Below are 144179 nucleotides of genomic sequence, written 5' to 3' on the forward strand. Positions count from 1 at the left end.
TGAAGCTTCTGACAAATAAATTAGCTGTAAGATGACAGCTATTGTTTGATAAAGCTCCTGATTAGGATTGTAAAATCCAAAGTCAAATAGTTTCTGAAGAACCTGGAAAATAAATATTTTAGTGGTGACAGAAAAACCAGTGCAGTAATTGGTGCTTGGTATTTCACCTGTACTTCTGCTCTCAACACAAAGACTGCATGCATGAAGAAGAATGGCCCAAACTTGAAAACTGATACTCATTGGCTGTGCTTTACCTGGAAATAAGCTGGAAATTCAGCAAATTTACAGTGCAGAATGCTCATTCAGAACTGTGCTAGCAAGGCTGCTTTTGTCCTGAGTCAAATCACTAAGGATCACTCATCACCTCAAAAATGCATCTATTCAAACCCTCTTACAGGCTACACCTAACCAAATGTGATAATTGCTGTGCTCTACCTAGCAGCTTAAAACTGTTATTCAAGCATGTCACTAAATTTATGTTTATATACTGAGTATGCAGGGAATCCTCCAGAGGTAAAGGTAAAGATAAGGTAAACTATACACAGACCTCAGAAGGGATGTCTTGAATCCACATCTCACTCAGACAGGGCTGGTTCAGAGCTTCCTGGTGCTCCAGAAGGAAGAAAAAAGGCAGCAGTAGGTCAGTGCTGCCATTCACTTCTCCTTTCTGAGACAGCTTTATGCAGGGATCAGCAGGAATTTACTGTGAATAGCAAGGGATTTTATCAGGAGCAATGAAACTCAGAAGTACAATAGGGTGAGTCCTGACCCTGAGACATGGAAAGCTTTGCAATGGATTTGAAAGCAGTACCAGGATTTTAGTCCAAAGGCATTAATAACTTTACAAGGTTTCTGTATGAAATAAGTATGTGCCATTCATTTAGTTAGGACCTGGTTTATAATAATTTGTCTGGGTTTTTAATTACCTAGATTAAAATACATACTTGCAAGAAAAGTCATGTATGCACACAGAGAATATAATTCCCACCCCATCTAATGAAATAATAAATCTCTACATTCTGCTAATAATTTTCTTACAAGTATCATTAATACATATATTATCACATTATATTTATTTGCTATTTATTATTTTAATGACTTTAATATTTGTGTCTATTTCCAAAAATTTGCCTGTTTAATTAATACCTTACCCCAAAAAAGTATTCATCACACATGCAGCAACCTCTCTCCTTAGCACTCTGCCAAAATTCCATACAGCAAATCCAAGCTGTCAGAGACCAGCAAAGCTTACAGCCCACCTTCTAATGGTCTGCATCTGAGCAAACCCAGGTGCCAGGAGCACAGAGAAATGGCAGGGACACAGCCAGGAGAATCCCTTTCTGGATCAGGATAGTGAAGAAGAGTCATCCCAGGGCATCCATTACATCTGCACCTGGAGCTGGACACACCTGGGATCCACCAGCCCCTCACTTCAAGTGGGATTTAATCAATATCTCCCTGCTCCACAAAACTGCAGGGTAAAAATGAAGGAGAAGAGACAGAATTTGGCTGCCCTCCTACCAGCTAAGTGCTCTAGCCAGCAAGCAGCAAAGCCAACTACATAATATAATAAAGTACTTATTTTTTTGAATTTATGTTAGAAGAGGATTAAATCCTTCCAAAAACCTAATTTTGAAAGTTCATAGATATTTATAGCAATGAATTAACACCAAAATTTTGAAAATTACAAAAAAGTCTCTAAAAAAATAAAGTAATAAAGATTCTGTTTTATTATAAAGACATACCATGACAGCAGGTGAGCACAGTGTTAGGAATTGTTTTAGCTTTTACTGTAAGACACCTCTATAAACCAACATTTTAAAAACATTATCTATATTTTGAGTAGAATCAACTGATTTTGTATTTGCACCAGTACTGCATGCAATTTGCATCCTAACACTCAGGAAAAAAGGCTTACAGAACTGACAGTTTTGTAAATTATATGTGAAAAATAAAACTTTTTTTTTTTTTAAATAATTTTGCTGGGATATTTTATTTTGTTTTACTTTATCCAAATTTATTTTGTTCACTTATATCCACTAAAAATATTTGGTGAAAGCCATTTGAATGTGTCTCTACATGAGACAATTCTAAATAATTCACCTGATCAGGAAAATGCATCCAGAAATCTATTCTTATGAAAAGTAATTTCTGTTTTAAAGAACAAATGGTAGACACTGTACCCAGCTGTGTTGGAAGCCTACCTCATGCCAATCTGTTCAATTTAGCACTATAACATTTCCAGTGTCACAACTCCAAGTTTACAGATACTTTTGAATAAACAAGGAAATAATAATACCCTGTGTACAGGGTGCAATGTTATCATATTATTTTAATCTAAAGGATTGTATATTCTCTTTCTGAAGAGCCTTCCAGAAACTATTCAGTCATTCTGCTCACATTAACTATGCCCCTTGGGTCCACCAAAAAATAGTTTTTCCAGCTTTTGAAATTGCAACATAATAATGGAAGTTTCCTTGATCAAACAAACAAAAATAATTAACGTCTTCAAAAAAGTCAGTAACAAACCTATGTTTGAAATAGTTTTTATCATTTGACCTTTTTTTCCCTTCTGGTTTGACTGAATGAGCTGTAAAATCTGTGCTATCTTAAACAATTACTATGAAAGAAAAGGTGGAGGAGCAACAGATATTTCCAGCAAGGCTTCATCCTGGTTGAATCACTTCCAGGATTAAAATGCAAGTGGAAATGAATTGTCCCATAGAGCATACACATTTAACTCCATTTCAATTTCAGCAGATTGAGTTAGAAAAGACCTAGATGAAAAGGAGCAAGCACTCCTAAACACGTATCCCATGTGATTTATTATAATAACAGAAAATGCTGCTATGAAAATTAAACTTAAATCTTTCCCAGAGGAATAAAATTGAACACACTTTAACCTCTTTCATAACATGTGCCAAATTAATTTCTGTGGTCTCTGATTTCACTCGAATGAAGTAATTGTTTTAGGCCCCAAAGGGATGAAAATAACTTTTTCCTTGTAAGTTTAGATATCAGCAACAGCTATTCTCCCTAGGAGCAAACCAGTCATGAGTTCCACAAGCTGTTCCCTGGCCACTGAGAGCCCTGGTGTCACCATTGTCATTACAGCCCTCCCCCCAGGGCTCTCTGTGGCCCCAGCTGATAGTGAAGAGCCCAGACTGCCAGCAGGAGCTCCTTCACCTGCAATGGCTGAGCACATCTCTGATGGCACAAGCCCTTTGTAAAACTGCTGGCACAGGATGCTCTTCCCAAACATCTACAGCTCCCCCCCCCACCAAAAGCACCTCAACCTGTCCTGATGGCAGACAGCCAGGATCCAACATATTCACCCCAAATCCCTTTCACAACTCATGCTGGTGGGCACTGTCAGATGCTGTAAGATTGGATTTCCTACTCTCAGATAGTAATTTAAGGGGTGGGATGGAACAGCATGCTGTCTCCATAATTGCACAGGTAATGTACATAATTTTCTATCTCAGATCCCCAAAGTGAGCCTCACATTTCCTGAAAGGGCTTGGGTCCAAAAGATCTCAAAGATGCTTAGAGGGATGGAACACCTCTCCTCTGAGAAGAGGCTGTGAGAACTGGGCTTGTTCAGGCTGGAGAAGAGAAGGCTCTGAGGACACATTGCAGCCTTTCAATAATTATTGGGGATTTATAAGAAAGGTGGGGACAAACTTTTTAGCAGAGTTTGTTGCTATAGGACAAGGGATAATAGTTTTACACTTAAAGAGGGTAGATTTTGACTGTTAGAAGGATGGTTTTTATAGCATGAGGTGGTGAGACACTGAAACAGATTGCTCAAAGGAGCTGGGATACCCCATCCCTTGAAGAACACAACCTGACATAGTTGAAGATGTCCCTGCCCATCACAGTGGAATTGGACCAGGTGACCTTCAAACCCAAAGTATCCTATGATTCTGTATTTCTAAACAGCTGCCAAGCATGACTCCCACTACAACTGCTTCCAGCTTCAGTAAAGAACAATAAAAAGGCCCCAGGGGCAGGAACCAAAAGCTATGGCTGCTCCCATCCTACACAGCTGACTAACCACAATATTAGACAAATATTCTGCACTTCTTTCCTGACCTCAGATTTTTCATTTTCCCTAGCTTAAAGGCAGAGATTTAAAAAGGAAAGGGTGTTCTGTCTCATCCAATGATTAGCCTAAAACTCTTCCTTTTTTTAATAGCTACAAATAGATGGGTTCTTAGAGGCAGGTGTCATGTTCAGGAGAAAGTTCTAACCACAGGCTGCATGTGGAGACCAGCACTTTACCAAAGCAACTTCCAAATCCCTAAGGAGTGGATTTAGGAATCACCTTTGCAATTTCTCATAATGCTATTACTAGTCTGCTCCTTGCACAGCATGTGACATTCCCATCTTGTTCCACACTCTTAACTCTCCTCCATGCACTGTGATTTTGTGTTCTGGATATTAGAAACCTGAGCCTTGCTGTCTGCATGACTGAAAATAGCCCTTATTTCTCAGATACTGTATTTATCCAACAGCATAGATAAATAAGTAATACCTCAATCTTCAGTGAGCTTTTAGGGAGCATATCAAATCTGGAAAACAACATCTCAGATGTGAAATCCCATTATTTAAATTCCTCAACACTGGCAAAATAACTCTCCAACATGTTTCTGTGATTACAGAATAAATCCTTAAATCTTTTTAAGGTAGTTTTTGCTGTTTTCACATGCTTCAATGCTTATTCATTTTCTTCTTTGAAAAGATTTTTAGTGAAAGACACAATATAGACTAGAATGTAAATAAATGAATCACAGGAAAAAAATTTAAAAGTTACTTTAAAAAATGTAGTCATGACATCAACCATAAAGTTACTTTTCAATTTGTATAGAAATACAAACCCCAACATGTAATATATTTTTAAATCCTTATCTCCAATGATTTTAGCTTTATAATTGTCTTATAATGCTCAGCATGCCCAGCTAGACTGACTCTTACGTATCATCTTCTGTACAGTGAACACACAGAAAATGACACAGTAAAGGGAATTTCTTCCTTTTAGAAAAAGTGACACTGGAAATTTATTCAGCTGTTTGACATAATATTGCCATAGCTTTTAGGAATTAATTCTCCTGTAGCATATATTGTGCAAACAAATGCAGAAATGGCAATACAAATCGTCTTGGATTCTATCATTTAGTAAACTTACAGAAGAGGACTTCCCCAACCCCAGAATCAAACCTAGCACACATGCACATGCAATGTATAATTCTCCTAATCCCTGACCAACAAAACACTCCAGAACAGTGAACCCTACAGGATGTCTTTGCTTGCCAGCATTTAAAAGTGCTCACACTCCTAGCAGCACACTTGATTTCAGTGGAACCATGGGGGAAGCTTATTGACCACAGAAAATGCCTCAAGGCAGGTCAATCACAGCTGGTTTACAAAGCCCATATTTTCTTGGCCACTGCACCTCTAACCAGCACTTTGAAATTCACAAACAGAAATACCTACTAAGAAATGTGATAAGAAAAGAGGCAGCAAACTTATACTAACAAAGGAGAGTAAGGAGCAGCAATCCAACCTGAAAAGGTTATATGGCTTCTAGAGAATTTATTTAATTAGATAAGAAAAGTACACAGTATCTGTATGGCTGATGACTATCTGAAAACTATTTATTCATCTCATCTTCAAATTTAATAATCTAAAACCAGCTGAAAGAATCTGTATTGTAATTTGGGTATTTATTAGACAGCTAATAGACAGCTCCATTTATTAGACAGCTGTCTTTTTTGATAGTGTCCTGTGTATCAAGTAACATTTTTTATTAGGTACTTAGGTGGTTTACAGCCCTTACTTGAAACTACCTGAGGAATATGTAAGTTGTGACTAGGACTCATGCAGGTGTGCTGTAGAACTCACAGTGACTCCATATCAGGCAGATGGTGTAAAATAAAGGTGAGATTTAATTACAGATTCCTGCAAATTTCATCTTCCAAAAGAGTTGTATGTTTTTCTTCAGTGGTGTCAGATAAAGATCAATATCTTGAGCTTTTACAAGTGCTGTAAAAATATAAAAGGGAAAAACCACTTTGTTTTAAAATAAGATCATTTCCAAGCAAACCAAGACTCAACGAGGAATGCAAGGTAATTTTTTACTTAAATTAGAAAGACATGCAGGTTTTAGTGACATGTTACAGTTAACAATTGTCCATGAAATTGCATGAAGGCTCATCAAGTGGTTGTGATGGTTTCCATTCCACTTCTGGTAGCCAAGGCTGCTCAACACCTTTCTAGAATGTCTGTAGCTCCTCTCAGTGATGCCAACCAGACCAAGGAGAAGCAGGAGTCACCACAGATGCCTAGGTCATGGAAATAAGAAATTTCTACCTTGAATGAAAGGAAAATAAGTCTGAAGTCTGCATTCATTTTAAACAGGGTGTATGTTGGACAGGCCAGGTCTGGTCACAAGAGGTCTAATTATGTATCAGTTAATACTCCTGGCTAGTCTGGCACCAAGTGCATCCTGACATTCTGAAAAAGAGCTGTGTTCAAACCTCTGTTGTTATGTTCAATGACTTGGGGTTTTTCATCAAAGGAGAAAAGGACTCCAAGCTTTCTTCAATCTAGAAGTTTAACAAACAGACAACTTTTTCTCACATACTGTAGAATTTTTTACTGTTTTCCCTTCAGCAGAAGGCATGACACACCTCCTCTGGGCTCCTGCTGGCATAGGAGGACCTGGGAAAAATTCAGACTCACACAGGCACTTTGTTTTGATCTCTGCTCAACATAGGCCTGTTCTTTTCCTGCTCAAAAATTTATTAAAATGAGAGATGTAGAGCAATGCCAGCCTGTACAGGTGGCAAGCTCCTGGTGAGCAGTGCTTTCTTTCCATCACCTGATAGTTGTTCCACATATCTCTGGCTTCAAAACTTTAGAAGAGACCCAAAATTTTTTCATTCTGTCACTATCGGCTAATTAAAGACACATGATGAAATATAGAAGCTTCAATCCTTTTTTCTAGTCATATGTCAACACAAAAACTCTTTCCCTATATTTCAATTCCTTAATGCAAAGTTATGACCCCCATCAACAACCCAAAATTTTAACACAGCCATTTAAAAAAAAATAAATTTGCAAACATGTGACTATTCAGGTTTTATTACAAACTTTTGTCAGTGATCTTTAACCACGAGTAAAATAGGAAAAAAATATTTGTAAGCCTTTTGCAGAACTAGTGTCTCCTAAACTGAATAACATTATATAATTAGTTGGTATTTCATTATATTTCATTAAAGTTTAATTTTACATACAAAGTAATATATTAGCTAATTATTTCTTTATTGCTAACTCAATTTTTTAAGTGGTAGAATTTATCTATCTACAGGTTTACTGCATCTAAAGTATCAAAAATGATGAAAAAATTGAACATACTAATTGATTTTGCTACTTCTATCTCTGTCACCTATTTTTGGGATGGGAAAAGTATCCACATAAAGTTTGAAGCAAAAAACAAACAGCCATCTCAACCCATAAAAAGCTCCTGAATCTTTTATATAAGTTAGCACCATGACTTAAACTCTCATGTTAAGACAAATTATGGATTACTTTGTTACACTTTCACACATTAACACAAAGTACACATATCGTTCACTCCACTCTTACCATCTTCTACTGCTTGAAAATGTCCTGAAAAGCAGGATAACAGCTGTTTTCTTTGGCTTTTAAGAAGTTAACAATCCTTTGGTTTGGATCCAGACAACACTAGAACTATAATTTTAGAAAAGAGAAAATAACCAGTTGAAGATCAGGGTTGCTTGTCAAAAATATAGAATTTACCAATATACTTGGAGAATTAATTAATAAATATGTCCCAAGCCTGCTAGCAAATAAAGACTGATACATACTAGTTGAAATCCTTGGAAAGGTCAAAAAGTGGGAATGAACTGGATTTTTCACAGTTCTCAGTTGCCTGGCATTGTGACATCACAACATTATGAGTAACAAGCATGGAAAAAGAAGGAAATTAAACACAGATCCAACAACATTTTGCATTTGGAAAGTAAGTGACCTTGCCTATATTTTTCAATTATAAGAAACTATTTCGCTTGCAACAAGCTATGATTATTATCATTAATCAACATTGTCTGATTCATGGCAAATTTTGACAATAATTTCTTGAATATAAACTTTGTTCTCAAACTCATTTTCTCCATAGTGTGAGAAATGTCATGGGAGGAAATTTAGAAGAGATGGACAAGAACAACAAAATCCATTACAGCTATTTAACCCCTTAATATTAACTTAACAACATAAAGTCCTTTTGGTGCCTCATTTTTCAAAGTGCATAGAGAAAGGCAATTCAAATAAAAGTTCTTGATGTTTGCAATGATACCAGAAATCTTTTACCTGTTTTTCTTTTAATGTTTTCTTTTCTTGCTTTCCAAAATTCAGTTCAGTTTGGAGGCCTGTATGAAGACCATGCAGAAGATCAGCAGAGTCCTTATTCACAGTGTCATGAAATCTGTCAAGACCACCATTGATTCAATTGCATGTAGCAGAGTAGCAATTAGAATCTTGTCTGCAAAATACAAAAACAGCCCCTGAATTTCAAATCTCTTCACTCCCCATTCCTATTTACAGTTTAAGGAAGAATAACACTGAAATTTAGTTCTGACTAGAATAAGAAAAAAAAAAAAAAAGAAAAAATCATGAAGACAGAGCTAAAAGACTGTTTATAAAGACACAGTTCACATTTCAGCTGTATATATTAATCAACACCATGCCCAAACATCCTCTCAAAAATTATTGGCTGCAGATTGGTTCCTTGCAGTTATTACAGAAGTGAAAAATCTAAATTTTGCTATTTAATTTCCTAATGTTACATGGCAATTTGGTTTTTTTTTTTAAATAAACATTAGAGTTGACATAAACATAAAATATTAAATAGATCATATTTAATATATTTTATTACACTTTGACAGTGTTTACAAAAAGAGAAACTATAAATACATAGCAAAGCATTTTAATAAAATATTTATGGAACATTAAAGCTTACATTCTGTTCCACGCTGTATTTTTTTCCTTTCACTTAAGCCAATTCATCAGTTCTGCCTCAGTTGAAGCTGATTTTTTAGTCCTTACACTATTCTATCTGGCACACCTGCTTTACTGCCATGACACAGAGCAAGGAGCTGACCCTGGCCAGAGCCTTCAGACCATTTGTTATTGACAGGATTATAAATCTTCATTTATCCAACAACTGATTATCAACCATCTCTGTACACAGTCAATCTCAAACTGAAATCAAGACTTAGGTTTGCTTAAGCTGTGAGCTCCCTGGAACCCAGCTCACACTATTGGTGTCTCTGCAGTAAAAGAGGCACACCTGAATAATTAGTGACACTCTCCTTTTTTAATGCCATCCTTTGATATTGGTGTTAGTGTCATCAAAAACAGTGAGATGCCTTTTATGATATCAGTTTACTTCACATTAAATGCTCAAGGCAACAGAGAAGTGCAATCTATTGGAAACACATTTAAAAGGCAATTCAAGAGAATAAAAGTATTTTGTATCCTGAAAGTATAGTTTCAACTGATTCCAAATTTTGGTGACTCTACAGACTGCTTAAGTCTTACCTTTGAAATTATTAATCCCAAAATATAAATGCCTGAAAATTCATATTTCAGTATGACAAAACAATTACAGTTTAAAATACACTAATTTTACCAAAAAATACTTTAAAACACCTTTCAGTGCCAAACATCAAAATTGACAAGTAACATTTGAGTTACAGAGTTCAGGGAGATGAACCCTTGTTATGTTCTCTGTTTTAGGGCCCTGTGCAGCTTAAGATGTGCTGCTACATCCATGTTTGTCCCCCTGATTCCTTTCTGTGCCTGTGACTTACAAACAAGAAACTGAAATATAACAGAAAAGGAAGCAACATGGAAAATAGTGATGCAAGCCTGCTTTTGCATAAGTAGTGACAAACTCATGGTGCAGTTTAGCTTGTTTTGGCAGTGAGGACATGAACAGCACAAGAGAAACCCCAGCATAAACATGAGGAAAAATTGCAATGCAACAGGTGGGAAAAAAAAAAAAAAAAAAAAAAAAAAAAAAAAAAAGCTGGAGAAGCTAGCATGAAAACCACAGCATTTCTACTTTTCTGTTTTAACCACCATCCTTCTCCCAAAATCTAATTTTTCAGGGCCTGATAGAGTACCAAACAGTTTCTGCAGCACCTTGAAGCTCAGGCTCCACCCTAGCCTGCCCCTGAGCATCACCAGCTGCAGCAGGTCTGCTCTCCAGCAGCCCATCCTCCCTCCTAAAAGCCTCCTGACATCTGTCACACTGCTCAGCCCCATCTCACCCATGAGGAGGGCATGCCTTACACTGCTTGTGTGCTCCCTAGAGACTCACAAGGCAGACATTAATTTAACTAGTTCATTTGTGGCTTTATGAAGTAATTTATGCTTCCTTAACACAATAAACTCCTTAAAGTTCATGGACTTCATAAATCTGATAGGGTTTGGATTTGCTCCAGTATGGAAAAAAGGAGCAAAAATATCATTGTGGGAGGCTATTTTTCTATTTTTGAACACTAAAGCCATATTATGAGATGTCACTACTAGATTTAAATACCAAAATTATAAATTAAACTCCTTCTGTATATACTGAGCGAGCAGTAAATTCATGTCAAAAACTTTTATTTCTCTTTCAGTATCTTATTTGCAAAAGGTTTTGAAATATTTTAAAATAAATTTTTAAGCACTTTGTGATGACAAATATTTTGCTGATTTGGTTTGGTTTTTTTTAATAACACAAACACATGGAAATTGAAAGTTACTACATACATAAAATACAAACTCTATCAGGTAATGTGGGAAATTCTGCCTTCTCTTTGTAGAAAATAATAGTTTAGTAAACAGCCACAATAGTGCTACAGATACCACAACCAAATCTTATATATTAATTTCCCTAACTTCAAACCAAGGATAAAAATTATCCCATTCTCATTTGAAGCAGAAACAAGCCAGCTGAATGCCTGTATCAGTTTTCACAAAAATCAGCCTCCTTAATAAACACAGATTTAGCAATGAACTGTGAACTTGATTGCCAACTTCCTCTTCTCTTTATGCTAGTCATGATTTGCTCTCAGTCTTTTTCTTTTCCCTACTAATCTTTGAAAAAAACCTTGACCTTTCCAAGCTGCCCAACAGTGGATTTCAGATGCATTCAGGTTGCTGTGCTTGAAATCTTTCTGCTTTGATGTTGATGGGAGTTTTGTCCTGGGCTTCAATCAGGAAGAGATTTCAGTCTCAGCAGGGGAGTTGTGGTTCTATCCCTGCCCCTATTCATGACCACTGCCTCTCAAGATCAAACTGAAAAGATAATGACCAGCCTGAAATCTGAACACTGCTAACAAAGTACTAGCAGACAAAAAGAATACTTTTTCAGCTTCCTGACATTGCCATTGGTATTTATACACAATATCTGAATACTGCAGTATAAATGGCACACGTTTATTCCCTCTTTGAAACTTCATTTTCTTCCATAAAAATGCAGGAGTAATAATTAAAAACAGTTCTGTGAAACCTCTTTGGCTTTCCTGTTCTTATATTTGGGTTTCCCCAAGTCTGAGCTCAGGATATGAACCATCACATTCTTCTCCCTCCAACCAAAATTTGAACCTGCATCGGTGCATCAGGACATTTTCCACAGAACTGGAGTATTTACATGTAAAAACATGCTGTTTTGATAAGCCAAACCTTCTCAACATTTTGGAAATGAGACACAGGACCACAGGCATGGCTTGGGAGCTGGAAAAAACAGTACAAAATCTTTAATTCATTATGTTGCCTTTTTGTACTAAGTGTAAATACACCATTGCTATAAGGCAGAATTTCTCAAGCAATTTTAAGGAAAATTTTATTGCAAGGATAGGAGTCAGGCACAGTTTGCAGTCTCTCTCTTCTTTTTCTTTAAAGTGTTCATATAGATTCAGTTGAAAAGTTAAAAACTAAATACTTCATGTTAATCCCAGAACATTTATAACACAAAAAATATCCTGAACATTTTGTATCTTTTCCTAAGTGTCTTTTTTGTATTGTTAATAAAGAGATATCTAAAGAGATTTATGACATGTACTCTAGAAGAAGGTGCTTCTCTTTAAGAAAATCTTCTACAAGTAATTGTTTTTATAGTTTAATCCTAATAAGCCTTACATGACACACTGTGAAATCTTGTATACAAATCTCTTATGATTTACATTTCAGATGCAGCACAATTTTAGGAAGACTCTTGCAAAATTAAGTATTCCTTCTCTTATTACCTTCTTATGAGCTTTCTCCTTTATGAGCTGTAAAAGTCTTTAATCTTGCAGTGTAATAAACTGGTTTTACATCATGTAATCATCAGAGAGCTGATTTGAGGTGATGATTCCTCGTGTGCCCAGCTGCTGGTGTGGCAGCTCCACACTTGCTCCTGAAGGAGAGGCAGTTAGTCATCACTGCCCACCAGGGCAGTGACTCATGCCTCATCTTCACAATGACCTGCACTGGACAAGAAGTGCATCACCTCACACTGCACTGGGGATGGCTCTGGAGACTTGAGCACAAGCAAGAATATATCTTTCATGCAGTAAACAATTCAGATGACAGCAGTCACATCCATTATACAAAAGGCAGCAAAAAGAAAGAGTGACATGCTGCACAGAACTAAGCCTCCAGCAACAAGTCACTTCTGATGATTACATTAGAAGTGGGATAGCTACTTTTTTTAAAGTGGCATTTTCATAAGAACTATTTTTCATCAGTTGTCTCTGGTGCTTGTTAAAATATCATTCTCTTTTTATCTTCTTTTTTTCGCCCTGCTTTATTTATCACAAGTATTCAGATATAAAAACCTCATCTGTGAAGGCCACTGTGCTGGAGCAGTGTTTGAGCCAGCTCCCCAAACTGAAGGTCCTTCCTGTTGTTTTCCATTCCAAGGCATTCTGTGGTGTTCCTGCACCACCAGATTTCTGCTCCACCTCATGTGGCACCAAAATCAAGGGAGACATGGTTATTGGTTTGAAATCCCACTGCCACATTTCACTTCAGACAGACAAAAGATGAGGAGGGCTTCAGCTGCACATCAGAGCTCTCCAGCAACTGATGCATAAAAGAAGCCTGAACCTCAGCATGTTTTGTTTATACAGAGGGAAGAAAACATCATATGTAAATAGGCAAGTTTCAATTCCAAAACATGTTTTCCAGAACACCTGAACTACACAAACATATATACTCCTTGTTCTTCCTCCTAAACTTTCTTTTTCACCCTCCCTATGGATGTTTACTGACCTTTACCATGCTTCTGGGCTTGGAAATATATCATATAAACCATCCCTGGGTATGCCATAACGACCTTTCATCAGGTGTTATTTTAATATACATAATTGCATTTAGTCATCTCTGCTCTGCCAAAAATCCATATAGGTCTATCTTCCAGAGAGTCTGATTGGTAGGTAACAGATATAGAATCAGGATCCTCCTTCCAGGTACCAGCAAGTTACATTTAGGAGATGAGACAAGATTCTCCCAGATCTAACTCTGTTCAAATCCATATACTTGACTCCTTAAGTTAGTGGGAACTAGAAAACTATTTCTGACGCATAATTTCATCATAAATTGTGTCTTCATGTCCAAAAATAAACTAGCTCTTCAGAATCATCTTTGTCAGGGCTCTGCATTTCATGGCTTGGCAGCTCTGCAAGTTATTGTGAATTTTTCTGCTTGCTCAGAAATACAGAACTGAAATTTTCATTGAAGCAAAATGCTTTTAGCCTACCTGAAAAAGTTAACAGCCAGTACTGAGTACAGGCTAGACTGAGTGCTGTCTGGGACCATACCAATAAGAAATTGGTTAATTCTGTCACACCAACAAGCATATACAGCATTGACTCCTAAAATGAGGTTGTAGCCAGTTGAATGGTATGGGGCAGAGAGCTAAGAGAGACAGAGACAGCTCCCCAGCAGAGGAATAATCCCCTCAGAGAAGGTCAGCCTGCTCATAGCACAGGTCAACAACTGGAGGTAAGAAATAGCAGGAATCACTGCCACAGCATAAGCATGACTCCACTGGTAGAAGGATGGGAGGGAGAAGGGGAGCTGTGCTTTGCACAGGTAAAATATTCACAGATTTTCCTGCTGGACACTACAGTAATGAAAACAACTCATTTGCTACAAAGATTTTAACTGGGACCAAGTTTTACACAGTTCTTGTATTTCTAGTTCTCAACACAGATGTCACAGAGACAGTACAGCAGAGAAATCAATGACCTTTTTCAAAGTAAATGGCACAGAAGATCTTCAAAACCACACACAGTCAAGGGAGGAGAGTTCAGGAAGAAGACTGACACTGTAAAGCACCAGTATTTCTACCGCTTGATTTCTATCAGAGTTAAACTATTCTTAAGATACATCCAGCTTACTGAATGAGAGAGACAAGTGGAGCCTCACAGTGATGCAAAGAAAGGTGCGCAAAGAATTAATTTTTGAACTTGCTCTGCTGGTCAGACCAAGGTTGTGGAATGAGTTTGAGGTTTCATCCAACCCCTGCTCCCTCAAAAAAAAAAAAAAAAAAAAAAGAAACCAAAAAAAAAAAAAAACCCAAACCCCACAAAAACCCAAAAAAACCCCCAACCAAACAACTTTTTGTTTCAGAGTGACCAAATTCCATCGAGAGACGACATTCTCACTGCCTTGGTTGCTGGTCGCTCTTCAGGTTTTCAAAATAACAAACCCTTCGGAACTGAAAATACGAAACACAGCCCCGCTGTATTTTCCCACTGCCTACCCCGGGAGAGGGGGAAAGAACATCCTCTGAAATTCCCTGCGAAAAGCCCCCATGGGCCGGCAGGAGGCACCCGCCGGCGCTGCCCGGCCACTGCCCCCCGCGGGACCGCGGCGCCAGGGACAGGGGGCACGGCAGGGGACGGGGGGATCGCCAGGGGACAGGGGATCGCCAGGGAACAGGGGGATCGGCAGTGGACAGGGGGATCGGCAGGGGACGGGGGGATCGGCAGGGGACGGGGGGATCGGCAGGGGACAGGGGGCTCGGTAAGGGACGGGGGGATCGGCAGTGGACAGGGGGATCGGCAGGGGACAGGGGGCTCGGCTGGGGACGGGGGCTCGGCTGGGGACAGGGAGCTCGGCTGGGGACGGGGGGATCGGTAGGGGACAGGGGGATCGGCAAGGGGAAAGGGGGCTCGGGGCCAGCCCCTCTCACCTGCCGCTGCCGGGGCCGCCTCGGGAGCCGCGCTGGGGGCCCGGGACGCAGCTGCGCTGCCGCCGGCTCACACATCCATCATCCCCTCGCCGCCCCGTCCCGTCCCCCCGCTCACCGCGTTCCCGGCTCCCTGGGCACGGCTGCCCCGGCCCCATTCCGCCGCCGCCGGGGCACGGCGCTGCTCCCTCGGCCGGCGGGCGGAGGCGGCCCGGTCCCTCCGCCGGGACGGCCCCGGGGCGGGCGGTGGAGCCCATCGGGAGGGGCCGGGGGCGGAGGGCACGGCAGCGCGAAGGGAGCTCGGGGAACTCGGAACGTTTACAGCGGCGAGACACTGTGGAGCAGCACTGCGCCGCCGGGAGCGTGTGAAATACGAATCCCTGTCTCAGCATCTCCCTCTGCAAATGTGCACAAAAGTGCCATAAATTAACTGTTTGTTGCCTGCCCTTACCTGCTCCCCAGCGCGCCCTGGGGATGCCAGGACAGCGCGTCCGGTGGGAGTTGTTAGACACAAACCGGTCCACGGATGCCCGGCTCCCACTCGGGGCTCCAGAACAACCACTGGGACAGGACCCGCCGGATCCCGCTCCCGCTGCTGCGGGGACACAAGGACAAGGGGCTCAGGAGGAAGCAATGCCTCGACAGCAGTTTTATTTGGGCAGCTCTTAGTTAAACTTCAGGCCATTGAGAGTAGCAACCGCCTCTTCCACGGCGGTGGGAGGACAGCTGCTTTCTGAAGTTAAGCTCAGTGTGCGACAAACATTTCCGACCGGGATTTAAAACTGCTCCCCGGCTTGCTTTTTTGCAGGAAAAGAAAAAAAAAAAAAACCAAAACCACAGGTCACTAATGTTTGCCTTCCCAACTTCACAGCTGCTAAAGCTGCCCAACAGTATCTGATTAAGAACAAACGAAACAGATATTTTCATAATGCGTGTTTTCAACCCAGTGAAAGCAAAATATCTGTGGATGTCTGAGAAAAACACCCATTATGTCAGCTGCAGGGAAAGCCAGCTCCACTTGGTGTGTGACAGGTTTCCCTCTGAGGTTTCTTCAGTTTGGCACTTCCAGGCTGCTCATGTCTCTACCAGCCCATGGTGGTCTGCCAAGCTGTAGAGCATCTCTGTCGACAGCCACTCATCCCAGAAAAAGTTGATTTCTGCCATGCAAAAACATCCTTATAAAATATGTGCCTGTTCTTGACATGGGCATCTGGAGACCTGTGATCATGGAGTTGTTTTCAAGAAAACACCTAGAATGGAGCTATGAGTTGAGCTCTACAACCAATGTCCTTATAAAGCAGTACAGACTGCACAGAGCCCTGTGCTGCTGCATGTACATCTCTCTCAGCAGCTGAGCACGTATAGGGAGGCAATGCTCAGCAATCCACCTTGTGCTATATGGCTGCCCCACAGACCTCTGGAGCTGGCTTGCTTTCATTGTGCAGAAAACTGTAGTGCTGCTTGATGAATTTTGCTGTCCTCATTTTGCAGCACAGGGGACATTACATTTCTTCTGCTGGTTTCTTTTCTGTGAGCACCTTTGTTCTTATATTCTAGTAGAAAGCGATTACTTTCCCATCTGCAGGGGTCAGCCAGAATTCAGCAGTGTTGCTAGGGCTTGGAGCTTAGCTTTCTCACCAATGCCATCCGTTTGCTTTTCATGCTTCCCTTGGTCAACATTTAGCATGTAACCAGCTTTCAGAGCACTTTCCACCTTTCTCAAGGAAACAGAAAGATTTCTTATTTTCTTTTACTTCTCTTGCTCTTTGCAGACATCGATCTGTGTAATATAGCTCCTCACAGCTAACATTGAACTACATCTCATTTCTGGAATCACAGAGTGGCAGAGAAAACACTTGTCTAGGTGTAAGTGCAAGGGTTTTTCCAGACATCCCCTGCCTGGATGAACCTGACTCTTGGGTCATAGCCAGAGGAGTCTACAAACTTAAATGGGCACTGATGAAATAATTTAATTTGTCTCTCCATCCATCCATCCATCCATCCATCCATCCATCCATCCATCCATCCATCCATCCATCCATCCATCCATCCATCCTCCATCCATTCATCCATCTATTGAAGGCAAGTAATTTCCCCATTTCCTGTGGTGAAATCAAATAAAATGTGCTTTAAAGAAAACTTAAAAAACCTATAATTAAACAAGGATGAAAAATCCTAAAAGTTGATCCAAAGTTTCCTCCTGACCTACGTAACCTCAGTGACTGTCCTCATAATTTGCACTCAAGCTTTATTTGCTTTATTCTTTCCTGATAATTCTTTTCTTTAAATCTTATCTCAAATATTCAGCAGAAAATCTTCTAGGAGTGCACTAGGAGTGCAAGAGTATTGGTAAAATCTTCGATGAAAATTATCAAGTTAGCTGCTGCAGCTGTAGCACGATGAATAGACATATTCAACATAATGTATAGAGTGGATATTTGACTCTCTTAGTTGGCCAGTCAGAAGGACAATTAACAGATGGTTAACGGACAAATTCAACAGAAATTTGAGATCATAATAATACATGTTGAGGGCTATAAGGTGACGGTTTACTAGATGTATGTGAAAAAGATACTGATCTCTAGGATCTCAGTGAAGTAGTATAATAGGCGCTTTTGTTCTCTGAAATGAAAAACGTTGGCACCTTCAAAAAGTAGTTTTCTGATCCTTATTAAAAACTGCCTGTCGAATTTTTGTGGAAAGCATTGTTTAGTTAGTTCAGCTGAGGGTCATGGTACATTCTGTCAAGTCATTCAAATGAAGGGATTCATACAAATTTTTGCGGCACATGTATTTTTATTTCTTCAATATGATAAAATGGTGATCTCCAAATTCTTTTTCTGAATACGTGACACATTTGAGATTTGTTAACATCTTCCACAATAATTTTCACTTTTGATTTACCTCCATGTATCATTGCTGTTCAGCTGGTAGGGGCTTGTTGCAATAAATATTTGTTTCAGACAGCTTCTTTTCACTGCCTGTCATTCTGTGAGTTTGCTAGATATCTTCTCAAGACCATGGATGATTTTTTTTTCCTCAGAGCCAAACTACTTTTGAAAGCTGGAAGTGTAAAAATAGAAGACTACCCAAAAGTTTCAATCATAATTCCAGAAGAGGCTTCAGGCATTTATTACAACAAAAGTGAAACATACTGATGCTAATGTAGAATTATGGATTGTGTTTAATCCAAAAGTCATATTGACAACAATACATCTATCTGAATAACACCACTTGAATGTTATCAGTAAATTGATGTTGGATGCCAGTGAAATCAGTTCTGCTCATATTTAAGAGCAGGAGCTTATATGAATGACTATTTCATATCTTAAGCTCTTACCATTAAAACAGAGTATATTTATTCCATCAAGGCTACCAACTTTATTTCTGTGTAGTTCCATGCCGCTATAAAAGAGGAAGTGAAAAAAAGCTGAGGGAAATTGCATTTTTTCTATGTAAATAGAAAACTCACTCTAGTTTATGACAATCTGTAAAAACTGATTGCTTCTCTTAATGTAAACAGATGGTAACATCCAGGATGACTGACATTTACTATGTCCATGCATAGCTCCCAGAGGACTCCACTTCTAACCAAATTCTAATCTGTCTGCAAGTCCAGCAGTTCAGAGAAATAAACACAAATAAGGATTTCCGCATTCAAAGACCTGTCAGTAGTGAGTCTGCTAAGTACTCTGTGACTTCTGCTCAAGATAAAGAAGCTGCCAGTACCACGTGCAAGACCAGTGTTGGGTCAAGTCAAAAGTATAAAAAGTATAATTTGCAAAGGGAAAATCTTACCCATTCTCCACCTCCTTCTAGCTCAGCATGGTAACTACTAAAGGTAACTACTGCATTTCCTCACCATGTAGTATCATTTTAGACTCCATTCAGGTTTCTTTTAGCTCTTCAGTCTCCTATTTTGTAATGTACCTTTTTTTTTTTCTTTTCCCACCCTAATTAAGTATTTTATCACCCTTCCCATCCCACTCTCAGATAATTCTTTTGTCCTTCAACTATCTTGACTTCTTTTCCCTTTATGAGCAGCAGTAAACTTTAGTGATGCTGTCAATAAAAACTGAAGACTTAAGGGGGAAAAGGTACTCAACCAGAATCCTGTTTATGCTCTGGCTACCTTTATTTCTCCTTTAAATAAACACTTATTCCCTATCTAGTTATGGAAGTTTCCTGCTAGGAAGTGACATGAAATGATGAATATCTGGCATGCCTAAGCAAAAATTACAACAGTACAAAAGTTAAAAAAAGTAAGTAAAAAATTACTTCACATGGTTTGGCGTTCACTTTCTTGGTTTTTTTCAACTCACCTGTGAATTTTGCATATAAATCCCTTAGATTTTTAAGACTGTAAGAAGGAGAATTTATATTTGCAAGACTGAAGTAGAACTAATAAAAAGTAGTTAGCAAGAGGATAGTGTTTTATATACTTGTTGATGTACAAACTCAAGAACCTTTAAGTTCTGAAAGATGCATATGCCCACTTAGCAGACACATATTACCTATCAGCATCAGTTTAAGTTAAAATTGAGCTGTGAAAGTAAATCAATGCCACATTAATCCAGTTACTTTAAAAATATCTGAATGTGTCTAGGTCTATGCAGAGAATGCTTCTCTTGCTACTTGCTTTCGGTAGTTTTAAAAATCTTTCAGAACTTTGACAAATGTGTGAACACCAAAAGGTCAGCCAGCTTTGAGATTGGGCTCTTTCTGGAATTTGGTCCAAGACTTTCCATTAAGATACATAAAAGGGACACAAAGCTATGCATTCAACTAAAAACAACATAAAAATAAATGCTTAACAGAATTTTGGTACTTGCTAAGAAAATCATCCAACCATAATAAACTGAACAGAAAAACACACATCACCACATCCACAGTAGTTGGGCAAAGCACCACTCCACATGCTTGTGAAAACCTCTGGTCATTTTTAGTGAGGCTCTCTCCATGGAAGTGATTCTAGCAAGCAAAAGTAGTACATGCAAGCTCTAGGTCACCACTGCACTTCCATTTTCATTAAAAAATTTCAGGATATCAGGAAATGATGCAAGTAGATTGGGGAAAAGGAATGGGAAGCAGGGGCATGGAAGGCATTAGGAAGTTCAGTATGAATTAATCCTGATATTTGCTACCTAGCCAGACAGAAAAATAAAGTTAATGAAATAAATATAAAATGTAACTTTTGATAATTTTAGTAATGGTAGTGAATTTACAGTGTGTATTACTCAATTTAGTGTCACACTTCATGCTTCCCAGAGTAGAATGATCACATCTGGACTAAAAGAGTAAAAGATGCTGTGCACATTCATCATTATGTCCTTACGTAAGAATTTGTTATTTTCTGATATTGTATATTTGAAGTGGTGTAAGCAGAGGACTAGCCTCTTACCAGTAGTGCAGAATTTGCTTCAAAACACACCAGTGCCACAATACTAAAAAACTGGTCAATAAAGACATATTAGTTGGTCAGATGTCCATTTACTTTGCATTACGACATAGACTTACTTCAGAAGTTTGACATTCAAATAGAGGTTACTGAGACTTTAACAGGTATTTAATCAAACATATAACAAAGATCATGTATTTTATACCTCAGTTAGGAAAAATGATTCTGCTTTGCAGTACAAAGTTAGAAGTCCCAAATTATAAATTCATCTTTTTTTGGAATATGGAAGAAAGTGGCCTTCTTATGTGCATATGTGGTGGTTAGGGACATGGTTCAGTGGTGAGATTTGCAGTGTTAGCTTTTCAGTGGAGCTCAAATATGTTGAAGGTCTCTTCCAACCTAAATGATCCCATGATTCTCTATGTATTTCTTCCTTTGTGAAACAGCATTATTTATTCACTGCAAAAGTATGGTAAAGTCTACCATAAAAATTTTAGCATTTTAGAAAAAATTAGTATAACATTATCATTAGCAATTGAGCATACCATGGAAGCTATTTTAGTTTAACACAATGCAGGAGCCTGTCGACACATCACTAAGAAAAGCTCAATATATTTTCTATGAATTGAAGTCAGTACTTTCAGATTTCCCTTTTTGTTATATTTACTCCCTGCCACTGCAATACAGTGACACTTCTATTATTTATCTGTCAAACAGAATTATCTTCCATTTTCTAAATTTGTGTTTCATCTTTGTCTGTGTGTGTGTATGTACATATTCCTTACCTTAGGAAATTTTTCCCTTTGGTGTGTTCAGGAACAACTGTAGCTTCCATTCGCAAGAGCTGAACAAACCCCACAGAATTCATGCTGAGCTAGAATCTGCTGGTTTAATTCCCTGCTGGGAGTCTGCCAGTTGGGAAATGCTGACCAGCAAGTACAGCTCTTAATTACACAAATCCAGAAACTGCTGCCAACCTTTCCCCATTGAGAAGCATTTGTTTTCTAGTGTTCTTCTTGATGAACAGATTATCATACAAACATTATTTATTGCTGCTTTATATTGTAAGCAATTAAATGAAGAAACCTTTTAAACTCAAGGGAATTTTAATAGGTTACTTGCAAAATGTTATTGCAGGCAACAACTTGTACATGATTTTAGTTCCAAACCCACCAAAAAATTATACAAATCAGCATTGTAAAAGTGTCAGATTAATGCCTTACAGGCTTTGCTGGCAGAATTAATTTCTAAATTCTAGATGTGGGGAAATGTTACTCTCATTTTTTTCCTTTTCCATTTTTTTTTTAGAAAAATTTACAAGTGAAATATTACTACAAAACTTTTTTTTTTTTTTATAAGGAATTTTTGCAAAACATTTACATTTTTACCATCAACTATTTTTCTGTTTCAAAATCATTATGTAGATTTAATACCCTATGCTGCACATCAATTCTTGCGGGATGACAATTCAGTGACATGCATAAAAAAACACCACAAGGCATTAAAATGAAGACTTAAATACAAATATTGTTGCAATAAAACAGTTATAAAATTGAAAAATAGGACCTAAACATCATGCTTACTTAACTTTGACAAATTAACTTTTTCTCCTAGATTACACACTTTTATTACTGCTCTCGTGAAAGAATGTGATAAATAATGACTTAACACCAATTGCTAATGTAATCGGCAACACATACACAAACCTAACCAAAGAAAGTATATTTTAAGAAAAAAACTATTCTAACACTGGAGTTCTACCATGGTAAATACACTTTGCACTGATAATTACAATAAAGCAAAATTTTTAACGGTGGCAAAGGGAATGAACAGTGAAATGCCATTAAACAAGATACTACTGCACATCTGTGCCCTATTACTTACAACAGCTATATCCCACTGAGTCAAATAAAGGACATTGAAATTTACGATCCTTTTAAGACAGAAAAGTGGATTCAGAATGGTATGCAGAACAGACTGGCAGAATGTTTCTAATTCCAGCGGTAAAATGTGCACCTGCTAACACAAGTTAATGTACTTGAGATGCTATGAAGCCAACCAGATTTAGATTTGGATTAATCTATAATAGGGATTCATTGCAGATTAAAAATTACTTCAGTTTCCTATCTGCATACATAAGTATGCATGAAAAAATTACATATGAAATGGTTGTGCAGAATGTTTGCAACTTCAGTTTACAAAACTGTTAACTTTTAGGAAATATTAACATTAGGAAAGTTCTTCTTTGCATAAAGTAATGTAGAGCACTGATTGTGAAGCATAATGATAAAATATATCTTTGACATTTCATTTCCTTTATAATAAAATTAACAGTTAATACTACCTAATGTTCATCTGTATTAAATGCAACACCTAATTGCTTCTGACGTTTTAAATCCAGATACATCAGTTAAGAGTACTTTAAATAAAATATACAAAATAATGTACAAAACCCAACTAAAATTTAAAGACTCTGTTACAAGTCTAAAAAAGCTTTAAGAAACTTGAAATTCATAACCACAGTGTAAAATTGTTTTTCTTTAATCTCAAAGCTTTTTATGTAAACTGAAAGTATAAAATACCCTCAGCTTAGTATTTTGCTACAAAGGGCTGGCCTAAAGTGTACACAGTGTAAACAATGATATTTCTTTTGCTTCAAAAATACAGAAAACACCACAAGATTGATAAATTGCTCAGATGAGAAGTATATGCTCTTTAGGGAATGCATAGGGTACCTGTTATGCCTCGCACACCAACAGCTACCACACACATTCTTCTTTCATAATTTGCTGGGGAAAGAACAACATCTTGTTCTTCTTGCACTGTACTTCCTTCAATGACATTAAAAATATTTTGGTGTATAAATCTCCTTAAAAACTGGTCATGAGAATTTATTAATAAGTGACTGTAGATGTAAAAGGTTATACCTATGCTTAGGGGAAGTAATTAAAAATCCTGAGTATGAAATATTTGGCCATCTTTCCTCCTTGTACCTACTGGAATTTTCACATAGAAAATAGAATTTTTGTTGGTTTTTTTCTTTTTTTCTTTTTTTTTTTAATTCTTTTTTTTTTTTTTTACATTTCCTCTATATTCACTGTCACATCTGAAAATGTAAGCAAACCTTTGAAACCAAAAGTCATGTCCCAAAAAGATAATAATATTTCTCTTTTCCCAGTTTGTTTTGTGGTTGGAGGGCCAATATAAGACTTGACATGTAACAGATATTTATTACCAGCCTACCTATTATGCTTGAAGAGAAAAAAATGAAATGGTAATATTTAAGGGGAAAGAGAAAATGTTTACTTACTTATTTTCTTATTAAAATGTGATAATTAATTATTTTCTTTGGCTATTAAGTCAAAGCACAAAGAACTCAGCACATTAACCACAACATAATAAACCAGTATTTACAGAGAGGAGATACTAGACAACAGTCAGTTGTCTGATTGATTTCCATGATTCTAACAAAATTTAAACAGTCAAACACCTAAGGTTGAGCTTTTAAGATTCAAGTTATCTACGAGTTAGAAATGGGTCACAGATGTTTTAAAATACAGAATCATAGAACCACAAAATGGTTTGGGTTGGAATGGACCTTAAAGATCATCTAGTTCCAACCTCCTTGCCATGGGCAGGGAAATAAAAAATGAAATTAATTACCAAAAATTGACACAAGTTTTTTTTCATTCTACATAAAGATACTATTACTTTTGTAAATCTTATGTTAATATCTTTCTATGGTTTTATCTTTCCTACTGTTTACACCAATTCTATGTAACCTAGCTCTCCACATGAAGAGAGGAATTAGAAATCACTGATTGTCATTTATACACACTACTATAATGTAGTAGTCAAAATTAATCTGAGCTCCACCTCAGAATCACTTTGCAGCATGCATCACTCAGCTGCTATTTGAGTAATTCCAAAATGTGAGAAAAGATGGCCAAAATTAACCAATGTGTTGTATGGACTGAGCAAAACCCCAAAATATATCCACTGTTGTTCATCCTGTATTGTTTTGCTGTGCCTTATGGAAAAAGGATGCTGTCATGAAAATATTACAAATTTATGTTAAAACCAAAGTGCCTTCATCAAATGGTATTAATCCTAGTCAAGGTCCACCCAGTTTTACATTGATACTATCTGATTTTATAAACACATTAACATACAGTGCTAAAATAGGGGGGCAAAGTTCACTTAAAATCATTACAGAATATACAGACATATAACTAAAAAAGTACAGTATGGAAATATTATTCCTCTATCTGTTTATCCAGTCATCAATTTGCGTTGTTTGTATTTTTGAAATTTTTGTCTTGTTGCACCGGTGTACACTTCCCATGCTGACCCTCCAACTTGGAACACTTACAGAAGTCATGACTGAAAAAAGATTTCCTGCTCTGTAATCCACTTTACCAGCCCACTTCCATATCCTGAAAGGTATGTAAACTTAAGTGCAGCACTAGGTGTCCATATAAACGATCCTTTCAGAATTCTTCCATGTTTGTTGAAACGTTAGGGGTTGCTGGGTTTGAATCTTGAGAAATGGCAGCAACAGTGACAATTCTTGGAGAACCAAGAACCTCAGTAACTGAAGAGTCCAGTTCTCCTGAGGTAACAATAGCAAGGGCTGTTCCACCACCCTTCTTGTTCTGATGAGTTTTCACGTGTTTCGAGAGATGGTCACTTCGCATAAACCTTTTAGAACATTCTGGGCACTCAAATCTCTTTTCACCTTTTTTAAAAGAAGAAAACCAAAATGTTACTGAAAGAGAGCACTGAACACTGCTTGATCATCTGAATCTCACCATATTCTAATCAATATTCAAAGTGTCTTGAAAAGAACACATTTTTTTTCCCATCTGATTCATTTCCAGGTGTCTTCTGTTCCATCCCATGCTTTTGGCCACATATTCTTCACTACTAAAATGTTCTCAACAAGTATTTGCTACATTGTGATTATCTGACTAGAAGTTTGAATTTTAAGGACACCAGAGAATTTTCATAAACTTCCATAAACCTACCAGAGTGAGGGAGGTAAAAGCACTCAAAGAACAACTTGGTAGCATTTTTAAAGAATATTTTTGTTATTTAAAGTGATGGGAAAAAAATTCAGAAACATGAATTCCAATGCTCCATGAAGATGCATGGAATCTATATTAAGGGAGACAAATTCAATTTACCAAAAGGTCCTGTCACTGTTCAAATTCAATTGGTGCTTAGACATCAGGTGCTGTAAATTTGGGGAGGAGAGACAGGGAGGGGGAGACACTCTACTGGGCCTAAAAAATATAAAGGCTGATAAAATTTTCAGTTTTTAAAAGGCCAATTTTTCCATTCTGAACTTTTAAGAGAATTTACTTTATCGGTTCCCATTTGAAACTCTAGGAAATTTTCCAAGATCAAATCTAGTATATGGACTAGGTTAATAAATTTCTTAAGGACTGAGCTAATCCAAGGGAGGAAACAATAACCCTGGTTCATGGCCAATCCTACATGCCTGACCTAAATTTATTATATTTAGATCAGGCACTAGCTAATGCACATCAGCTACCTTTGATGAAATGGCCATCTTTTTCTAGCCAACATACAAAAGAACAATTGAAACAGATCCCTTTTTATTTCTATGACTTCACAGTCAGCCTAAATTAATGAAAACTGGAATCTACCACTTCCTTGTTTTAAAGTTATTTTATTTACATTTAAAGGTAATTTTCAGCTAAGTTAGTAAGTGAGAACCTTGATACCATTGTTTAACTATGGCCAGTACAATTCAGACTTGCAGAGAGGGATGACCAACCTGTGTGGGTTCTTCTATGCCTTTGTAACTCATCACTCCTTGTGAATCGCTTGCCACAAAAAATCCAGTTGCAGACAAATGGTCTTTCACCGGTATGCCAGCGCAGGTGTGCCCGAAGATGAGATGTCTTGCCATAAACCTTTCCACACCCTTCAATATGGCAGATATGCTGTTTCTTTTTTCCTGGCTCATTGCTGCCTCTAAAAAGATTATATTTAAACAGCTAAGTAGTTATATTCTAAAACATTACCAGCTATTAGGAGAAACATTTCATGCTAATAGTGGCAATTTTAAACCCCGTCTAAAAAAGCCCACACAAATGTACTTTCTAATAGAAAGCATTAAAAATCTAGGCAATATAGGAGAATCTCATTCCCAAATGAGGCAAGCTGTGATAAAGATGCTTAAATATATACTGATAAAAGTTACATTTACCTTCCTTCTCCCTCTCTGCAATTAGGACACGAGCAGGCAACTCTTCTCAGTCTCTTGCCAGGCTGCACTTCCTGGTCAGAAGCTTGTTGAGCTTGTTGAAGCTGCACTTGTGTTATCTGGTCGGGACTAACAGCACCAATCGCTGCATTAGCAATGCCACCTACTGCTACGGTTACAGGAGCTATTGTGGCTTGCTGTACTTTTACTCCATCCTGTCCTTGCTGTTGACCTGTAAAATAAAAATTGTTTGTACCTTTCATTAGTAATTTCAATATGTGAAATGCACAAATAAACTTTATACATTTACATTAGGTGGACAAAAATCCACCTAATGTTAAGGGAAGCCACAAACAAAATGCTAAATCCAGCCATTTTCCTAAAGCACTACCCACCTGTTAGTTTAATGTAATTTGTTATTAAAACAGCACAAGACTGCAAATTACTGACTGATACTAAGAAAAATTAACTAGTTTAACAAATGTATTATTTTTCTTAAAAGCTGAGACACGCAAAATCTTACACAGAAATATTGTTCAGTCAATTGCCAATTAATGTTTCTCTAAGAATCTTTGAACTCTATCTGCATTCAGAAAACAACCATTAGCTAATTAAGAAGTTGCTTTATGGCACTTATAGAATTTCACTTCTCTTTACAATCTTTCTTGAATCAACATCGAGGCAGAAAGGAACTTTTGAATGAAAAAGAAACTTATGACTAGACTTGAACAAGCTAATATACCAAAGCTTTCTTGAGACTATTGTTTTGCAGGATTCTCTACTCAGGATGGGGTAATGCTGGTTAGATGTATAAATGGGGGAACAAGAAGCAAGAGCAGCCCTGGTGAAAGAGATCTGGTGTTTGGGTTGATGGCAAGCTGTAGATGAGCCAACAGTGTGCCCTGGTAGCCAAAAGGGCCAGCAGTACCCTGGGGTGCATCCAGCAGAGTGGAGTGAGCCAAGTGAGGGAAGTGACTGCCCTGCTCTGCACTGGTGCAGCCTTATCTAGAGCACTGAGTGCTGGTTGGGGTGCCTTGGTAAGAAGAACATCAAACTGTTAGAGTGTGTCCAGAGGAGGGGACCAAGATGATGAAAGATCTCGAGGGCAAGACTTAGAAGGAGCAGCTGAGGTCACTTGGGTTGCTCAGCTAAGAGAAGAGAAGGGTGAGGTGTGACCTCCACACAGTTTACAACTCCCTCAAGGGAGGAAGGGGTGCTGATGTCTCTCCTCTTTCTGGTGACTAGTGGTAGGACACGGAATGGCATGAATCTGTGCCAGGAGAAGTTCAGGTGGGACATTAAGAAAAGGCTCTTCACTGAGAGGGTGGTTGATCACCAGAACAGCCTTCACAGGGAAGGGACCAAATAAAATTCTAAGACTGACTTGATGAACAAAGAAATCAGCTTCATTGTGTAAGTCCATTATTTCATCGACTTTCTTGATCTAAGCAAATCTGCATTGCCGGCTTGATATTAAAGCAAAAAAAAAAGTATTCCAACACAGGTAAGAAGGATAGTTTCTTGAACAACAAAGTAATGTTATGTTTGTTTTAAAAGTTAGTACTATACAGACTTAGAAAATACATGTAATAAACTAAATCTGACAAAGAGATACGACTTCCAGTCACAATACAACAACACTGAATGCCAGCCCTCCTAGTAACAGGAATGGAACAAAATATAATTAGATGCTGCCATTTTCAAAAATTCACTGCCTTCACACAACTGTGAAATTAAAGGAAATACTACCTCCTTATTTAGAGAGTGTAACAGGCAACCAGAATTCTTTAGAGCAGGATAAAATATTTTAAGACATGAAAGTCCTCAGTATGGAAAAATTAATTTAAAATGTAGAAATTTCCCAGGGATAATAGGATTCAGAGATATCTGAATGGGTTTTAATGACTTCTGTAGCATCCATAACAAGCACCAGCAATGGGGATAAGAAGAACACACTCTCTCTCTCTCTGAAGCCTAAAGTGTCCAGCTACTGAGTGAGTTGACACACAGCCCAGCATGGGACGATGACTACTTCATTCACATGATTGCTGAGGGGCAATGGACTCTTGGACAGACTATCTTGAGTAACACCACACTATGAGCCAGAGATGAAACCTAACACACACCACCTAACACCACCACACACATGCACATAAGTTAGGACTGAGGAACATCATATACAGAGAACCTCCCAAAGTGACCTGTCATCTAAAGGTCATGCTGGCTACAGGAAACAGAAAAAATCTGGTTTCTGCCTAGGTCAGTACCAGGTTATTTTCACCTGAAGCACTGACCAAATTTCCCAGTTATCTCCCTTAGTTTATGCCTGAAGTTGTATCTAATCTGCTTAGATATGAATAAACATTAATTGCTTGTCTTCTTAAGAAGGCTACAAGTACAGAGAGACACTGAGTGTTTTCAGTTCTCTGAAAAGAACAAGGACAAGCCCATAAAAGATAGTGTTTGAACTCCACTTACTTTTGGATAGAAAGTAAAAAAAAACAAAAAACAAACAAAAAAAAAAAACATAACAAACAAAAAAATCTAAAAGGATTCTAGTATCAGCAGCAAAGTAAAAATAATTACAGGCTTATCCTTGAGTGCAGAGGCCCCATATGTTTAGGATAAAACCAAATCTCTCTTTTCAGAATAGCAATGTACTGGAAATATATATATTTCCCATACTTTAATGGGAAAGAAAAGCACTCATGATAATCCTTGAGGGAGAATATGATAGGGTAAGAAGAACATCATGATATAAATGCAAATAGTAATATCAAGTACTTTGGTCTACCAGTGGCTGAAGAGGATACTAGAGCTTTCAAACAAAGTGCTAGTACTTGGGCAACTCCTTGTCAGGCTGCTGAGCTGCTGGAACATTGAGTGCTATAAACAGCCAGAGTGAAATAAAGACTAATCTTTTTTTATATATCTAATGCTTATCCTAATAGGATAATATTAATATGACAATATGATTGCTTGATAAAAACCAGTTGCACTTCTGGTGAGCCAAAGGTAAATGAAAGGAAGAACTTGCTCAATGTGCAGTCCTTTGCAGAGCATCATCCACTCTCCATTTGTTAAATATACTCAAGGTGAAGACTCCTTTACTTCAGAGTAGCACTATAAATAAAGGGCCTGTGAATGGTCACTACAGAAGTTAAAGATATAACAGATATTATGGCCTCCTGCAGCCTCCTATACCATTTTCTTTATCAGTCATGTTTTTGAGTACATTGTTAAGAATCACACTTTTTTACTTTAGTCTGTTAGAAGGATAACTCCATCTATGTCACAAAGTCCAACTGGAGCAAAGAAGTCCTGAGACCTAAACAGTTGGTGGTCAGAACTCAGTTGAAGAGGATGATTATCTCTTTCTGTCTGATTTTCTTGAATTGATATTAAAGTTTTGATGCAACCTCTCCCTGGGCTGGTGTCCTGAGGTGATTCTATGATGTGGTATCATGGTATCCCCATCATTTGTATTTTTGCTCAGAAATGGGCCCTGTAGCTCTAAACTAGGCCCAGAGAGACAGAGGGAGTGACAAAGGAGAAGATGCACACCGTTTATCTGCAGAAGCTTCACTTTGACTCCCCTGAAATTCCTTTTCTCACAGACTGTGCTGCTTAGCACAGGCAGCAAAAGAAAACTAAAACTCTCAGAGTGCTCTCAGAGTTTGCAGCCCTGTAGCTGGGAAGAAAAAATGGAGGGTCTTTCTTTACTTTTAAACTGGCTTCTAGTTCATTTCTCTAGACTGTGGCTTCTTCAGAGGAACTGCTCAACTCTGCTCTGGTCCAGAAGATCAACACTGACCATGCCAGCAAACCCCAGTGTGGAGAGGCACCCCACCCACCCCCTGGATGCTGCCTTGCCAGCTCCTAACCTGAAAAAGCCATACTTACAAAAAAAGACTTTAGGTTCTGAATCTCTCATTTGTTCAGAGCACTATTCAGAGAAGCTTTAGTGCTTAATATTATTCATTTTTTCATGTTTGTGAGTACTTTGCTCATTAAATAAACAGCTTTTCCACTTCTCTTGAAGAAAATTTACTTCCCGAACTGGTTGGGATTGCTTCAATCTACTTTCTAAAGAGACCCCTTCAAAAGTTTTCTCCCTGAATTTACCCTAAATAAAGACAGCTACCAAACCAAGGCTTTTCAAGCAAGATGTGTACTGAGGCACTTGAATCCTGAGGAGGACTCCTCCTTTACTTATCCCATGATTACTGGTTAATATTCAGGATATAATTCTAGGATATGACCAATCCACATTTATAGAGAAACCTGTTCAGCATTTTAAAAAATCCAATATATTTTGCTGATTCCAGCCTTCACTGTCCAAGTAATGAAATGAGCTGTTGGAACCCTGAGGTCTGGGAATTTTGAACTTTCTGTGCTTTCTGGCAATGGCCCTCAGGAGAACACTGCTTTTGACTTGAGGCCTTAGAGAAGGTTTTCAAATTTGAGTGATGGAGCTGGAATCACTGGTGTGTAGTTTGAATAGAAGTGTGTAATATCACATGGTGAAGGGTTTGGAATTTGGGGTTTTAGAATATAGTAGTAAGTATGGGACAAGATGGAGGTTCTTGGGCAGTGGCTTCTTCTTCCTGATTTCAGGTAGCAGTTTTCAGCTGGATAGAAAGTACCGTAGTGTGAGTCACAGGTGCTTGGTCAGTGGGTCACAAGTATAAATAATACAGATGTTAGTATTTAATTGGATAGTTAGGCCTTGAAAAACCTTGTAACAAGCAAGATACAGCTCCATTTTCTTGCTTTTAGCTTGTTAGCTGGAGGTGCTGTAGAACTCACTGTACTTTAGATAAGAATTAATAAACAACTGAGTCTGAACATGAAAATCCTGTCTCTTGTGCTTCAATCCTGACTCTGAGTGAAGGCAGAGGAAAAAAAGAGGCCAGCCACTATTAATGAGCAACTGCACAAGGGTCTTCTGACACTCTTTCAGAATATCAAGTACCATTGCTGTACCTTTCTGAACTTTCCTTCTCCATATGAGGATATGGCATATCTTGGAATACAGGATACACACTACTGAGCTACAACCTTAAACTATTCATTAAACATAATGCAGTGACACACTTGAGTAGAAATTCTTCACAATGGCCATAAAAGTGACAACAAAAATACAAAGGGGACAATGCAAAGTAAGGTTGCTCAGGCAGACAATTACATGCCCCACATGGTTTCCATTAAACAGTAATTAGATGACTGCTCTTTAGATAGCATTAACTAGTTACAACATTTTCTAATATGCACATTGATTTTTCTTCTTTAAATTAATCTCATGGAGTCACTATTTTAAACTCCCTTCCCTTGAATTCCACTTATTAAATTCAGAACAGAAGGTTCTGAAGCTCTCAAAATATACAAATTGCCTTATTTGAAGAACCAGGACACAACATATAAGAAGCAAATCAAGTTTTTTGAGGAAAAGAGTTACTGAAGAAAGCACACGTACAAGATAAATATTCATTGTCAGAGATTTATGCAGCTATGAGAAAACACTGGGAGGTTTAATAATGCAATTACTGGACTTAATTTTTATTTTGAACTCCTGAGAGAACACCCCAACAAGCTAGTACACTAGTAATACACAGGGTAGAAATGTATCTACTCTCATTTTAAAGCTGTTAAACATAAAAGTCTCTGTTCATTGAGAATAACAGGAGTGTATTTTAGACCAGTTGAAATATAATTTATCCTAAAGAAAAAACAGAAAAGTTTCACAAAGCAACTGACAGAACATGCCCAAAATCTCAAAGTGACTCTGCTATAGTCTTGAGTTGTATGGGATGGTTTTTTATACCATATACTAAAATTCTATGGATCACTAGGAGCTTTAACTTTTACATCACTTGTTCCTTATTAAAGAGGAAGAAAAATAAAGGGAATATAAAGGGAAGATAAGACAATTTAATTATTTCTTAAAGCACCTCTACCATAGAAAATATACTGAGAAAACTTAATATTGAGATGAGTTTGTCAGCAGCCTACTAAATTAAATGAGTGCAACTTCTAAAAGTTTAAAACTGAGAGGATTTTTCAGTTGAGAGGATCTAGGTCTAAATTGGCTTATTTGAAAAAAAAACTCCAAACCAACCAAACAAATCTGCTTACTCTAGAAACAGGTGGTTCCCATACAGGAACAGAATGATCTCTTGACACTTTCTAGATTGAGAAAAAAGGGCCTATTAAAAATATTCCTTTGAATGTCTTACTAGGGCATTAAGTGCTATTTAAAGCTTTCCAGAAATGTTGCTATAATCAGGAGATCACTTGAAATGTTTCTTCCTGACACACTCCAAACCACAAGACCTGATATCACTACACTTCACCATTCACAATCAAACCCTTCAGTAACAACAGCTCTCATGTTTCAGCACAGGTTTCAAAAAGAGATCTAAACAAATCACTATGTGAGGGAACAAAGTCACACTTCAGTTCATCTATGCTCTTCTGTATGAGCTGCAAAAGCAGTCACCACACACTGACACCTGCTTTTGGAACAGAGAAAGTTTTCTCAAGTTCCCATGATTTCTCTAATAATGATTTCTAAATATCTTGATTTAAAAAATCATCGCTGAATTTGTGTATGCCTGAGCTTTATTGTACACACTGTTAGGATATAAAGTTAAATTACAGCCAAATGTTACAAAATAACATTGATACAAAAATAACATTGATACTCAATTGCATTTCATTTCCTCTCAGGCCTAAATTCTCTCTTGCTATTGGATAGTAACCACTTATTCGACCATAGGACAAAATGCATATAGCAAGGAAACCTGATATAGTATTTACTCTACAAATCCAGCGCAACAGAAGTCCCACTAATTGCAATATTTAAAATATGATTATGAATGAATTGAAATTTTTAAAGTTTCTCAAATAAAAGAACATGCATGAACTTAGTCACTTCTCATTTAAGCCATTAAGTAAATGCAATACTTATCAAAACAAAATACAGGATTGTCAAGATAAATGACTGCATATCCTTTATTCTTCAGCATCACTTGCTCAGCTTTCCAATTTTGCAGTACAATTGCATCTTAGCAGGCAAAACTCACATATACTTTCCCATACATGAGTTTGTAACACATTCATGAAAGAAGATTCAACAACTTTAATTACTATTAAACCAAATAATACACACACACACACACACACGTCAATCACATTTTCAGTTAAAAATTAATTTGCAAAACCTTAACAGCACTTGAATGATTAAAGAAAGCTAATGCATGGTACCTAAAAAATTACTTTTCTACAGAGTAATCGACCAGTGGTTATTAGGCTTGGCCATCCATTATAAGTTAAACCAAGCTTCCTTTTATCATACACTACACCTGCTTCCCTACTCTTGTTCACCTGAAGTAGCAGGCACAAAAGACAACTGAGGCAAAGAGGGCAGAAAGGAAAGAAAAGGACTTAACTTTATTGATCTACAGAAATCATGAGAGCAAGTATTAGAAAATTGGATCTTGAAAGCAGAGAAATTTAAGACTAAGAAAAGGATACTTCTGAGTTCTGGCACACAGCTCCTCAGAAAAACAATTATGTATTTCCTGTTGCTGCTGTGCAACCGATGTTTAGCAGCCAAAAGATGAGAGCATCAATGACAGAGTTATTGGTGACAGAGTAGTAGAGTACACCTTAATTCATAATCTGAGAAACACTTTGCAAAATGTACCTAGAGCCACAGTGGCTAGTGCTGCAAATAAAGAACATTTGCTCAATTGCAAATTCTAAAAAGCAAAGAGAATGTTGCAGTTAGAATCTGTAATTCAATGCATACTACTACAAGATAACCTGCAGAGTTCCAAAGCTCTACAGGCATCAGAGCTGATGCAGCAACTCACCCATTAAAAACTCACTGGTACAAAGCAATGGGAAAAAAGAAGTTTCTCATCTGCCCCTGCTCTGCATACACCAGGTACTGTAAGCTTGAAAATACCCTTTAATATTATTTTTCTACAAAGACAAATTCATAATTTATACTAAGATATTATCTGTATTGTTTATATATTTATTTATATTACATTATACTTACAACAACATGTCTATATAATAGAATAGAATGCTTTAAGATATAGCCAAGATTTAAATATTGTTTAAAATTGTGTCAATATAGTTAGAGATCCTATTAAAAAAAAAAAAATCTACTATGAAGGAGGTTTCATGCTGAAAAAAGAATCACAATCATATTTTAAAATTACATATATGTAAAGACAGCACTGAATTTAAATATCTACACAGAAGATGATGCCGTATGCTGACAGTTCTGCTCTCTCTTCTAAGCAGTGGTTAATAAAGATTTATGAAGAAACAATATGTGACAAAAGAAGAATTCCCCAGAACAGAAACTGCAAGCATTGATACAAGGGACCCACACATTCTATAGAGAAGATCAGTTCAGGGTAAGGAGAGGGATTGGATTCACCCAACTACTACAAGGGTCATCACAAATCACAGCATTGTGTCCAGATGCTACAACAAGCAGAAAGTTTCCAGTGCAAACTGCAGCTTCAAACAGACCTCTGTTTTTTCTACCTCCTACGGGGGCACTGCAGCAAGCTTCTATCTTTTGTCCATGGCTAACTTTGTCAAAGTTTGTAAGAACTTGTTATAACCTTCTTCAAAAGCTTTTTAAGTCACAGCATGTTAAAAAAATTACTGAATAGCATAACTATGCTTAACTTCTGTTGAAAGTACTGCTTCAAGAGTGAGATTTAAGGCAATAAAGTTTGAAGGGTTTAAGCATTTAAAAAAAAAAAAAAGTTTGTTTCCTTTAGTGCAAGAATCATATTGGCAACAAAATTAAATCAATGCCCCAGAAGTTTCACCATATTACTTCAATGATTTTTCAAAAATGTAAGGCTTTACCCAAGCACTTTAGGACAACCTGAGGGAAATTCAGCACTTTGACCCAGAAAATAAGCTTTCCCAGCTGGTAGAACTTTTCATTAAAGCGAAAGCAAGTTTACTTTTTATTAATTTATTAAAAATAGGAGAGCTACCACAAGTACAAGACAGAAAGACCCATACAAAAACAGTATGAAAATCAAACACAGAGCTACAATTTCACAAAATTTAGTCTTGAACAACCAACTGGTGGTTTCAGTTAAAGCAAAGTAATGTCTCTGGTTGTTCTGGATACTGTCTATTCAAATGAAAAGAAAACACAGTCTATTTATTAAGCATTCTAAAGAAGAAGATGGAACCAGAAAAGTAACTTGTTATACTAATGAAAAGAGACCCTTCCAAAAAAACCTCATTTACATCATTATTGAATGAATTGTTAAAAAGAAAAGTATATTTAGGGTGAGTGCTCAAGAACACTTCTCCGCAGATGAACACAAGTAATTTTCTGCATGCTGAAACTTAGAGCAACAGCTGAAAACTCAAGCACCAGCTGTGCTGCAAAGTATCAGACACATTGCATGGAAACTAGCAGCAGATGCAAGAAACTGAGATTCTCAGATTTACTTTTATGGAACATCTTCCTCTCCTCCATTCCCTTGTCCCAATTCTCAGATTATTCTACAGCTTATAGCCACAACAGAATGTGGCCCAGTTCTTTCCTTTACCTCTTTTCCCTAACTCTTAAACAGGGGTAGGACTAGAAAGAAACCTGTGGACTGTCTTTGTAATCTGACCAGAGGAACTCAATCCCTGACAAACTGAAATGAAACAAAAATTCCAAAACAAAACAAAATTAAAATGTCTATCTTACACACATCTGCCATATGGCAAAAAAAGCACACACTCAGAAGGTGTCATTTTCTGCATCTCCATTCAATTTATGAATATTGTTATGAAGTAGTAATTACTGAATCTTGAAAGGACAGAAGTAGGCTAACATGAAAAAATAGAAGCTAAGATTACAGTACTCTATTTGGATTTTGGGAGGTAGGGCTGGGAGCTTTTCTGGGTGGGTCTTATGGGATTTTGACTATGCTTTAGCTGGCTTAAATATTTTACACTTGACTAGAAGGTTCATTAATTTCCTTGAAGCAAATATTTTGGCTATATGAAATGTTGTTGTGTTGAACAAGATAAAAGTAAATATGCAAAAAAAAAAAAAAAAAAAAAAAAAAAGGCAATGTGATTAAAAGGAATTTAAAAGATACTGTCAGGAAAAAAACAAGATTCATAAAACATTTTTAAAGATCTTACACAGCAAAACTAAACATGAGCCACAACCTTTGGTTTTATTAACAGCTTATGGATGAACAGACTGGCCAATATTAAAAGTGACTTGTTTATTAAAGATGTAAAAACTGAAATTTTGTTATAGCCTTCATCAGGCAAGGACCAACAAAACTACATAGTATAGAATCACAAAAACAGGGCCACATAAATCTGTAAGATCCAAACCCATAAAAGTTCTGACATTTTCTGTAACACTGTTAAACCTGCAGAACTGTTTACTGAGTCTTGTTTTTATGATTAGAACAAACTGAAAAGCTTCACACTTTTGTCAGTTACTTCCTGATGACCAAAGAAACAAGAAGACCAAGTTCTGCATTTCTTAAACTTCAATATTTTTCTCAAGGGAAAAGTGGTCACATCATCACTTGAAACCATAATTAAGGAAACTCAGGCTTGTAGTTAGCATGCATCCCAAGGGGCTTTCTGGCAGGAAGATATTAACAGATAATTCTCTCTTTACAACAAAGTAATAGTAGTCTGCAAATCCATGAAGATTAAATATGTATGTTGGCATGATACAGTTTTCCCAATGACCAGCTGATGAAGGTATGTGACTGTTATCAACTCTCAGCAGCATTAGACATCAACGGATTCTCTGTTAGCAACAGATGCATACAGAAATCACTATTGCTGCACAACCATACTCCTAACTAAACTAAGCATATGCCCTGATGCTACATTGCTCAAGAGACTGCAGATGTCCAGAGCTACTGTTTTGATGAAACTGTCATAACCAGAGTAAAACATTAATTTTAAAAATGATACTTCATTATGAAGTCCTGACTACTTCTAGAGCTATTATGCTATAGCATGCAAATCAAGCTATTTTTATTAACTAAATTAGCCATTAAAAATCAATGACCACTAAAAAAAAGAATTATTTTTCAATAATCATGGAACCTCCTGAGTTGGAAGGGACCCACAAGCATCATGGAGTTCAACTCTTGGCTCTCCACAGGGTAACCCGCAATAGTAACACTGTTTCACTTGAAACTGATACTCCTCTTAGAACACAACATCCCATTCCATATAGTCAGCTTTTCCAATTATCACCACTGCAACTAAAAAGCTTGTTAAATTTACTATAACAGTAAGAAATTATTTCATCTACCAGATACAAAGTCATATGATTTTAATTAAGTTTTAAATTAAAGGTACTTGAAAATTTAAGTTACAGTGAGGAAGCTGTTGAAATTAAATTTTGAATATGCATCTTGTCTTTCTCTTGCACAAGGTGATAATGGAAGAACAAGAAGGTTGGCTTAGTGCAGATCTAAGTATGCTTTAAAAAAGCAAAAATACTAACAAGTTGTTAAAGATTTGCCATATCACTCCATTCAGTTGCTTGGCATTTTATGAACAAGAAAGCTCAGCCATTTCTTCTCCTGTTCTATATGCTCTGATTTCTGACAATTAGGGATTGGGAGAGGGGATGGCAAACCTCAATATTCTCAAGAGACTGCATCTGTATATATGACACAATCTGATATGGAAATACAGCTTAAGTGACATTCTTCTTTGAAGACTTTAAGGCTTACATTTTGTTCTTGAAGTTTATAGCATAAAAATAGCTCATTTTAAGCCTATTTTACCTGGCAATCATGAGCAAAGTTGGTACTTGAAATGCTTCTCCTTCCCACTTTATTTTAGAAGTAATGATGAAGTCATGCCTTGCTACTCACAGGTCAGGCAAAAAACCCTCATTTTACTGAGGCATATTTACCAGGTTATTCTCCACTGGCAATTTATCTGAACAGGCAGATTGCACATTCCTTAGGCATCAAGTTTAGAACCAGTATATCGACACTTTTATTTTATGCTACCATCACCATGGCAAATGTTTGCTTTCCATTGTAGTTTGTTTTCAATTGCAGTTTGTTGTCAAACTGTTTCTGCCAGTGTATTGAATTCCACTTTAAGAAAATCCCATAACAAAAGCAATTTTGTCATTAGGAGACTAAATGCTTCTGTAATTACTTTGAAACATTTGAAAAGGATGCCAGTAGTGTAATATTTAAGACACTGGGGTTCTGCAACAATTCTCAGCTCAAGGCAGCCTGAGAACAGTTGTGACCTTTCATGACTTTGGAAAAAGTATGTTACATTTCTATACTTCTCCAGTCTAAACTCTCAGAATGCCAAGTCACATACTATGAAGTAAAAAACCAAGACAGACATGTTTTTTTGCTTGTTTCTTTTTTGTTTTTTTAATACAGCTCAGTACTTTGTACTTATCTTTTTACTACAGATTCCACAGCTTGCAGGTTATTTCTTTCAAGATGCTTGCTGCATCTTGCTTGTCAATGAACATTCATGAAAACATTGCATGCTATTTTTAAAAAATAAATAATGCAACCCTTATCCTTCAGCTCCTTTGACTTCCTCCTTTGGTGTTTATATTTGCTAGTCCACTTGTATGCAATATGGCTATTCTAAACCTTTTTCACCTTCTTACCACCCACAGGAATCCCTTCTTGCTTAGCTACACTACTCAGTGAGTTCTGTTTCTAGATATACTTACTATTACATTAAGACAAGAGGAGCCCCACAGGATTTGTTATCAAAATGAAAGTGTAATATTCCAGGACTTCAGACTAAACACCTTTGCCTTCCTCAAAATTTAGTATATGTAATAGAGAATAATAAGAGACTGTGAATATTATGAAGATTAATCAGGTAATTTTAATTTCATGACAGAGGAACTTCAGAACTTTAAATAAAAACATGTCTTATGGAACAATTAAAATACAATATATTGCAGCCAAATACGGAATGCATAAAGAAATTAGTAGACTCAGAAAAGACAAACTCAGAGAAAAGAAATCCATAAATAATTATTAAACTTGTTTTTAAAGAAGATTCCCACTTTTGGCTTAGGAATATGCAGATGACTGAATGAGGGTAGAGAATCTGAGCACTGCTCTTGTGTGCATCACCTGCAGTCAGCATGAGATAGGGTTAGAAACACTTGATTCTTATATTCATAGAACCATAGAATGTTTTGGGTCTTAAAACATTTTTAAACATCTTTAAAGATCATGTAGTTCTGATCCTCCTGCCATGGGTAGGGATATCGTCAGCTAGATCACATTGCTCAAAGACCTACCCAACTTCACCTTGAACACCATGGATGGCAACTCTGAATGTGGCCATCCAGCCACTTCCCTATCATCCATAAAATCCATATCTCTCCAAGGCTACTGTGAGGGACTATGACAAAAACCCCTACATAAATCATGGCAGATGAAGTAGACTATATCAGCAGCTCTACCTACCAATACAGTCACTCCACTACAGAAGGCCACTGGATTAGTCAGGCACTATCTGCCCTCTGTGAAGCTGTGTTTGGAGTACATTTGGGATAACATGTTGGCTGTTTCTAACCACCTCTGTAACCATATTCCTGGACATAGCTGATCATGTTCCATACTTGACACAGAAATGAGACTGACTGGTTGGTAGGGGCTTGTTTAAAGAATTGGGTAGAATGCTTCAATGTCCTCACCAAACTTTGAACCCAGAATGAGAGTAATGTCTAAACAATATATGGAGTCTTTGAACTGCAAGTCCTAAAACTAGTGACTATCACAAAAGAAGAGTCAATAAAGAGGGAAAGGGAAGGGAAAGCTATGAAGACAGGCTGAACCTGGACACGTGGACAAGTGGAAAAATGCACCATAAATCAGGAGACCTCAAGGTACTGACAAATTGCACAACTGCTAGTCATAGTAATGTGAAAGTATCTGGCCAAAGAGAGAAATGCCTTAGTAGCTCACACTACTAGACAGTATGAAACAGAATGGCAAGGCTCATTATATTTTTAAGTACCCCAATAAGAACACTTGGCATTGGATTTCACTGCTATTAAGAACTATTTTGGAGCCCATTGCACACCCCTACAAAAGACTTAAAACAATCCAGCTTTACTATTGCCAGACAACAGACTGTTCCACTGAACAGAAGTCATTGCTCCAGGTTATTTTGGGTGGATGAACTCCAGATTCTCCATAATTCAGGCAATGTCTCCACTCATCTTCAAGAAAACGGCTTGAACTTGTGCTGCAAGGTGATGGAATCTGATGACTTTTGTTTAAAACAAGTAAAAACTCTTAGAACAAGTATAACAACAAATACAAACAATATTTTTCACTGTTTTAAAATAAAATCATCTAATTCACTTTTGCATGGGGCAAACACCTCCATCATCATGTAACAAAATTACTCTAAGATCTATAATTAAGGTAGATATGAGTTTGATATATTACTTTGTTTTCTCATATGAAAGAGGGATTTTTTTTCTGAGGGACAACAAACCAACCAAACAAAAAAAACCCTAAAACCAGAAAACCCCACCAAAAAGCCCAAAAAAACCGAAAAAAACCAAAACACTTAAAAATAAAAAAAAAACAAGAGAGAGAAAGAAAACACCAAAACCAACCAATCGGACAAAACAACTTGGTCTATTGAAAGGAAACAATTTTACAAACTGTATATTTTTCTTAGAATCACTAGTACTAAAATCAGTTTATTTCAAATAGACCTGTATATTATCGATTAAAACATCTATACAAATCGAAGGACCTGAAAATAAGCTTTAAAAAGGCAAAAGATACCTTATTTTATTTTAAAAACCTGCTGGGGACTTTGAATCCTTTGAACTTGCATCTGCAACTCTCACAGCAGAAGCCTTGAAAAAAGGCAAGGGTACTCTGCAGTATCTGCTTTTCCCAAGACTACAGGGGCTAAATTCAGGAAGTTGCCACCTGTAACACTCCAGGCTATCTCCTTCCACAGGGAACCACGTGCAAAACAACAACTGACAGAGCAGAGAAGAAATACTTAGTGCACAATTAGATTGGTAAAAGGCTATGACAGGTACTGATCTCATAGCCAGGCAGGTATTAGTAGATCCCTGAATGTTTTTATGTGGTTTTTATGTAGCCTGTTGTTTGTCTACCTCTTAATTAAACAACTGTTTAAAGACCTGGTTTTAACGATCAGAAACTTAACTGAATGAGAAGATAAAAACTTCCTTTTGTACACTTAATTAAGCCTTTGACTGACACTTCGTACACCTTAATAAAATTTAATGGAATCACATATTGGTGTAGGCTTTAAGAGATCTCTGGAGAGTATCTGGTCCCATCACCCTGCTCAGGCAGGGCCACCTACTGAAAGTTGTCCATATATCCAAACGGTTTCTGAATATCTCCAAAGATGGAGAGTCTGCAACTTCTCTGGGTAACCTGTGACAGTACTCAGTTGCTCTCACAGTAAAAAAATACATTTTCATCATTGACACTGAAGTTTTCCCTCAGACCAGAAAAAAAGAATGTAAGAACTTCTCTGCTTTCCTTGGCTTTTTGACCACATGCAGCATATAACCCTAAGTATGGTACTTACCAGCATCAGTTTTTGAACTTTACCAGAAAAACACAACAAAAAACCCCAACACACTTATGCATCTTGCTAGGTTTACAGTAGACTCTCAGTAACAAAGGTTATGAAAGCTGGACCAAAATATAGTATTTATCAGAAGATTTTAATGCTTTTCTTTCCAATGTGAAATTTTTCTCTTTTGGAATTTAGAATCCCTGTGACAAAACAACAATTAAAAAAACCCAAAAAACAAAAGCACAACTTCCCCCATATCTGAAAACTATCTATAAATGAACAATTTTTTATAATTCTAAACTATTTTTCTGCTTTATGATTTCAGATAATACTGAAAAACTGAAGAAAAAAGTGCTTAAATATCTCACAGTAAAAATAACCAGGAAAACCACTGTTCATGGAACAGAAATATGACACAAATACAAAGCTAGTGATTTATTGTGATTTTTTTATTGTGATTTTAAACGTTCTTTTCCTAGAAACTCAGCTGGCTTGATTAAAGGGTTTGATTGAAGGACAAAGTAACTTCTTTTCCTAACAAAGTTAGGGCACCTGAATCAATGCATGGGATGGGTTCTTCACTCAGCCTTCTCCTTAAAATTTTCTGGGCATCCTCCATACAGCTCATTTCTAACACCTACTTCTACTGCTCATTTGTGGTGAATGATCTACTTGTGGAGAGTTCAGCTTATTTTCAGGATACTTCACACTGGCAAGCTCAGGTACTGCAGAAAAGAAATACCAGTCTGCAGATACTGAAGTAGCTGAGCTCTTTGTTTTTCAAAAGGTTTCCTGTAATGATGCCTGGGAATAACAAAAAAAACAAAAACATTTCAAATAAAAACCAGCAAACCTGAGGAAATTAACAACCCTGATCAAGTCAGCTTATTCTATTTAGGTGGCAAGCAAAGTTTAGATCTTAGCATGTTTGCAATTTTCTATTCCATAACCATTCTTTCATTGGAATCTTAATACAGCATTAGGGACTGCACATCATGTTCTTCACTTTCCATTTTACCATGTCTTCTATTTCCACACTGTAGAATTAGGAAGTTTCATTGGACAGAAGCAGAGATAAGTAAGAGAAGGAAATTACAAATAATCTCTGCATTCACAAAGCTTGTTCTTTCTCTTAAACATCAAGTCCTGGGTGAGAAATAGAACCTTACTGACAAAGGAAAGGAAAAAATGTCAGGATACTTATAGGGGTGAAGCACCTCTTCTGTGGGGAAAGACTGACAAAAATGGTGTTGCTCAGTCTGAAGAAAAGAGGCTCTGGGGAGACCTTATAGCACCTTCCAATACCTAAAGGGGCAACAGGAGACTTGAAGAGGAACTTTCTACAAGGGCATGTAGTGACAGGACAGTGGGGAATGGCCTTAATATGAAAGAGAGTGGGTGTAGATTAGACATAAGAAAGAGGGTTTTTTACAATGAGGGTGGCAAAATACTGGAACAGATTGCCCAGAGAGGTGGTGAATGACCCATCCCTGGAAATATTCAAGGCTAGGTTGGATGAGACCCTGAGCAACCTGATCTAGTTGAAGATGTCCCTGATCATTGCAGAGCGGTTGAACTACATGACCTTTAAAAGTTTCTTTCAATCCAAATTATTCTATGTTTCTATGATTCACTGCTGCCAAAAAATTATGGAAACAGGTGTAAAGCCTAGCAGGAGCAGGGCGGGAGAGAGTGGGCACAATGAAGAGGAACTCTAGGTCACAAAATGTAGTCTAATTGACATACAAACACTGTATGACTAAGGCTTGGCTTGTCCAGGACCATACTTATGATTCATTGCTCTTTTTTCATCCCCAAGTTACCAATCTCAATCCCTTTATTTTCCAAAAGACATCATATACAAGTACAGCTAGGGTCAATACAACGTACAAAGATGATATACAGAATCTCTTGTTCTAATACCTGCTAGTGTGTACTGTGTGTACACCATTAATAAGCAGAGAGAAAAACCTACACGCAGAAAGGTTTTTCTAGCACCCCCAAATCTAGGCTGTTCCCAAAGCAGGCTTCCTACAGAAGTAGAGACTTTTGTCTACGAAAACCTTCAACCAGCATCTTTCCATCAAGAAAAAAAGTGTTCCAAGGTAAACAGGACTGCAGCTGCTCAGTTACAGCTAACCAAAACTTCTCTTTGAACCATTACAGCTAAACACAAGGTCAAGATTTTAATTCTGATTACCCAGATTAACACTTGTGAGACACTCCAGGTTCAGCACATCTAACTCAGCTCTTAGTACTTCAACATCCCATTCCATGCTGAGAAGTACCATAGCAGACAAAATTCTCCCAAAAGCAAATTTCTTACTACTAAACTATATCAGTAGTTATGTCTCCTCAAAAGCATTTTAATTAAAGAGAACAATCTTTTGCCCAGTTAAACCTTTGTCATCTTAGCATACAATTATAAAAAGCCAAACCATGTAGGAGTCAATATGATACTAATATTTGCTTATGCAAACTGGACAACAGTTAAACATTATGTGTTTTTTCTAACAGTTTTACAGTAAAAAACTGTGCCTATAGTCAGGCTGCTGTTGAGAAGAGTTGATTGTAACTACTACAATAGAAGACTTTCACTTCTATGACATAAACACAAGCTTAGATAAGTAGTTATCAAGCTGACAAAGCTAACTCCTACCTAAATCAAGTTTTATCTGAAACATTAGAAGTTAGCAAATTTTACATAAAGAGTTGTCCTTGCAGGACACTGCAGAGACATTGCAGAGTTTACTGTAAAACTAAAGCTCAGTTATCAAGCCTAGAGCCTTTTAATAGCTCCTTTCCCAACTATTAGACCAGCATAACCAAATAGGCATTTCATAGTACACATCAAAAGTTCAGCAGCAAGTACTGAAGTATAGTCACCAGTTAGTTTTATCTTTTTATTTTAAAGCAAGCCACAGAAATTATGTGCAAGCATACCTTATTCCACTCAATCTCTTAGCAGAACTCAAACTTCTAAGGGAACAACTTTATGAACCAGTCAGAATGCAACGAGAAGTTCCTTATGAATGCATGCCCGGACACAAGGTATCCCAACTCACATATTGTCACTTCTCATTCTACATCCCCCAAAAGGAGATTAGGAACATTCCTGGTTGGAAAAAGCTTTTTCGTGTTGTTTTTCAAACATATCAATGCTCTAACAGTAAAGTCTCATGTTCATTTCTGGAGCCTACATGTCTTTAGTAAGATGGAGGACAGAAATATTTAAGTACAGTTTATCAAATACAAACACTTCCATTTCAACTGACGCAACTGGTAATATTAATTAATGCTTAGCAAAAATGTCAGCTACTGTAAAATCTGATTTTTTAGTGATAAGTGTAAGATATTTCCTCACAGTTTAGGGTTTAACATTCATTACAGAAAATTCTGAAGAAAGAGTGTTAATCTAAAATTATCTGGTATTCTTGTAACAGCAAAAAAACCCAAACAACAAACAACCAAACCAAAGCTGCAAACAACCACCACAAACAAAACAAAAAAACCCTACAAATAAGCAAAACCCCAAAACTTTGTCAGATCACTCACCCGCAACGCTGGTAATGGTAACAGGAACTCCTTGAACTTGAACACCTGCAGCACTCAGGTTGGCAACACTTACTGTTTGAAGATTAGGTACTGAAGCAAGCTGGGCAGCATTCAGAGTGATGGGGGTACCAGCAACAGCCACTGGAGCAATCTGGGCAATGGTTGTGCCACCACTTGAAGACACAGGGGTAATGGTTAGTTGTTGGGGTAACCCAGCATTTTGAACTTGCAGATTTGAAAGGCTTTGCAGATTCTGAACCTGCACAGTTTGCCAGCTGATCTGTCCTGATGGTGTTAAAGTTGGAGCCCTGATGAGCACCTGAGTTGGGCTCACCGCCTGTAGCTGAACATTCTGCAAAGGCTGCTGCTGGATGGTCTGTATAGTCTGCCCTGACTGGAGCTGAAATGACTGTGGAGGAATGGCCTGAATAATCTGCTGTTGAGGCTGCTGGATCTGTATCTGCTGCAGAATAGGCTGACCTACGATCTGGACCTGTTGAAGGGAACCTGACTGATCCTGAACGTTCTGTATCCCATTGGACTGAAGCTGACTGGAGCTCTGCGCTTCGGAGTCTGTAGCAGTTGTTTGAGGTTCTTCAGTCGCCTGCTCTGAACTGCTGCCTGTTGTGCTTGTGTATTGGCCTGTTTCTGCAGAGCTTACCAGTGTGTCACTGCTAGTCAGAGATGTCGAGGCAGTGGTTGTAGCTGTGGAAGATGAGGAAGGAGACTCTGGCATGGTACTACCAGAGGCAGAAGTGACAGGTGTAGATGTCAGCTGATTTCCATTGGAAACGCCACTCTCAGTAGACTGCCCAACTTGCCCTGAACTTCCTCCAGTGGCAACGTTGTTAATCACAGGCAAAGCCAGGGTTACCCCACCAATGTTGATAGGTAGGGTTGTTACAACTTGTGCCTGAGTACCAGGAATAGTTTGCAGTTGCAGTGGTATGGAAACACCAGGCCTAATTTGGACTGGAACTGTCTGATTTGCCAGATTTTGAGCAATAACATTTCCCGAAGCTGTCCTGTTTGCAGTTGTGAGGATAGCTTGATTATTCCCTGCAGGAATAAGCTGAATTTGACCCTGTATGTCTTGCAGACCAGTAGCGCTGGATGGATTGATTTGACCTTCCGTGGTCTGAATCTGTGGAATCACTTGGTACTGGACACTACCACTTGGATTCTGTACTTGAATCACTTGGAATTGTCCAGGGGTCGTCGAAGAAGAATTGCCCGATTTGGTTTTTGAAGGAGATGTACTTCCATTGTTACTGCTGGAGGGACTCGCTGCACTTGAGGCAACAGAAGATCCTTGTTGAGGAACATTATTTTCTTTTGAAGCAGAAGGAGTTGCGGCAACGAGCTGCCAAGCATTTCCAGCAAGCTGAGTTGTTACCAATTCCAACTGCTGTGGCTGATTCTGAAGCTGCACCAAACCTTGATTTGGGTCTATAATAATCTGCTGTTGTCCAGTTCCTTGATTTTCACCAGGAGTTCCTATTTTGCTGCAAGTGGCTGCTAGCAAAGCAAGAGGTGACGGCTGAGAATCCTATCCATAAGAAGAGAAAACAGAAAGGATTCAGGAGAAGAATGCAAGTATGAACCATCAGAAGTCAGCATTAAGGTTTGCACAGGAAGCCAAAAGGAAAAAAAAAAAAAAGGTGCTTCTGCATAGAATCCAATGATACAGTTCTGAATAAGGAAGTATGAATTGTTGTAAATAATCTTTAAATATAGTGTTCCTAAAAGTCCCTAATTATCAATAATTATATGACAGCTAAGACCTCAACTGCATCATGAATTCAGTCTTTCCCCCCCCTCTAAAATAAAGAAAATAATGTTTAAATGCTTCTATTACATGGAAAGCAGCTGATCACTGCAAAACGCAATCAAACAAACATGTCCAGGCAGTAAAAACATTGCACCCAACCAACTGTGTTACATCCAACCCAAAGAAAGATGCCCTGAGCAGGAAATGCTGTTAGCTGAACATTTCATTTTAAATGCTAATAGTTTGGGCACTTCCCTATTCGGGTGTGTGTTCTTTACCTGTGAGCCTCCAGTTTTCCCTTTTTTATTATTATTGTTGTTATTCTCTGCCTCGGGAGATTTCTCTCCCTCTGTGGGCATAGTTTCCTCCTTCTTTTGATCTGCAAAAATATCAAGTGTAACAGGTTAATTATTCACCTTCATTTATACAATAACAAAACCTACGAGCATATCCTTTTTGGTTCCCAGCTTGTCGCTTTTGCCTCTTCATAAAAACAACAGTACAAATCATTATTACAAAAGAACGAGTCCTAAGAAACGTGGTTTGAAACCCAACCCATGGGGGCTGGAGAGTTAACACCCAGAAAGGGGAGGTTTGGTTTCCTCTCCCAGAGACAGCAGGAAAAAACCACCCACAACCCTCCTCCTCCTCCTGCCCCCTAAAGCATCGACGGCCACTGAGTGGCCGCCGATGCTTTAGGGGGCAGGAGGAGGGTTGTGCATGGGAGGGAAAGAGGGAGGAAAAGAGGAATGAAGGAGGGAAGGATGTGCACAGGAGGGAGGGTTAGCGAAGAAAGAGGGAATGGAGGAGGGAGGTACGGAGGAGGCAAGCCGGAGGGGCAGGCAGGAGAGGAAGAGAAGAAAGGGGGCATAAGAGGAAGCAGCACGGATGGGCGGAGGGGCAGCGAGAGAAGAACGGGGTAAGAAGGGGGAGAACAGAGGGAAGAAAAGGGGGAACCCGGGAGGGCGGGATAGAGGGGGGATGAAGGGTGGAGGGAGGAGCGGAGGGAGGGAGGGGTGTGCACAGGAGGGAGAGAGGGAGGGGGTTACATACCGCTCATCCCGCATTAATGCCCCGCTGAGGCGCCGCTCTAGGGGGGAGGAGAAGGAGGAGGAGGAGGCGGAGGGTGGGGTGGGGGTAGCGGGGAGAAGGCCGGTCGCAGCCGGAGCTGGGAGGAGCGGGACGGCCTATTTTTCCACGAATGGCCGCCGCTGGGCTGTGGCGTAGCTGCCTCTCTCTCCGCCCGCCGCTGCTGCCGGCCTCAGCCCGCCGCCTTGAGTGACAGCCGCGGCCTAGGGTGGGCGGCGCGGGGGCGGGGCCCGCCGGCGCCCCAACGACGCCCACTGAGCAGGAAACCGAGCCCAGCCGCCGGCCCCTCGGTCGCCCCGCTCCGCCTCAGCCCGGCTCCCCACGCCGCAGGCACAGGGGGCGGGCCGGGGGCGGGCCGCGGCCCAGGGCCCTCGGCCTCCTCCTCCTCCTCCTCCTCCCGGTGCTCTGCCCGCCCGCGCTGCGCGGGGGGGGCGTGGCCGCCGAGGCGCGCGCTCTCCGCGGGGGCGGGGTCGTGCGGGCGGCCCGGGCCTCCGCGCTCGCGCCGCTCGCTTGACAGCTCCGGGCGGAGGGGCGGGCGGGGGGCGGAGCCTCGGCCGGGGCGGGGCGGGGCCCGGCCGAGCCCTCAGCCCCGGGTCCCGCCGCGGCTCGAGCCGATGATGGACGGCGCGCGCGCCCCGGGCGCCAGCGAATCCGGCGAGGGGGCGGGCGGGGCCGCGCGCGGCCGCCGGCCAACCCGGTGGCGCCCGCCCGCCTCGCGCGCTCGTAACTGACAGCGCGCGGGAAGCCCCCGAGCCGCCGCTCCCCCTGATGTGCGGCCGCCGCTCCCGCTTCCCCGGCTGTCCAGGGAGCGGGGAGGAGAACCCCTGCGGCTCCCATTGGGAAACCAGGGCCTATTCGCCCTGCCGCTGCTATGCTCCTTTGTAAGAGCCTCCCGCGCCAGCCCTCTGCCTGCGGGCGGGGGAAGGGTGGCTCGGGGATGGCGTCCACACCTGCTCCGTGGAGGCGGGAACTGCTTCCTCCCTCCCCATTGGCTGGATCGCAGCGGCGGGCGCGCGCAGCACGCCGGGATATGTAGTTCCGGTGCTGGCGGTGGCGATAGGCGCGCATGCGCGGCGGCGGTGCCCGGCAGGTGCCTTCGGGGCGGGTCCGGCCCGAGCCGTCAGCGCTCGGCCTCGCTGCGGAGTCACAAAGCGGGAGTCAGTCAGCGCGCTGTGCTCCGCTAGGCTGGCTGCTGCCGGATTAAAAGCGGATGAATTGCCGTGGTGCTCTTGTTTACTCTCGATGCTTGTGCCGCTGTTCCCTGCGGCTCAGCCTGACCGGTGCGGAGCGAGCCGATGCTGGTCGTGGCAACTATGTGGTGCAAAATATGGTAGATCTACAATAACCACCTCCATGTCTGTAAGCCTTAGGCAGATTTGAAAAAAAAAAAAATAAAATTGGTACACGTGCAAATTTTGTTAGTTTAAATTTTCCATGTTATGTGCCCAAGTTGTTTCTCAAGTGCAAAATCACCAGGCTCCATGATGACGAGTGGCATGGAGCACCTCTCCTACAAGGGAAAGCTGGGAGATTTGGGTTTTTCAGCCTGGAAAAGAAAGAGAAGGCTTAAGGGTTAACCTTTTTGCAGCCTTTCAGTACCTAAAGGGAGCCTACAAGAAAGATGGAGAGAGACTAGTGTAGTGACAGTGGGGGAATGGCTTCAGTCTGAGAGTAGGTTTAGATCAGACACTAGGAAAAAATAATTTACTGTGGAGGGGATGAGGCCATGAAGCAGGTTCCCCAGAGGAGTTGTGGATGCTCCATCCCTGGAAGTGTTCAAGGCTAGGCTGGATAGAATTCTGAGCAACCTGGTCTAGTGGAATGAGCCTCACATGGCAGAAGGGTTGGAACTAGATGATCTTTAGGTTTCCTCCCTATGCAGGTTATTCTATGATTCTATGATAAGATGAAAGTGCCAAAGCAGTTCTTTGAAACTGTCTTTGAAACTGTTGAACAGCTGGTAAAGTGCCAAAGCAGTTCTTTACCAGCTGTTCAACAGTTTCATCCTTCAAAGGGAGGAGGCCACCCTCCCCTCCAGGCCTCCAACAAACCCTCTGGAAGAGGGGAAATGTAGAAATACCATTATAGAGTAAGGAAATGATAGACATAAGCTCGGTATGTCTGTTTCCAGACATTCTACAGAGAGAAAACACAGGTCACAAGTAGAAAATCACAATACAGAATAGACTGGGAGAACCCACAAGGATCATTGAAGGATCAAGTTCAAGTGTTACATTGTCGTGGCAGTGAATGAATGATGTTTGTCCCTACTACGAGCATAACACAGCCATGCTCTTAATCTCTGCTCTGTTATGTTCTATTGTAATGGTAGACACCAGAACAGATCAATTGTTGGGCCAAAGGAACTCCCTTCACAGGAAGTTTTTGAGAAGTTAAGATGTGAATGTGCCAGGCTGGTCTGGGAGTAGTTGATTCCACCAGTGCAGGGCTAGACAGTAATTTTCTGAACTCTGTCACAGTTCTGTAGTTCTAAAGGTTTCTGTTTTCTAAAGAGACAATTTTCATGTGTGTCAGTCACTGTGGTGTGGTTTTATCCCCAGAGCATTGCTCCATACTGTTGACAGGCTACCAGTTTACCCACTGTAGCAGTGAAAATTAAAAACTATATCCCTGAAATTGGCGCATTTCCAAAAACATTCCAAAGAAAGGTACACAGAAAAGGTATCACACATAACATAGTTAAGATTGTCTCTTCTGTGTTTTCTACAGTGTAAATGTATTTTCACTTCTTGCTTCCCCAGACTGTCCAGCCCAGTTGTTGTGAACAGGGATTCTAAGCACATCTCACAATTGTGCTTTTAGAGAACATAATTAAAGCTTCCTTCTGTCATCTATAAATTTCCCAAAATGTCTTGAATTCCTGTTCTATCTAAATGGCAAATTTTTTTTTTTTGTTTCACAGCAACAACAGTTGGGAAGGGATCGTGGCCCTACAAATGCTGAATTATTTGTGCTCAGACAAGCAAGTGGTAGTAGCTCACAGTTTACAGCTCAGCCAAGCTCCAGTGCCTCCTAGTCAGTGCCAAGGAGCAGCAAGAGTAGGGCTTCTCCCTTAGAGAGTCACTGCCAAGGCAGGGCAGTGCCCTCCTGGTCAGGGCACCATCCCTCACATCCAAGCAGGTCTGAGGTAGTGACTGGACCTGCTGGTGATCCAGTGGTCATCAGATGAGCAGGAGACTGGGTCACCTCCACCATGGGGCCAGGGCTGAGCTCCATGAGGGCTCCAGCCCCTGGACAGTGTGTGGGGTGTAGGGTCAGGCTGTTCAGGGCATCACAGCTTCCCTATGCATTCAGCTCTGGAAAAGAGAGTATGGGGCACCTCCTGAAAGAGGGGATGTATGAAGAACAGGCAAATGTGCTGTCAAGGTCACTCTCCTTTTTTTTTTCTTAGTGAGAGACAGAGGTTTTAGGTCCTATGGAAACTTTTAAACTTTTACTGGATTTCCATCTGAGACTGTAGGTACAGTGCTTTTGAAAAATTTTCTCTAGGCTGCAAAGAGTAAAATCTGTCTCAACTCAGCCAGTGATAGAAGTGACAGATAAAAGATGGTGGTGATGTAGGTGGTTTCAGTAGGGACATGATTTTAATTTTTTTTATTTTTACCATCCATAGTTACTGCTATATCACCTACCCTTTCCCAAATTCTAAATGTCAATCTTGCTCAAATTGCACCCTTTGCACCTTTACACTGGTTGTTCTCTGTGGGCTTTGATTGAAGTCAGCAATAGTCACCTGGTGAGTTATATGAAAAAAAAAATCAGGTCTGAGGATGTATGTCTGTTGGCACAGGAGTCCCAACTAATAGGGATCTATGAAACTAAAATATCAGAAGCAGGAAAAAATCAAACAAAAAGCTTTCATCACTGCTATCTTTCAGGCTCAGAACTTTAGAAGTGTGTTGTCACCCAGGAAAAGAGCACAGCATGGAAATGTGTGGGTGAGCAGAGACCCACTGAAATATGAGGTTTCTGGCAAGATGTAGCTCAGACATAGTATCACATGAGGGTGGTTGGTTTGCACAACAGCCCAAACTAAGAAAATCCACTTAATGCTGAGCCTCTGTTGCTTTGTGTCTCTCACAGTGCATATCTATTTTAACTACAAAGAGCTTAGCTCCTTGGTTTTGATACTTTAATTATCCTTTCTCTTCATCCATATGTGCAGTTTTCTGTCTCTCTTGTTTGTCAGTTCTTCTATGATTTGTTTCTGTTTTCCTAATAGTTTCATTTTTTTTTTTTCTCCAACTGTGAATTTAATTCCATGGGTCTTGCTTTTCCCGTTATTTTTTGCTATTTTCTTTCCTTGTTCTAATAACCATCCATTTCTCCACCTCAAAAATATTCTCTCACCCCAAATCCCCACCTGTAGTTTGCTATTTTTTTTTTTTTTCCCCTCTACCTTTTCAAGCTCCCAAACTCCCTTATTCTTTATCACTTCTGGCTTGCTCTTTAAGCTGTCATTGATTTTTCACCTAACACACTGACTGATATTTTTGAGCCTATTTAGGCATGACTCTCTAGAGCACAGTGGGGCTTGTAATGCTGAACAGAACAACATCCGAATATCTTTACAAAAGGGGGAAAAAAAAAAGAGGGGGCGTGAAGGGGGAGGGAAAGACAGCTGTCTGCGTGCTCCAGTTTCATTGGTTCCCTTCTCTACTCTCTGCCAGCACTCACATAGGTTTCATTTGGACAGAGAGACGAGAGGCCAGCAGCTGCAAACAGCAGAGACAGTAATGACATGGTGGCTTCACTAAACTGTAAGTCCAGTGGTAGCTTGTATTAGATTAAAAATGCTTCAGCCCTTAGACACAAGGTGCTGAGCTACTATAAGACCACACTGTCTCACTGAAGCTGGGGGTGGTGGTGAGGATATTTACATAAACATATGAAGGAGTAATTTTTGTCTGCCAGGATTGCATAAGATCAAGTACCAGATAACCATATTTCTGAATGAAGCTTATTTGCCAGCCCAAATGCTCTTTTGCCAGTTCTTTCATGCTCCCTTTGTGCTCTTGGTGCTGCTTTGCCATGGAACTCAAATGTTTCCCAAGAAATACATGCAGGCTTGGGAGCATATTTACTCTTTTACTTCTGGTGGTTTTATTGTAAACTGTCCCAACTCCATCAACAGCAACTTTGAAGAATTTGGTGATGGTGTAGCATTACTGATCAGAAAGAGCCTGGACCAGAGCCACAGTGGAAATCATGTACTTGGCAAGCAAGCTCCTTCGGCATTGTTCCACATGATCCTAAGCAAGAGGTATTTGACCTACTTGGATTCTGTGGAAAACATCTATTGACAACACCATAGGGACTCAAGCAATGATTTCTTTTGTAGTATTCTCTCTTTGGAAATGCATCAGCCTGGGGAACCTCAGACAGCACAGGAGGATTGGATTAAGAATCCTGCCTTCAGGAAGACCAGTGTTAAAAATGATTGCTTCAGTTCTGATTGCCATGGTCCTAACTTCTCCAGACCTAAAACACAAAGCTTCCCTTGTACTACTTTCCATTGCACCTGCTTCTCACTCACCTGATATTCTCCCAGGATTTTCTCACATCATTACTGTGTTGCAGTTACTATGAGAAAGCAAGTATGTTTCAGGTGATGAATCAAGCACTTACTCTGAACAGGATTTCTGCGGATCTAGACAGGGCCCATGCACTCCACACCTTGCTACTGTATCAGCTCTGTCTGTTGGATCACATTGTATCAGACATGGTGAAATTGAGCTTTTAGCTTGGGAAGGGAAAGTGAAATATACCTCTCATTACTCAAGACATCAGACTTTATTTCTTGTCACAGTAACAGGTGACAGCTGCTATCCAGGAGTTCAGCATATCCAAGGACACAGTGTGGAAATTGACTTCAGGACATTCAATGATGAACCTCCCCTACCAGGTCAAAAATGTGTTTTTTCCAATACCCAGAATCATGTCATCCAGTATAGAGATGATCCATCTTAAAGGAATGTTAATTCTCTTCTGTACACTTTTCTATGCCCAATCTATTTCAAGTTAGAAAACTAAAATCAAGTTTTGCCTGAAGTACATTTGAACTCAGGGAGTTATTTGATTCTACTTGCCATTGCTATGAATAATTTTTTGGCTTCTTTCCTCCTGTCCCAATCTTCTGTCAGATGTACTTCTCTCTCTTCTCCTTTCTCCAAAGCCAGAGAACCCCTGTTGGCTAAGCATGTGACATGCCCTACTATCATCAGTGCTAGGAAAAACCTGGAGAAGGAACCTGTAGTTCCTTCTGATAAGGAGATAGATACTCTTAAATATGTTAAAAGAAAAGAAATGCAGAAAAGCTATGAGTAGAATAAAGTCTGACAGAAAATAAAAGATATTTCTTTGAGGTGGACAAGTACACACAACCAGCAACCACTTGAAAGTAATTAAATCAGTAACTGGAAAAGTCTCAGTGAAGATTGCCAATGGATGAGCTCATGAGCTTGACTGCCAGGGTGCAGGCACAGTCTCCAGTGGTGCTATGGGTCAGTCTGTGGATCTCAGTGTGCTGGGAGCTTGGGGGATCATAATCTTGTGTCAGCATGGCCAGGAGAGAGTTGTGGGACACCCAGGTACCACACTTCTTCATGTATCACCCAACCTTAGAGTTGTCTTCCAAGGTTAGTTTAAAAAGCTCGCAGCACAGTGACTCCTCCCTTTTGATCTAGAGTATGGATCTTTGAACTTCTGGATGTGGTGGTTTGGCCTCAGCCAGAAACTAACACACAGCTCACTGCCCCCTGGCCCTGGTGGGATGGGGAGGAGAGAATTATGGGTTTACATAAGAAGAGGTTAATAATTACAATAAAACATAAAGCACTAAACATCAAACATAAACTAGATTATCATAATAATAATAACAACAACAACAAAGGTTGGCAACAAAGAGAGAGAGAAATGAAAGTCAAACCCAAGAAAGACAAATTATGCACAATACAGTTGCTTACCACCTGTTGATCAACATTCAGTCCAACCCTGAACAGCAATTGTCTCCTTCTGTCAACTCCACCTAGTTTATGTACTGGGCATGGTATTCTGTGGAATATCCATTTGTCTAGTTAGGGTCAGCTGTCCTGGCTGTGCTCCTTTCTGGCTTCTTGTGTACCTGTTCACTTGCAAAGCTTGGGGAACTGGAAAGCCCTTCATTTAGAGTAATTGTTTCTCAACAGCACTTAAAACAGCAGTGTGTTGTCAACATTATTCTCATACTAAATACAAACCCCAGTACTGTACCAGCTGCTAGGAAAAAACATTATCTCAGCTGCAGCCTGGATAGCAGAGAGAAATTTTTCCCCATCAGTGACCCTGATGCAGCTGAGGATATATCCAACTCTACTACCATTTCCAATCAAAATGGTTGTTTTAATTTCCTAAATAATTATATTTATTATAATAGATAATTTAATATCCTAAATTATTTCATTTCCTTGCTTGCTGTTGGCCTTCCAGTTCCAAAATGCTGCCAGGGCACTGAAATAGGGGAGCTGTGTTTTGGGTCTCTGTATGACTAGTTATTTCTTCCACTTGCTCAAAAACATACTTAGACACTAATCTTCTCACCAAAAAAAGAGTTGAACTTATTATCATTAATATTGTACTTCCCATTCTAGAAATCTCTTTTTGCTGCTGAGCTGCCCTATCTGCATTTGCAGAACTCTTTTCATAGAGCCAGATGTGATGCTCAAAACCATCCTGTCTTTGTCAACATTGAGAATATATGACTACCCAGAAAGTTGTATCTGATGCATAACCAACTTTGCAGTCTCATTTTTGTGGCCCACTGTGTGCAGGAAACGCTTCTGGCTCGGGAAGTCTGCCTGCATCTGTGCTGCCACTGAAAGCACTGCTGCCCTGCCCACATGCATGTTTTTGCTCAGTTCATCTTCCAAAAATGGAGACATTGTGATGGCAGGTGTGGTGATAGGTCCAAGGCATTTTATATGAGCTTTTTAAAGTAGTTCAACTTAAACGGTTCAAAGACAGGATCAGAGAATATGCTGAGTTAGAAGGGACCCATCAGGATCATTGACTCCAGCTTGTGGACTAATGATCTTTCTCACCTATTTCTTGCAGTGAAACTGGGCTGGCAGTTTACAAAGTACCAGAGGATGGGAAAGTAGGATGAAGTTCAACCAGGATACTTGTTTACATGCCTGTAACACATATAGGCATAAACAGGGTACCCTATGCCTGCGTTATTTGCAATTTGTAATCCAAATTTTGTATGTGGTACCAGTGACCCAGGTCTGCACAGGGCTTGTATTAGCAAATGTAGATGAAATCTGCATGAGAGACATGTCAATTACAGTGTTGGTTCTTGTTTGAGAAAATCAATGAATGTACCTGGAAATTCAAGTCTACAGGTACAGCAGATGGGGGGAGAATGGTAGATAGATTTTTTCCTCCTTGAACTCTAATAGAAAAGAAAACAGATGGAACAAGCACATTCCATAGTCTCAAATATATTTTCTAATCTTCACTCTTCAATAGGATACTGTTTTCATGAAATTTCTGAGGAGAGAGACCTGGTAACATGAGCCATAGACTCAATTTTTACCTAGCTTCAAGTCTCAGTGCATTTTATTGTAGAAGAATAACCCTTGTGAATGAAGTGCACTAACACGGGTCCAGATAGTCATAAACTTGTAGTAATAGATAATTTCAAGCACCCAGGATTAATGGCTCAAATACCACTGAAGGATATGGCTAAGAGTAGCAAATTCTTGTTACCACAAAGGACTGCTTTAAGCAGGTGGCTTTGCTGGTACGCAAGAGATTTAGTCCTAAGTAACAAATGAGATCTGATTTAAGAAGTAATTACAGCTGACTCTCCCTGTCACAGTAGCTGCAAGATAGTGAAGATTAGTGTAGTGATCTTAACTCCAGAATAGGTGTCCACAGGCATAAAACCATTAAATCTAAGGCAAAGTATTTTAGAAAATAAAATCCTTAAAATCAACTTGGTAAATATTTAACTACATTATAGTATTATGATTAAAAGAACAAACATACTGCATTAGATAGTGTATTTGAATAATAAATAAGCATATGAAGAGTTAAAAGCAGTCTCCATGATGCCAGGGGGAGGCATCAAGAACAATATCATCTGAACTCTGTAGCTGATGAATGTGTCAAAGAGGTTCTGGGAGGAAAAGAAAAATTCAGGTGGTCACAAATAAATCTGAAAGAAGATAAATATTTGGAATCAAAGACCAGCAGGCATCAAGAGATGCATTAAGCTGTCTTGAGAGAATGGATCAAAGTCAACAAGGGATCTAACCTCTGCAGATGTTGCTGTTTAAAATGAGCAGACCACCAGGGCATGAATTTCTGAAAGGCAAGTCACTGTCAGAAACTGTCATGAAAACAATTAGTACTAAAAATTTTTTTAAAAAAAGCTAATTTAAGTTACAACTTTCTGGTTTTTTGAGACTGTAACAAAAGTAACAAGAATGAAAATCCAGCAGGATCCACTGTTTGCCTCTTCCTCAAAGGAATGGGGAAACTCTGATGAGTATTTTTCTAACCTTTGCTTAGAAAGTTGAATAGTGGAGATTATACCACAGCTCTTGGTGACCTATTTCTATCTGTAGCTGTCCTTAGAGTCAGAAGGTTTTCTTGTTTTATCCTAAACCTTTCCAGCTGCAATTAAAGCCAGCAAGGTTCTGGCACACCTTCAATGTCATGAAGCACAATCATGAAGTGGGATCCCTGCTTCTCAGGATTTTCTACACATTGGAAGGTTGAGATATCACCTCCACACCTGCCATCAGCCTTTATGTTTTAGAGCACATATTACCTCTCCCTTTTTCAATAATTTTTCATATTATTTTAAACAATTTTTAAAAACTACTCTTCTTTATCTACTATTGTATTAAACTACCCCAAAGAGAGTCTTCTGAAAGATGAGTTAAGAAAAATGATTACTAATCCTGCCTTACATATGACATATCTATTAGAGTGTCCCAGGATGATTTTTTCTGTTTTTCCATCAGCATGATATCATGGATTCTATTCAATATGTGGTTTATTGCAATAGCCAGGTCTCTTTCTGCAGTGCTGTTAGTATTCTGAATTTTGTAGTTATGCATTTGATTTTTTTCTAGCCTCAGTATAGTACCTGGTTCTTGTATTTATTGAGTTTCATCTTATTGATTGCAGACCACTTCTCCCATTTATCAAAGTTATTTTGAATTCTCATCCTTCAGCTCCCTTGCACCAATCTTTGGCATTTTTTGAGTGTGCTCTCCATTCCATCAACCAAGTCATAAGTGCAGATTTTGCATTGGATCAAATTTTGACCAGACCCTAACAAAATTCCCTATTATATATCATTTTTATTTGTAAACAAAATATAAGTAAGTCTAGGAGTATTTTCTTCAAGCAATTATGCATCTATTGTGTGCAGCAAGTTAGCCCAGAACAAAATGTTTCTGTACCCTGTTAATGAAAATATCAAGTAAGAGTGCCCAAAGTTCCCACAAGTCCATATACATCTCTTCTACTGCCTTTTTTGCTACAAACCAGATAATCTGTTAAAGAACACATAGCAGTTTATCAGGCATTTTTCTTGCAACAAATCTTCCCTTCCTGTTTCTTTGTCACTGACCCTCCACGTGCTTTGAAAGTGTCAATTTAATAATTTATTAAAGTATTGTTCTTGATGTTGAAATTATGTTGACTTCTGATTTTTCTTTTCTGAAGATGATATTTTATTCTCCTCTATTCAGACTACTCATTGTTCAAGAATTCTTGAAAACAGTGATGACAATGAAGCATTATAAATGTTTTAATTCTAGGACCACTTCACAGAAAATATCTGAGGTAAATATTTAGATACTGTGTTTACATAAAAATTCGGTCTCTGTTCTCAATATTAATATTTGACACTTGCTTCAATAGCAGAAAATTAAGTAAACATTTCAATAAAGACAAAATTTACAAAACAGAAAATGAAGTAAAATAGCTTTTCAGAAGGAAAGCTGTATGTCAAGTTTATTATTAATCTTTGCAGCTTTAAGAGACTTTTCCTTCCAAATATTGCTGAAGCTAATTGGAAGAAACTAGTTAGATACCTATTAATTTTCTCTATCCAAACTACATTATAATAAATTACTGGTTGCCAGATTGCTTCTCTGGAATAAGTCAGTGGCGAAAAGAATTAAAACACGAACAAAAAAAAAAAAATAGAGGTAGTGAGACATAGAAATATTGAAATACACTGTATTTACACATAACTGGCCATTTTTATCCCCTTACCCCTCTATTTTCCCACTTTTGTTCCTCCCCAAATCACCTAAATATCTCCCTTTTCCTGCGTCTGGACCCTTCCCTAAACATTATGTAGTAAATCCCATACAACTTGAAAATGCTCTTCTCTTGCACTGAATGATGTATCCCTCCCCTAGGCAGCACCTTCGCTTGGTCTGAAAGGGGATCTAGGGAGCAGATTGCTTGCAGCACCTTGTTGTGATGGCTTTCCCACCTGGACACTGGCTCCCTGCTGGGAGACTCCAGGGAGGGGCCTGAATAAAGTGTTTATTTCTCACTGGTGAGGACACACTTTGAACCCTGAGTTCATTTTGGGCCCCTCACTACAAGAAAGGTGCTGAAGAGTGTCCAGAGAAGGACAGTGGAGCTGGAGAAGGGTCTGGAGCGCATGTCCTATGAGGGAGCTGGGGTTTATCCTGGAGAAAATCCTCCTGGTTCAGGAGGAACCTTACAGCTCTCCACAACTGTCTGAGAGCAGGCTGTAGCCAGGTGGAGTTCAGCCTCTTTTCCCAGCTAACCTGGGATAGGACATCATGAAAAGGCCTCAAGTTGCATCAGGGAAGGTTGAGATTAAATATGAAAAAAATTTCTTTGCTGAAAGGGTTGCCAAGCCTTCAAACAGGCTGCACAATGAAGTGGTGGAGGTATTACTCCAGCTGTGGAGGTATTTAAAAGATATTAAAAGATAATTGTGACACTTAAGGACATAGTTTAGTGGTGGACTTGTCAGTGCTGGATTAACAATTGGCCTCAATGATTTTACAGGTCTTTTCCAATGTAAATGATTCTTTGATTGTATGATTCTAGGTTCCTGCCTGCCACTCTGCCTTCCCTGTACTCCTCTGGACTTGTGGAGATTGGTCTTCAGTGGTCTGATGTATTCTGTGAGAGTAGCCCAATTGTATAATTTGGATTCCTCATCTTCCACTGTCTCTCTGAGCATCTTTGTGGGTGTGCAGGTGAGCTATGTCATACAACTGAATAGCTCTTCTGCCACAGATGGCACTCCAGAGAAGAAAAAAACCCTATGAAAACCACAAACCACCCCTCTTCCAACAAATAGTTGTAGCCTTTCAATTGTAACTGATTCATTTTAATGAAATTTAAACCTCTCTGGAGGAAAGCATTCATTTGCTGCTGGCCTTGTAAATACAGGTATTTGATGCTATGGGTTATGGGAGGTGGTTACTGGAATCTGTTCCTTCTTCTCTTACAAGGAAAAAATACCAGAAAAACAGTGAAGAAAATATGCCGATTTACATTCATCATATCTTTATGGTTTCTTTAGTGGTTTCCTTTTTACCTTGTTTTTAAGTTAAATTATGATGGAAATATACATGATTTCTTTTTTGTAAAGAGCTTTGTGTAGATTGCCAAGACTAACTTACAAGGAGCTAAAAGTCATTTTCTAAATAATAAGAAAATTCTTCTCATCAAGTTTTGTTATTATGTAACCAAAAAAAGGAAATTGCTCTTGGATACTCCTTGGAATTACATGGTACTCAATGAAGCTTCTGCTAAAAAATTGCAGAGTTCAAGTTTTTCTTCTTAGCAGAAGAATGTGGCCATGAACATCTCTACATCTGCCTTAGAAGAACACCTTAATTTATAGCTGTATATTTAAATTTATATTTTAGACCATAGGCACAGTTGCCTGTCATGAAAGACAATTTTCCCAGGCAGCAAATTTACTGTATTTTGAAATAAAGAGCTCACAGAGATGGACAGAACCAATCTGACATCATGCAGCCCATTCATGTTAGTCTTCAGATGAACTACTAAAGAGTCTTAATGTCAGAGTTGTGTCTTTTGTAATAGTGGATAACAACTCTGCACTGGCTAGATGGCTTCTGTTGCTCTATAAGCTGAACAGGAAATCTAATTTATCTCATGTGGTTTCCTGATGAAATACATACTGGCAATGACAAATGTACGAGCACTGCTAAATTCAGTTGTCAGATAGTGAAAGATATCTTTTGGGTTTTGTTTTTTTTTTTTCCTACAATGAAACATTAAACTTGCCAAACAAATTACAAAGGTCAACATAAAATGTAATGTGGAAATCGTTTCTCTCTTAACCTACCTGAGAAAATAAAATTGAAACATAATTAAGAGAGAGAGAGTTTGGTTTAATGTGTATTAAAAAATGTTTTAGTGTATATTAAAAAATGGAAGATATTCTCACTGAAGTGGCATCTGTCCTGAGGCTTCACAAGGGCACCTCACAGCTCTAGAGTAGGCTCTGCTCTGGTGCTTAGCTGAGATGGCTAAAGAGCATGAACGGGGTGCCAAACTCTTTAGATACCATTAAGTCTCCCTCTTTGGGAATGTATGCATTCAATCACTAGGGACAGGAAGGGGCAGAGAACAGCCAGACAGTGGCTGCTGAAACCACACAATGATACAGGTGCAATATTTGGCTATGAGCAGCTAAACTATTATGTCAGTTTGGCAACAAATTTTATTCGAAATAGAATTCCCTGATCCACATCCCTATGCTGACACTATCTGTTTTTCCTGGTTCAAACAGAGAGTGAGAAGGGGAAACAACAGGGATAACCAAAGTCAAACCTGACATGTGCTTCATGTGATCAGTAAATATTTTGTGCAAAGTTCCTGCAGTCTCTGTGTAAAGTTGAGATAGCTGGCACAGCAAAGCAGGTAGCAGCTCTAGAAAACTGGCATGCTGGAGCTTATGCCAGTTTGTTCCCTTCTGTTTTGTATCAGAGGATATATTGCGGATTCTTTATTTTCTAATCCATATCGGGGATTTTTATTTTCTCTGTTTTGACAGAGTTTGTAATCTCCCATTTTTACTCACAGAAAAACTTCAGAAACATTTAACATCTGCTTTCTCTCAGTTGTTCTTGACAATGCTTGTCTCAAAAAAGCCATGATCTTTCCAATCATGGTGGTCTATACTGATCTCACTGGTCATTTCAGCACTAGTCATTAGCATATGCAGTGCTAGACTAACTATTTAAAGTCTTCTGGGTTTGGCATTTAGTTTTATATGCTGATTCACAGAAATGTTCTTACTTGTGCCAGGTTCATGTGCAGCTGTGTGGCTTCACAACTGCCTTCAGCTAAATTGAGAAGGTACTCTTCTAAAAAGAATGGTTCTTCTTCTTGCACTGGTGTGCATCACCACTGGTTTCCTTGTGGTTGTACCAGTGTGGCCATGCAGCAACTCAGAGAAACTCATTTAACACAAGTGAAAAAAACAGTCACACAAAAGATATTTTCTCAGCTAAGCTGTTTCAGCTGCCTGTGGTGATGAAGCAGCACAGCCCCAGCACAAAGGCCAGGTGAGAAGATGAGGCCAGGCACAGATTAGAATTGCACCTTTCAGCAGCAGTGGAGATCAACTACAAGAGATGTGACAGCATTTCTTCCCTGTGGTGTTAGCAGAACACCTCTACACATATTCTCTTTGTTTTCATGAGGCCTCTTCTTCTTTGTCTCCTTTGTAAGAGGCTCAGCCAGGCTGTGAGACTGTGCTTGTATCATAGCTGCAAAGAGAGGCATGCTGTTTGTACTCCTGAGCTGCCCTTGCTGGCAGCATGACCCACATGAACACCTTATAGCTGTTACTTCAGCTCAGATTTCAAGCCCAGACTCCAATTATCCAATTATACATACACTGGTTTTCAGCTTCAACCTGTGTACAGCAACAAGTTGACTGATGTACCAGGAGGGAAAAGCTAACCAGGAAATGCAAACAGGAGAAACTAGTCTGACCTTAGGACAAATGGGGCAGAGCTAGCTTAAGTTATACCTAGTGAACAAATAAGCCCAGAATGAAGAATGTCTCACAAGGACTCAGTATGAGACATGGCACATGAGCAGCATTGGGACGTGGTGGCCTCATAGCGATTTTAAAGCATATAATTCAAATTCACAGAATATGTGGATGAGCCTAAAAATAAGCAGGAAGGATGAAACAGTTACCATTCTCAAAGTATTTGTGAAAGTTGATCACGTTGCCAATGCAGATATTTACAAAGAAAGGCTAATGCTGCTTTAACTGGTGCAATATAGTAATTCTCTCTGAAGAGCTGCTATGGCATATGGGACATGCTGGTCTAGTATCCTCTTTGACCTTGCTCCTAGTAATTTATCTTAAGCAAAAGCTGAATTGAGTGATAAGGCATTACCATTTCACTGGGTTTACAAGTCTCACAGTACTCTATAATTTGGAAAAGCTCCTTGGCTGGATATTTAATATTCTTAAAGAATTTCAGGTCTAAAGTATGTCAGCCTTTTTTAAAAAAATTATTCTTTATTGCAGGCATTTTTTACTTGCTTTCAAAAAAATCCCAAATTGTTCTTGACCATTGCAGTATTTCCCAGTCACAAGTCACAAGTTAATGACAATTTTTGCCAATTCTGCTACTTGGCTTCTGAGGAGAGGATGCTTATGCCAATAGCTGTGTGGCTGTGCCATAGTTTGGGAAGAACCTGTCAGTGTTATCCCAAGTGTCTGATCTTCTAATTTCATTACAAGAAGACCCAAAAATCTGAAGAATGTGCCTAGGATGTGATCCTTCAACAGATACTAAATGTATTCCAGAAAAGAAGCACTGAAAGTATCACTTCAATATGAATGAACCTGCCTACTGATCTTTTTAGCCTATATTCACTATTAGTGAAGGAACACATTAAAGGCAAGAGTTAGCATTGACTGTAAATGATCTCAGTGGCTAAGAAAGCCTTGCTCCCCACGCCCTTGCTCCCTTTCTTCCTGATTCACATGTTCTTGTCTCCTCAAGCACCCATCCTTCCTTGTTCCAGTTATAACAGGCTTTGTTGTGAATTGACATGACCCACTGCTGACTAAAAGTGGTTCCCAAAAGGATCTCATTAACTGTGGAGCCAGCATGGTGCAAGCATCAGGAGTGAGTGGTCAGTGCTTGGGCAGAAAGGAAGGAAGGGAAGGGCAGGCAGTATGTTCATCAGCTGTAGAGAGGTGTTGAGTCAGCTGCCTAGAGCTGTGGAACCATCCCTCAAAGATGAACAGCCTGTCTTGCAACCAAGCAGTGAAAATACTCATCAATAAGGTTCTATAAACTCTGGTAAACAGCATTGCTACAATTACTAATGAAGGCAAAAACTGGAAGGTAATGCTCTTCAAGCCTGCCTTTGCTGCAGGTATATCATTGATAATAGAGTAATATACAGTTGAAACTTAATTGGAACACTAAGGAAAGCTTGAGCTATTTATGGTATTTAATAATTTAATAGTACAAAGTGCACTGATTTTAGTAGGATTCATTTTTCTATTTAATTTAATTATTATTCTATTTCTTAATTAATAATACAAGAGTGTATTTTTGTGTAGCACATTTTTTTGTGCAGTTCCCATTTTGCACCAGAATTAAATAAAGATCTTCCTGTTGTTTGTAAAAAATGAGTACATTCAGGTATACACACATTCTGAAAAATTGCTTGAGTCTGTCATCAATGAGATCCCTGCAAGGCTGATAAAGAGGATCTTATCATTAATTGTTTGTTCCAGGATGTGTAAAAGCCCTCTAATCTTTACATTCTTATGTTTACAACACTCAGGTGAAAACAGGGAGTTTTATTTCTCCCACTACACCTGGGATATCAAAGCACAGAGGTGTTAAAGTCTGTATGTACTCAAAAAGGTTATTCAAGATCATGGATCCATCTATATGACTTGCCTAGAGTGCTGAGAAAAGCTTTTGTGGAACAAGCACTGCACTTGCATTTGCCAAATCCAAGAGGATCTTCCTTACTAGTGGACTTTGCTGTCTCACTAAGATTGCAATAAAGAGTTCTTTAAATCTGAGTTTAGAGTACTTTGTTGAGTTGGAAGAAAGATTTTCTTCTAAGGGAAGTTTTGAATGTAGGTCAGCAGAGGGCAGAAAGGATATGAAATTACTGCTGATACACATGATGGCTTTTTGGGCAAGGAAAATAAAAGCTGTAATGTTTTTGGGGAAAAAAAACCATTATCCGTGACATGAAAAACAAACTTATTTTAGGGAATACTAGGTTATATTGAAGCCCTAAGGGATTGAAGTCAGTAGAGAATAGTCATTCCACTGGAAAAATAAAGGAGGTACTCCATAGGTCAGCTTAGCATTGCTCTAGAACAAGATGATGTTACTTAGAAAGCCAATGTGCTGACAGCCTGTGCACCTATTCAGAATGTACAGAAGAAAAAGAATAAAAAATAATCCATTTTAAAGTCATGTCTTAAACGTGAAGAAATAAGATGCTATATTTGTGTTATGGGTTTGCTTTAGTATATTGATGGTAAAATACTTCTCAGTGTTTAAGATAATTTATGAGTATAATCTTAGGTCTAAATTTTGTAACTATTTTATACGAAATCTGTTTGGTTGAGATATTTATAGTGGAACTGCATGCAATTTTTATTGCTAAAAAAGCAAATTTTAAATTGAAGGACATAAAAGGACGAACAAACATTTTCCAAAGGAATTTTCCCTGACATCAAAGAATTTCTTGGTGGGCCCTCTAATCTCCAATGCTTGATATAGGAGACCAACCTAAAGGAAGATAAAAAGGTGAATTCTCAACAGGTGGCATAGACAGAATATGCTTTATTATGACCTGCCTTGTTCTGGGAGTTTTAATTATCATTGGTAACAGAACTGGACTTTAGGTCTGTGCATGATGTAGTTTGACTAGTCTTACTTTCTAGAATATGGTTTTACTCAATAAAGTTTTTATATTTTGATAATGTAGTATTCAACTTTAAATTTTGTTTTGGTTTTATTATGACATTTTATTAATAAAGCTCATTTTATACAATGCATTGTATATTGAAAAATGAGCATTCAAGTGGTGCTATTTTACTAGTTCCATGAGTAATGTATTTTTTGATCACAATATTTTCTTCCATAGTCTAGATAAATGTGCTATTTATATGTGTTATAATAATAAATTGTTCTCTTCAGGTTGTTCAAAATATTTGATTTAATTAATGGAAACTAGTTTTAAATGCTAGAATTAAAGACATATTATTGGGTAATCTTGAAAGAACAAAATTATTAAATACAATTTTCAGAAAGCAGCAATATATTTTAAAAAAGGAAGAATGTTGTAATTGTGCAGTGAGTTTTTTATTCTTACATTGTCCAGGTTAATGCTGTTCCAGTGATTTTACAAATAATGATCTGTTTCCACTGCATTTCATCTTTCTTCCTTTCCTTGAGCGGTATTTCTGATAAGACTCTCACAAGTAAATACTGACACTTTTGAGAAAGAGAGGCTAAAATTTTCAGGACATATTTCCACAATCCCCTTTTCTAGGTTTTGCTCCTCCTATGCTCACAGGGCCTCACTGCAAGCACTGTTGGCTCCCACAGAGTCCTTTCTCCTTCTCTACTTGCTCTAATATTTGTCAGCCCCCTCCCAAGCCAACTGAGCTCGCTGCTCAAGTTCACTACTTATAGGGAATGTTCTCTTTTCCTGGGCTTGTGTGCTGAGTGAACAGGTCACAAAGAGGTGCCCAGTGCCACCTACATGGTGGGAGCAGGTGCTAGGGGACAGAGAGGAGGCGAAACACAAGGAATGTTTTTCCCTTTTCTGTAGTGAGGAGTGGTTTCATCAGCTGACCCTGCTTCATGTAACTTCAAGTTCATTTACAGAAAAGAGAAAAGGTTTTTTGGCTAGGTCAATTACTGTGAAGACAGATAGGGAAACCCCTAGAGGGACTGCAGCCTCTGAGTGACTCCTGGTGGAATAACAACCATGATTAAACAATCATGAAGGCATAAGCAATGCCCTTTTTATTTTTTTTTTTAATGAGGCTGTCCCACATTTCCTAACAGAAATGATTTTTAGCTCTCTGAGGTTCTGTTAATGTACACACTAACAGCAGCAGCTCTTCACATCAGCCTAACAAAGTTTTGAAGACTAAGCAAGTCTTCTCCCAGCAGTTTCACACCTATTGAGGGTAGGGTACAAAGCACAGGTTGTATCCCTAGTCCCTTGGATAATACTGAGCTCATTACATAGCTGTTGTTCAGACCAACTGGGAAACTGAAATTGCAAGAAAACATAGATATTTTTCAGTATCTTTAGCTTCCATTCCACATGTAATGACATGGCTTGTTCCTTCCAACCCATATGCTAGAAATTGCAGCTCCTTCATCTCCTCCCCAACTAGCCTCTCATCACTGCTCAGAACAATAAGGTGTTCATAACTTCAGGCAGTGGTAAGTGTCAGGTATACATCAGTGAAGGCAGGAAAACAAGCTAAAGTAGAGCCAAAGTTCAGCTTTATTCAGCTGGAAAAGAGGTTTCACAGTGACCTAATTACAGCCTCCTAGTAGCTGAAGGGAACCGGCAAGAGGGATGGAGAAGGAGTATTTACAAAAACATGTAGTCACAGGATAAGGGGGAATGGATTCAAACTGAAAGAGGGTAGGTTTAGATTAGAGATGAGAACAAAATTCTTTCCTATGAAGCTGATGAAGCATGGGAATATGTTGCCCAGGATAGTTAAGGAGGCCCCATCTTTGGAAATGTTTAAGGCCAGGTTGGATGGACCTCTGAGCAATCTGGTCAGGTGAAAGACACTCCTGTCTTTGGCAGGATGGTTGGAATTAGATAATCCTTATGGTCTCTTCTACCACAAATCTATTCTAATTCTATTCTATTCTATTCTATTCTATTCTATTCTATTCTATTCTATTCTATTCTATTCTATTCTATTCTATTCTATTCTATTCCATTCCATTCCATTCCATTCTCTCCTAGGGAGGTGGTAGATCATGGTGGATCACCCAGCCCTGTCAGTGTTTAGGAGGCATTTGAACAATGCCATTAATGTAAGTTTTGGTCAGCCCTGAAGTGTTCAGGCAGTTGGACTGGTTGATCTTTGTAGGTCTGTTCCAACTGAAGTAGAAAATAAATGAAACAAAGCACCAGTTTAGAACAGCTGATCATCTATCTGTCTGGGTCTTGCACAATGGGCTGTGGAAAGGTGACCTGCTCTGGACAGCCCCTTGGCCCCTTCCTGCTAGCTTCCCTGCCAACTGCACAGAAGGCACAAGAAGGGGCTAGGTTTAAAAATAGATATCTCATTCAGATCCAAATAGATTACTTTGCATTAATGAAATATTGTTGAAAAATGAGCAGGTTTCTCTTTTAAATGAAAGCAACAAGTAACAGTTATTTGAAAGGATATTAAAGTTAAGAAGTGCATGTTTCAAGAGACTGTAAGCAATGTCACTTGTGGCTGTCAGCCACCTTAAATATCTGTGATTAGGCTTGAACAGGAGGAATGACAAGTGTGGCTTTTTAAAAGAAAAGTCAGTGGTTTTTCTTTTCAGCACTGAAAAGATGGGAAGCAGTGCTTTGGCGTTGAACGAGTTATTTTTCTGTGTGCCTGCTTGAAAGGAAGAGTGAATGAAGAGAGAATGACATGCTCAAACCCCAGATCCTTCTGTTAGCTTACTCAGGTGGAAAAAAGAACAATTATTATGAAGAAAAAGAAAGTTACAAGCATATCAGATTGCAAACAACACAAAAGATTATTCTCTACAGACAAATACCAACTTGCCAATGTTTTCTGGAAACATTATATTTTAGTTTTATGTGGCAGATACTTCCAGAGAATATCATAAACACTTTCAGTTACTTCTTCAGTGGCTATATAAGCAACATCTAATCATAGAGAGATTGAGCTAACCATGGTAAAAAACCCACAAGCTTGAGCTGTGCTTAGTTTCAGATTGTATTCTTTGCATCAGGCAAATATGAAGGCTATTCACTTAGAATAATTCTTAATTTTGTTGGTGCTTCCCTGCTTTATTCAAGCTGGGACATAGTCTCCAAAGTAGCCTAGTCTTAAACTAGCTCTGATCACAGCCTGGATGTTGGGATAGGCTCTGATTTGCTGCATAAGTAAAAACTGTTCAGAGTCAGTAGGCGTGTACAGCTTTCTTGTAGCTTCCTTTAATAACCTGTCTGTACTGGCCAGGCCAAATGCAAAACAGCATCAAAAGTCATAGTCATTTGTTGTAATTGTAGCCTTGAGTGAGGAGACGGAAGTGGTAGAAGCTGAAAGACAAGGAAGTGGTCAGGAGAGAATGAGGCATGTAGTGATGTGGCCCAGCAAGACTGCCATTGATGCAAATGCATCACAGGACTCCTAGTAACCACAGTCTGCCCTGAGCTTTGCTCCAGCAAGGTGGTGTATCCAGCCTTTCCTTAGCCACAGCTCTGATATCACACTGGAAGGACAGCACTGTGCCCTTGTGGCCCAGAAGGCCAAAGGAATCTCGGGGGGCATCAGGAAGAAGAATTCCAGCAGGTTGAGAGAGGTGATCCTGCCCTTCTTCTTACCCTGGTGAGGCTGCATCTGTAGAAATGTACCAAGTTTTGGGGTCCTCAGCACAAGTGACACAAGGAGCTCCTGGAGCAGGCCCAGCAGAGGGCTACAAAGATCATTAAGGAGCTGGAACATCTCTTATGAGGAAAGGCTGAGGGAGCTGGGCTTGTTCAGCCTCGAGAAGAGATGAGTGAGAGGGAACCTCATAAATGTCTGTCAGGGTCTGAAGTGAGGGCCAAGAGGATGGAGCCAGGCTGTTCTCAGTGGTGCCCAGCAACAGGACAAGAGGCAATGGGCAGAAACTGCTGCACAGGAAATTCCACCTGAACATGAAGAAGAACTTTACTGTGCAGTGACTGAGCACTGGAGCAGATTGCCCAGAGGGAATGTGGAGTCTCCCTCATTGGAGATATTCAAGAGCTGTCTGGATGCAGTTCTGTGCAGTGTGCTCTAGGATGACCCTTCCAACCTTTCCCATGATGTGATTCTGTGTTTCTGTGAAAGAAAATCTAAATCTACCACTTTAAGTACCTAGAACCGGGACAGCATCCCCTTGGAAGGATGTGCCCTAACATTTCCATTTATTTCAGGGAAATAGAACAGGTGTCCTCTGCATAAAAATATATTGAAGACAGGAAAACAATACATTATTCTTCTTTAACCATTTGGTAGCGTAGAGTATTGAATTTCCGTGGTCATGGGCACCATGAGGCCACAGATGAAAACAACTCCTTCCCAATCAAATTTTGCAACGTCTCAGCTGAAAAAGGAGCTAAAGAGCTCATGGCAAAACACAAAATATTTGGTCTTCATTAATGTATTTTTCAACATGGGTGCAGCCTCAAAAACTGTATGTCACAAAAAGGTGAGGTATACCTGAAAGATGATGGATGATATCACTACAAATATTTTTTGCTTCTGCAGAAGCAATTTTGTCATGTTCTGTATTTTTCACCTGTATTAGCAGCATAAACATTGCAAGAATTTTATTCTAAAATGATTAGAATTATTAAATGTCTTGGGTGTGTTTTACCTGAGAGTCCACCACAGACACCTTTGCCTAAATTTCACTGGGTTTTATCTCACTCTTTACCCTTCAAAATGCAAAAAAAAAAGCCCCCCAAAAACACATATATTCAAGTTAGAGAAATAATGATTTGTCTTTTAACACTTTTCTTTTTAATAGTTACCATAATTATTTTCATTCTAATAGAGCAAAGTTGTCTAAAATTAATTATAAGGGTGATGGTCTTTATAAGCCTCATGTCTGTGCTTACCTTAGCCCAGCACAACTATATATAAAGCTAAAAGGTTGAATACAATATTTATAATGAGGATAAGAAACAAGATAAATTATAAATAAAATAAAATAAAATAATAAATAAATAATAAAATAATACATAAAATAATAAAGCTAAAAGGTTACTTAGGCCTTTTCTTGCTAGTATTTACTATGTAATAAATATTTATCCTATATGTTTCATTTGATTAATGTGAAAAAATAGATGTACACAAGCTACTCAAATGAGCTTAAAAACTTTTGTAGCAATGGGGTTAATTTCTATAGGAAGCTTGTAAGAAAATGAAAGATTATTTGTATTAAAGTTTCTGCATAAATGCAGTCTGCTATTTGACATCAGATCTTGAGATACTTTATTAATTTCTAATGTGTTCTTCAAAGGGTTACTATCTTCTTGTCTAACTCAAAGAGTTTACATTTGACTGTAAAATTGGGGAAATATTAACTATTGGTTTCCTCATTGAATTCCAAACTCTGCTTTTTCTGCAACCTGTCAGTCATTATCAAACTCTGAAGGCAAAAGAAGGGGCTGGATTCCTTCAGGCTGTAGCAGGAGAGAATGACAGCTCTTTCCACCAGCTGTCCTGCATAGTCTTAGAGGTCATATCACTGATTAACAGCCCACATGCATTAGCTTCAGTTTAGTCATCTAATTTTTTCTGTGTCTTCAGCATGCATCTTTAGCTCTACTCTTAGTGCTTAATTTGCAATTAAAGTATTTGATTCCAATATTGAGGTAAATGTCATCATCTTGCTGAAAAAATATTTTGCTGATGTCAGGGCAAGCAAGCTGAACCCTGGACTGTGTGGGACAGCAGTAGGAGCATGAATTAAGGCTGGGCAAACCAAAGAAAGGCTTGCAAAGGTGAAAAATATATGAAAGGGATATGATTAAAATCTATTACCTTTTTCTTTTCTAGAACATTCACAGAGTGGATGGGAAACAGGACCAGGACAGTGAGTGTCATGTCTGAGCACCAGCACTTTCCTTGTCAGCCTGTGCAGTGAGTTCTGTGAAGAAGCAGCGAGCTGGTCAATGCCCATTTTCCCTGATCTGTCATTGCTACAGGGAAAGGAGCAGCAGGGGAGAAGATGAGCTTCACTGAGAGTATGTGTTACCTCTGCTTTGCAAAATCTGAGTTACAGCACCAAAGTCATAGGGATCCCTGGAAGATCTATGTCTCCACCTATGGATAGACAGGTGATAAGTAACTATGTTAACTCTACAGCTGACTGTAGAGTACTTGATGTTTCTGTATGCTCCAGGGAAAGTGCCACCATAGACTCGTGCAAACTAATTTAACACCTCTATGAGGTGATTATTTTACCCCAGGAAATTCTACACTAAGAACATGCTGATCCATTTCAGGATGTGCTTAAGCACAGATCAGGAACTGGGCATCAAGACTCCTTTTAGCAGCTGAGACTACTGTGGCCTTTTTGACTGGTTGTTTGTTTAGAACCTACTTTTTAAAGGTAATGGAGATGTTTTCCTACCTTAAATTACATGGGATCTGATTCAAACCCCAGCCAGGTTACAGAGTTTATAGCAAAATGCAGTGATTTTTGTTTTGTTCTCTTCAAATGAACACTACCAGTTCCCATTAAATCTGACACAACCACAGTGGCAGTCAAGATCTCTTAGCTGATAATTGTCCCTCTTAAAGCAGATGAATGTTAAATTGTAACATAATGTTCATATAATCTGTAGTATTTAGCAAAATGGCAAATATGACATTTTTAAATAGCGTCTTCTTTCCTGAAGTGGCTTTAGTCCTTCTTGCACTATCTGACAGTCTGGTAGGAAAAAGTCTCACTAATTTGCCTGTAAAAGAAAAGTACACTGAAAGAGTTTTAATGCAGTTTGCATTAAAACAGGTAAATTTACTGGCTGTGTGCCTTCATGAGTTATATATGTTGAACATAATATTTATTATGAGCATAAATAATATTTATTATGAGGATAAGGAGTAACTGAAAATTAATTATGCTGCCTTTTTACACTTAATCTCTGGCATAAATCTGGAATGGGATCTATGGAAATTTCAACACGAAAACCTGAAATATAAGATTAATAACCTGAAACTGAGTACTGTTCTTCAGTTGTAAGTAGAAAATTTGTATCTTTAAATTTAATTAATTCCATTCAACCTCTGTGTGCATATATGATGGATGTGCCACAGGACAGCATTAGCAAAAAATAAATGGATTAACATATGCTTCAGTTCTTGCCACACAATGTTAGATTTGCTGTAAAAACTTTAGATATGGGGGGATTACAACTAAGGGATAAAATTTAAATTTCCCTTTAAAAAGAAATAACCACAATATACTTTTTTATTAATTTAAAATTATTTTTAAAATTTAAATTAAATAAAAAATTTTAAAACAGTGTAATATTTGAAATAAAATAGAATATTAATAGTTCTTGAAATCAAAAAATAAGACAACAGAGAGAAAGGAATAAAACTCAAGAAAGAGAAGTGATGCACAATACAATTGCTCACTACGTGCTGACTGCTGCCCAACCGAGCCCTAGACATTCATTGGACCCTCCAGCCCAGCTCCCACCCAGTTTATATCCTGTGCATGGTGTGGGATATCCCTTCAGCCAGTTTGGTCCAGCTGTCCTGGCTCTGTTCCCTCCCAGCTTCTATTGCTCCTCTTCTCAGGCAGAAACTGAAACTGAAAAGTCCTTGAAAAAGTATGAGCACTGCTGAGAAACAGCTAAACATCCATGTTTTATCAACATTATTCTCATGCTAAATCCAGAAACAGCTAAACATCCATGTTATCAACATTATTGCCATGCTAAATCAACAGCACAGCACTATACCAGCTATTAGGAAGAAAATCAACTTTATACCTGTGGAAAGCAGGACATCTGAACATATCAGAGAATTAACCAATATTCAAGAATCAAGAAAAAGAAAAAAAATCACAGATTCATTCTTATTTTTAAAGGTTCATTCCTCTGTTTTTCCTGGGGCTAAAATCACAGCATCACAAAAAATAACTGTACTGAGTTCCATTCACTCTTGTATTAACTTGTACAGTTATTTTAACCTACAAATCAGCACACATATTGTCTGCATCTTTTATTGTGAAATTATTCTTATTCTTTTGGGCAGTTGACTCAAAAATAATGTTATTGGGGATAAGCCTTTATAGAGTTAGCCTACATAGCCTATATAAGGTTATGCCATCACTTGCTCAGAATGCTGTTTGACAACATGGCACCTAAGTAAAGATGAGTCAACAGTTTAGAAAAAAAACCATTATTCATGAATATACATATTAAATAAAGCACCTATAGGAGGGGAAAAATGTAAAATTCTTTGTGCTCTCTTTTCTGTATAGACTACCTTTGCAAGGGAAAAAAATATGCCTTTTCTTTGAACTCAGTAAATGCCCTCTGGGTCATTTATCAAAAGGGAAGGGAACTTCTGTACAGTCATCTTACCAAAGGAATTACAGAGCTCTTCAAGGAGATGACATGCTTCTGGGGACTGCAACGCCCACATCAATAATATTAAATAGCATTTGCTGTTAAGGGGAATCCAGTTACAAATGAATCTCTGAGTCTAAAACTCAGATTCCATCTAATCTTTTAGTTGGCTTCATTCCTTTGAGACAGTCTTGAATAGAAGCATTAGGTTTACTCGAGCTGTATAGCATGTCTTTAGTGCCAGCAACCACAAAGAGGTTTTTGCTCAAGGTCTTAGAAAAGGATCTGGAATTTCAGATATTCTTTTGGACCTTTTTCAATTCTGTTGTTCTCTAGTACTATGAAGATTCACTTTTCCCTCTACAAAAATAAAAAAATCTTTTCTGCAGCTGTTCTTAGAGTCCCATTTTGCACCTACTCTTTCAAATCACTAATAGCCTGTAACTAAATGCCTGTCATGTCCTATCCTTCATCGACAAGGAAGTTTTATGCATGGATGTGTGCACTCTCACAGACAGAGTCACCAAAAAGGAATGTTGGAACTGATGTAAAGTGATCATCTGATCCTCCACCCACATGCTTATTGATATGTATAAAGTGTGGTTTTTTGTGTGCACTGTGTTGGTGTATGTTATCAATGTGCAGGAATAAGTAGCCATTTGGTACCTGACTAGTAAAGAAACATTCTGCTCAGAGTTCTTTTTGTTCAGGAATCTTACCTATTGGAATATAAATTTTCTGACAGATATTTTTTTATTAAAAGCCAGCCAAATAATCAAGAAACCTGTCAGTTAAATAAGAGAAAACATAATCTCTTGAACATTTCCTCCTTACCTTGTGTTTCTCTTTTTAATTGAAATTGCTTTTATGAGAAAGCCTAAAGCAATTTCTACATTTGTGTTGGTGAGGAATAACACCTCTGGTAAGGAATAGTGAGGGTTTGTGTTCTGATTAAGTATAAAAAGGAATCCCATTGTGCATTCTTTTCTCTGCATAGTTCATTCTCCTAAGTCATTAAAAAGCAGGAGACACTTCACTTCTCCCAGCTGATCATCACTGTGAAGCTGCGAGATGAAAAATTATCTAAATTATGATTTAAAACGGAGCACATATTTCCAAACGTATGCTAAAATCCACTCAGGGATCTATTTTTAGGATTCTATCAAGTCATTCCAATTATGAGATTTTTAGTAAAATCCCTATGAGGAAAATCGTTTGGGGAAAGAAATTCTAAAATCAGAATAGGCTCTAGAGTTCATCTTCAGAGACAATAATACTCAAACTCTACTGCTACTTAGAAGTTTTCACCCTGTGGTCTGTGGAGTGTTGGAAACCATCCTCAGAGAGGAGTGTTCTCCAGTGTAGCTGCCAGGTAAAAACACATTGTACTTTCTGTAAAACTCTGCTCGTGTGTGCAGTTGTTATTGTTATCAATAGAAAGTTGTGTGACCACAGTTGAGGGATGTAAACAATTCAGACAAAGGTAAATGACAGGTAAAGTGTGTCTATGCAGTCCTCAGAGGGAAGAAGGAAGGACTCAGAGACATTTCTATGCTATCAATAGATTTAAAAGTTCCGTGTCAGGATATAACTTAATAATAATAATAATAAAAAAAGGACTGTCTATAAAAAAAATCTCTTTAAACAAACTGTTTTGCCATTTTAGGCAAAGAACAGGCAGAAAGTGTGGAATGTATAGTGAACAAAGAAAACGTTCCCTGGGGTAAATTTCTCACATAAATCCCCAGCACACATATCTGCCTTGTCTCCCTTAACAGGATGGGCAACCGAACCCACGCATTTTCCCCTCCTCTGAGAAGACGTGTTGCATTGGAATCTTTTCCCCCAAGCCCTGGGAGCGGCAGGCATCCCGCAGGGATGGGGAGGCACTCTCCAGGGTCCTGGACCAAGGCTCGGCCGCGCTCCTGGCTGGGTCAGGATGTGAAACAGCACCATTGCTCTGACACCTAAACAGACCACAGCAGAGAGTAAGGGGCTTTCACCCAGAGTCCTCAACACTGTTTCTGCTTTTCTCGTTAGTAAGCAGAATTAGTAACTTAGGGGAGCATATGGCTCATTTCTAATCAGTTGTACATCAGCACTTGGGAATGGGTTCTCTCCTCACCAAATAAAAAAAAAATGTTTTATGAGATATGGACATAATGAAAACTAGCTAAAGAAACTGAAGCAAATGAGAGCAGACAAAGCAGTGGATCTGCTCTGAAAGTGTGTGAAATGGGAGTTCAAACTACAATTGGACTGTCTGACAAAGAAAAGAAGGTCACCCTCTCTTTCTGATTGTGGAAGTGAGCAGAGATTTGGGTGCAATGTATTAATGTTCACCTCTGCACACCATATGAGAGACTTTCACTGTATTTCTTCTATATTTAACAAAATAATATAACTAGAAGAACTAATACCTGGTGCATCCCAAGCCAGAAGGACTCTTTCTCAAGTGACTGGTGACTGTGGATGCAATATTGAGTTGTGGAGAAATCATTGGCTTCTACTCTGAAAATGAACTGTAACCTGCAAAAAAAAGAATTGGACTTATATAAGAAAACAGCTACCAAAATGATGCCAGGAAAGAAAGTTAGCAGATGAGATGGTCCCTTTTTATTGTAATTTGATTGTATGTCATGTTAGTTCCCAAAGGCAATATCTTTTATCATTTTCTGAATAAAATTCTGTGTCCGGTATACTGTGCCCCATCTCCTCTTCTTCTTATTTCTGCTCCCATCAACTTTGCTTAAGTTGATCTGTGTTTCCATGATAAGGAATATTTTAAAAATATGAATGTTATAGGTTGATGGTGGAAAGTAGAAGGTGAAACTGACTTTTGGGTGAATATTTATGTATATATATCTACCTTTTAAGAGCTTACTACCTTTTTTTGCATATATAAGGTGAATTCTCCAGCTTCTTCTAGGCTACTGTTTATGACAACAATGGTAGAAAGACAAATTTAAATGTCTGAAAGCCCTTTCTAGCATTGGAAACATAAAAAGGAACTTTGAACTTGGAATCTAGTTTTCCCAAAAATATTATCCTCTCTTCTCTCCCACCAGTGATTGTTTGAGGAATATGAGTTCCCAGTGTGTCCATGTGATCAAGAAGGTCTGACCTGTATCAGCAGTGGTGTGGCCAGCAGGACCAGTGATTGATCCCCTGTACTCAGCACTGGTGAGACCACAGGTGAATCCTGTGTTCAGTTTTGGGCCCCTCACTTCAAAAAAGACATTGAGATACTGGAGCAAGTCCAGAGAAGGGTAACAGAAGGGAAGGGTCTGGAACAAAATCTTATGAGGGGCAGCTGAGGGGACTGTGAGTTTTTATCCTGGATCAAAGGACACTTGAGGAGACCTTATTGCTCTCTACAACCACGTGGGAGGAGGTTGTAGCCAGGTTGGGTTTGGTGTCTTCTCCCATGTAGCATGAGACTAGATAAGGGGATTTGCAATAGGGGTGGTTTAAACTAGATATTAGGAAAAATTTCTTCACTGAAAGGACTGCCAAGAAGTGGAACAGACTGCCCAGGGAACTGGTGAAGTGGCTGTCCCTGAAGATATTTAAAAAGCATGTATGAGGAGCTTAGCAGTACAGTTTACTGTCAGGCTGGCAGTGCTGGACTAATGGCTGCACTAAACAATTCTATGATTCTATGATTTCCTCCTCAACATTTGTGCAAGACTTGGAGATAGAAATTGAGAAAATAGAACTAACCCTCTGTTTGCAGAGAGATTGGTTCCTGACCTTTGTCTCTGATTATCCAATATAGTTTGCTTGAGGCTAACAACTGACAGTCTCCTCAGCACACCTGGGTCTGAGAGCCCCAAATTTCCCAAGGACTGCACCCTGTTTGCTGAGTAGATGATTCAGATGCCTGTTGTTAAGCATTATGAAAGACTCATTTGAAATTTCTGTCTGTGTGAAGTAGCTTTTAACTAGACAAAATATGAGGCAATATTTTTAAAGTAACCTAAACTGTCATAAATTATAAATATGCTGGATAAAACTTTTTTTTGTGTGTGTGTGTGTGTTTACTTCATGGTATGAATTGCTCAGGAAATAAACATCAAGCAATTAGTACCTCTAAAAAGAATATGTACATATAAATGTGAACACAGCTGGAAAGATGGAGAGTGTGATGTAACTCTGATCTGTGCATTCTTTGCACAGAACATGCTGTGCCACTGGCCAATTCCAGAATACCACAACACAGGTGATCACTTCTAACACAGTGTGTAATACATAAGAGAATAAAGAGACAAAGTCCCGTTTTCATTCCAGTTGAATTCTAAGATCATTACTAACAGTTAGGATCCATTACTGGGAAACTATTGTCAAATGATATAATAAATCAATGTGTTAGAAGCACTCAGTACTCTGCATGCACATCAGACTTGCATATTTTATAAATGTTCTTGTACACTGTAAAATTTGGAGATAAATACAGATATGCCTCTTTATGCAGTTTATTTTCTAGTAGCTGCCTTGGTCCTAGTCTTTTATCACAAAAGTCTCTCAGCTTTTGACCCTTGTTTTTATGGTCTCCTTTGAACATAATATGTAGGTTGCCTAGCTCAAATTCCATGCCCTGCACTAAGAAGTTTGGAGTGAATTTCTTTCTGGCAATACAGTGCCTGGCAATGGGACTGCAGAACATTTGCTGTAAATGTGGGGTAATCCAGAGTGCTTTCCAAATGCACAGCTGAACAGGACCACTCCACACCAACAGTGAGAAAAACCTGGAGGAAGGAGCCATGTCTTGTTCAGACAATTCTGATTCTGCGTTTTTTCACTGTGGTTCTTACAAATGAGGCAAACCCCACATAAATTAATTGTTCTTTCTTCATATAAAATGCTGATTACTCTCTGCACAAAGCATATTCTTGAACAGTTAATGTAAATCTTCCTTGGGTTTATGCCAGATAGGGAAAAAAGTCAGATCAAACCAGTGCTTCTGTGACAAGCAAGCAGTTCCTCCAAAGGCCAGCAGTAACAGCAAGGGAAAAGATGTCACTCACCTGGTTATGGGTACTGCACTGTTTTAGTTCAGCTCTAAACTGAGAGTGCAACTTCTTGTTTTGCACACACACTTTGTGTGCTGCCAATTGGCACTGTGTGCTTGACAGTGGTGTAGGGAGGAGGATGTGGAAGGGGACTGCAGTCACACGTGGATAAATTAACTTCTGTGCTTAAGAAATGGCATAGACAAGGCAGTCTACCAGGGAAAAAAATTAAACAGGTACTTCCTGTGTGTTTGAGTATAATGATTTCCTCTGGTCTCCCAAGCCTTCATGACCATGATCAAAATGAGGTTCTAGGTGGGGGCTGAAATGACTCTTTCAGCTCACCAGAGAATTCATTATGATTATGTGTGTTGGGCAAGATTTTACCCAGCTGATCTGAGTAAACTACTCATCTCACCTAGCAGCATAGTTCAAATTCTTAGTTACTGTCATAACTTGCTTACAAGTTCAAATGGCTCCTCAAGCAAATAAAACTGCAAATGGCAAGGAGACAAGATTATTTGCCTTTACTGTCTCTCTTGCTCTCTTTTTCAAATTTTTCTTTTTTGTTTGGTTTTTTAAAATATATTTTTTTCTTTTTTATTTTCTTCTTTTGTTTGTTTTTTTCCATTATTTTTCTTTTTTCTTCTTTTTCTCCTCTTTAATTTTAATTTATTTTAGGAGGCATTATACATCAAAATCTGATGATTTCTTATTTCATCACTTATGATATGTTAGGCAGGGTTTCCATACCATCTGATGAAAGATTTTATAGAAGACTTCTTTTCAAAGTGAATCATAAGAACATCATAAAGTTACCATTCAGAAAATTTTAGAAATGAAAATGAAGAGTGTCTGCAGCTCAGGCTGGGACCCTGTATTTTCACTGTTATTCTTATAGAGTGCAGAATGAACACATTGAGAAATATCTATGCTGAATCATTCTTCTAACATCATACATTCTGTTATGATCAGATTGGTGGAAGAAAGGATATAAAAAGGAGAACTGCACACTTTTTTTGGTTTTCTTTTTTTTTTTTTTTTTTTTTTTTTTGCTTGCTCTTTAGGACATTAGCTTAAATATTACTTCCTACAAAATGTGAGATAACTTGTAATTATTTGCTTTCTGGGATTAAGAATTTTTTTCTTCCATATTTTGTTGATCTGGGACTCACTGAGGATTTTGCAGTTCATATGAATTGAATCTATTTATGTGTATGTGTACGTATATATACGCAAAATTTCCCTTAAATATAAATATCTGCAAAAATACCCTTCTGCATAACTAAGTTCTTTTGGCAAGATAAACATACCCTTCAGTGCACAGGTGTGACAGTGGTGACACTACAGGTCAGAGTATGTAAAGTAATGCTCATTATTCTGAAATTTTTCCCCAAAGACTATGACCTTCAGTGAAAATAAACAACATTTTGAAAGCAAACGTAATGCAATTATTCATAGACTGTTTTGGATTAGTTGGCAGAAAAGGAAATATTTCAGTTTCAGCTTGAAAATAAAGCCATTATTTAACTTTCAATGTGCAGTTCCCATAGTAAATTCATTTTTAATGGGATGGTGTACCTGGTTTGTACTCGGTAATTCAGCTATAAGAAATCTGAGCTGTGTCCCATAAATCAATCTGAATGGTATGCCATAAGACTGCAATAAATTTATGAGCTGCCTTAAAAAATAAAAAAAAAAAAGGAGAACAGAGCATGTATTAAGTATTTTATGTCCTGTACATATTGCAATTCAAATCTTTGACTCTAGAAAGAAAGCTGTGGTAGATTTTAAAACTGTAAAACCTCATTTAGGTCCTGTGGAGTTCTTTGTATTTTGTCTATCCCTGCCCTGAAACTGGTCTTTGGGATTCCTTTCAGATTTATTGGAAGATCTGGCTGTAAGTCACTTTCAGGTAGTATTGCAGAAGAAGTTGTCAGATAATGTACATTTGTGCTCCTGGAAAATCTTTACTAATGGGGAATTGTAGCTATGGATGTGACAGCTCTGTCTCTCAGGTCATTCATCAGCAGCAGGAGCCTGGAGTTTTATGGCAACAGCCCCTGTCAGAGGCCTTGGGTGAGCACATGGACCTGCCCCATGTGAGACACCAGCCTGGCTTTGGAGAGCCACAGTGCTGCTCCCAGGGAAACAGAGGGAATGCCATACTGCATTCATTTATTGGCTAGTTCATCCAAAGCTGAAATCTGACAGAGCAAGCAGGAATAATGTCATTGTCCTTTTTCTACAAACAGAAAGTTTAAAAAAAAAAAAAAAGTACTAATACTGAAATCCTGAAGGACACACTGAAAAGGGGACTTCTCAATTACATGATGCTTGATTTGGTAAATCAGATAAGGACTTAGAAGATATAAGAATCCACTGTGCTTAACCTTTCATAGGCACTGAATATATGTGTTTTAAATCATGCAAAAATGTTGACAGGTATTTCAGTGAAATTAAATTTCTTTATTAAGGACAGAAGTTCATTTAATTATTGGTTCAACTATACACCAGAATTTTCATAATCAGTTTCTGGAAATGTAATTTTTTTCCTGGTTTTACACATTTGAAGAGTTAACAGTGATTCAGAAGAAGATCCCTACCTTAGAAATGAGTGATCTAAAGATAAAGAGGAGTATGTTGTGTGGTGTGTGTTCTGGATAATCTACTGAGAGAGAAGGGAAGGGAAGGGAAGGGAAGGGAAGGGAAGGGAAGGGAAGGGAAGGGAAGGGAAGGGAAGGGAAGGGAAGGGAAGGGAAGGGAAGGGAAGGGAAGGGAAGGGAAGGGAAGGGAAGGGAAGGGAAGGGAAGGAGGAAGGAAGGGAAGGGAAGGGAAGGGAAGGGAAGGGAAGGGAAGGGAAGGGAAGGGAAGGGAAGGGAAGGGAAGGGAAGGGAAGGGAAGGGAAGGGAAGGGAAGGGAAGGGAAGGGAAGGGAAGGGAAGGGAAGGGAAGGGAAGGGAAGGGAAGGGAAGGGAAGGGAAGGGAAGGGAAGGGAAGGGAAGGGAAGTATTTTAATTGGAAGAGACCTTCAATATCATCTAATCCAGCTGCAATTCACAACCTGCAGATAACCTTTAAATAATGAAACTGAGTGTGAGCCCTCATTCACAGCATGCAGAGTCTAAATGTAACATCCTGCAGTTGTACCTCTGCATGGAGCAGAGCAACAGGCTGTATTCATTTTGATTTGAGACTGCTTCACCCCAGCCATCTGATTTTGAGTCAGTTTAGAAAGTGATCAGTGAAGATCTGTGTCTTGCATTTGATAAAATTTTGATACAGCTCACTGATATTTTAAAGTTCAGCATGACCTAGCTCCAAGAATGAAAAAAAATAATATCAAAGCCAAATGAGAGCTGTATAGATTCCAGTTGAAAAACCAATCCCTGCATGTTTCTTCTTAACCTTGCCATGCCCACAGGCCTTAAGCAAGATGAATTAAAATAATTTAAAAAATTAAATTTATTCAAACGTTGACTGAGACTTACTTTCTCAGCAGTAGTAGTGAGATACAGGAGGCAGCCACCTGAAGGAGTATAAACTCCACTGTCAGCTGTTTCCCACCAGCATTCTCTGCTCATACAGCTACATACATGGTGATGGGAAGGTAAGGTCATCCTCCTTTCTGAAGACAACCCTTTGTAGGGCTTTGCTTTTCCTCTAATGATACACCCAAGTGCCCTATACACAACCTAAGAGGAAAGAGGGAGTTTGTCTGATAATTGCCAGCCTTTCCTTGTGTTCCTCCTTCCCCTGCTCTCCCTTCCACCAATATTTCCTTACCTGCATGCAAAGAAGAAAAATTCTGAAAGATCTGAGTAAAAGGCTTTGATTTATGTATCAAAGGGAGCACAGTCACATCTGCAACATCTTTTCAGCGTCCTCATCTTCCTGATAAAATTGGCAGAACCCTCTCTTTTACATGTCCTCCTAAAACTTTTGGAACCTTTGAAATACAGGTAATGAGCTAAAGCTCCTGAAGTTCTTCATGGTGGTGAAACTTGTAATTAATGTTTAAAAAGATCTTCTGACAGAAGACGCTGTTGTTTCCTTTTCATTTCTTCACATCTTTAGAACAGAATTTTAGCAATATCTGCAGGTTTCCTGTCCTATTCCTCTTGCTTCCAAATGGTTTCTGTAAGTTTTTTGTTGAATTAAATTACTGAAGCCTTTTCTTTTCTCACATATTTTTAAAATCAGCCAAAAGAATACCTTTAAAAGAAAATAGTTTTTTTCCTTTCCTCGGTAACTTAGTGTTACTGGCCACATTCCTCCAGTTCTGAAAAAACACTTTTGAAAGTAGAGTGGATGTGGTTAAGAGACTGTTTTTCATGAAGTATAGTATTAATAGAGCAATATAGATATGATCTTACAGAAAAAGCAGCAGAAAACATTATCCAGTCTATGAAAATCTTCCTCTAAAAGCCACAGTAAGCAGACTCCAAGCACTTGGGTGCTTTGACCTCATATCTCCTAATTCAACAAGCCTGGATTTCTTTTAAACTGAACTATCAATAACTGAATTTCATGACTTTTTGTAAGATCTAACATTTATGTTTTGGAATTAACAGCAACCTGTTAGTAGCTTCATGCTTCCTTACAAATATTCCTTGTCAATCCCACTTCTAGTTTCATATACTTCTAATGTTGTGTATTTTAAAAATTTTACAAATTTTCTAGATGTTTATGAATGTCCAAAAGTGATGCTAATATTTCAGTTCTGCAGTTTGCCAAAATATGCACCTCAAATACATAATCTGGGTAGGACTATTGTGGTGCTACTTGAAAAATAAAAAAGGAAAGAGCATGCAGTGCACAGCAGAACTTCCGCTACTGCAGCAACAAGTGTTTTGATGGAGTTACCTAATCCTTCAGCTAAGTCAGACCTGTTCTTTTTAACGTAAAATCTGAAAAAATCCACTCTTGAGGTAATAGAAATGTAAATGCTCTAGTCTGGTTTTTCTTTGATCACAATATGCACAGACAGGAGATGTTATCTCATACAGCTGACAGAAGTGTTTCAAATGGAGAACAATAACTATGTGCAAGATAAATTAAATTATTTTTCTTTGTGTAACTGTCATGGATACATCACATGATTTTTTTTTCTGTGTGTGAGGATTGATTGCTGGTGAATTTCACAAATCAAAATGATCTTAATTGCAAAATATTCCATCCCTTTCTTTATTTTCAAAGAAAACATGAATATAATTTTTTTTACAACATTATGATTTCCAGGCACAATAAAAATGAAAGAGAGAGGACAAAAAGCCTCTCCTGTATTTTGCTGACATTAGCTAGGTTCTTACAGCACTTTGCAAGGCTGAGTGAAATAAAACTCATCAGACCACTGTGTTAAGCTCATAATATTTTCACTCCTGTATTACAGCTATGGAAAAAGGCTACCAAGCAGAACACATGAATACCAGAAGGACCAACATCTGTTTCAACTTAATTGTGCATTTTACCAACTGTCATGTGTTTTGCAGGCAGTTTCCTCTGTTGTGCAAAGAATACACAAGCTTTCCTAGCAAAATAGAGAAATAGAGAGGGAATTCTCGGGTTGCACTCTCGGACATTTTATAAGTTGTATTGTCCTTTCACAAGAAATGCCAGACTTGCTCTAACAAACACTTTTGCCCCCATTACTCTGATGTAATCCAACATTCCATTTGACACCTTTAGAGCAGGCAGAAAGTAGGAGAGCAGGGGGCATAAAATTAACTGGAGAATTAGACAGAGATCATCATCAGAAGGAATTAAAGATGGAAATTTTTAATGTAAAACTGTTCTCTGAGATACTTGAGATGAATTTGCAATATTTTATGTGCTCCACAAGAAATACCTACACCATGAATTGTATTAACTGTAACTTCTGAATGATATCCTCACCTTGAAGGGGAGAGTAAACTGCCTGACATTTCAAGGCTGCCATTTCAGCACCCTGGAGGAAAGGAGTGACTGCTGAGCCAGTGGGTGACCACCAGCAGCATCTGCCTGCAGGGAAGGGCTGCCTGGAGCTTGCAGGGCTGGACCCTCCACAGGTACCTGTGTGATAACACCTTTGCCTGCTCACTCTAGAAATGGTCAGAGCTCTTTTCTGTATGAAATAAGGACCTTTCTAAGAGGCAGGAGAGGGAAGGGATTAGAGCAGAGGAAGGGATATCTGACAAATCCATCCTCTAACCAGGTGCTGAGTTCCTGAAGATAACATATTATCTAGATTCATTGGATTTACATGAAAGACATTACCAGGAAAGATCTTTCTTTTTTTCCCTTTCATTGCTTTGAGGGTGATTAACAGTGCCTGTACTTTCACTGCTGCACCTGCAGGTAGTGAAGAGATGTATTCACAACAGCAAGCAATTTCACAGCAGGAGCACTCAGAAACATTATTTATTACTACCGTTCCAGCTAAAAAGTCTGAGACTGCAAAATAGTAACACATACAAGATCTCATCACTCATCTGTAATTTGCATTTTTCATGGATACAAACCTGGCTGGCTAATTGGGAAGTCATTTGACTTGAGACTTAATATACTTTTGCCTTATGATGGATTCAGCATGAAGAGAATATATTGTGTTTTCATTACTTATAGCCAGGAGCAATTTTCAACTGTGTGTTTTCCCAGTTTCAAACAAGAGAAAAGATTTATCTGTGACAATAACAGATTGGCCCATCTAATTCAGCATACTTCCAGCAGTTGCCACCAATGCAGTAGCTGCTGCTGAGAGTGTGCCCTTTCCTGGTGATTTTATCAGAGAATGCACAGTCATACAAAAACATGCAGTGGTAGTAGAGCAGGGGAAATTCCTCTGTTCAAAGAGTGCAGGAATGAGCATTGATATGAAGGAAATCAAACTTCCCTCCAGTTGTTGTGTTTTCTGTGATCAAGGTCAAGGAAAGAAAGAGGACTAAAAATGGAACGTGGCTAATTTCCAAAGCATGCCACAGACAATCCACAACTACAGAGTGAATTCTATCCATCTTTCCGTGTGTCACTGTGCACCAACAGCCAATATGGGCCTGGTAAAGGCTCAACTAAAGGGACCAAGCTTGTTTGTGATTTGTTAAGAGGACCTGCAGAGAAAGGCTTTCCAGATGGACATAGACTGTCACAAGTCTAAAAAGCTGGAAAGCATCAGCATCCCTCCTCTTGCTGTGATGCAGCTGTCAAGGAAAAGCACCCTGTGCTTCTAAAAAGGACTGATACATGGGCAAAAAAAGGACTGTCCTGTGTCTTTCCTGGACAGCTTTCTTCTTGGAAAGCTTACTTGGAAATCTACTTAAAAGATTATTCTTGTGTGGCCTAAAACTATATAAGGTCTAGGGTAATGAAAAAACAAGGTAGCTTTCCGTGTCTAGTTTATAAATATACCTGCAATTTTTTTTTAATGTCCCTTGTTGTGTACAGCAGAAAATGTTATTTATTCCACTAGAAAAACATGCTGAAAAAAATTTCCACGTTCATGCAGCTGTGTATCACATTTAAAGAGATAAATAGAGCAGGTATTTGCTGGCTGTATAATATGTTGCATTCAAGGCATAGCCTGATAGAAAAACAGATTTAATGGAGGTGTGTTTACACCCACAGCACATTGCTTCAGTGTTGTCCCTCTTCTCAGGTGCCACAGGAGCACTGCACCCACTCCTGATGAGATTCAGAGTGCGTTCTGCTTCTCTTTAATGCTGCCCAGGAGTTCAGTTTGTCCCTTGTTTGTGGCTACACATATTAGTGGCTGGCTTCTTCTTCCTTCTGCCTTCACTCAGAGCCAAGATTGAAACTCGAGAGATGGATTTTCTTGTTCAGACTTGGTTGTTTATTAAACAAAATATTTAATATATTAAGCATATATTTAATACGATACAATATATTAAACAATATACAACACAATATATTAAACCCTGTTGGGTTCCAACAGTCCATAAACCAAATCTCTTCAACAGAGCAAAACAGTTTGTGAGAGCTCGAGTAGTGCAATGGCAATAGGGGGACATAACTTGAGCCAGCCGCTGTACAAGTGTAGTGGCACATCAAGGACTATTGGCTCCATCATTTCATCACCTCGTTACACAAAGCGGAACAATATACAATCTTTGAAATGGGGTGGGGAAAGGGGGAATCCGTCCAGTTCCTGTGGGACGGCGCATCCCCGGCTCGGAGCGCGTTACTGACAACAGCAGAGCGCCCTCGTGTGGCCGCGAGGAGCAGGACGGGATTTTGTGTTTTCATGGGAATGCTCTGCGAGTAGGGTCTCCTGCACGGGAAGAGATCTCCACTTAGTAATTCCATCATTTTTCAGGAAATTTGCAAAAGCTGTTTCCGTAAGCCCAATAAAGATTATTTTAAATGCACACGCTCCAAAGCCTTTTACTTGCTTCTAGTTTGGCAGTACTACACTACATTATTTTTCATGACTGTGAGAATTTCCTTTAAAAAACTGCAACGACTCCTCTTAGTCTAATTACTCTTGGTCTGGAATTTTTTTTCTTCCTTCTGCATGCTGCTAAATTAAATTTTATAAATTTATTTAACTATATTGCAAATTTTCTGAAACACTCTTGTGTTTTCATTTGATGTTCACTCTCTTTTTTCTTTATTTTCTTTTCTTTTTGTTTTTTTTTCTTTTTCTCTCCACAAAAATATATTTGGCATGTTTCATTTCACAACTGAATTTAATCTATGGACTAAATGAAGATCTTACACAAAATATATTATTATGAATGTACTTTAAAAATTATATTGTCATAGTTCCAATTTAGTAAAACCTTGATTTCATGACCATATGGTTTATTTATAGGATTAGGGGAAAAATCAAATTTGCAGAAAAATACAGCACAAGAAAGAGTCAAGACCAGTGAAGAACTTTGTTTCTACAAGTTTCCTCTTTAATGTTCAGACATCTGGTTAAGTCTGTATATTTTATATTAGGAAGTAAATGTTAATTTGCTCTATTTATTAGTGATTTAATGTGATTCAGCAAGTGAATTGTCCATGTGTTTTTATAGTTGCCACCATATTTCTGAATACACAGACATTCAGCATTAGGATCCATTTCTTCAACAGTTGGAACAAAAGTCCTTACACAGTAAGAGAAATCAGATTACAAAACACTTTCTTTTTTTCCCCTACACATTCAAATGGACACAAAATAATAGAAATTCTTCTTCCTTTATTACAAAGCACCACAGAACAATCACTTCCAAAAATGAATCTTTAGTAACAGTGACACAGGATAAATGGAGCTATTTCATTAACTGGTTAGACTAAATATAAACTAATATTTATCTCAGTGTTCATAGTGATGTGTGAGTCTTTTATCAACATTCAAATAAAGTGTATCAGATGTTATTTTATATGTTATTTAGAAGATATTTTAATGCAAGTCAATCACTTTCAGTGTTGACACCCTCAATCAATTAACATGTGAAATAGTCCTAAGTATAACAATGCTTTCACTCAGCCAACAGATGAGAAAGGAAAAATGATGAGAAAGAAATAGAACTATTCTCATCCTCCTATAAATTCCTGCTCAGAAATTGCAAATAAAATTTACTGTTTTATCAAGGCTTGCTGGAACTTATTTTCGAAGAGTCACCAGCAAGCCAAGCCATCAATTTTTCTGTGTCATATGGAGACAACATGGGAGCTGAAATCTGCACTCAGCTGTTTTGCTTTTTGGGAGAACATGGTGGGATTAAGAAATCACCATTTACCACACATTTTCTGTTGCTCACTGTGTGCTCTGTCATGCAGGATCTGTGTCTGCTCTGAGTTTTTACAAAGCCTGGGTTTTTTTGGTTGTATGAATAGAAATGTGCATGTTCAGGACAGTAGGCACCGATGAACAGACACATGCACACCTGTGCATAGACAGGGAAAGAAATTCCCCTCAGCTAGCATTGCAGGTATGAATTTTTCCAATCACCACTATTATGTGTAAATATTAGTAATGCAGTTGTTGTAGTTTTTGGGTTTTTATGCTTCTGCATTCTAAAAAGAGTGTTTAAGGGAATACCTTCACTTTTTAAAAATTAGCATTTTTTTAAGTGAAACATTGGAAAAGATGAAATTGTAACATTTTCTGTGTGAAGTGTTTAATATGTTAAAGGAATATGTTTTGGTCAACAGAGGGCACTCTATGGTTTTTGAAGGAGCCTTATAGAAGCTTAAAAGGGTTCAGTAGGAGATGACTGAGTGTGGTTTTCAAAGAGCGTTTAGTACTGGTCAATCTATAATTTATTGGAAATGCTACTGATTTCCACAATAACATAGAGTACAGGCATGAAAGAGAACCCCATCATTTGATAAAGTCAGATACTAGGATTAAGGCTGTGATGCACACAGCCTTAGTTGCATCTTCAAAATTGGAAATTATGTGCAAAAGTTGTAACATATTCTGAGTTAAAAGTGTACTTGCCCAGTAGTGCAGTAATGATGTGTTTAACTCTTGCTGTTTGTTTAAAAAATATGACTTTGAATACCATAAATGCTGACAGGTCAGTCCCCACCACTGTTCATAGGGATGTTTATTCCAGTTCATAAATAGATTGCTTTCCTGACACCAGCCTACCTTGTGCTATCGACTTTACTGACCACTTTTAGTTCTGCTGTTCACTTATTTTCAAATAAAATAATTGCATTTAGAATTAGAGCCTGAAGGGGAATTTTGTTAGAGCAAATTAGGTGTTTTTAGCCTATCTGTCTAGGATGCATGGAAATAAAGCAATAAGTACATAGAACAAAATGAGTCATTGATACCATATAAAACTTCAGAAATTACTGAGATTTTTATATAGAAGCCAAGATATGAGAACTTGCCAGGAGTACTGCATGCAGAACTACTATGCATTAAGGTAGCATGCATTCTATTTCTGTAAAATAGACTCTTTCTGCTTAAAACTCTAAAACTAAAATTGGGAAAGTAATGCTACAAGCCCACCCTGGAGAACACAGGACTTAAGCACTGACACAGCTTTAAGCAGGTGCATGTTTCTCATTAACAAACCTACAAAGTCGTGATCTAAGTGCAAAGGTGGGGCAGTAGAGGCATCTCCAGCTAGAGAGAAGATGCTAAAAGTTAAAACAGAAAGAAGTGCAGTAAATCCTTGTGTTATCCCTTCCTCGTATAGTAACCCTCCTGAGAATTACTGAGTAACGTGCTTGTGGTTACAGACAGTAGCAGAGCCAGTGAAGAACTAGCCAAAGTTTAGAGGGCAAATTCTTATCTCTTTTCTGTGTCTTTGGGTGTGGAAAGAATTGAGGGCAGCAGCTGGAAGTGTGCATCAAATCAGAGCCCAGCTCACACAAGGAACTAGGATTCTTTTATGGCAAACCTGATGAGTAGAAGTTAAAAGCTGTTTTCCTTGCTTTAACACTTACATTTGCCAACAGCTGTTTCAACATTTATAAACACAATTCCCACTGGCTGCCAAATTACCATAAATTCATTTCTGCATATTTTTGAATACTAGGCATAAAAAATAATTACATTTGATTAAATCCATTTATGCTTTCACACTTTTCAAATGTATAGTAGATATGAATTGTTCAAATATATTATATCTAAACAAAAAATTTGATGAAGACTTCAAGGCAGGTTACCTTCAGAGGATTATGAAGCAATAATTTATTAGGTATGGTAAGGTCATGGTATTTCATAGTTTCATTCCAGTTAGAGTGCACAGTTTCTGCTAAGTGACAGCACAACTCAGGGTAGCAGCCTGCTGAGGAGATTCAGGGGTTCCTTCTGTGTTCAGCTTCATTTAAGTGAATTCTTTTAATGTTATGGACACCTAGAAAAATTCTGTCTATAGGAGAAGACCTTCAGAGTGCTGCTATGAAATGCTGCCTCTCTACTGAGTGTGTTTTCTCCCTCTGGAAATATAAACCATGCCTAGCACTGCTAAACACTTTCCTGCTGGAAAATGTGCATTTGACTTCTTCAAATATGAAGTGTGTGTGATTCTGGCAGGCACTGTGCTTGAGAGTGTGGAGCTGCAGGGACTGAGCTTGCCTCTTCCTGCTGAGCACGTAATGCCTTTCATCACATAATGTTTAACCTCACGCCTTCTGCCGCAGTCCTGGCTAACACTTCATTTTAAGTGTGCCAGCATTATTAATTCATTTGGTATTCACTGTAATAACACTGATCATAATTAACTCATTCTGTAGCCTTGTGAGTGTTTTAAGTGCTAGCATGGAATTCCGCTGCAATTCAGCATTAATTAAGGTACCACCTAATTTTTGCGGGGAAACAAGAGCGTGTGATCTGTCTCGTGAGGTAACTCCCTTAACATCTCAGATGGAGTGTATGGATCTAGTGAGCATGTTGTGTATATTCCCTCTCTGAGGAAAATTATATATATGTATACACCATGTAGATAAATGATGAAAGAACAATATTATCTAATATGCAATGCACATGTGCCTGTTCTGTATGTCACTATGCAAAGTATATTGCACTGCATTTAACACTGATAAACACTTTTCCACTTTATAAAGCATGAAAAGAGCCAAGCTGCTTTTCAAGAACTTAAAAGAAAAGCTAGAAAAGGAATAACTTCAAATTTAAAAAATGCTTTTTTTTTTTTTTTATTTTATAAAACTATAGCCCATATATACATATTAATATACAGCAGCTGAAGCAATCATGTCAAATGCCACATATTAGTTTAACCAACCTCCTTGCTGCAAAGATACTGTGAGCTAAATAATCTTCTTTAATTGAAAATAGGGATAAAATTGTTATGCTTTTTTAAAGTACATTGTAATTCAGGAAAGTAGAACACTAAAGTCAAAATACAAGTCTCTATTTCGTAGCAACTTAGTAAAGTACAGATACAGCTACATGATTTCAATGCATCCTTTAAACTATTATTTTCAGGGATGATTACCTTTGTTGGATAAAATTATTTTAGGCAAAAAGGAAGTGGGCAGGTAAGGCTCAACTTGCAAGCTGATTTTCTCTTCTACAATTTCTTGAATTTTTTTTTCCAAAATTACTCACTTTTGTTCATTTTCAAATGGCGGAGAGGGCAGCTTTATGCTAAGTGTATCTATACACTGTGCTCACAGAAAACCAGATCATTATCAACAAAGTATTTGGGATGTGTGTTTTATCTTGTTTGATATTCCTCTACTTGTGTGTCAGTTTTTCATTTGCTGTGTTAAACCCCACCTTGATAATAAAAGGAAACTTTGAAAACTGAAAGCAATGTCTTAATGATTTAGGCTGTTGCCTCATGTTTAAATCATGTTCATTATGCTATCAGTCCACAAAGTCCTCTGAACAAATTTCTCTTGGTCTACATGAAGGAATCAAGGGAACTAAAAATAAACAGAATTCAGCCAGTAAATGTCTGAAAATAGTATTGATTTCTTTTACAGTCCAAACATGTATTGTGAAACACTCTCACCATTGGAAATCAATGGCAAGATTTTAATTGACTTCCACAGAGCCATCTATGAAATTTAAGATTGAGGCTGTAATTCATTTTTTAACTCACTGCACTGCAAACTGCAGCTAGAACAGTGGTCTACTATGATAACTATGATTCTCATTAGTAAAAATAAGTAAGAGAAGAATCCCAATATTCATTCTGTACTAATTAGTGAGACAGCAAATATGCAATATTTAGGCAGAGCATACTGAGGTTTTAAATTGCTTCTTAGAAGTCACAGTATCTTTTAAATTTCAGTATGAAAGACATTTTTTTTTTAAACAGAGAGGCTGAAGAAATAAGATCTTATCTTAGGAAAAAACCCACAATATTTGATTTACAACTTCTCAGGTAGTAGATCTGTCCCACTGGCTACTTTGTAGGGTGGTGTCCTGCTTCAGAGGGTGCAGCCAAAGGTGTTTAGGTGCCCATTAGGGAGTTTTTCAGAAAGGTTAAGGGCAAGCAAGCCTGAATGCAGTTTCTTAACTTGAACAAGTGTGCCTTTCATTCTGTTTTCTATTTCTGGAGTTTGGGATCTCAATTTTCTAGAAGCACAACAATTCATGCCTCATAATCTTGCTGGATTATCTTGTCTGAATTTATTTAGGCAACAACCTCCTAAGAGGGAGATTAATTTTGAGTGCCTTGCTGTTGCACTAGACATTTTTTACTGTGTCTAGTGATTGTCATTTCTTAAATACCCCTAGAGCAAGAGCTTTGAAAACTCATTTGATTGAGACACTGGTACAGTTATTTCATTTAGCCTTGAATTTATGTAGAGTTTCTTATGTGGAAGGAGAAGTGTACCCTGAGTCATGCAGCTCAGCTCTCAGTTTGACTTCCCAAGGACCATTTGTAGCTTCATCACTGGAACTCAATCTAGTCACTGCCTTGCAAATGCTCCAGGTGAAATTTTCTTTTTTTTCTTCTTTTTTTTTTTCTTCCTGTTGTCTTATTATTTTGTTGTTATAATTCATTTCCTTTCTCTCAAAATTCTCTAACATGAAAAAATGTGAAGTATTTTGTCAGTCTCAAAAAGATTCAAAGAACATGGCAGTGATGCAGATGCTCCTTCTGCATGTGTTCTCCTCTGTTATGCAGTGATTCAGCAAAAAGGAGCAGAGGGGTGTTAGGTATCTCTCTTTTTGCTCCTTGCTTATGAGAAGTAAGATGTAACTATTATAAGTTAGATTAGTTAGATGTATTTTGAAAAACATGGCAGAGGTACTGATGCCAATTTATAAAACCCATGTAGTTGAGACAGAGTTAGAAAATGCAATCCAAAAATTGTGTTTTCTCTTAATAATCTGACATAGACAAATAAGTGAAAGAATACAATAACTGTATATAAACTGTATATAAACTGTGTATAAACTGTGTCTAAAGCATATAATAACAGATATGAAAAGAATAAATAGAACTAGAAGGAATGCCATAGAACTGATTAACCCTGCAAAAATCTCCTACTAAGGTAGTGTTTACTATAGTGGGATAGTCCCATGTTAATGAAACATTTAATTATGTCGGTTGTAAACCTCAGCATCAACACAAAAGGGGCATTCTTTCAAACTAAATGGAAGGAATATGAATACAACATTATCACATTTTTTACCTAATTTCTGATCTCTTTAATTTCTCTTCATTAGTTGAAAGGACTAATTTTTCTTCCAAGTAGGTATAGTTGTTTTTTATTGTAATAATAATTAAAATACTGATAATAATAAAAAAGATGATGCAGACTAGAACTCAAACTTATCCAGAGCATGAGCTACAACATAATGTAAATGGTATCTCAGAAGTTTTTTAAATCATTGAGAAATTGCATCAATTAGATTGTACTAATTGTACTAATTACCCTATTTGTCAGTAATATGTAAGATACAACAGATATTGATAAGTCATAGTAGATTTAAATCAGATTATGAAGTAAAAAAATGTAGAGCTAAAAAAAAACCTTTTTGCATACCTTGCTTCTATGCACGATTGAAATAAATTGCTCTCTAAACCAAAAGGAAAATAGTAGATAAAATAAATATAATCTTTGAAGAAACCAAGCTAGTACATTACAGTCTCTATCTCATGGATATCCTTCAGCAGTCTTAAAGCTTTCTCACTTCTTTTTTACCTTACCACATGATGTCTGAGTTCAGAATGGTGACATATTAAAGCACAACCTCTATTTCTCCTGCCTGCTTTAGCATCTGGTCTCCTCATCCCTGCCAGTTGAAGCAGATCTCAGATCTCAGGTCTTGGCAGGTTAAGAAGGATGTCTGGGCACTGCAACACCATGTGCCACTTGACATTCATAAACACACATCTTTCCCTTAGGGAGTGAATCTGGGCCCCATGAGGACCCACAGGAAGATGGATTCTTTGTGTGTGTGTGACTTTCAAGAGCCTAAGTCTATAGCCTCAGCACATCACTGAGAAGTGTTACATGGTATCTTTAACTTAAAAAAAAACTCAAGTGAAGTGTTGTTAGATCTTTTTCCCATTTTCTTTCCAAACTGTAGAGCCGGTGAGTGAAACAGAGAAAAATGGTGGAACTGTGAGAGAATCATTAAGTAGTTGATGCTGAAAGAAGTCTCTGAGGAACATCTGGGCCAATCTCCTGCTCAGAGCAAAGGCAGCTCCAGCAGACTCTTTAGGAAAACAAAACAGCAGTTCTGACCATAAGGGTAGCAGGTTTCCATAACCATCCCCTCAGCTGCTTTATGACATCAGGCTACTCATTAGCTGCTCTCTATCTCAGAGATCCCATCTGTGACAAAAATACATTAAATTCTAGCATAATTCCTAAATTTTCCCATACTTTCCAGTAAAACTCCTTTCTAATAGGAGTGAGAGATTCTTCTAAGGTTATTAAAAAAGTTTCTTAAAGACTTTAGGACTACCTAAAACACTTCAACACTTTTGTAACTCCTGCCTTCGGAGTGTGTCAACATAACTTCATCCATCCATCACTATTGGAGGAGACCTGAACACATCCTGATGACTTGCTGCAACCAGTTGGGAATAGGGAAGCAGATAATCTGAAAGAACTGGAACTTTTTTGATGGATGCTGTGAGTAACACTTCATAAGCAGTGCTGTCAGCCAATGTTCATTCTGAGCCCACATAATTACCTATTTAAGTACCATGCAAAAAGTAATGGGAGATGATAATTCCCATTGAACACTTCCAACATGCCCTCTACCCTACAACAACAATTGACACTGAAACTCATTTGAAAAATCAAAAAACTTAATCCCCAACCCAAGAACTAAAAACTAACACAAAAACATTTAAGTTTACATACATCCGCTTCAGAAGAGATTTCAGACATGTAATATCAGTATTTAAGTTCCAGCTCCTGAGGTATGCAAGACCAACAAAGAAAAAATCCTATTGCTTCAAATGCCATCCTCTATAAAAGTTCTCAGAATTGGGGTAATAAGGCTGTGCAGTCAAACCCCACTTCAGCTGGAGTTTGTGCTTCCATAGCAGATGTCCTTGTTGTCTTCATTTAGTGAGCTTTTACCTGCTAGTCTGCCCACAACAAATGCCTCTGGAGAGAGCATGCAGATCACAGGATCAGACTAGAGCATGTCAGAGGTGGAAAAAACCCTGAACTATAAATAAGGAGATCTTCACATCTCCTTCACCAGCCACTTCGCTCCAAGTAGCAACACTTCGTGTCCCCACACTCATCATTGTGGGTACAGCTCACAGGCACTATCTTTATTAATACTGTTTCCGAGAGGGAACAAGTTAAGTTGATTTGTATTACAACAATTTCTTGCATCTCCTCTTTGAGCTGCTGCAAAGAATCAGAACAGGAATTGAGTTAAAGTCCTTAAAGATAGTCTTTCTACTTTTCCCACCACTTCAGCTGTCACCCCAGTGGATGAGAAAGCTTAGAGACAGCACAGTGTTTCAGATGTCATTTATTCTAGGGATTTTTTTTTTTTAAATATTTAGTATCTATTTAATCCTTGTGCTTTTAAGAGACCAAGAGGAAAATGTGCTTTTTCCCCCTCTGATAATACATATTAAATTAAAAAAGAGAAAGGGAAATGGATGGCAAACTGCCCCATCAGTCATCATTCCCCCTATCTTCCCCTGCTCCCCCCAAAAAAAAGAAAAACAAGTACTATAGGACGAGTTTGAAAGAAGTTTTGAAAACAAATTCATCATTTTGGGGTTGGGCTGAACAGTACTTATGCACACCAGGAAATAAATGTGATAAACAAGAGCTGGTTCTTCCTGTATGTTGCCATTGGGGATTACTTTATATTTAAATGTTTCAAAGATAGTCAGAGATCAGCCTTTCACAGAATCCAAATATGAAAGTCAGCCAAACTCAATGACTAACTGACCCCTGTTAGTCATATGTCCTCTCTTCAGCAAATTACTAATAAATGCTTGTAGGAGGAATGTCAGACAAGATTACACGTCAGTACCATTAGTAACTCTGGATCGTCTTTCTTATTCCATGGTTGGATAAGAAATGCTTTGTCATTTTCAGGAGTCATGCAGAAGTGAATTTCAGATTCATTTACACCTCTTAGCAGAGATAACATGGCAAGTAGCAAATGGATCATCCTTTCAGCTGTGAGCTCCTGAGGGTTCATTTATAATAATTCTGGCAGTCAAGCATGCAGTCAGATAAAACATCTCCTGTTCCTATTCTGGTTTCATACAAACTTAAATACTGCCCTGACTTTAGGTCTGAATATGGGTGTGTATAGATATATGTATATGTATGCAAGCATGAATTCTTCATCTTTATTGTTATCCTTATTTTTCTTTCTATGTAATTTCAAACTCTCCTTTATTAATTTAGTTTTTTGGTATCTCCCAGCAAAGGGTGAGCAGGGGCTTGAAAGTTCTGTTGCCATTTAGCTGGACTCCTTCATCATAGCTGTCTACATCTCTTCAGATGTTTAAAGATGCTATTAAGTATCCACTGGGACCTATAGACATGACTTAGTGCCACCAAAATGTAAGGAAATTGCATGTTTAATCTACTTCAGATTTTTTTTTTAAACCACATGCAACATATATCTCTGTTTAACCATCAAACCAGCTTTGTGTACACTTACACATTGCTCCCAAGTGTCTAGCACTGGCTATACCTTCTGCTTACTGCCCTTTCAATATAAGCTTGAAAAATATGACATTAAAAACCAAGCAGTCTTTCTGTTAGTAATATTAAGGTTCATGAGACTTCAATTTTTATATTCTGTAATTTCAAAATCTGAGGGTATATTGCAATGTGCTTTCTTGACTTGTTCTTCAAAAAGATGAAACTTACATTACTACTATAACAATTGACTGCCTCCTTTACAGATGTGAAAGAATGGATTGAAATTGCCATCAATAGGAAAATAGTTTAAAAATCTGGTTAAGTACAATGCAACAATAACAATAACTAGCAGATGAGGTACTCAAGGATTCCACTAAATTGGTGTATGGTGCTTCAGAAAAGCAAGCATTTAAGTTATTTACACCAAGACAGAAAATAGATTTATGCTTCTAGACAGTAGTGGGAAAAAATATGTTTGATAGAAGAATAATTCAGAATGATTAATGAGTGAAGGAGCTGAAAATAAACTGGAGTAATATGTTCTCCTTTCATAGGAAGGCTTTGTGAGGGCTACAGAGCAACAGGACTGGTCCTTCAAAGGGGGAGGTGTCCATGGAGTGAATCTTCAAACAATTCACTCCAAGCATGTGGAGAAACCATGGCTAGAGAATAAGCTGCAGCATTTGGCCTAAAGCAGTTATCAGGCCATAGCTCCTGGATCAGGGACTGAGCCAGCTCTGGGACTGATGACCAGTTTCAAGATGTTTCATAACCTGCCTGGAATCCATCGGTGGTGAGCATTGGTCTCCAGCCTCCTGTCTGACTGCTGCTTTCTAAGTCTCTGAGCTCCTGCATCAGGCAGGGAGCTGAAGCTAGAGGTGCCAGCAGATTTCCATAACTACTCCTGGCTGGGAAAAGCAGTCTGAAGTTCCCAGAGCCTTTCAGTGTCCTGGGAGCAGTCAGTCCAGCAGCAATAAACTTCTGTCTCCAAACCCATCAGAGCACAGGGCAATGGCTCTCAAACCCATTCATTGACTAAGGTCAGCACTTCCTCCCACATAAATCAACACCAGATACTATTCCTAGTCCTCTCATTGCCAAAGGGGACCCTACACCTGGGATCTGTTTTCTTATCTAAACTAAATAAGGAAAACTGACTTATTTAAAAGGTAATTTGTTTCAACTTTCCTGACTTAAGCAGCAGGGACTGAATTATGGTACATTTGCAAGTGAGAATCTGAAGAAAAGCTGGTTTTGGTCCATCGCTGTGCATTTCAGTCCTGGCTTTGTCTTTTAATCGTACTGGGCCCAATTTGACTATGTGCAAGTGCTGAAGCATAAGCACATTATTAGACCTGGGATGTCAAAGGGGAATTGTACTTCCAAGAAGAAGAGATCTTTTTGGAAGGATCCCTTTCTTGACTGTCTGCAAGGCAGGTGTCTCTCCTGTATCAGACCCAGTGACTTTGCTTATGGTACTCAACACATGCAGCCAGCCAGCAAGGGAGAGTGGGGCTTGAGGTGCTCATACCATCTCTCATTTGTAGAATGACACTAGGAGTTCCTACCTTTGCCTATCTGTGCCACACAGCTACTGATTTACCAAATAAGCCATTTGGGATACTTTGCATATGTGTTAATGCTGACTAATGTTTTACTGTTGCATTTATTCCTGTAGGGTCAACTTCAGCAAATCTACACTGCATAGTATTTTTCATTCACTTGAGATGAATATGCCTGGTACACTTCTGAAATGTCCCTTTACAGGGTAAAATAAAAGAATCTTCGTAGCCATCATTAAATGACTTCACCACAATATTTATACTGCAATCAGAACAAAACAAATGGCTGCTTTGGCAGGGAAAAAAAAAAAAAAAGTCTTAAAAAGACACAGGCTATTGTTGTTTTCTTGCAAAGTATAAAATTCCTCAAAAATTACATGGTGTCACGCAGCCTGCCATAGCTTATAAAAAAGATGATGCACTGCCTTTAGTTTTATTCAGAAAATTACACTGCATTAACTCTTTGTGTCTTTGAGGGCACATCTCTGCATTGTACAGTAAAGCTTCTTCCAGACAGATGTGTGCCATGTACACAGCTCAGGGTAAGACTGTGTGGAGATATTCACCCTGCAAAGGTTGGCTCAGATAATTTCATCAAGCATAGGAAAAATCTGCAGCCAGGGGCTGGGAGCCAGACTGCTCCTGGTCTGGGAAGAGGAGAGCTCTGAGTAATGGGAGACCTGCATGGGAACCTTGATGTTGCTGCTGGAGGAACGAAGGCACTGCAGGAGTGAGGGAGGCTGTAAGTATGAAGCACCTTTGATATCTTTCTCAGAAGCTTTAGCCAACTTGCTTTTTTTTTTTTTTTTTTGTCTCTGGCACAAGCAGAGTAGGCAGCAGAGTAACTCTCAATGCAGCAATAAACTGCTTGGCTTGTCTGTGCTCAGTTCCTTGATTTATCAAAACCTGCCTGCAACAGAACCCACCAACTCCAAGCACAGGTCTCCACAAACAACCTTCTAGGGTTGAGGTAGCCTGAACAGAGCTTTCATGGGGATCTGTGCAACACACATCCTTGCATAGGGCAGAGCTTCCCCAATGCTCCAGAGCTATGCATTTTAAAACCAAAAGCTTAAAAAAGCCCAAACGTGACCTCTGTGTGAGCTTGGTGTTCAAAACGGGAAGCCTGAAGCCATCAGATTGAAGCCAAGAAATGTTTTAAAAGCTCATCTTCTGAAAGTATGGGACCTTGATATCCCTAACACAATTGAAACCTCCCAAGATGTAAAATTATTGGACAACAAAGCACACTCTTAACCCTCAGTGTTTATATTGCATTAGTGAAGAGCCTCCTGTAGACATTTGCTAGTCTTTCAAACAGCTAAAGCATAAGGTCAAATATTTTGTGGCTACACAGTCAAAAAGCAATGATTTCCAATCTTTTTCATAAAACTCTTTAACTTTTTCAGGACAATCTCTCCTGTAGCCAATATTTAGCTGGAGAAATATTCTTACCCTTATAAAAGACATGGGTGATCACTGCCTGTTTGAGTTCTCATGTTAAAGATGCAAAAAAGTACAGGTGAGAAACCTGTGGGGTTGATTTATTGTCCTATCTGTGACAAAGGAGGAAGGAAAGCACAAATGAGGTATTTCTGCTTAGAGCAAATGTAGTTGCAAGAATCAGTCCTGTTTTGCACACAAAGGACAGAACGTCTGCTTAAAAATCCATGTAGAAAATCACACGGGTTTAGGATGTAAAGGACACATTTGTAAAGGGAGGCATGATGTCTGCATCAAGTATTTTCTTGTTGGCAATGCTGGCAGATTCAAGTGGCACTAGCTGAAGTCTAATATTCACATCAAAGGAGAGTGGGGCTTTAAGCCCCTGTTTGAGGTGACTGAAGATACTATGAAGTGGATGTATTCAGCATGCATACAGCCATTTATTGTAAATAACACAGAGTAATGGGAAACATCCTTAGGACCACATCCTTGCTCTTCAGTGTAGCCTTTGGCAGTGGAATCCAAATCAGAAATAACAGGCACAAAATGTAGAATAACTAACTGAGTGGCCCTGGTAAGGCTACCAGAAACAAACCACATTATGGCAGTGCTGTTCTCCAGTCTGTCAACTTCACCATGCATCACCAAGACCTATTCCATACAGAAAAACTAAATAAAAAATATTTTCAGAAATACAGAACTTGATAAAAATATAAAGAGCCATAGATTCAGGGATTTTATGTCTGTCATAACCAGTATATTGCAGCATTTTTCAGTTTCTCACTGATTTCATAAATCCATTGCTCACCGGAACTCAGTAACAAATAACTTGAAGACTTTGGTTCAAGAGGCTTGTGAGGCAGATGGTCCCAAAATTGTTATATATGAAGAGTCAGGAAAAAGTGTTATTATATTTTAACGTCATTCAATTCCTAATTTTAAATATTGAGTGACTGTATGCTAATTATGAGTTTGTTATCAGTTACATTACCAAAACAAGCACTGTAATTACTTATTTGTATTAAAAACCAATAACAGTAAAGACATATATATATCACTGAAAAGCAGAACTGCCAATATTTCCTGTTGGCATGATGACTGACATCAAGTGGGGTAATAACAAGAAAGAAACAGAAGAAATAAAAATTAATAAGGGACAGTGTACTAGAGTTGGGGAGGTTTAAATGGAGGGAATACTTTTCAATCCAAGCAGAGCTGCTACACTACTAGCAAATTTTTTTTCTGTACTTTTTGTGTTGTAGCCTATTAATGATTTGCCCAGCCAGTTTCAAGAGAAAAGGGAGATCTCTATGGGAGAGCAGGGTATAGGTGTGATAAGTGTGTGCTGGGTGATCCAGACATTAATCTCTTCTTTAAATGTGGGAAAGAGCAAAATTCATGCAATGCATGTGAATTAGAAGCTACAATGGAGTGCCAGGGTAGCACTTTTCCACCTTCTGTGTAACAGAAAGAAATTACCTTAGAAGAGACTCAATGGTCAATCCCTGCTCAGGGACTCTTCAGTCCAAAATTTGAACAGGTGGATGTATCCAAAAAGAGAAGGGACAGAGCTATGATTTGGGGCAAACATGGCTTTCAAACAGTGTTTTATTAAGGGTGATAGGCTTCTTCCTCTAGTCTTTTCTGAACACTTGTTTGAGTGGATTGTTTTAGATTTATATTTTTATAAAAAAGAAATCCTTCACAATGGTGGTGGTGATTTTTTTTTAAATGAAAGGACATGGTTAATATTAATGGTAAGTGCTAATAAATTCCATCAACTCCTGTGCAATGGACATAATGGTCTTGGCATCCCTGCAAGAAACAAAGCAGAACAATTATGAGTCATCAAATGTATTTGTCAGAGGATTTTGTGTGGTAAAAAAAAAGCCTGTTCATGTTAGCATAGTGCTGAAAGACAAGGAGTGAATTATAGCTTGGAAAGTGATGGGATAGATATAAAATCCAAGGGTCTAGAGGCCAACTGACTATATAGACTCAGCTGGAGACAGAAAATACATGTTATGTATTTTTTCAATGGATTCTTCCATTTATCCTGTTAAGAAGTAGTGACTCCCCAAATCAAATGTGAGTTAGGCTGGAATTTTAATCGTACTAGAAATGTTGCCACTGCAATTGGTGTTTGAAGCTCTCCTAACTGATAGTTATGCTATTTGTTCTACTGTGAATGCAGAGAACCAGCAACACAGAAACAGGAGCTGTGGATAACAGGACAGGCACAGCAGCATATAGGCTATTCTCTGAGCAGTGCATTGTTCCTGATGAAGTGGCACATATGTGTCCTCTTTTTGTGGGTGCTGGTGTCAAGGGGAATGTTGGACCTGTTCTGATAACCTAGAGATTACAATCAACATTATCATAAACTTTAAATTTCCTTTTGTCATTGCCCTGAGAAGTCCCTCTAGGGCTACAGGCAGATAAGAATTTGTCTGTTGGCATTTTAATATTAGTTAAGAGGACTAATTTAGGGAAATTACATAATTCTTTTCAGTGTAGTAGAAAAGCTTCATTACTCTTTTTTATATTTTTTTCTAGGAAAATAAATGTGGGTGCAATTGGAGACTTTATTTTTTTCTTTTACAATGAAGACATGAAATAAGCAGAAAGCAGGATTTTTTGCAGGAAAAGCAGGAAAACTTCAGGAATGGAATTTATGACAACTAATGAAGAATTTGAAAACTCCTGTACTGATTTCCTCCAGAAACATAAATGTACAATGAATTGAACATCCTACTCTGATATAAATGGAATAATATTAATACTTTAAAAAAAAAATGTATGGTTGTTGCTATTTTTTCTAATCCCTTGAATCTGATTTGCCATTTCCAAGCCTTTTATAGTAGCCCAAATTGTGCAGAAGCCCAAGTGTTTGATATAAGGATGACGCCAAACTTGAATTCTCCCACTATGATGGAAGTTGGATACAACTGGACACTGCCAGTGGATGGCTGAAGTGACAATAAACTGGGAACTACCACATCTCACTGAGGGAACCTGAAGCCCTTTCAAAAGAGGGCTGGATGAAAAGCTCATGAAACAAGTCCTAAATAATTTGTCTTCATCTCTATGTATGATAAACTGATATGAATTTTACCTTCTCCTTTGTAAACCTGCATGGACTCTGGAGCTCTTTAATAGCCTTTCATTTGAGTGGTTGGATGGATGAGGGGTGTAGTGATTGCAGCAGCCAAAATTCATTTTTGTGTTGTGTAGGGTTGGGTTAACACTGTACTTTCATATGCAGATTTAACTTCCTTCCATGGGAACACAGGCCAGGCAGTTGCATTCTGATTTTTTTGCTTCTGACAATGCTGATTCACAGACCTAAAGGTGCTCCTCATTTAAAATAGTGTCTGGCAAGAATATGATTCTACTTGCATAAATCAGAATTTGAATAAAGACTAAAACATTTTGTTTATAATATTCTCAAAAGTAAAGAAAACTCCAGCATATCTGTATATATGCAGAGCAGCAATTTTAAATACCTAGTAAGTAGTAAGGTGTTCAATAACAATTTTAATGCTAAAAATGTGATGGTTTATCAGTACTTAAAACTGCAGAATTTTTGTTCAAATGCCCAAATATAGACCAATATGATACTTCAAAATTTATAACTAGGAAGAATACTAAACTTTGCAGTGCAAACACTTCACATCAAGGCAAAAGACAGGGAAGAAAGATCAGCAACACCTAACTGTTTTTTCAAAGCAATAATAAATACAAACATTCTGCACAACAGAACAGTAGTAGCAGATGTGATGTTATCAGGGTTTGACAGTATTTTCACATAAATTATTGTGTAAGCACAGTTAATCATTATGTACAGGTGGTCAGCCACCTGTTTAATTCAGTTTCAAGCTGATTTACACAGCTTTTAAGATAAACAATCCCCCCCTCAAAAATTACAGTTTTGCCTGTGTATCAACTAATTTGAACAATTTTATTTCCCTTCAATTCTCACCACCCTGCAAAGACACAGAGAGAAAGTTGCAGCTTCTACTCCCCCTTTACAGCCTGGTTTTAGCTGCCAAGTTGTAAGAAGTGCCATTATACAGGTAGTAACAGATGGTTCCAGCCCCTCCAAAAGGAATTTTTTCCTGCTATGTGAACAGTGGTGATTTCATCACTTGTGTTTCACCATTTTCCTCTTGCTCCATGTTACACTGCTACCTGTGAGAAAGACCAGCCCCACTTTACAAGCAAAAGCTCCTTTTCTACAGGCCTTATACAACCCAAATACTTATGAAATAAAAATCCTGGGTATTGCTTGGGTAGCCCTGATAATCAGCACATGTAAGTTGTGTAAGAAATGCTGACAGCTTTATAGCAAAGTAAAAATGAGGAAGCAATCTCAGCATGCCTGCAGGTGGGGATCCCAGGATCAACATGAGTTCAGTGCTAGTATGTGAAGGGAAATTAATTTTCACCCTAATTCTGGACAGATTAGATCTGTGTTTCAGTTTATGTTTTTCATCCTGTTATCTGATTGAACCTGTATTGTACCCTGGGATAGTTTAGTCACTGATCATCCTTGTTTTGTTGGGCTCTTTTTTTTCTTTTTCTTTTTTTTTTTTTTTTTTAATATTCTTTTTCTCTTAACTTGAGGCAAAGGTCTGAAATGGATAAACAAATCCTGTTCCTATCAGGTATGCTAGAATCTATCAAAATATCCAGAGAACTGTTAATATTATTAAGCCTCTTCTGAATTTATTACTACATATCCCATACTTGTTTGAGGGCTATCAGCAGTCTTTTGACCTTGTGCCCTGAGTACAGAAGTGAACTGGGAGGGACATTTCAGGGCTTCAGGAGAGATCTACATTCTACAGTATACCCAAACTTCTACTTTATCTCAGCATCACATTTTTAATCTATTTTTATCATCTCTATTTCTTACCATTACCCAAACTCATCCCGGCATTTACCAGCTCGGGTGGCTGCAGCTTGCCCATCCTTGTAGCTGATCCTCACAGTTCACTTGCTGGTGAGGACTTCAAAGGGCCAAAATATTCCCCTTCTTTCCAGCTCTGAAATCGTCCTCTGGCACTGAAGTGAAAAATATAAAGCAGTCAACAAAAGGAGAGCCAAGGCACATTTTCTCTGGTCCCTTATCCAATTTAAAAACCTAATGTGGTAGGCAAGGTAAAAGTGCAATTTCTTAAAGGTTGCAAAAGCTTTTTCTTTTTTTCTCTTAGTCTCGATTAACATATAACAGGAACTGAGTCCTTCTTTTAGAGTGGGATGTTGCTCTGCTGACATAGACTGAGAGAGAAAAAGGCATCCATCTGTTGATTTAATACACCTAAGGAAAGAAAACAACACACATTTGCTGTTCAGTTTTATAGCACTGACCCACATGTGAAAGGTGCTGGTGTGGGGTCTTTGGGGAACAGGGTAAATCTGTGATCATTTGCAATATAATGCTGTTTGGACATGAGCTTTACCTCTCTGCCCAACCTCCCAACTACCTGTGTGGCTGGGAGCTGGCAGGGAAAGCACACATCTCTCACAATCGGGGAAGAATTTGGCAGAGACTTATAATGAAGGGCTGTGCAGAATTACTGGAATTACAGAATTACAGAAGTTTTAGTATTCCTCATTTAGGTTATGAGGTAGGAATAGGGACAACATGTGATTAGGGAAATACATCCAGTGTCTGGAAAACAGATGGGCTGATCTGAAAGGCTTTTGCTGCTGCAAAGTGGTGAATGAGTGGTGGCGACAAGTACATTTGTCTTCTGTTTGCTTGTCTAGTTTACTGGAGGGTCCCTAAGGGTTAAGTCTTAGTAGTAGTAGTAGTAGTTTAAGAGTTCATCCAGAATTCTTCATCTCCATGCACCCAAGAGCAGACTTTGTGCGTCACCTGGGGTTTTGAGCTTATCCCCCAGGAAAGTGGTAATAGCATCAATTCATTTGCATGGGATTGAGGTGGAATTTTACTTGAGTGTTTTGTTGGTTTACAAACAGTCTGAAATGAATTTTCATAGTTAGAACTGGATATAAGCACCTTAGGTTAGTGTATAGGTAACAGAGGTTGCCTATTTTATTGCAAGCTGTTAGCCCTGTTGAGAGGGTGCAAGATTTGTTTGATTGTACCTGACTATCATCTTAATGTGTCGCTTACCTTACTGCTTCTCCATCATTGCCCCCTGTCCAAATATTAGCAGGTGTGTTTATGCAATTATAAATACAGAACCACAGAAAATGTTCCTGGCAGTGGTTACTTAATGAGGAAACTTATTTAATTGAAATAATGAATCTGAATAAGTTCCTACTCTGATGCGATCTGACAAAAATGATCATAGGATAAAATTGCTGCTTGCTGATCCCCACCTATCTTACATCTCAACTTGCTGCAAGATTGAGGCAAACTGCACCAATTTACTGCTCCCAACTGCCTGATAATGGACACTTTGCTGTGCACTCTCCCTTCATTACAGCACAGGTCATGGCTGTTAACAGGGCTCTTGCCACTTTTGACAGATAGTCACTACCAAGATGAATGGCACTAGCCACATGACCACTTAGTACTACGCTTTTCCTCTCTAGCACCTTTAAAGCACTTATATTTTTTAAAAACTCACTTCATCCTTTAACTGTTTATTAACTAGGAGAATCAATAGGAACCTGCTGAAACTGAACTCGTGCAATTCTTCTAAACTTAATTGGGCGCATCACTATGAATACATCTGGGCATTTGTTGCGTGCCAGTAGTAAGAGATTCATTTAAGCATTTATTTTAAATTCCTTAAGGACATTCAGACAATTTCCTCAGATTTTCTGTGTGTACTATAGTGCCAGGTTTTAGAATGATTAGAGGCTTAAGAGTTGCAAGGACTGAATCATAACACTAATTAGCATTTTTTTTTCTTTTTTAATGAAAGTATTTGGGCTTGAATTTATGGCTTCTTGAAATGTAAAGTATTTCTATTTTTCATATTTCCTATGTCTGCTTTTAACACTGTCAGCCTAAATATTAAAAATTTTATTTTTATTTATCAAATTATTTATTTTTATCAAATTTGTTTTTACTCACAGACATGGGAAAGGATACTTTGAGCATGTAAATGCCAAGCACTTAATGATTAAGTTGCTTAGGTGCATTCAGTTAGCTAAGAAAAATTTTTTCTGAGACAGTGCCAGGCATAGTCTGTATTTTTGTTGGCTCATTGCATTACATGACAGATCAATAAACAGCATTTAATTTCAAAAACAGTAGGAGGGATTAGACAGAGAGAAACTTTTTTTAATAGCACATATTCCTGTGGTTTTTTTGCCAAGGCTAATTTTCATTGAAATTCTCCAGAATTCCTGGTTATAGAAATACAAAATTTGCTCTTTGCATGGAGTGGACCAAGACTAGAAGCAGACAGAACTGTGGTTAGCCAGAACAGGTTTTTTGTGCTACAAAATCTGAAAGCCTTAATGGTTGTGGTCATAGAGTGAAGGCATTTTCTTGAACCAAAACTGTCAGTTGGTAAGGATATTAGAAGTAATGGGTGTGCCAGGAATATCAAGCTACTTTTTAACAGCCAGATATGAAAGTTTTGGTGAAACTTAGGTCTCATTCCAACTCTCACAGAAGTTCTCTTGCCAGCCTTAGGTTACTGCACCTATGTGCACTGTTTTAAGCAGTAGCACACAAGAAAATGCACCTAATCTGCACACACATGTTGATGTTGAATGAAGTTCAGAAGCACTTAGTTATTTTAGGCTCTTTGGCAGATGTATGGAAAACAGGCAGATGTGCTAGCAAAGACCAGTGCATTATCCAGTTTGATGATGATCTGTTTTCTTGTAATGCCGGTTTTTCTCTTCTTGCTTTTTCAGCCTAGGTATATACCTCTCCTATTTTGACTTCTCTGTTGTGCTTTCTCCTGTACAACTGATAGAGTTGAGACCCCAAAAAGAGCATACTGTGGGGCATATGCAGCCAAGGAGGCTTCTCTTTTGCTTCTTCTCTTTTCTCCAAATCTGAAGGAACAAGCAGAAGGCTGGAAACTTAAGATTTTCTTTCCTCACCTTAATTCAATGTATAAAAATAAGATTTTGTGACTGTATTTCTCCAACAGCCAACTACAGTGTAAATGTCTTTCCTTCACACGCAGTAGGGAGTGTTGTTTGAATGACAAAAGTGGGTGTAGGGGAGAGGACTCACAAAATATGGTGACTGCTAGAACTTTCAGCCCAGAATGTGGATACTGTTCTCTCTGATCCAGATCTGCAGTTTCAGGATGATGTCCACAACCTGCTTCTTTTATCTTTCTGTTCAATGTGCCAAAACTGCTGTTTGCTCTTCAAAAGGGAGGTAAGGTTAGGCTTTTTTCTGCTTTTGGTAGAATGTGGAGAATCGGTATCTTCCATGCCTTTGGCGTAGATGGCTGGTGGATTTTCACACCCTGCCCTGTCAGCTTCTTCATCTCCTGTGCTGGTCTGTACGTATCAAATCCCAACTGTTGGTAAAGGAGAGAGGAATAGGAACACGTGCTACAGGCCACACCACAATTTCTGGCTTAAATTACACTAACAAGAATTCTTCAGATTATAAACAAGAAAAAACACCCACAAAGTTTTGATTCATAGGATCCTAGAACGGTTTGAGCTGGAAGGGACCTCAAAGATCACCCAGTTCCAACCCTCCTGCTGTAGGCAGGGGCACTGTACACTAGACCAGTTTGCTCAAACCCCTTTTAACCTGGCTGAGATTCCTTTGTACTTTGTTGCAAAAAAAAAAAAAAAAAGCACTTCGAGTATTTCTGAAGTGCGTTTTGCATTTTTTTTCTCATATTAACACAAGGAGGTGTGATATTCTTTGAATCCATAGGTTACTGCAGTGTCACTACCAAGTGAAAGAGACTATTGCTCCAAAGGCAGCCCTGTATCCATGGCAACATGTATTCCAACATGTATATTTTCAAACATACGAAAGGACAGCCTCTTTACATAACATCAGTGCTTCAATAAAACCGTGTGTCCTGTGCCACACCAGCTGAGATGGCCGTGCTCTCCCTCCGTCTGTTGCCCTCAGCTGCCCCGAGCGGCCATTTTGCTTGTCAAGGCCTCGCGCTTGTTCTTTCCCGTTTTGTTTTTTTCCCTCAACCTGAAATAAATGCCACTCAGATGGAAAGCACTACTCTGTGTGCATGGAAAAATCGCCATAACAATTATTATGGCTTCGATTAACAGCAGCAGTGACCTGGGGGTCGGGCATTTCTCCAGCGCGAATGACCGCACGGGTTAAGGGCCCCTTGCTCAACGTCGGGTCTTCAACTCCTTCAGCTGGTCATTAACAGGCAGAAATGCCAGCAATCAGGGCCATTATTGATTAATTAATGCAGACTATAAAACAATTTTCACGTAGTTTCAGTCTAGAAAATCTCTGTCAATTGTGTAGCATCTCTGAATTGAAAAAATCATGGAAAAGTTATTTTGTATTATTTATTAATTTGCCTGCTTAATATGAATACATAATTAATGACACAGAACGATTTTAGGGAAAGATCTAATAGAAATAATTACACTGAACTCACAGGCTTTCAGGGTTACATGAAACTGTCACTCAGTTTACACACAATTAATGTTTTTCACTCTGTGTAATTCTCAATCATTTCACTATGCTTTGCTCTTGACAAACAGTCAAATTATGTGGTTACAACTGCTATTAGATTTACATTGCATTGTCTAATTCACTTTGCCTCATGAAATTAGATGAATTATTAAGCACATAATCTGTTATTCCCTATTAAAATTAATTGATTTTCATGTCAGTTTAAAACTAATGAATTGTCTAGGGATAGTCTCATAAACCTTGTCACCTAACAGAAAGATTGTTTTATTTCTCATCATTTCTGATAATGATCTTTAGAATATGATACCATTAGGCTTTCACCCATGAGTAAATATATACAAGTTTTCCAGCATTTTTAAAAGAAAAACTGTTTCCAGTGTAGAAGAACGGTTTTCGGTTCTTCTATGTCCATGAAAAATAAAAAAAGGAAAAAAATCCCCTGAAAAAGTTATAGTTATATGAAAAAAAGAACAAATACCTGTAAGTAGTTGTTTTAGCCTGAGGTGAATGAAACAAAGACCACAGGTGGGTTCAAGATTATAAATTTTCAAAAGATGCTTTGCTGACTGGGAGGAAGGAAGGAAGGATTCCAGGAAGGAAGGAAGGATTCCAGGAAGGAAGGAAGGATTCCAGGAAGGAAGGATTCCAGGAAGGAAGGATTCCAGGAAGGAAGGAAGGAAGGATTCCAGGAAGGATTCCAGAAGGATTCAGGGAAGGATCAGGAAGGAGGATTCCAGGAAGATTCCAGGAAGGAAGAAAGAAAGAAGAAAGATAAGAAAGAAAGAAAGAAGAAAGAAAGAAAGAAAGAAAGAAAGAAAGAAAGAAAGAAAGAAAAGAAAGAAAAGAAAGAAAGAAAGAAGAAAGAAAGAAAGAAAGAAAGAAAGAAAGAAAGAAAGAAAGAAAGAAAGAAAGAAAAGAAGAAAGAAAGAAAGAAAGAAAGAAAGAAGAAAGAAAGAAGAAGAAGAAAGAAAGAAAGAAAGAAAGAAAGAAAGAAAGAAAGAAAGAAAGAAGAAAGAAGAAAAGAAGAAAGAAAGAAGAAAAGAAAAAAGAAAGAAAGAAAGAAGAAGAAGAAAGAAAGAAAGAAAGAAAGAAAGAAAGAAAGAAAGAAAGAAAGAAAGAAAGAAAGAAAGAAAGGAAGGAAGGAAAGAAAGAAAAAGAAAAGAAAGAAAGAGAAAGAAACAGAAAGACATTTACTGGATAAGTTGCAGGTAAAATGAAGTCATGTTCTCCTCAAACTAAAGTGCACAAATTATATGACCTCTTAAAGTGCAGAAAATTATGAGCAGTATCTTCTGAGAGACAAGTTTGATTCATCATACCTCACAGTATTAAAATTTCAGGGAGTGGTCCAGCCGTGTCTGAATTTACAATTCATTTTATTAACTAATTCTCTTATTCAGGTGTCCTCCCTTCATCTCACCTCTCTCCTCAACTTCCTTTTTAGGTTGGTTACTTTAATGTTGCTGAATTTAGCTGTGTGTTTGGTATGTTTGACTTCATTATATTTTTATAGACGTGTATAAAACCCCATTCAGCTCTTTTGTCTGTAAGCAGCTCCATTGCTTCATGCAATGCAATTCACCAACTCACTTCTAATGCTCCTGATTGCAGTGCTCATCTAAACTAGTGGCACTGGCATCAAACAGTGGTCTCCAGTGTGTAGCATTGACACAATAGCTTCCCAGGGTTTTGAGAAAGCTGCTAATTTCACCTTTCAGCTGAGATAAAGCACTTGCAAAACTGAAGCAGTCCAACAGTGTTCCACAACATTAAAGTTCCTAGGATTTCAGTTGAATAGACTTTCTCTGATTTATTTCTTTCTACAGTTCATTCCCATTTTATGCATATGATTGCTATTTACCAAGAAACAAACATTATTTATGCCTTACATTTTAAAAATCTTGAAAGGTTATATATTCCCTGACTTCTTTCTAGCTCTGACTTCTAATGCATTTTTTGACTTTTCTTTCTTTCAAGTCTCAGAGAAATAATTTCAAACAAGCCCAATTATGCTTTCTTTTAACTTGTCTCTATGTTTCACTTCAATTGAAAAAATGTAATGGCACAATGAAAATTAAAAATGTTTGAAGGAATAAAATAGTGTTTTGCTATTGTTTTCATAGACTTATCATGCATAAGCCTACAAATATGTCTAAATAATATTTATAGTATAATTTTAAGCAGTTTGCAAAGCTTATTGAATTTTACCCTGCATTAGCAGTTTGAATTTCTAGGAATTTGAATTCAAACAAGGAGGAGTTACAATTCTTTCAGAATTGTTTGGCTGAATACATGAAGTGTAGTGCAATGGCAGAATGAAAATGCCTGTAGTTAATCTGTATACTGATATCCAAGCTAAGGTTTTGTTTATATGCTTCTTTCAGACTGCTGAAAGATATGTTGAGTCAAGGGACGCTGATTATTCCTTCCAAAGCCAATTTGTCTGATCTGCTGTCTGGCGTGGGTATCATAGCTATTCTTTACAACTATTATTATCATAGGATACAGATACTTTTTGCATAAACTGCATCATAAAATGAGTGACGCTGAGGAGTCATAGAGTTCCTGAGTCCTTCACAAAGGTCATTATAACAGGGTTCTGCTAATAGGAAAACCTTAATAAGATATTACTTTATTTCTCATTTTCTTTTTCATTATCACTCCACATTTCATTTGTGGTGCTAAGTCTCCTGTGTTTCATTTTCACCGAAAGTCATGGTGTAACTTGCAACATTTTGTCCTGTAGGCTTGCAAAAGGGTTTAATCTGTGTGCTCTGAGCTACATTGTCCTGGACAAGCACAGCTGAAGACTGATTGATTAAAGACCTTAAACCACAGGACCAAGGTCCTGGCACGGTATTCTGTGCAGAGAAGAAGAAGGAGCTTGCTATACTCTCTGCTTTCCCCAGCTGGATCTTGCAGGTGCCTCTCTATTTGTTCACATGTGAGCTGACTCCTCACAGACAGTGTGTCTCATTACGAGGCTCCTGTCACACCTAAGTGGCAGACTGCTGTCAGTGAGGTCTGTCACCTCTGTACAGCAGTGTGTGGTCTCCCATGTTCACTGGAGCAGGCCAGGGATGAGATTCATGCCTGTAGAAGAGGTTCCTGTGGGGTTTTCAGGGCTTTTCCCCCCCACGTTGCACTTTTTCTCTCCATTTAGATGTGATGAAAAGTTGTGGTGTGTCATGTACTCCAATTGAAGACAGAAGCCAATAGTGGTTTGCACACAAAACCTGAGGTGATGAGGTAGGTCACCACAGAAGTGACTTGCATCACCGAAGTTACTTCCACTCTGCACCCTTTCTTACAGCTCAGGGGCAGCTGCTGTCTTGTGATGACCAGGTTTGGTTGAAGCCCAAGAGATGTTTTTCAAAACAGGGACAAAAAGCTTTCCACAGGAGTTGTGACCTTGTCGTCGGTGGAATCGGCCAGTGAAGACGCTTCGTCCTTCCTGACTCAGTTTTCTTTGGACCCCATCTCTTTGCAAGTAGTGGGACTGGCTTGGGGTGTCACACAAGGTCTTTCCTGGCCCAGCCCCATGGCAGGAAGCAGCTGATGGGCCTGACCTATGAGCCCACAGAGCCAGAGCTCTCTCTGGGTTTGTAGGAGGTGAAGATTGTTAAAAGCCTGATGTTCCTTCCCAGGGAATAGGAAATGAGAGGCAGAGGAGGAGCTCAAGAAATGTCCTGAAACCTTCACCTGTAGAAAGGATGAGGACTGCCCTGAGTGAGCCTGTGGGGCCTTTCCAAATCTGAATTTAGGGATAACACCACAATCACTATTCACCCATAAAAACCCCACCAGTCTGTACAGTGGAATGAGGTATTTTCATAGCTCCAGAGTGGAGGAGATATACCCACCTAATAAAGCCATTCAAAGAAACTTCCCCAAGTCAACACAGTAAAACATAGTTTATACATTATCAAGGTCCAAATAGCTTGCTTGGTATTATTATATATTAAGGTAATAATGAGCTAAAAAGATTCTAATAACAAAACTAAGATTCCACCTACCTACAAGTATTCCAGCATCAGCAAAGCACCAGGTAAATAAGTCTCTGTGAAAGATACCATGGAAAATATGTTTATTACAACATTCTTGTATTTATTAAAAACACTATAAAAACCTTACTTCACTTCAGCAATTTGAATATTTATTTTTCTTTAATAATAATTTGTTTAATACTTTCATTAGAGTAAAAAAGAAAGAGATCCTTTCAATTGTTTATAATGTATTCCATAAATATGTGCATAATAAATTCAAGAAGGTATTTACGAGATGATTAATATTTATTATTATTTATTATTTACACTGCTTTAGCTTTTAGTACAATGATTATTTTCTAATTGGAAATGACAAATGAGAAAATAATTCTCCTTTTAATTTCAACTGTTCCATCAGTCTAGTTAGTACAATTTCTTTTCTCATGATATTGGAGAAGAAAGAAAAGATATATATATCTTGAATTCCTCCATCGATTACAATATTCAATATGATTTTCATGAAGATAATGTAAATAATAAAAGATTGGTTTTTATCAAAGAAAGAATATAAAATTAAATGAAAAACTTTGGAAACCAGGATAGAGATTTTCAAAGCCAGATTCTATTTGGGACCATTTTTAGAGCCATGTAAGATTTATTAAAAGTTTTGGGGTCATGCTGAGTCCAAAATGCTATGCTGAAATAAGTCGTGGTAGTTTGAGTTACTGCTGAGGTGATTCCTACAAGAATACTAATCTATTGTTTTAATTTTTCCTTTCTGAAGTAGAAATTTAATCTATCCCTTTAGATATCAAGTAAGTTCTTTGATTTGTTAGTATGGAGTCAAATTTCATAAATTCTTTGTGTGCAAAGGCAGCTTGAAAATTCTACAGCAGTGAATGTTCAAGTGTTAAACTACGAGGAGCAGACTGAATGTTGACTTTGATGCCAATAATAACATATAAAGGAAAACAAATATAAAACTTTAAAGCCTTACAGATGTAAAAATATATGTACTTCACTGTCAAAACCAATTGCCAAAGTAAAAAAAAAAAAAAAGAAAAATCCTCATACACACCCAAATGCATAAGCTTGCAAAGAGAACAAAGACTGCTATAAATATTCCAAGAAGCCAATAAAAAATCTAGGAGTGGTTAGTTCTCCTGTGTAATGGGCTGCCATAAAAGCTTTTATTGTTAAAGGAGTTACTTTACTAAGAGCTGTATGAAGAAAACTGAATGAATGTGAAAAATTGCATGCAATAACCTGAACTGAAAGATGATTATCAACCTCTGAGTTCTATGCTTTTGAGTGGGTGCTGCTGTTAGAAGATTGCCGTTGTGGTTAAAGAAAAGCTTGTTTTGTACTACTATCCCTCCTCCAGGTATACAGAGAGCCACTGTGTTCTTCTCCAGAGCCTTTGTCTGTCCATATTAAATGTCATTTTTTAAAATTGAAGGGCCTGATCCTGCAGTTCTGCTTTCAGGAGGCACTACCATGCACTGGAACATTTCCATTGGAATAAACTTTAAGATTTAAGGGACTGATGGTCCAATCCTGGGCAGAGAAGCAATCATTACTCACTCTGCCTGCTGTGTTGCACTGAACTAAAGAGAGTGCCAGCCTGCAGGCCAGAGTTTGTAAGTGAAGCTTGACCTAAACCCACAGAAATTCCCTTGCATGACTCAGATGAGTGCTGAATCCACTACTTCCCAGCAATAAAAACAGGTTTTCCTTTTGTGACTGTTGATCTATTTACTTTGTTTTTTCACCTTGTGAGGTATTTACAAGTACACCAAACGCACACATGGGTAAAAAGCAAAACCCCTAAAAGCTGTTTCACTTACAGCCACAAAGGAAGGAAGTAAAAGCCATGGTTATTTCTATAGTTCACTATTTGGAAGGTTCTGAGTGCTGTGCTAATTAGGACCTTATCAGTGGCTAAATGAATAGGCAGGTACCATGTGCATTCCACGCCACTTCAAAGGGCGTTCCAAACGGAACATTTACAACCCGAGCTTTTAGATATTGCCACTTTACAGAATATCTTTCTGCCTTTGATTTTTCAGCTATTTTTTCCCAGTATTTATCAAACACAACAGGAGCAGAGGATGGCTGCAAATCAGAAATCCACTAGATATATCTGCTTAGAATTTCCATGAAAAATGCTAAGACACCATGCTTGGGGTGTCTCAATGTTTCATGTGTATTCATAATTCTTTATCATCCTTTCTCACTTTTGCAGAGATCACTTAAAAGAGAAAAGCACTATCATCAGTTATTACTTCTCTTTCTGTTCTGTTCCCAAGGAATAAAGTAGTCTGAAAGAAAAATCTGAAGGATGATATTGTTCGATCTTGCGCAAGATCATCACAACAAGAAATTGAAAGCACAGGAGTTGAATGTGTTTCTGTAAATAACAACCAGATTGTCCTAGATTGGCTCAAATTGCCTTCTTTTGCTACAAATCTCTAAGAATTGGTATTCTGTGTTAATATGATTTTAAGTAATATTGATATTTATAACCTTAATTTATCCTAATAAAAATACCCTTCAAAATCCCTGAAGCACTAAGTCATTTTCAGTGTTATCAGACCACACAGAAAGTTTAGCTAATTCTCTGTGCCAGACACTATTCTTTATACAAATAAGTTTTGCTCTGCATTGGCCATTAGGCTAATGGCCTCAGAGGTTAACAAATAAATGCTGCTGCCAGTGCAGCTTGAACACAAGAAAGTGCTGTGCTACAGCAGAAGCCTATTCCAGTGAAGTGAGACTCTTCTAAAGAACATCTAGCATGAAATCATCTCTCCCAAAAAAAACATCTCTTGGACTGCATAAATTCCCCTTGGGAAGAGAGGTTAGTTTCAGAGCACTTGCTTCACAAGATATAGTTTTCTGCTAAACAGACATAAATTGTATAAACTAGACTCCTCAAAAGAGAGTATTCCCCATACAATCCATACTTCTCTTTACCTGTAGCTGCTTTTGGAGGCAGTTCAGTAGTTCTAATAATCTACTCCATGCTATTTTAACAATTTCACAAAGGAGCAGCAAAGTTGGCTCTTTATTATTATCAGGTAGTGCATGTGATTTGTACCTAGGAGATTAAGGATACTGTCTGATCTGCCTTTTGCCTATAAATCTCACTGATTCTCACCAGGAGAACAGACTGCACATCTGGTTTAAATGGGTCATTTTTGCTACTTAGCATCAGAAACTGATCCCAAATATCCAAGAAGAAATAGTGGGTACCTAACAGAGAGCATTTGGCCAGGAGAGTTAGACCCAGCCAAATTTGCCACTTCTACCTGGTGTGTCCCTGATAGAGGCCCCCTTTGGCAGGGAAATCAATCACACTTGCCTCCAGCTCTGGCCATGCAAACAGTTGGTATAACATTAGTCTGGGAACAGAATGCTTGAGGGCCCAAGTATTAACAGGATGTATGTTCTCAGCAAAACTTGTGACTGGTGGTGATGTGGCTGGAGACTAAATTCACTGCTGGGCACATGGGATGGAGATCATGGTTTGGTCTATCTTTACATCCCATCTGACCTCTGCAGATCCAACCCAAGCTGCTTTCTATTGCTTGAACAACTGCTACATATCCCAGTTAATCTTAGTAAACACAGAACTTGTTTGCAGAATTTCCAGGTGATATAAAGTTCAGTTTCTCTCACTGTCATTTGTCTGGCAGGTTATAGGTGCAGCAGACCAGCTGCAAAAACCTGGGTGTATTCCAGCAGGAGGAAGTCTTCTGATCATCACACTGAGCTGGAGAAAGCAGAAGGCTATTCCAAGCTTGCAGGCAGAGGAGCAGCTGTGTGGCAATGATTCCACAGCCTTCTCAGGATAAAAACTCAGCTTTTGAAATTCCCTGCAGTGTACTTAGAAACTTGTAAGGTATATTAAACTACAATTTTGCTGAAAGTAGCTGTGCACATGGATCCACCCATAGTACTAGCAATACTGTGGATGTGCTTGTCATTTCTCAAAAAATCAAGTTTATTCTTGAAAGCTCTCATAATAAAAAATACTTGCTGATTTAGAGAAAAAGAAATACTTAAAAGGCCAGTGCTGCAACATCATTCAGGGAAACTTCCATTTCAATTGACGAAGGTTTTGTTTGAGAAATGACTTAATATTGGATCTGCAAAGACATGATTAAGGAAAAAGGCATTATCCTGTTGGGTGACATGGTCACTTATTAAGCAACAATACAATATTTTGTTCATAAGGAGAGCTTATTGAGTTTGCTTGCTTTAAGTTTTCAGCTTCTACATATGTTCTTTAGAAGACAATGGGAACACCTTAAAATAATAAGAAAGCTTCTAAAATGGCTATGGCTGCTGTGGTATTACAAAGACACATGTTGGCTCCCTGTGCATAGTGTGTAATATACATTTAACCTGTCATCAAACACAGAGAATTTTACAGGTAAAATTCAAAGGGATGCATTTAGTAGCTGTCAAATGAACATTTTTTGTTGCACTTGAAAGTAGCTACTTAACTTAAAATATTAATTTATTAAATTATGAATTAATGTATGCTGCATCAAAAATAATCACTTTTCTGTTATTGCATGAATCATTCTAATGCAAAGTTACAGGTTTCTGGATCATAATGAAATTCAAACTTGCTTTCTTATTGCAGTTGCTATGGCCAATTCAGCTGAAAATGAGAATTATAGTGAGAGCATTTCCTGGTCTTTGACCCCTCTTATAGGGTTTTAAAAAGCAGGTTTTTGTAAAGCATTAACCTCATTCCCAAGCAATTCATTTCTCTGAGTAATATGAGAGGTGTTAAAACACTTCAATAAAAGGAAAAGTATTTAAACATCTTTTATTCTGTTTCAAAAGACTGGACATTCAGCTTCAAGTATTCCTGGCTGTGTAATGTGAAAGACTGACAATAGAACCAACTGCAATAAAGTATAGTCTCTAGTATATATACATATTTATCAAGAAAATGCCTCATGACAGCTAGGCAGTAAGAAACAGCCATATTTGACAAGTTATAGTTACATATATACTCTGTACTTGTTTCTGTTTTACTGTAAACTGCACACCATAAGAAAGAGGTGAAGGGGAGGAAATAAAAAAGTGCTTATCCTGGACAGTGAAAGAGAATTTTAGAATTTCTTGGGTCTTGATGAACCTAAGAAGTCATCATATGCATTTTATAACCCTACAGCACCAGCTGAATGATCCTGAGATAAACAGAAATGCTTTGTGTAAAATGTTCGTGTTATAATTCATTTTTCTTTTTGGATTCTGTGTAACTTTCACTAAATTATGCCTATGGATTCTTGTAAAAGTGAACTCTGCTGAAGTAAATAAGAGTTGTTTTATATTTATTTACATATATATATAAATCAGAAATCACTTTTATCATCTCCAGCACAAAGAACATATGTGCCTGAATTACGAAACCAAAATTAGAGATTGGATATAAGTATGAAATATTAGATACCGCATAATGGGTCTGCTCAGTTCCAACATTTTAGCTGCTTTATGACAGAGGTAAAAATGAGTCATTGCAAATACCATGTTATTAATGAAATGGACTAAATTGCTCATTACAAAGTTAGATTCTATCCAGTTTTGTCCCTATAAACTATATTGGCATTTGCAGCTTTTGTTTAATTATTTTTCAGCTTTGACAAACAAGCACCAACTTATCACTCAGATGGCTTGTCATAGCCTGTACTTTTTAGACAGTATTTGAAAACACAATGAACTTCAGAAAGTACTAAAGTAATTTGAAGAAATTATTTGAAGAAATGAACATATAGAACAAGCATTATTTCATTATTCTGGAAAAAAACTATAAAATTGTCATGTAAAAATGTTATGCTGATGGAGGGAAACTTAACAAAGCAAATACTTATTTTCAAGTCAAACTTGCAGAAATGTGAGAAGTCACCTAGTGTGTGAGCACCTTAAACTGTGAGTTTCCAGGCTTTTGAGGCATAACAGTGGCAGAATGTTGTTATATTATAGGGCTTTTCTTGTCAGGTACTGTTATGTGTGCATAAAATTATGTATCTGGTGGGAATTAATGGAGTTTCTCAAAAGGAAACCAATTGTGTCTTATTGCATGCTTGAGATTGGCCCAGTATTTGGGAAGTGTATCTCAGCATGTTTGATGTCCCTGAAACTCCCTTTTGGCTTACTGGTAAATATCCACAAACCCAGTAGTTTGAATATAACAATGAGTTAATTGCAATGCAAAAGAGAAACATGCAGCTCTCAATACTGTCTGGGGGCAGGGCAGGCATTATGGAAGGGTGCACCTCATGGAAATGGTGAAGTTGCAGCTACAGACCCAGCTGGAGATGCTTTCTTTGGGGAAAGCCAGACAAATTCATAAAAGCAGCTCCTCCAAAGGCTAGTAACAGGGCACAGTGAGGTTGTGTTCACCTCAGGAGATACCTCCTGATAAAGGGTAGGGCTCGGTCACTTAGGAGGATGGATCTTTACAATAACAACACTTCTACATACAGAGGAGCCAATACCATGACAAAGGTACCCAAATGCTGCTGTTATTGAAGAGCCAAAGTGTGATTACTCCTACAGACTGAAGAACCAAAATGAGAATCTCCACAGCTGAATCTAACCCTAACATGAACATCTGTGATTTGCACAAGATGGATCTGAACCCCTCCATTCCCTCTGTTGCACAGTGCACTAGGTCTGCTCAGGTGCATCTGTCATAAGTGGTGCTTCTATTTACTGCAGGGGAAAGAGGAATCTATCCATTGAACACACATACTGGAAATGTTAAGAATGGTATTACTATGTAAATACATTATTGCTTTCCTTATGCTACTGGAGAATAAAAACCCATCAGTTGGAGAACTGGTTTACAACAGAATGACAACTACTCAATAATGTGTATTTTCTGAAACACAAATCTCTTTAGGAAAAGAAGAGAATGTAACTTAATTGACACTTTTGCAAGAAATGGTTGCTTCCCTTTCAAGTTTTCACCTTGCTAAAGAAAAAATTGAAATGCAGCTCAAGATGTAAAATATTGATGTTGCATTATTCAAACGAGAAAGCTTTGGTATGTGTCTCTTTTGTTTAATCATGCTAAAAGCAGAAGTGCACGGGGCATAAATGACAGAACAATAGGGCTCTTATGTATTTAAATGACATCAGACTCACAATGTAGAGCAGAAAATAAAACGCCTCTAAACCTAGCATTTCCTAAAAATCACAGACACATAGAGAGATTCGGGTTTATTAACATGATCCTGTTGTGAGGTTTTTTTATTAATGGCAGTCTTTTTGAGAGTGATGCTATGCTTAAATGTGCTAATGTACACAGAATAAATAATTGTCTATATGTTAAGATCATCAGCTTAAATATTTGAAGTTAGGCAGTTCCCATGGAATCCTTATTTAGATCATTTTATATCTCTGCTAAAAAAACAATCATTAATTATATGATCATACACTATCTGCCACCAACCTTCTGTCTCTTTCAGGATACAGGATGGACAATGCTTACTTAACAAAGCACTATTCAGCATTACATTTAATCTCTATTCAGCATGTGGCCTTATGACATGTTTATTGTATTCCTTGTTCTGAATACAAAACTGTTAATACTCTCTTGTTTTTCTCCTTTTGTTATACTCCTTACTGCAATATTTGACTACATCACAAATGACATTGAATTTATCTCAGAGCTCCTGTGAGGCAAATTAACTTTTTTCTATGTTACAAATAAGAAATAGGTATTTATGCAAGATAAAGTCTGTGATATTTAGAGCTCAATCTAAGACCCTCATAGTCTGTTTTTTCACAAAGTTTCTTACTTCATAATTTTGAACAAGTCTGCATTATTTAACTGCGTGTCTTTCCTAACCCATTAATATTTAGCTATTGTAAACACTTTCTAAAATTGATGTTAAGGTTTTATTCCCATTGCTTACAAGTAAAATTAATTAGTATTGGATTTAATCACAAGATAAAAATTTTTATACTGCTAGTATGGTTGAACACTGAAACAGGTTTCCCAGAGAGGTTGTGCATTTTTCTTTCTTCAAATGTGATACCCAAAACCCAACTGAGCAAGATCCTGTGGAATGTTCTTTGGATGACCCTACTCTGAGCAGGAGATTGGACTAGACAATTCCTACAGGTGCCCTCCACCCTCATGTGAGATTTTAGCTAGGACAGCTGCAAACATTTATAATAAAGAGGGAGCTGAAAAACACAAACCTTATTTAGGCTTATCTCAAATTCATTAAAATCTTACTCTGTAGTTGTTTTTATTTAGTCTGATATTTCAGCTCAATCAGGAAAATGTCAGCATAAATTTCAATTAAAGAAAAATATATAGCTCTGTTTAATCACACTTGATTAACAGTCCATATCTATATTTCTTAGACTTAGAACAAATATTGTGAAATTAATCTAAATATTTTCATATTTTAAAAGGTACCTTCCATGAAGGAGAGATGACTCATTTAAGATCATGAAATGTAGCAGCTTAAAAATAAAATGATAAGCAGTTGCAGTGTAAATTAAAGAAGATTTATGGAAATAGTATTAACTGCATTACTTAATCTAGGGAAGCAGATTATTAGAACTTGGAAAGCACACTTAACTATCTATGTTTGAATTACCTCTTTTTGTAATATAGAGGAACGAAAAATGCAAATTACTTTTTGATACAATAGATTTTACAGTAAGTATATGTTGGAGCATGATGCAGAACAATTGAAGATTTGCAGTTCCAGGCAGGCATCTCTACTAACAGGTGTGATGCAGGAGGACTTGCCTATCCTCTCACTGTCCAGGTGATGGGAGAGATCCAGTGGGACCCACATGGGAACAGCATCACCTCTCACCCACTGAGGGACAGGGGAGCACCTTGCAGTGCTGGATCCCAGAACAAAAAGCACCTTCCTGCTCAGTATTTCCTGGTGGGATCTGGGATCCATGGAATAAGGTGGTAGGGTGAGATTGGAGCTCTGTGCAATGGTGGGATGTGGAGCTAGAGTCCAAGCTGGGCATTGCAGTTGGAAGACAGGACTATCAGGGAAGCTGAAGATCCCTCAGCAGCTTCATCTCTCTGGCTAATGCCCAGTAAAACAGCTCTTAGTATTCAGTTCCATATATAATATACTTACTATACATATCCCACCAAAGAGCTCTCTAAAAGCTTTTGGCCAGTAACCTAGCAGATCTATAAGCTCTTGCACTCAGGTACATATATATACTTCAGATTTTCAATGTTGCTCAGTGGGAGCAGTTTTAAAAACCAAAATTTGAAAATTATATCTTAAGCCCTGAATATTGGTGTGATGTTTTTATCGTGAAGAGAGCCCAAATGAAACCAAGCTGGTGCCTGCACAAGGCAGGGATAACTGTAAAATTCTCTTTGCCCACAAGAGGGTACATCCCACACTGTGACACTTCTTAGGTCAGGATAAAAGTTTAGTTTAAACAGTCATAGAATGTGGTGCAAAATTGGTCACATTTTAGATGCTTTCTCTTATCCAGAACAAGATAAAAGGGAAAAAAATAATTGTGTGGCATTTCTAGAGACAAGAGAAAGACAGGAAGATGAAAAAAAATGCTGAGCTGAACAAAATTATGCCATATGGACTTAAATTGGATCAGGATAAAAAGAATAAAAGAGAACATCATAATCATCATACTTTCTATGGTTCAGGACCCTATTATGCCTAATGGTTTCCATCCACAAGCACACCTATCAGTGAATATTTGCCTTATTAATGTAATCAGTCTAGCAAAAATATCTTTAAAATTCATTTTTAAATATAAAAAAATAATTTTAGGAACTTAATTCCAGAAATTAATTACTGCCTCATAGACAATTAGAAAACTTAAATAATTCTGAATTTAAAACCACTGTATTTCACACTTTGTAAAATCCTTATGTTTTGCTAAACCTTTGCAACAGAAGGAGGCATTTGTCTTTGATTTCTAATAAATTTGAGATTTTTTTTACAAACTCTAAAAATGTCCCTTAAAGCTTACAGATAAAGCTGTCATGTGTCTAGTGACTTTTAGGTGTGTACTTTGTGTTCAGCCAAATAACATGAAAATACAGTTCACTGATAAGGCAAAAAGTATATACATATGAAAATAGAGACAAAGAGAACCCAAAGGTCAGGGAATAACATATTTGCATGGCAGAAAAGGTTTATGAAGTGAGCAGTCAAATCTGTATTTCAGTTATGTGCAGGAGTTTAGAAAAGCATACACAATTTTCATTGCCTCAGGCAGGAGAGTGATCTGGTGGGATGATCTTAATCTGGGTTAGGAGTTACAGGGTGGACTGTTATAGCCTAGAATTGACGATCTGCTCCTCTTTTTTTTATCTCCATCTCCTTTTCTTCAGTCTTTTCCTGTGGGTTGAATGCATGGATGCTGTCTGCTGTGCTGCCAGTGTCCTGAGAGTGTGCACATCCTCTCTGTATTATGGATAAGTAGCACTTGACAGCTACATCCACGTAGAAAGGATTTATTTTATCTTGAATCTAGCACTAAAGGACCAGTTCATTAAGGCTGGGTAGCATATATTGACCAAAGAGATTTTCCTAGCTCTGTGATGCTTTATTCAAACCTTCAAAAAGTCAAAGCAGAGACAGGGCAGAGGCTAGGCACAGAATCACAGTCTGCTGTGTGTAAAGATTGGTTTATTTGCAATTTTTCTTGTTGCTACATTACACATAAGAGTTATGGATGGATAATTCCATGTATGCCATGTTACCTCTGACAGTTTAAGAAGAAACACCACGTGGCTCTTGCAGCTGCCATGAATTTCCAAGAGTTGTGTTACCTTGACCTAGTGCTATCTTGCTCTATGTTGTACTCCTGCATATCCCTATATAAGCACACCTTTGATCAAACCAATGCACTTCTAAAGTGAAGAAAAAGTGTAAATAACAATAATAAATTTTTGCACAACCCAAGTTTTTTTTCCAGATTAGCCAAATGTTTATTTCTGTACTCTGTGTCTCCCAAGAAATTCGTTTCCACAACTTCCCACCCTTACTGCTTTAACTCTGCTGGCTATGGAGGTAAATTCAGAGATCTTTCAATCACCACTAGACTCTGCATGCAAAAAGACAACATTCCCTGAGTTTTAGACTCTAGACTAGAAATAACTTATGACACATAGCAGTTAAAGAAAAGTATTTTCAAAAGACATGGTTGTTTTTAAGATTCTGCTTTCCCTGTATTTTCTTGAACTCTTCTAACAGCTATCTGCTAAATAAGTGGGCATACAGCTCTGGAGAAACACAGTTGAAAAGCAAGGGAACTTAAGGAAATGCTCCTCAGTATCTGATAATATACAGCTAGAAGGTGTGAAGAGAAGGAGAAAACATCAAGGTCTTTCCTTTTCACTGTCTGAATATCTTCAGTAAATGTTGTTAATTTTATCCATTTTCTTCCACATCTTCAGCTTCCATACTGTGTCTATTGGACTGATATCATAAACCAGATATGCAGCAATGAAAGAGCATGGGTCTTGAATAAAAAAGAGCAAATCTCATTTTCTTATCACATTCAATGGAAGACATTGTTACTGAGGATTTGTGGCCTTCCAATACACATGGGAAAAAATAGAAATGACAGACTGTAATTAAAGACTGCATTAGTGCATGAGCAAAAGCAGACAACATGAAAATTTGAGGAGTGAATTTAATTCCCCCATTCCTGACCATTAAAGTGTTTGGCTTTGTAACTTCAATATTTTAACATAATTTTTGTTATGTTGTGTATATCTGTAGGACCCCACTTTTTAGTTTACACCTCCTGAGGGACTGAATGCTTCAGAGTTAATGAACTTTCTCATCAGTTGGCCATTAGTTTGAACTGAAGCCAACTCATCAGGATGAAAAGCATCTTGCATCTAATGGATGTTTGGGGTTCTGCATAGAATGAGTTTGGCAGGTCTCTTTCTCTAGCTGCCACAACACAAACATGCCATAATGCTCTGCACTAATTGGCAGATTCAGTGAAGAGGCCAAATGTTGGCTGATCTATTGAGTCTGATCTACCCTTTTTGCCCCTGGAGGAAATCTTCCACCTCAGGTATGCTGTCATGGTTTGTTAGTGTTTGTTAAGCTTACCAGACTGCCTTTTTTCCAAATCCAGAGGATATCCGTCGTGAAGGATGTCTGGTGATGCCTCTCATTATTACTACAACCATGCAACTATTTAAAGTTGCCATGAATACATTTTTTTTCACATAGGCAAACGTTTCATTAGCTCAACTGAATAAAATTTCACCCACTGCTACGCAAAGCTTGGCAGCTACATAAGTCTGCAAAACTACTTTCTCCAAAGAGAGTTTATCAGTTTATGCATGTCTGTATCCTGGTCTTGTATCAACAAGTGTTTGTGTTTACCCAGAGTTTCCCTTATAGTGTCATCCTCCAGCCTTTCATTTCTACACATATTTTATACTTTTTATATTTTATATTTTATATTTTATATTTTATATTTTATATATATAAGTGTATAGTATCAGTACAATATTTCTTCCTGGAGGAAAAAAACAAGTCTGATTCTGCACATATTAATTGGAAATTCTTGGTATGTCAGTGAATGAACAGGTAAAAAGCATATTTTTGAAAAAAATCTTCTTGATTCTCGTGATTTTAATCTATTTTTTTTTCTTCCTTTACTGTCATAAAGTAACTGAAACAACCAGATGGAAGAATGCCAGTCTAACATGGAAGAGAGACATCTGAGGTGCAGTTTAAACCATGCCTACTAGCCTTTTCTGCCTTTTCCAGGGAAGATTTCAGGGAGAGATTTATCAGCAGAAATCAGTCTTGATGCCAGTGAAGCACAGAGAATTTTAGATGCACGTGTTTTCTGAGGTATCTTGCTTTTGGATATCTGCCCCAAGTTGGGATACACTATGGACAATTCTGTAGTGCACTCTGCTGGAAGGTATCAGCTCTTCCCAAGCAGCTCTTATGTTTTATGTCGGGCAACATAAAAAGAGTCTGTTTGGAGCAGATTTCTGTTTGCTCCAGCTTTTTCCAAGGTGTTAATCTGCAGGTGAACTGTGCCAGCTTTGAGGGCTGGGTATCATATTTGCTTTTCTGTGTGCAGCCTTCTCCCTCTTCAAAACACAGCAGCTGGCCTCCATCCTCCATTCCCTTCACTCATTCTTGCTCAGTGTTTACTGTGCTTTGGACATGTTACCCATTTGCTCTCTCCCTTTTATTCTCTTTCTGCTTTTATTTCTGGCAATGCAAGAATATATTGAGTTTGTATCCATGATTTTGTGTTTATATGAAAAGCACTAAATGGCAATATCTTTTTCACTTTCAGCCAATACAAGTTATAACTAGACTCATGCTCTCATATGAGGCTGGAATATTAAACTATTATCTTTTTTTTAAGTTACAGATCCTTTTATCTCCCTTACAGTTGATTTCAACTCAGGACATTTAACCACCACTGCTCAAAAGTTTTCATAATTATTTAATGTTCATTTAGTCTATTTGACAGGAAAAAGTTGGGTGGTGCTCTAGGGAAAGCAGGACATAACACCATACATAATTGAAGTATTTTAGAAATGTATATTAAAAAATCTAAAAACACATGATTATTCCTGCTAAATGCATAAGTCCAGTTGTAGAACAATTCACTAATACTAGCCATTAAATATTACTTTAAAATACTTTTTAATTCTGGCTTTATTTTTATGGAATTATATCATAATCTGAGTTGAAAAGGGACCCACAAGGATCACCAAGTCCAGCTCCTGTCCCTGCACAGGACACCCCAAGAATCACACCAGGTACCTGAGTGTTGTGCAAACACTACTTGGACTCTATCGCGTTGGTGCTGTGACCACTTCTCTGGAGATTCACTTCCAGTGCCCAAACACCCTCTGGGTGATGAACATTTTTCTGATATCCAAACTAAATATCCCCTGAGGTTTTGCCCATAGGTTGGGGTGTATCTTTTATTTAATAGGAAGTTAATTAAATAGAACAGGAGACTGTAGAACTGATGTGTTTATATTACCATCTGTGTCTGCAATAAAAAAAAAAAAACCCTTTCAAACCTAAATATCAATTGTTTTTGAATGTAAATGAATGAAGTCAATGCTGTCATTTCATATTTTTTTAAGTTATCTGGAGTATTTTTACTTGCACTTTCACAGCTGTGGCAACAATTCCTATGTTTCTTCTCTTCCAAACCCACCTGGAATATGTCAAGTTTGGGGCCAGGACTATACTGACAGACCTGTTTCAGGACCTCTTCCAGCTCCTATACTTCTACTGTCATCAAGGGGTTCTCAACAGTATCAAACTTTTTGTCAGACTGTTCTTCATCCAAAATTCAACAAAAAGGAAGGATCAACCTACAAGACAACCTACAAGAAGTCCATAAGGTCAAAGCTCTCACGTTAGAAGCAGATGGACAGGGACTTGCATGGTTGTCATTGGCATCTGACACCTTGAGGTTTCAACATTTTTTAATAACATGCTTCCAGAGTCACTGCCACAAAGATCCCAGTTTTAATCAAGCACAAGAGCAAAGCTTAGATCTTCAGTGAAGGCATTTGGCAATGAACTGCATTAGGCAACAACTTTAAACACTTCAACTCTGTCTCTGTAGAACTCTTCTATTACAGAACTTACTGCAGACAATGATGCTTTTTTGAAATATTTTTTTAAAACTGCAAGGTGGTGGGTTTTTTTCCATTTTCAACCCTCCTCACAGGTCATCTTTTTCCAGTGAAAAAAGTCCAGTCCAGTGAAATTTACTGAGCCATAATCCTCTCTATTTTCAATGTATTTCTTGAAAGGGGAAAGAGAGGACTAAAAAAAAAACCCAAAAAACAAACAAAAAACCCCAGAAAGAATACTTGGAAATGCAGGAACTTTGAAGGAATGAAGATTTGAAATTTCTCAAAGGATGTGGGATCAGCTTTAGTAGTAAAGTCACACATAAATCCAAATCAATAAGACACCATCATTTGCTTCCTAACTTGGGTTCAGGAACTGCTCATCTTGTAAGAAGTTTTCAAAAAGATACTAATATGTGCAATTCAGATAAAAATGTTGCCCTTTTAATTTACATTTGTATAGATATTTTAGCTGTATTTATACAATTTATACAGACATTTTAAATGCTTGTTCTTGATTACCTAAAATAGTGAGGCTAAGAAATTGCATGTAATAGGGCAAGTATGTCTCAAACACTAAGCCTATTTTTAGTTTCACATAAAGCTATCCATCTACAAAGGCAGATATTAAATGATTAAACAGTAATCCATACTAAAATTTCTACAATTCTTCCATGAGTCTAATTAACTTTCCTTTCATACTTTTAGTATTCTGTGTATAAAGGAGTGTGATATCACAGGAATGCAACAATTGTTATCTGAAAGTAAATAAAGGGGGCCTTGGTGACTAATACCTTATTTTCAGGATACTGTAGAATATCCTGAATCCTGTATCCACAAAATGGTGTGTACTTCTCAAGTGTGATCACAAAGTGAGTTAATAATTCATATTTTACAATATTTACTGCATAAAAGGGGTCATGCTACACTTTTCCCATTCACAGGCTCTGGACCCAGACTTTCCAACCCTTTATTTATCAAAAATGAAATATTATGCTAACCATGACCTTTTAACAGCAGCCCATTCACAGTGGCCAAAGGTTTTTATTGCTGACCTATTAACCTATTATAAAACAATAATTTCCCTGGGTTGCCTTTTTTTTTTCTAGGAGAAGCGAAACAAAACCACAAAGATTAAAAGAATAAGGATTAAAACTCCCTGAAACATTCACCAAACACAGAATTTCTTCCTGTTTCCTCTGCCAGAAAACATCAAGCAAATACTATAATTTATAGCTTACCCCCCTTATAAATCATGACTCCACACAGAAAAAAAAAAAAAATCTGTTCTGTACATACCTCTCTTCTAGTAATTTTGAGTTTTCCCATGTCCATTAGGCCCTTACAACCTAATCTTGCTCTGCCAATTGCTCCCATGGTGAGATCATTAAGTAAATTATTTAAAGATCAAACAGCCTGCAGTGACAATGGAGTTCCATGTAAGGTAAATGCTTCAAAGCCCCCCCTCCCCCTCCCCTTCTCAAATTATAGCTCTACAGGCTATTCATCACCTCTGGATGGGGCATGCCCCACCATTACTTGGCTTTTTGCTGCAGGCTAAGGTAGCACCACTAATTGGCCTTTGTAACAAAACTGACCTGTGGACAGGATAAAACTTGTTTGGAGCTTTAGAGACAACAATTATTCAAGGTTAAAAACACATCAATGCCAGAGCTACGTCACTATAATAAGGGTGAATGAATTTCTTCCTCTTGGGTCTTAATGTGAAAGAATGCGTTCATGTTGTGCCCATGCCAAACAAAAGCTCCTTCAGGTAGTTGAACTGGTCCACTTTTCTTTCTTTCCCCCACCCCTTCTTTTTTAGCTCAAGGACAAGTAGGTCTATCATTTTCTTTATTTCTTCAGAGCCCCTCACAGTGAGGGCCCTTTGATCTCCGAGAATAATGGTAGATGGAACAATTTAACTGCTTCATACAGGTGCAGGAGTTTATTTGACAGGTTGTGGCTTTTATTTCTAGCACATTAGCTGCATGCATACAAATGTGCTCTTGACAGACTCAAGCAGGTATATCAGAATTTTTAATTTTTTTTTTTTAAAGAAGCCTCAACAAAGCCTGACCACACCTGCAATGATGGCACAATTTGAAAAGCCACATAAATTAAAGGCAGGTAAGGCCAATGGATTCCCTGCTGTGAATGAATTTTTACAACCAGTGAGAACAGCAGGTAGGAGGAAAAGCTGCACACATCAAGTAAGCAACAAGGGATCCTGTCACTTGTCTCTCAAATTAAAGAGATCCTATTTGATTTATTTTAAAATAAACAATGCTGCTAGACAAGATTTTATGTTGTATTCCCTAGAACAGGATAGAATGAAGGCTAGAAGCAAAGTGGGGGAAAACATTTGCAAATTGCATTTACTCAGACCAGCACTTTTTTTTACCAAAGGAAGATTATCTGTATGAATTTTCTTAAATTTACAGTTACATATGATTATGGCTAGCAAAGTGAAAATCTGCCCTTAGAAGCCTTGTAAAATGAGGGTTTCTTCACTCTTTTTTTTGGTTTTCACTTAAAGTGTCATTGAAATGGCTTGCATAAGGGGATGCTATTCAACGGTGTACCAGCTAATAATAAGTCTGCTAAAGATTGATTCTCCAGACTGCTACCACTTATGGAAGAAACACACACATTATTTGTCTATTTGTCTCCACTCTCCTGTTTTGAGCTTGTTTTTTTTTTTTTTTTTTCAGTGCATTGCAGTTTTTCAAAGAGCAGCCTGCCCTCAAAGTCATGAATTCAAGAAAAATAAAATATGGGACATTGTGCCAACATAAACAATTTGTTTGGAAGCTTTATATCAAGACTAGTAATACAGATGTTGTTATGTTAGAGGTAAGATATTTTGTATTGGTTTAGTTTATTTGACTTGTGGGAGTGTTTATTCTAAACTAGCAGTTTTTATGGCAATGTAAGTGCTTTAATATGTGACACTGTAAATGTAAGTGTGACAATGTGCTTAAAATTTTAAACCTCGAGGTTACATTGACATCACCTCTGCTAACATGGCTGTGATGGAGGTAAGAGGGTGTCAGAGCTGAGAAAAACCCTTTATGGTCCTTTCCAGTTTGAACTGGTGCATTCTTAGCAAGTGTTTTGTCTCTGCATCAGGCTGGTGATGTGCCTTGTAGCTGATGTGCTCCTGTAGAACACATGGACCATTTATCACCTGTGTGGTAACTACAGCAGCTGTTAAACAGATTTGGTGAAAATTGCACCACAGGTCTCTGGGCAATACAACATTCGCAGAGAGACAACAGAAGCAAAAGATTGCACTGAGGAATAAACTCTGAGGATAACCAACCACTAGTCAGTTTAACTGTTTCAAATTTGTACATAGTGAGTCATGTTCAAATGTAATTAAAACATGGGGTGTTTCTTCAGGTGAGGTGGTGTTTTACTGGACATAAACGATTCTTTCCAAAAGGGAGCTTGAGCCACACCTAAATGCTTCAGAGGAAAAATCCCAAAGTGAATGTGGAGGTCCTAGAGTGATTTTTTCACTGATAGAACACAGAATACTGAAATTCTGAATTAGATGAAAACCATAGAAGTATAAGGCACTGTAATTATCCTGGGAAGATTTCTGCTCTTGGCACAGCCCTAGAGGATTTTTGTCATCAGGTTATGGGAGAGGTAGTTTAACCACAGTGTTCTGTTCATCCTTTTTCATATTGCAGTTCCTGAGGGGGCTCCACATTGCTTCAGTGCTGCAGGTCTCATGTAGATCAGTTACCACCTGTGGAATTACATCTGCTGACAGTCTCTTCCAAGAAGTTCTGCTGCTCCCAAGCTGGATTGCAAATAGCTGCTGTAGAGCAGAACCTGCTGGGGACACTTCACCAGGGAAGATGTGGAGCAGGGCAGAAGAAAAGTGTTCTGTCCTGTGGAGCAGAGCCCACATGGGCTTGCAGCATCCATGTCACTGTGGGAAATGCTGCCCAAAGCCTGTGACACAAAGGCTCCCCCAGGCCAGACCACAGACCCTGCTGAGGGTCTCACCATGAGATCAGTATCTGCAAACAAACTCAATTCCATATTAAATGCTTTCTCCACCCTGCACCAGCTGTCCTAAGATGCTGACAAACAGGCACTCCTTGTCCTAGAACAAACAGCCTCCTTCTTTGTTTGTTTGCCTGTTAATTAAAAAGCAAATTCTCATTTGGAAAAAGCTGAACATCAGGATGTGGGAAAGACTGGCTCAGACACAGCAATGAGTCCTGTCAGCAGTCTGCTGCTCTCTCTAGCTCCCACAGCCAGAGTCCAAGAAAAATGTGAGGTGTTCCATCTGCCAAAACAGTTCCAGAAGACAAAAAGGAAAAAAAAAAGCATTAATGATCAGATATTTCAGAATACCTAGTGAGGAAAAAAAACAAAACAAAACAGAAGACTTATCCTGTTTTGCCTTTTCTATTTTAACACTTGAAATAAAATACACTGCAGCAAATTGTATTTCTGTTAAAGCTGTAACATGTTTATGATAATATTAAAACAGTGCAGCAAACATGGAAATTAGTGTAAGAGTCTTTAAGCATGCTTTATTATTCTTATCTAACAAAAAGTGTAATAGCTTTGTAACACCTAAATTTACTTAAGTAGGGACTTTTTATCCAAGAATTTTAATTTGGATCTGGTAACAGATCAATCAAACTTCATTGCAATGTTTTTTTTATATACAAATCTCAAAGAACTCCAGAGTACCTGTTACTTAATATTCAACAGATTAGGAACTGAGCTAGAAAAACACAAATTCCAAAAGTTCATATGTGATAACATACCAGATGATACACTCTATGATGGACCAGTTAAAACAGGGATATGATAAATTCTTTCTCAGTGCTTCACTTTTTTTCAGGAAAGACTATAATATTAAATGAGTGGTGGTCCAGAGGTTGTGGTCCGAGATAACATCAGAATTATTTTTTACTTATTCTGGATTTCTTTGCAAGGGATTAAAAAAAAGTTTTTCTGCTTCAATGAAGAGTATTTGCCCCTTCAATGTATAATTAATCTGGGCAATTAATCTCCAGCATGACTTCATGGTTTTTGTCACTGGGCATCTGAAATGGCATTCCTTCTCACTATGGCATTGACTATGGAAACATCCCTCATTTATTCTTGTGGGCCCAATATTAAGTCCATATGCTGGCTGTGATGACTATCTCCCATGCTTCACTCTGGAATTACCTTGTCTAAGTGATTTCAGCTATAATAGTACTCCTCTGCAGTGATGCATGTGGAGAAGCCACTGTATTTCCAGGCAGAAGTACATTAGGACATATGGAGAGTAAGGAGCTGCACAGCCATCTCCAAATAGTTCAATTGCACAATCATATTCAGGGTATGCTATAGCTGCTGTAGTTCCCAAAAATATAACAGAACTGTTAACTGCACACATTTATCTGTAATTTTTGCACCTCATCCCAGTGTGGATCCCAGCTGGACAAAGCACTTTGCTGCTTTTCTGGAGAGTCTGCTTTAAGGACAAGAAATAATTGGTCAGTGGGTCTTTTTCATTCTAAATTCTCCACCTCTGCCACTTGATTCACTACAGAGAACTCAGAAAGTAGCTCCAATATGCAACTTTTTAGTTTCACTATGGGAGATTGAAAACTTTCCTTCATTCTGTACTTTTCAGAAATCTGGGTTTATTATCCTTTTAAAAAGAAATATTTAAATGAGAGCTCAAATTTACACTGTCTGTAGCAATTAAATTCTGTAATCGTTGCTTTCTACTTGCAATTGAGCATGTAACCATCTTAATCCATAGTAAACAAAGCTGTATTTGAAATCACAGAGAATGCAACACAGAAAGCTATTACTTCTCAAATGACTAATAGAGAATTATCATGACTTGCCCATCACAAGACTCTGCTCCAAACTGAGATGAATTTCAGGGATGAAGGACCAAAACTGGATGTGGCATGAATGGCTCCTCTCAAGAAATTAGCTAAAGCAGCAAAGACTTTGACTTGCTAAAATCTGTATAGCCAAACGACGAAGAATTATTAAGGTTATTATTATTTAACTTTCCATATATATGAACCATCAATTATATACTCCATTTAGTTGCTATATCTAAAGATGACAGGTTAGCATATACAGTGTTTCTTTCAAGCTACTATTTTGCCATCAAAAATTAATATAATAACTATGTATTAGTCTAGATTAACTACATGTAGAATATTAAACAGCACCAAAACAAGATTTCTTTCTTACCTACACAGAATAACAAAAATCTCTTGATTTGGCAGCTCCTTAAGTGTCTACTGCATTAGAAGTTGTTCACAATTAAAGTGTAATCTGTTGACCTTTCTCTAGCCCATTGCACATGCACCCACATGACAAAACAAAACTGCAGTTTGAATATTGCTGACTGAAGTAATGCTCTTTTTTTTTCTCCTAACAGAGATGTAATAAAAACCCTTCTCCTGTTCATGAATAGACCTATAGCCTTATACTTGAAAAAGCTTATAGAGTCCTGAGATTTTGCACATCTCTGTGAAAAACCATGCATCTCAACTGTTTTAAAAATTACAGTAGATATGACAGGGGCTTTCAATGGTCTAGTGAAAAGGTACCAAACATTTAAATCCTGAAATTTATAATTAATGATGCAATGTTTTTTCTGTTGAGCACAGGTTTAAAAAATTAATTCAAAGTAAATGAAAAGAATTATAATCTTTTCTGTGACGGAAAGGGCTTCAAATCTGAGTTCTAATTGAACTTGCAATTTTTCCAGATGTCTCAACTCACATACATATTCAGCCACTTCACAGGACTTTGCTTGCTTTATTTTTGTTTCTCTTCTCACCTCTCTTGTTTTAGTTTTGATGTGCCAAATAGGTTGAATTACTTTTCCCTATTTGCTTTTTTCCTATTTCACAAACTTCTTCTCAGGGATTTCCATCTTAGATTAGCTATGTTTTCAACCTGCTTGTGAAATTTGTCAATTTTCAGCTTTTTCTTCCTGAACAAGCTGTTCATTTTGGTAGTAGAGGAGCACACTCTCTGCTGGCTCCTAAAAGACAGAAACTTTGGGGTTTGGAATAATTTCTACTGGCTATTTTGTGTCCTCAAATGAAAAGTTATGTCTTTTCAATTGCTCTAGCTACACCTGAATCTTCCTGAATCTTCTTGGGCTCTTAAGTGATCATCAAAATTCAATGAACAAAAGTTGCTTTGGCCACTGGTCCAGGTGTGCCCTGGGCCTGTGTACAGGGCTTGCTGCTGGAGGACACTGGCTCTGCCTCACCTCTGCATGGTGCCTGTATGTGTGACTTCAACCCCACTTCCACCAAGGGAGAATCATTAGTGGCACATTCAAACACGTGTCACTAATGATTCCTGTAGATACAAAGCAAATTTCCACCAGGGAGATCCCCCACCAGCTCACTGTATCACTGGTGTTGCTGTGCCCATCAGGTCTTCAGTAAAAAAGCTGGTGCTAGACTGTAGGATTTTCAGCCCATGTGAAACTTTTCTTTGACAGCATAAAGAAAGTTTCAATGGGATAGGATGTCACAGTCTGTGCAGTTTAGGATTTTTCCTTCTATAGCAGTTGTTAGCAAAGAACTGGCTGGCCAAAGAGTTGTTTTTGCTCTCATTTCCACGTGACCACCTGCACTAAAGAGCACTACAACCCTAACATCCAGCCTAAATGTAAAATCAAAACCAAAATAAAAGCCAACAGACGAAATCAAGTGGATTGGTTAGCTTTGTCAAGGTAGTATCACTTTATTAGATCTTTTAAGCAAATTTTGATCCTTAGTATTTCTCTGCAAATTAAGATCAATTTAAATTTATTACATGAGCCAAACTTTTTTTGATATCTCTACAAGGAAAGCATCTTATTTTTTCAAAAACAGTTACATTCTTATTTTGCTATTTTGAATTAGGTTGGTTAGAGTAGCACTGATCATTTGTTGTGGTGGGCACAGTTATAGGACTAATGTCTTCTATTGCTACCTGGTTTCTTTAATAAAAACAATTCTATATTATTTACCAGTTCTATAGGGTTATGTAAGTAGCCTATAACAATAAATAGGAGGTGCATTTGCCTGAAATATGGATTTTTCTCTCCTTGGCCTATGAACACAATGGAGCATTATCACTTTCACCCTGCAGACTGAACTATAGCACTGCATAATGCAACTTCAGTCCATTTTGAGATGACTGCAAATTGTCGTAATTTTTTGTTAGAGTAATGATCAAATATTGATATTTCTTCAGTTCATACAAATGGATAAAACCTTTTTACATGCTGCTTAGTCAATATATTCTGATGTTCACATTAGGGATTTGGAAATCAATGTAGTTTTCCTGTTATTCTTTTATGATTAAATCAATTGAGGTTATTTACTCATAGCAGAAAATATGGGTGATTGCAAACCCTACAGCTTGGTGAATTGCTTTCTCACTGCTGCTGCCCTGTAATGAGAAGGTACAGGTTCTGTTCAGGGGTTGACTAAACTTGCTTATGTATAGAAGCCATTTGAGGTGCAAAAATTGTTTATTATTAAGGGCTAGCAGTGTTTCCTGCCAAAGGGCATCTTCGTCATTTGCTGTTACATTAACATTGACAAAGCATAGTTAATACTAGAGCCCAGCAGTGCTGATCATATAGAGGAAAATAGCAGATACTTGGCAATTCAGCTTAAACCAGCACACTTTGACTCCCAGATTAGAGACACCAGTTGAAAGAAAATTGAATAATGAAATGGATGCACAACAGGAATTTTGGAAATATTTTTCCTGAGAATCAGAGCTATAAAAAGGTAGAAGACTGGGCATTAAAAAGATTTGTGTTAAGACTTCCCATAAAAGCTGTAGCAGCATAATCTGATATTCTAGATTGGGCAAACAGATTTTGTTCACATTTCAGAGGCAAGAACAAATATTAATTAGTGCAATAAATTTAAATAAAGCTAGAGTTAATGGATTGGAATACAAAGTTTATATTGCTGGAGTCTAAATTCCCATGTTGATTTTATTTCTGAGGGTATCAGCCATACTTTTCTTTTGGGAGTTGTGTGTGTATGTGTGAATGCATAGAATGTACATACTTGGCTATTCCCTTGGTGCATTTAGAGAAAAGCACCTCTCATGCATTAAAATTATTCCAATTCAAGCCTATTTGATCAACCTAAAACCCAGTCAGTTTTGGAATTCCACGATTCTTATTTGTTCAGCTCATTCCAGAACCTCAAATTTGGAAGTATGTCATACACCTGATGGAAAAATATGTTTTTCATCATTTGAGATACAGAATATGTAACCATTCCTAAACAGAATCAGAATTTATCAGATTTTAGAGGCCCAAAGATCCCAAATCAGATTGTCTCCTGGGAAAAAAAAACAATTCTATAAATTAAAAACGTAACACTAGTGGGTGCATCGTGCTGCCTTGATTCAGTAAGCCTTTTGTGAGATTAATCTGCAGGAGCCTTCTCCAGGCTTCAGGAGGTAAAGGTGCTCCCTGCCCAGTTTTGTACCCCTCACGTGCCTTACTGGATATAGAATACATCTGACAAAGCAAAATTCAGGTTTTGGGGAGCAAAGGAAAATACAGGATCCTTAAAGCAGTGTGACTGCAAAGCCCTTTGCCAAAATTATTTCTATGGCTGAGTTTTAAACTTCTAAAATCTGGGTCTGTGATGAAAGAACTTATAGACTTTTAATTATGCCAATAAAACTGAGTGCCTATACAAAAAAAGGTGCCAACTCATATTACAACATCTTAAACCACACAAACACAAAGGTGAGCTACAGTAAGCATGACAAGGCAGCAGTGTATTTAGATCCCACTTAAAAATCAGTGGAGGTAACTTCTCTTTCTTGACAGCAGCAATCCCATAAGTTGAGCTCATTGATGAATGTTTTAAAACACATTTTCTCCTTTTCCTCCTCTTTTGGCTCAAACAGGCAAAGATCAAATACTCCTGTGCATAGAGGTGCTGAAGCCTGTCCTTTCCAAAGCATCATTAGAATGCTATTGATTCCTGTGGAAACTGGCCATTCAAATCTTGTAGTTTTGAGAAACTCATTGAAGTTTGGAGACAAGGTGGCAACAGGAGGGACAAAGGAAACATATGGACTTTTTTGCAGTTTTTATCTCTAGGTTCAGTAGCTCTTTAAAGAGCCAGGTCTCAAAATCAACACCAGCATGAACTTAGACACTGAAGAAATGCCTTAAAAGTGTGAGTTTCATGGCTAAAATATTTGAGATGGACAACGAGTGACTGGCAGGATGCAGTGAAGTCAGCTCCCAGGGGTTCCCAGGACCCCTGCCAGCAGTCATAACCATAATTCAGTTTGGAAGCAGTGAAGGAATATACAGGTGTCAAAATATCTGAATGCTTAAATATGCAAATATTTTTTTAGCAATAATTGACATATACTATACTGAGCTGATTCCTACATTGATTTAGTAATAATTTAATTCTCTTGATTTCACCACTGTACCAGAAAAGCAAAATGTGTCTCTGGAACCTTTAAAAAATGATGCCAAAATTGACCACACTTGTGGAAGAACACTGCAAAATTCACACTTTCAATAAAGCAAGTTCTCACTAATGAAGGTGATAATTTCCTGGTATCTCTCATCTCTGTGAAACGACTCTGCATACCCTTACACCTTGCTAGCAAAAAAGAGGCTTCCCTCACTGCTTGTGGCTGGGCATATTCAGAGTGTGTGGCAGTGGCAATCTGGAAAAGGGCTGCTTCCCTCCTTCCCCAGAACTGTTGCATCCTCCTTCCTCCCCATCCTGAATCTGGCCAAGTATTTCAAGATAATTTCCAAACCTGGCTGTCCTTCAAGCTGTCCTCTTGGTACAGGTTGCCAGTAAAATGCCTGTGGCCAGCTCCTTCTGGGTAAGCAATCTTCCTAATGAAAATAGGTCTGAAGCAATTATCAAAAATAGCGTTTTGCATATAAGCAAGGCAGTTAAATATCCTGATGGAATCTAGTAAAATTTAAGTACAATATTTTAGGGTGCAACAGGGTCTTTGAAAAGAGTTAGGAAATATTAGTGCTCTCTGACTGTAAGCTTGATTTGCTAATAAAGACAATACCTTACCCCAAAGGTTTTTTCCAGCTGCAGCCCCTGAAGCACAAATGTTGAGCATGTATCACACAGAACTGTCAGTTACTACTGGAGCCAGAAAATTGTTGTTTCAAATGTTACAGTACAGGAAAATCGCCTCTCTGCACTTGCTGCCAAAAAAATGACAGCTTAATTTATGCCATGCTGAAGCTACATTACAGAGCCATTCAGCCTGGCAGTTAAGTACACTCCATGCTCACATCTTTCCCCTGTGCAAGTGCACTGGGGAGAAATACACAGGGACTGTAATAAGGACAATTGGCTGCAGTGTTTTCCATGTCACTGGAACTAAATACAGGTGAAACAGTATCAGCAATAAAATACATCACCTGAACCTCATATGCAAAACACAACTTGGTCTGTGGATTCACAAATAATCAGGAAGGATGTGGGACAGAAATGTTATGCATGAGGTGGATTATGGAGAGGTTTGCTCATGTCAGACCTCTGGGTTTTATGTTGAAGGGAGGTGCTGAGGTATTACCCATGCCTTTGAAAATTATGTCAGTATCCTTGGTTCAGACCTTCAAAACTTGGCAATGTTTACACTTTCTGAAATTAAAAATCTGACAGTATTAAAGCACAGCCTAGTGTCGATATTTGTCATCAAGGTTTTCAGAAGATATTAAAGATGCACATGACATTATTTAAAATGAACCATCAGCCAAACAAATCCCATAAAATTATCATCCTAAATGAATCCCAAGATTGCTATGTAGTTTTTTAAGGCCAAAGCTTAATTTTGTTTGACATTGAAACAATGATCACCCATGTAATAGAATGAAAAGAAATTATCATGTCTGTTTTTCTAGTTAGTTTATTCATATTAATCACATGGTAATTATGTCCAAAAAGATTGATCTTAAACAATCTTGCAAATGAAGAATTGTAATTCATTTCATAAACTCATCAAGATCAAAACCAGTTGATCTTGATGTCAGTTAATTTAATTCCCTTCTCCTTCCTTTTCTACTCTATGTTTGTACCAATATTACTGTGTACAATATTAATGCTTATCTTTAGAAGGATTTTGCAAATAGCTATCCCATTCACAGCTGACTGGCTTCACAGCTGTTTTCTGAACTGCAGGGCAGTAAAACAAAAAGCTTCATGAAATGAATCAAATGCACTGACTGGCATTTTTAAAGCATAAATGGTTTTTGACTCTATCCATTCTTGTTTTTTGCTATGAAATCTACCTGCAGTGAGTAGGGCTGTGTATAAAACCACAGTGGGTAGTTTGAAGAAAATATTTCTTATTAATTTGGAAATTCTGGGTGCAGCTGAATGACTTCAGAATTTACCATAATGTCAGAACAATGTTGGGCTTAGAACTGGCATGGTTTCTCTGGGAGATCTTGTGTTTTGCATGGGCATGTGTCCACATCTATTTTAGCCTGAATGAAATACTTCCCATTCCTATTTTCACAGGGATTACAATTTGATCAGGCAAAAATAGAAATCTCAATTGAAGTTAGTGAAGTGTGGCTGTTGAACTAGAAATAATCAGAAATTCTCACAGTCTTTATGCTGAATATTAAATCTTGTTCACTTAGAATCAAATGATGGGAAATCTTTCATCCATGTAAGAGAAAGTCTGCCATTTAGTAAGGTAAATCAAAATGATAAGAACATAATTCCATGATTTTACTTAAATTTCAACTTCAATTTGATAAATTAATACTAAAATATATTTTAGACTTCTCTTGAGATCTCTCATAAATTTCTAAATGAAAACCTGTTTCAACTTCTGTCATGTAAAACTCCATTCACTCCAAATTGAGCATATAGAAAGGTTTTATCTTACAGCACTTGTGGTTTGCTTTTTTTTCTGTCTGTGTACAGCCCTTGAACCGAGTCACTATATTATTTGTGCTTGTCCATAGATTGACACTATCAAATCCATAATCTCTTAACACATACAGGGCATTTTACACAAGGCATTTTCTGTGTGATTAGGAATGCTGTAAATTATCCATTTTCATTTAATGAGAAATAGGTTCCTGTAGTACAAAGGTCTGTGCCAATCCCATTCTTTGGAGAATGAAACATGACATTCTGTTTCTTAGGAGCCATAACTCACTGCTAGTTCTACCACATAAACAACAGGCTCATCTTTAGCATGTGTACCTCTACTTATATGGACATATACAAATTGTCTGTACTTCAGCTGTGTCAGGTTTTAGAATATTATTATCACACATGAAATAGGGGAGGCAATGCACTACTAGAAGAATGAGTTTCACACTCATCAATGATTAATGACCAGTTAATCAGACACCGAATGTGTTTCCTTGTAAAATTAACCAACAAATGCAAAGGAAAGTACAGAGATGTCCCAGGTTTCAATGTAGCTCTAGTAATTTAGTCTATTAGCCAGAGGAAAGGAGCTTTACAAATATGACAGCTGTATTTTACAGTTTTTCTCCTGAGGAAGCCAAAGCACGCTGATGTTGCACCTGAAATCAACCTGAAACTCCTACTTTTACAGTATTAGCTAAATTTCTATGATTTAGGTGTAGGATTAGAACTATGAGAATCCACTTTGACCAAGAAAATCCCTGAAATCAATAGATGCTCGGTCATCAGTATATTATTATATGAAATTCAGCATTGTAAGAGTGCTTTGGGCTTTCAAATATTTAATTAATTAATTAGAAATGTAGCCCAACAGAGTGTTATTTGGAGTGAGATTTCCTAGACTGTTTTTCTGGATGCTGAGATGCCTCAAATCATATTTTAGTAACAGAAGCCTAGATGTATGTGAATGCCTCTCTGTTTTGTATACATTCTTATTAATATTGTGGCTATTACTATTTTTTCTTTTATCTCATTGCTGTTTCCAGTAAATTAATTCTTATGTCGACCTCTGATCTTTATCTTTTGTGCCTTTGATTCTCCTCCCCAGCCCAATGGAGAGGGAAGGGGAGAGAAAAGGGGGGCTCTAGAAAGTGGAAGTGTGGTTTGAAGAGTCTCAGTG

At 38.2% G+C, this 144179-nt stretch overlaps 2 protein-coding genes across 9 annotated transcripts; one reads left to right on the top strand and one right to left on the bottom strand.

Moving 5' to 3' along the window:
- Nucleotides 1-20041: 20041 nt before the first annotated feature.
- Nucleotides 20042-49242, bottom strand: SP4 (Sp4 transcription factor). Of its 2 annotated transcripts, none has more exons than XM_079302277.1 (6): nucleotides 48890-49242; nucleotides 48115-48215; nucleotides 46066-47614; nucleotides 26890-27118; nucleotides 26455-26654; nucleotides 20042-25389 (listed from the first exon to the last, which is right to left on the bottom strand). In XM_079302277.1, the coding sequence occupies exons 1-6, from the start codon at nucleotides 48894-48896 to the stop codon at nucleotides 25142-25144; spliced, it is 2334 nt and encodes a 777-aa protein (XP_079158403.1). In that variant the 5' UTR covers nucleotides 48897-49242; the 3' UTR covers nucleotides 20042-25141. The 2 variants fall into 2 exon arrangements, with proteins under 2 accessions (XP_079158403.1, XP_079158404.1); XM_079302278.1 differs by lacking the exon at nucleotides 48890-49242 and adding an exon at nucleotides 48318-48446.
- LOC306800329 (uncharacterized protein) lies at nucleotides 48549-77192 on the top strand. Of its 7 annotated transcripts, XM_079302330.1 has the most exons (6): nucleotides 48549-48755; nucleotides 52825-52884; nucleotides 54081-54209; nucleotides 59695-59788; nucleotides 72789-73069; nucleotides 76983-77192. In XM_079302330.1, the coding sequence occupies exons 1-5, from the start codon at nucleotides 48586-48588 to the stop codon at nucleotides 72840-72842; spliced, it is 507 nt and encodes a 168-aa protein (XP_079158456.1). In that variant the 5' UTR covers nucleotides 48549-48585; the 3' UTR covers nucleotides 72843-73069; nucleotides 76983-77192. The 7 variants fall into 7 exon arrangements, 1 of the variants encoding a protein (XP_079158456.1); XR_013773808.1 differs by lacking the exons at nucleotides 54081-54209; nucleotides 59695-59788 and adding an exon at nucleotides 53617-53706 and having other exon boundaries at nucleotides 72789-72825; XR_013773809.1 differs by lacking the exons at nucleotides 54081-54209; nucleotides 59695-59788; nucleotides 72789-73069 and adding an exon at nucleotides 53617-53706.
- Nucleotides 77193-144179: the final 66987 nt, after the last annotated feature.

The sequence above is a fragment of the Erithacus rubecula genome (assembly GCF_903797595.1).
Source record: "Erithacus rubecula genome assembly, chromosome: 3".
NCBI classification, from domain to species: domain Eukaryota; kingdom Metazoa; phylum Chordata; class Aves; order Passeriformes; family Muscicapidae; genus Erithacus; species Erithacus rubecula.

Coding starts and splice junctions, on each gene's coding strand:
- LOC306800329 (XM_079302330.1), top strand. CDS start 48,586: ATGAAGGAGGGAAGGATGTGCACAGGAGGGAGGGTTAGCGAAGAAAGA. Junction 48,756..52,824: donor GGCAGCGAGAGAAGAACGGG/GTAAGAAGGGGG, acceptor GCTATCTTTCAG/GCTCAGAACTTTAGAAGTGT. Junction 54,210..59,694: donor CACATGATCCTAAGCAAGAG/GTATTTGACCTA, acceptor TCCTCTATTCAG/ACTACTCATTGTTCAAGAAT.
- SP4 (XM_079302277.1), bottom strand. Junction 47,615..48,114: donor GGAAAACTGGAGGCTCACAG/GTAAAGAACACA, acceptor TCTTATGGATAG/GATTCTCAGCCGTCACCTCT. Junction 26,655..26,889: donor TGCAGAGAGGGAGAAGGAAG/GTAAATGTAACT, acceptor TAATCTTTTTAG/AGGCAGCAATGAGCCAGGAA.